General features: G+C 44.7%; 2 protein-coding genes, 1 long non-coding RNA gene, 2 other non-coding genes and 1 pseudogene across 6 annotated transcripts; 3 read left to right on the plus strand and 3 right to left on the minus strand.

The window, feature by feature from the left end:
- The first annotated feature begins 9,946 nt into the window (after positions 1-9,946).
- CORO1C (coronin 1C) lies at positions 9,947-91,426 on the plus strand. The gene is made up of 11 exons (XM_012756590.2): positions 9,947-10,099; positions 35,327-35,526; positions 57,255-57,377; positions 77,167-77,296; positions 80,165-80,346; positions 81,519-81,638; positions 82,870-82,974; positions 84,681-84,826; positions 87,593-87,650; positions 87,765-88,010; positions 89,004-91,426. The coding sequence occupies exons 2-11, from the start codon at positions 35,332-35,334 to the stop codon at positions 89,121-89,123; spliced, it is 1,425 nt and encodes a 474-aa protein (XP_012612044.1). The 5' UTR covers positions 9,947-10,099; positions 35,327-35,331; the 3' UTR covers positions 89,124-91,426.
- On the minus strand, positions 29,942-30,050 carry LOC142863788 (U6 spliceosomal RNA). Its single transcript, XR_012914429.1, has one exon. It is a non-coding gene; the product is annotated as a U6 spliceosomal RNA (small nuclear RNA).
- Positions 70,326-70,390, minus strand: LOC142863799 (U7 small nuclear RNA). The gene has a single exon (XR_012914437.1). It is a non-coding gene; the product is annotated as a U7 small nuclear RNA (small nuclear RNA).
- Positions 91,427-93,323: 1,897 nt separating the features above from the next.
- On the minus strand, positions 93,324-102,240 carry LOC142863478 (uncharacterized). Its single transcript, XR_012914263.1, has 3 exons — positions 102,086-102,240; positions 93,852-93,876; positions 93,324-93,403 (listed from the first exon to the last, which is right to left on the minus strand). It is a non-coding gene; the product is annotated as an uncharacterized LOC142863478 (long non-coding RNA).
- A 454-nt stretch (positions 102,241-102,694) lies between these two features.
- Positions 102,695-112,101, plus strand: SELPLG (selectin P ligand). 2 transcript variants are annotated; one of them, XM_012756686.3, is made up of 2 exons: positions 102,695-102,874; positions 109,767-112,101. In XM_012756686.3, the coding sequence occupies exon 2, from the start codon at positions 109,772-109,774 to the stop codon at positions 111,362-111,364; it is 1,593 nt and encodes a 530-aa protein (XP_012612140.2). In that variant the 5' UTR covers positions 102,695-102,874; positions 109,767-109,771; the 3' UTR covers positions 111,365-112,101. The 2 variants fall into 2 exon arrangements, with proteins under 2 accessions (XP_012612140.2, XP_012612141.2); XM_012756687.3 differs by lacking the exon at positions 102,695-102,874 and adding an exon at positions 103,461-104,129.
- A 56-nt stretch (positions 112,102-112,157) lies between these two features.
- LOC105866849 (GTP-binding nuclear protein Ran-like) lies at positions 112,158-113,882 on the plus strand (annotated as a pseudogene).
- The last annotated feature ends 12,065 nt before the right edge of the window (positions 113,883-125,947 follow it).

Consider the following 125,947-nt stretch of genomic DNA (forward strand, 5'->3'; position numbering starts at 1 on the left):
GTTCAATGTTAATGAATCAACTGTATGTTTTATATATATAAATCAACCACATATAATCCTAGCACTCTGGAAGGCTGAGGTAGGAGTATCACTTGAGGTCAGGAGTTCGAGACCACTTGAGCAAGAGCAAGACCCTGTCTCTACTAAAAAATTAGCCCAGTGACTATTATATTTGTTTTAAAATATTTTTAACTTAAAAATTATAAATTAAAAAAAATTTAAAACCACTCACACACACACACACACACACAGGCACGCACACACACACATATATATAATAAGGTGTCTTTAAGCAGAAACACAGAAAACAAGTTTATGTATTAATTAGTTGATGTCAATTTTGTGACCAAAAGCTCGCAGGAACCTAACCATATATTTCCCCTAGGAGCAATGATTCAGTATTTGCTATTTCAATGTTCATGGTGACTTTATAGAATATAAAGTATATAAGCCAGGCGCGGTGGCTCACGCCTGTAATCCTAGCACTCTGGGAGGCCGAGGCAGGCGGATTGCTCGAGGTCAGGAGTTCAAAACCAGCCTGAGCAAGAGCAAGACCCCGTCTCTACTATAAATAGAAAGAAATTAATTGGCCAACTAATATATATATATAGAAAAAATTAGCCGGGCATGGTGGCGCATGCCTGTAGTCCCAGCTACTCGGGAGGCTGAGGCAGTAGGATTGCTTGAGCCCAGGAGTTTGAGGTTGCTGTGAGCTAGGCTGATGCCACGGCACTCACTCTAGCCTGGGCAACAAAGTAAGACTCTGCCTCAAAAAAACAAACAAACAAAAAAATTAAGTATATAAAGTACAAGTCTCCCATGAATAATGAGAATTGACTGTATTTGTACATGTGATCATGACTGTTGCTTTAGGGTAAATTTCTGGGTGTGGAGTCACTGGGTCCAAGTAGAATACCTTTTCCAATGTCTTTTGAGTTTGTATTAGTTATCTCTTGCTGTATAACGAACTCAGTGGTTTAAAACAGTAAGCATTTATTATTTTGTCACAAGTTTAAAGTCAGCTGTGAGGGCCTATCTATCTGGGTGAGGTTCTGCTGGTCTCAGCTGGGCTTGCTCGTGTTTATGGTCTGGCGGTGGATAGTGGGGGTTGGCTGGTCTAGGGTGGCCTCCCTCACCCTTAGGGATTGACATGTCCCATCTTTTGGTAAACATGCCTGGGCTTGTTCACATGGCAGCATCAGGGTTCCAGAGGAGTGAGTGGAACTGTCCAAGTCCTCTTGAGGCCTAGCCCTAGAACTGTCATGACAGTCATTTCTGTTGTATCCTATTGGCCCAAGCAAGCTACAAGGCCAGTCTGATTCAAGCGGTGAGAAATTGCCTCCCATCTTTTGATGAAAAGAGCTGTAAAACCAAATTGCAAAGGGCATGGATAACAGGGAGGGATGAAGAACTGGGAAGATTTTTGCAATCAATCTACCACGTATTTCATATCCTAAGCCCTTTGTTGTCTTCCCCAAGAATGTGGTAAGAGATCATTCCCTTTGAACCCTCTCAGATTTGAGGACTAAGTAAGAATGAATAATAATTAATAATTAACAACCCTTTATGGAAGGCTTAATATGTACCAGGAACTGTTATTCTTTAAATAAACGTTTATTTTAGGGTAGATTTTGATTACAGAAAGCTTACAAAATAATAGAGAGAGTTTCCCTATACCCCATACCCAGTTTCCTCTGTTATTAACATCTTTTTTTTTTTTTTTTTTTTTTTGAGACAGAGTCTCACTTTGTTGCCCAGGCTAGAGTGAGTGCCGTGGCGTCAGCCCAGCTCACAGCAACCTCAAACTCCTGGGCTCAAGCAATCCTTCTGCCTCAGCCTCCCCAGTAGCTGGGACTACAGGCATGCGCCATCATGCCCAGCTAAGTTTTTCTATATATATATGTTAGTTGGCCAATTAATTTCCTTCTATTTATAGTAGAGATGGGGTCTCACTCTTGCTCAGGCTGGTTTCAAACTCCTGACCTCCAGCAATCCACCCACCTCGGCCTCCCAGAGTGCTAGGATTACAGGCGTGAGCCACCGCACCCGGCCTGTTATTAACATTTTACATTAGTGTGGTACATTTGTCACAATTAATGAACCAATATTGATACATTCTTATTAATTGAAGTTTGTAATTCATTCAGTTTCCTCAGCTTTTGCCTAATGTCCTTTTTCTGTTTCAGGGTCCATCTGAGACACCACATTACACTGAGTCACCGTGTCGCTTTAGGCTTCTCTTGGCTGTGACATTGTCTCTGTGTCCTCTTGTTGGCGATGACCTTGACAGTTTTGAGGAGTACTGGTCATGTATCTGTAGGATGTCCCCAATTAGGATTTGTGTGATGCTTTTCTCATGATTAGACTGGGAAAAGAAGACCACAGAGATAAAGTGCCATTCTCATCACATCGTATCAAGGGTACAAACTATCAACATGGTGCATCCCTGTGGATGTTCACTTGATCATCTGGCCGAGGTAGCATGTGTCAGATTTCACTGTAAAAGCTTCCCCCCTCCCCAACCTTCCACGCTGTATTCTTTGAAAGGATGTCACTATGCACAGCCCACACTGAAGGAGTGGGAAGCTATGATCCACCTTCTCCAGGGCATTGAGAAGCTGTATTTTTACATCAATGATCTACTTTATACTCCTTAGTCCCTCCATGAAATCAGAACTCTCAGTGTTCCCATGAAGCATAGGAATTGTGTTATTTCTGCTTCACAAATGGGGAGACCAAGGCTCAGAGAGTTTAGATGACTTGCCCAAGGACATTCAGCAGCCAGCATCTAGGCAGGGCTTTAGCCCAAGTCAACCTGACCCTGAACCTGAGACTCTCAGTGCCTACTTCTTCCTGCTCCCCAGCACCTGGGCAGCAGCAGAAGGCTTCCCCTCCACTGATGCTTCTGAGTGGTCACTCCCACTTACCTTCACCTCCTGCCTCTTGCTAAGGAGTTGTGCAGATCTTTGACCCAGAAGTTTTCTCTGGCAAATGAGATCTCCCCCGAGCTTGGCAGTGTTCCCTACTTATTCCTAGACATGGAGAAGGTGGCATGGTCTATCAAGAAGTAGACTTGGTGCCATTGGCCAGCAGTGTGGCTGTGTGCAAGTGGCTTCACCCCTCAGAGCCTCAGTTTCTTCCCCTGTAAAATGGGGCTAAAGAAGGCATATTGTTGTTTATCATCTTAGAATGAGATTCACTGAGTTAATGCCTGGAAGGTTGGTAACATTGGCCTGGTGGGTCAATGTTTAATAAGTGCCAGCCCTGTCTGTTGTTGTACTAAGTATTTATTTGTATTAACGATCTGTGGCAGGTTCTTACACAAACACATAATCTCAGGTGAGCGCATTTCTCCCCACTGAAGAGATGAGGACACTGGGGCCCAGAGAGGTGACGTGACTTGCTCAAGATCACAAAGCCAGGAAGTGGCAGGTTGTCACACCAGGGTTTCTCCCATCAGCTCAAGCCATCATGGCTACCAGGCATGGACTCCGACTCCAGCGTATGCTGGGGCCTGAGCCGGGCAGGCATCCTGCATTTCTTTGTGGATGCTGTCACTGCCATGATGTGGTGTCAGGGAAGGCTGAGTAGGGAGTGAGGACTTTCATCCCTACACTGGGTGCTTAAGAGGCGCTCTCTGCACGGTGTAGGTAGAGACCACGTGGGGAGGCTGGCTTTCCACCCCCACCCCGCAATAATATGTTCCCTCTCTTCCCTCTAGGGCGGTAGCAGAGGAGGCATCATGGTGAGCCAGGACTGTCACCACTGCCTGAGGACACCTTGTCATGGTGTCAGAGGAAGACACATGGGCAACACTGATAAGGTACTTCTACCACTCCCTTCCCCAGCCAGGGAGGTACCGCCAGAGGCAGGTGGGGAGCCAGAGCTCCCACGTCCACCCTGCAGTCAGAGAAGTCCCCCCCTCTGCCTACTGGGTGTCCACAGAGGCTGATTGGGGCACTTCCACCCCCACCTGGCAGTAATGAGGTGGCCCCCTCCCCCCACCCCTGCACCAGAGTTGTGTCAGGTAGCACCAGCTAAAATGGAAGATTTAAATAAGATCCAGTGTCTCATAACATAATGCCATAAATGTCAAGGTTTGGATTGAAAACTGCCCATACGGGCTGGGCAGGGTGGCTCACGCCTATAATCCTAGCACCCTGGGAGGCCGAGGTGGGAGGATCGCTCAAGGTCAGGAGTTCAAAACCAGCCTGAGCAAGACCCCGTCTCTACCAAAAATAGAAAAAAATGAATTGACCAACTAAAAATATCTATACAAAAAATTAGCCGGGCATGGTGGCACATGCCTGTAGTCCCAGCTACTCGGGAGGCTGAGGCAGGAGGATCGCTTGAGCCCAGGAGTTTGAGGTTGCTGTGAGCTAGGCTGACGCCACGGCACTCACTCTAGCCTGGGCAACAGACTGAGACTCTGTCTCAAAAAAAAAAAAAAGAAAGAAAGAAAGAAAACTGCCAATACGAAGAACCAGAAAGATCTCAAACTGAGTGAAACAAGACAATCAACAGATGCTAACACAGAGATGACAGAGATGTTAGAATTAGCTGATAATTATTTTATTTATTTGAGACAGGGTCTCGCTCTGTTGCCTGGGCTACAGAGTTCAGTGGCATCATCCTAGCTCACAGCAACCTCAAACTCCCAGGCTCAAGCGATCCTACTGCCTCAGCCTCCCGAGTAGCTGGGACTACAGGCATGCGCCACCATGCCGGAATAATTTTTTCTATATATATCTATTTATAGTAGAGACGGGGTCTCGCTCTTGCTCAGGCTGGTTTTGAACTCCTGACCTTGAGCAATCTGCCCACCTTGGCCTCCCAGAGTGCTAGGATTACAGGCGGGAGCCACCACACCCTGCCCAACTGATTTTTGACAAAGGCACAAAATTAGTTCGATGGAGGAAAGATAACCTTTTCAACAAATGATACTGGAGTGATTGCGTATATGCAGGCAAAAAAATGAACTTCAACCTAAGTCTCAAACCTCATACAAAAATTAACTCAACATGGATCACAAACTTGGGTGTGAAATCTAAAATGGCAAAACATTTAGTAAAAGCATAGGAGAAAATCTTTAGAATATAGGCGAAGCATTCTTAGATCTGACACCAAAACCATGGTCCATAAAAGGAAACAATTGATAAATTGGACTTAAAACATTTCCTTTGTGAAAGACCCCATGAAGAGTATAAAAAACTAGACAATACAGATGGGGAGAAAATATTTGCAAGCCATATATCTGACAAAGGACTAGTATGTAGAATACATAAAGAACTCTTGAAAACTCAATAGTAAACAAACAGATAAACCAAAAATGTAAATGGTCCAATTAGAAAATGAGCAAAAGACATGAAGAGACATAGAAACAGCAAATAAGATAGGCAAATATTTATAACATCATTAGTTATCAGGAGAGTGCAAATTAAAATCTCAATGGGATACCACAATATACCTGTGAGAATGGCTAAAATAAAAAACAGTGACAACACCAAATGCTGGCAAAGAAGCAAAGAAACTGGATCACTCACAGATTGCTGGTAGGTGGGGATGGAAAATGGTATAAGCATTCTGGAGAACAGTTTGGCAGTTTCTTAAAAACTAAACATGTAACTACGGTACCATATAACTCAGCAATTACACTCCTGGTCATTTTTCACAGAGAAATGAAGACTTATGTTTACACAAAAGCCCATACGTGAATGTTTATAATGTTTATAGCAGCTTTATTGATAATGACCTCAAACTGGAAACAACAAACAACTTAGATGTCCTCCAATGGGTGAATTGTTCAAGCAATTGTGGTATATCCACACTATGGAACCTTACTCAGCAATAACAAGGAACAAAGTATTCATACATGCAACAGAGATTTATGCTGAGTGAAAAAAGCCAATCCCCAAAAGTTAGATTTATATCACGTTCTTGAAATGACACAATTATGGAAATGTAGAGCAGATGAGTGGTTGCAGGGGTTAAGGAGGTGGGGGGTGCAGGATGGAAGTGGGTGTGGCTATAAAAGGGCAACATGAAGGATCCTTGTAGTGATGGAAATACTTTGTATCTTGACTGTATCAATGTCAATATCCAGGTTATAATGTAGGACAGTTTTGCAAGATGCTACCATGGGGGGAAACTGAGTAGAGGGTACACATGATCCCTTTGTATTATTTCTTATAGCAGCATGTGAATCTACAATTATCTCAAAATAAAAATTTTAAATAAAAAAAAAAAAAGGCATCCATCAGTAGCTGGTCAATTATTCAGCACTTTTCCAGTCCCGATTTTGCAGAAAGAAGCCTTGAAGCAGTGAGAATCAAGATTTGTCAATGTAGGGTGAATTTTAATATTCCCCACGCTTTGCCCTTCTGTCACTCAATTAGGAGTCTTGACTACTGAGATTACTCTAAGGGCTTCCAGTCTCATTTATTGAACACTATTATTATTAATGCTTCCATAGGGCTAATTCACTTAGCTTCCAGGTTGCCCTGGCAACCTAAAACTAATGTCCACATTTGGTACTGAGAGAAACCAGAGAAATGATTTGCTAAAGAGCCTCTGGATGCAGCCCCCACCATTTTTTCTTCTTCACCCATGAGCTGGCACCCACGTATCATGTAGAGTTTGGAATCACTCTTATTTTTCCTGAGCATGAAATTCCTCTCCATCTAACATCTGTCTTAAGCCACTTTAGAAATCACCAGCTTTTGAGAGCAGGGAAAGAGTCTCAGGCTGAGTGTGGTGACTCACATCTGTAATCCCAGCACTCTAGGAGGCCAAGGTGGAAGGATCACTTGAGGCCAGGAGTTCAAGACCAGCCTAAGCAACATAGTCTCTACAAAAAAAAAAAAAAAAAAAAAAAGAAAGAAAAAGAAAACTTAGGTAGGTGTGGTGGCACACACTTATAGTCTCAGCTACTTGGGAGGCTCAGACAGGAGGATTGCTGAGCCCAGGAGTCTGAGGTCGAGGTGAGCTATGATGATGCCACTGCACTCTAGCACAGGCAACAGAGGGAAACCCTGTCTCATGTACACACACATACAAAAGAAAAAAAAAAAAAAAGAAGAAGAGCCTCTCAAATCCATCATCTTGTCTGATCTTACCTGAATCTGAATCCCTACATTTAGGGCCAGACTAGAAAGAGTGAAGATTTCCTTTGGGTCCACAAAGGGGTTGCTGGAGATTCATGAACAGGGAAAATGATTATGTTTTCTTCCAGCAAAGGGTTATGTATTTTTCCTGCTGTTTCTGGGAGTAGCAGTTCTCAGCTGATCACATCTGGGGCAGGTGTCGGGTCAGGTGAGGTGGCATTGCTTCTGCTTTTGGATGCATCTGTGAAAGAATCACCTCCCCCAACTCAGGGATAAAACTAGGAACCAGAACAAGCAGCTGGAAGGCAAAGACCTTGGAATCTTTCTTTCTCAGCATATTCCATGGTTGCTTTATGGTGGCATCATCTGGTGGGGGAAGTGGTGTCATGGGAAACTTTACTTCTAATTTCATCATTTAAAGAACTGGGAGAAGGGAATCGCTGTGTTTTAAACACCTGCCATGTGCTGGGTACTTTGCCATATCTTAATTCATTGAATCTAAACTCCTGAATCTTCAAAACCACTACCTGAAATAAGCATTTACATGATCCCCACAAGGAGAACAGGGCTCAGAGACGGCAAATGACTCACCGAATGTCACACAGTAAGAGGGGCCCCTGAATTTGAACCCAACTCTGTCAGAATCCAAAGTCCTTGGTTTTCCTATTCTTTCTTGCAGCTACAGAGGCACTTTAGTATAATGACTAACTGGCCAAGAGTGTAGGTTCTGCAATTAGACAGATGTGGATTTTACCTGGTATAAGCTGTGTGACTTGGGCAAGTAATTTCACTTCTCAGTGTCTTCACCTTTATAGGTAGAGATTAAGAATTCTTTCTATGGCCACAGGATTACTGAAGGATTTCAAGAGATTCTGCATGTAAGGCACTCAGATAGTTCCTGGTATATATAAATGATGGATAAATGTTAGCTAAAATCTATTTCCAAAGAGTAAAGCCACTTACTCAGTGGTTCCTGGTTCTAACGCAAAGCACTTTATCAACTTTCATTTTCCACAAGCCATGCAGAACCCGCTGCTATCCATGCCCTTGTTTAAAGACAGGAAACGTAATAATAGTGAATTGTTTTTCAGCATCACCATATGGCAGGCACTGCACTGGGCGCCTTAACACATTTGTTTATCTTATTTATTTATTTATTTTTTTTGAGACAGTCTTGCTTTGTTGCCCAGGCTAGAGTGAGTGCCGTGGCGTCAGCCTAGCTCACAGCAACCTCAAACTCCTGGGCTCAAGCGATCCTTCTGTCTCAGCCTCCCCAAGTAGCTGGGACTACAGGCATGCGCCACAATGCCCGGCTAATTTTTTCTATATATATTAGTTGGCCAATTAGTTTCTTTCTATTTATAGTAGAGACAGGGTCTCGCTCTTGCTCAGGCTGGTTTCGAACTCCCGACCTGGAGCAATCCGCCCGCCTTGGCCTCCCAGAGAGCTAGGATTACAGGAGTGAGCCACCGTGCCCGGCCTGTTTATCTTATTTAAATGAAATGAGTGGCAAATCTTTCTGTAGAAAGGGTGCTGAGTCCCTCCCATTAGGAGTGGCTGCCTGAAGGCAAAATGAAATCCATCCTTTCCTATTGTTGAGTCAGGGCAGTAGCAGCAACAGGTAGCATCTGTGGAGGGGTTTATCGCAAGCCAGGCACCCTTCTAAGTGCAATACTAACACGGTCTCATGGAACTCTGCGACGAGGTGTTCCTATTATTCCTATTTTAGAGACAAACTGAACCTTACAGAGGATAAATCATTTGCTGTGATAGCTATTTCCGTTCAGGTGGACCTTGATTTACATAACACATATTTCTGAGGCTCATGCTTAAAATGGAAAACCCCCCTGTGAATTGCAAAGATGCCTTGCTTTGGGAGGTCGACAGCCCTACCTCTCAGGAGGCCTGCCTCGTTGATTCAGTTCCTCAGGCCCAGTTTCCCCAAATCGTGGTATCACTGAGCTTGGTATTTCAGAGAGGGGCTCTGAACAGGACGACTTCTTCACTACAAGGGTTAGGGACGCCCAGTTATTGAGGGACCTTGGAGCTTCCATTTCCTCATCTGCGAAATGGGGTCACTCACGGGCCATCTTCGCGTTGTCGTTAGGGGTCACGTGGGTGTAGCCCAGCCCAGGGGAGGCCACCCTGCACTGGGAACGTACGGGCAGGAATGGAACATCTGGCGTCCCCACAGGCGGTGGTGGGAGGGTGAGACGGGGAAGGGGCGGGGCTGCGAAAGCCAGAGGCGGGGATTCGCGAGTTCGGGGCGGGGCTTGGAGTTGAAGCGTTTAGATACATAGTGGGCGGGGCCTGATATGCGGCCAATAGAGTCGAGGGTCCCTGGGCGGGGCTTCTGGCAGTCTGGGCGGGGTTTTGAGGCGCCGACAGGTCAGTTCTGAAGCGGGATTGGGCGGGGAGCTGCGCTCTGGGAGCTGGGAGGCGGGCTTCAGGGCTTGGGTGGGCGGTGGGCGGGACTCAGGGGAGCCGAAGTTCCGGTTTTAAGGGGCTTGAGGGCATCTCTGCGGAGCCAGGGGCGGTGGCTCGCAGAGCCCAGCGGGTCAGTGGGCGGAGCTCTAAGAACCTCGTTCCAAGTTCTAAGCCCCGGTGGGCGTTGCCGGAGGTTCCTGTGGGCGTGGCTGTCCGGCCACTCAGAAGACTGGAGAGCCGGGCGTGCGCTGGGGCACCGCCCTCCTCCTCGGCCCACCTGCATCCCTCGGCGCGACCAGAGGGGCGCTAGGGAGTGCGAGGCGTGGAGCATCGAGTGGGAAGCAGGCTTCCCCTCCCGGAAGTGGGCGTGGCGCGCCGTGGCCCGGCGACCCCGGTTGGGCGCGGCGCGGCGCGGGGGCGGGGCCTGCGCGGCGGCGGGGCGGGGGCGGCTGCCCGCGCCCCTCCCCCGCGCGGCGCCCAGTGCCAGGCGGGAGGCGGCAGCGGTTGGAGGCTTCGCCGGGCTTTGCAGCGGGGACTTCGGCGGCGGCGCCTCAGGCACCTCGGCCCTGGTGAGCGGCGCGCGCTCGGCGAGGCCGCTCGGGAGCGAGCCGGGCGGGCGGACCTGTCCTCTCAGCATGTGCCCGCGCCGGCTGACAGGAGCCGGCGGGGCGAGGGGCAGGGCCGGGTGCGGGAGAGGGCTGGGGCCGGCGCGCGGGCGCGGACCCCCGGGCCGGCGCGCAGGGGACCAGGGGTGCGGGCTGCTGCGGGAGGCGCGGGGTCTCGGGGGCAGGGCAGCTGGGGACAGGACCAGGTGGCCTGGGGGGAGCGACGCGGGGTCCCTGTGGGGCGGAGGCTGCCCAGGGGAGGGTTTTAGAGGTGCGGAGCCCTCCTGGCCGGGTGAGGAGTCGCGGGGGACGCGGCTGCCCAGGCAAGGTCTTTAGGGGCCCGGGAGCGGCCGGGCGGGTGAGGAGAGGCTGCTCGAGTCTGGGGCGGAGACCCCGGGGGCGCCAGGCCTGGGGGCGGGGTCTGAGCCGCCCTAGGGCGCGAGTGGGTGAGGGGTGGGCCGGGGCCGGGCTCACGTGGGGCCGGGGCGAGCCGGGCCTGCGTTGGGAGGGGCGCGGCGGCCGCCTGGCGTGGGGGCTGCCTGGCTTTGGGTGCGAGGCCAGCTCCGGGCCCTGCAGGTCTAGGTTGGGGGCCAGGCGGGGCGCGGCAGGGCTGGAGAGCCGGAGTAACGTGGGTGGGGGCGGCCTGGGAAGAGGCTGAGCCCGGCCCAGGGAGCGGAGGGCTGGGACCGGCGGGGGGTTGGGAGAGGAAGAGCGAAGCAGGAACGCTGCGGCGTCGGGGGGCCCGGGGCGTCCGAGTGGACTGGGTGATTCAGAGATGTGTTCCCCTAATAGCGGGGCAGCTGGAGGGGGGCGCAGGGAAAAGCAGCTAGGTGCAGGTGGGGTGCCGCTGCGCCTAAACGACTGAGGATGAGGTCAGATGTTGAGGGTGGAAATGCGGGCACCGAGCTCTCCCGCCTGTCCCCACAGGCGCTCGCTCACCAGCTCTCCGACTCTCAAATGATTTGAATGTGTTGGGGGAAGTGGCAGGCTGCGGGGAGAGCCGAGAAGAAAGGGGCTTCCTCTTGGAGAGAGGCGCTGGCCCTGCCATCCTTTTTTGGGAGTGTTCAAAGGATTTTCAACGCTGGAAAAGGAATCGTAGGCTTTACTGCCTCATGGTTTAGAATCACATCCTATATTTGGCCTTAATGTAGGCTGCCCTTGTTTTGTGGTGTCTGAAGTGCTTGCTCTACATGTTACAAACGTGGGATTCAGAGTGAGAAGCAAATTGCAAGTTGTTCATCTCCCCAGGGATAGCAAGATACAAAGGCTTTTCCTTCCTGTAAGACATTTAAAAGGAATTGAATGTAGTGCGTGTGTATAAACTGGCACTGGGTGGCAAATATGTTCACTTTTGGGGAAATAGTTATTACAAGATATTGGGCCGTGTTACCACAGCCTTCCTGCCTGGGATTACATTCTAAAACAGTACTTGTAGGGCTCTTAGTCACTCTATATAATAATGCATCTCATTGTCCTTATCTGGCAGAACGTTCTCCTGACACCAGGGCCTGCTAGAATAGACAGAAACATTATTAAGTATAAGCAGTTGCTTTGTACCGTCTGTTCAATTGTGAAGGCAAATAGATATCTGTTTAATATGAATTCATTTTCTGCATTCCCTGTAAAACTGAAGAAATGCACAAAATCTGTTCTGGACTTGATTCTCTATATTTCAGAAGACTGATTTAAGGAAACTTTTTGTTTTTTAGATTTAGTCATAATATTTGGATATGAAACCTTAAGTAGTAAATGGGTGTGAGAGATTGTATAAATAAATAGAAAAAAAGTGAAATAAAACTGAGAATTGTACCTTAGGTCTTGGAAGTACAGTGTTTTATATGTATGTGTGTGTATATATATATATATATATGTATTTTTTTTTTGAGACAGAATCTTACTCTGTCACCCTGGCTAGCATGCCGTGATGTCAGCCTAGTTTACAGCAACCTCAAACTCCTGGGCTCAAGCCATCCTCCTGCCTCAGCCTCCCATAGCTGGGACTACAGATGTGCACCACCACGCCTGGCTAATTTTTCGTATTTTTAGTAGAGACGAGGTCTGGCTTTTGCTCAGGCTGGTCTAGAACTGAGCTCAAGCAATCTTCCCACCTCGGTCTCCCAGAGTGCTAGGATTACAGGCGAGAGCCACCGCACCCAGCCCTGCAGTGTTTTATAGTAGATGATAGTCATGTGTACTGTGGATTGAACGAAGATTTGGTATAAAGGTTAGGTACACACCTTTTTGACAAATCTGGAACATGCCTTGTCCACATTTGTTTTTGATTACTTGTGGAAGGTACATTAATTATGAATAGATATATACCAATGAAACATCACTGCACACAATATTGAATTTTTCAGGATCATTAGTTACTTCGCCTGCAGATTGTGCTAATTAGCATTTATGTCTATTTGTGTGTAGTTTAAGATGAGATTCAGCATCAGTGAATTTTTTAAACACTGCTGGATTTTTTTGATATAAGTTTTATGTTTAACGCAACTGTCACTTCTGGGATCCACTCCAACCATGAGGAGGAGAGTGACTCTAATGCCGATGAGATGGAATGTTCCAAAGGATAAATTATCAGTTCTTATTAATAGTTATATAAGTGGGAATGTGGAAGATTCACTTCTTTATGATGGCAAAATATTCATTACTTAATATTTGGATTTGTCACACCCTGGTTCTTTAGAAACAGATATTAATTAGGCTGTTTTACCTTTGACCACTCTTCAGGGGTGGAGCAATAATAAATTTGAGTACTGCTCTCATATTCAGAGTACAAATCCATATGGTATAACCTCTTAAGCTGGTTTTCCCTTTAATGACTTCCCTGTGTTATCCTATCTCTAAGTTTTGAAAACTCTTTTCTGACATTTCTGTGTCTTTTTAAACTTAAGATCCCTTTTCTGTATTAAACATGGAATTCTTCATGAATATTTCAATATGACCTAGTACCTAGAATGTTAAGTAACAGAATCTCTCTGGGTTTTCATTGCCCTAGTTCAGATCCTTTAAAGTGAGTGAACAAGATTCTATACTCCTGGCCGGGCGTGGTGGCTCACACCTGTAATCCTAGCACTCTGGGAGGCCGAGGCTGGCAGATTGCTGAGGTCAGGAGTTCGAAACCAACTTGAGCAAGAGCGAGACCCTGTCTCTACTATAAATAGAAAGAAATCAATTGGCCAACTAATACATATAGAAAAAATTAGCCGGGCATGGTGGCGCATGCCTGTAGTCCCAGCTACTCAGGAGGCTGAGGCAGGAGGATTGCTTGAGTCCAGGAGTTTGAGGTTGCTGTGAGCTAGGCTGATGCCAGGGCACTCACTCTAGCCTGGGCAACAAAGTGAGACTCTGTCTCAAAAAAAAAAAAAAAAAGATTCTATACTCCTTCCTGAGCACAAACTTTGTATTTCAGCAGTGCATAATAAAATATTTTTTGTTTTATAACAGCTTTATTGAGATATAATTCATGTACCATATAATTCACCCATTTAACGTGTGCATACAGTTCAGGCCGGACATGGTGGCTGACGCCTATAATCCTACTACTCTGGGACGCTGAGGCGGGAGGCTCACTTGAGGTCAGGAGTTCAACACTAGCTGAGCAAGAGCAAGTAATCCCAGCTACTACTTAAGAGTAAGTTTAAATTTACTCTAAGCAAGAGCAAGTCCCTGTCTCTACAAAAAATAGAGAAATTAGCCGGGCATGGTGGCATATGCCTGTAGTGCCAGCTACTCAGGAGGCTGAGACAGGAGGCTCTCTTGAGCGAGACTCTGTCTCAATAAATAATAAATAAATCTTAAACAATGTACAACTCAGTGGTTTTTAGTATACAGTATTCACTGAGTTGTGCAGCCATCACTACAATCAACATTTTCATCATCCTCAAAAAGAAACCCCATCCCATTAGCAGTACCTGCTCACCATACCCTCCCCGCCCCAGCACTAGGCAACCACTAATCTCCTTTCTCTATGGATTTACCTATTTTGGACATTTCAAATAAACAGAATCAGACAATCTGTGGCCTTTGTGTCTCACTTCTTTCTTTTTCTTAGTGTGTTTTCAAGGTTTATGTATGTTGTATGTATCATGCTTCATTCTTTTTTATGGTCAAATAATATTTCATTGTATGGATATATTGTATTTTGTTTATCCATCCATCAGTTGATGAGCATTTGGGTGTTTCCCTTTTTTGGCTTTTATGAACAATGCTGTGAACATATGTTTTCATTTCTCTTGAGTATATACTTGGAAGTGGAATTGCTGGGTTGTATGGTAACTGTGTTTGACTGTTGGAGGAACTACCAGACTGTTTTCCAAAGCAGCTGCATCATTTTATTATTTTCACCAACAGTGTATGAAAGTTCCAATTTCTCCATATTCTCACCAACACTTGTTATTCTCTATTTGATTCTAGCCAATCCTAGTGGTATCTCAATATGGTTTTTACATTTTCCTAACGGCTAATGATGTAGAGCATCTTTTCATGAAATTAGCGGACATTTGTATGTCTAATCTTTGGCAAAATGTCTGTTCAAATGCTTTGTCCATTTTTAGTAGGTTGTCTTTTTATTGCCGTTTTAAGAGTTTATATATTCTAGATACAGGTACCTTGTCAGATATATGATTTGCAAAAGTTTTCTCCCATTCTGTGAGTAGTCTTTGCATTTTCTTGATGGTGTTCCCTTTGAAGCACAAACAGTTTAAATTTTGATGATGTCCAATTTTTGCATAATGGAATCTTCCTAGTTAGAAATTATTTAGACCTGCTGGGCGTGGTGGCTCACGCCTATAATCCTAGCACTCTGGGAGGCCGAGGTCGGAGGATTGCTCAAGGTCAGGAGTTTGAAACCAGCTTGAGTGAGACCCTGTCTCTACTAAAAATAGAAATTAATTGACCAACTAAAATATATATATACAAAAAATTAGCTGGACATGGTGGCACATGCCTATAGTCCCAGCTACTTGAGAGGCTGAGGCAGTAGGATCGCTTGAGCCTAGGAGATTGAGGTTGCTGTGAGCTAGGCTGATGCCACGGCACTCACTCTAGCCTGGGCAACAAAGTGAGACTCTGTCTCAAAAAAAAAAAAAAAAGTGAAATTTAGATCTTAAATCATACCTCATCAGTATTTTGGTTATAAAAATTAAAAGCCAAATGTGAAAGGGTGAGGGAAAAATTTGAGTTAATTCATTGTAGGATAGGCTATAGATCAAAAATCGTTCATCAGGGAACATCACTGGCTTGTTCAGATCCTCTGGTGGCTTATGCCCCATTGTTCATGAAATAAAATTCAGACTTCTTAATGTGGTTGTGGATTAAGGCATCTCTGATTTCAGCCTGCTTTATATCTCACTGTTCCCCTTCCTATGTCTTCATCTCCAGGGCCACTCCCTGAGACGTCCCAGCTTTCAAATCTGTGATGAGCTTATTACTCCACCCTCTTTCCACTTTCTGAATCCCACTTGTCCTTTGGGGTTCAGATCATGAGGCTTTTCCTCCATGAGAACTCTTCATCCACACAGCCAGACTTTGTCCCCGTCCTCATGGGTTGTACGTGCGTTGTTATTGTCCACTATTGGTACTGAATTTGAGTTTACAGTCTGAAAGGTGCCTTTCCCTTGAAGGCAGAATGCAGCAGAGAACTTCTTGGAAGGCAGACTCAAATTTTCTCATTCACAGTTTGGTCACCAGTGCCTTTTGGATATTTGCTGAATGAATAATTATTTATTGAAGTTAACTGGAAAGATTCTGAGGCCAGTGGGTTTCTCTGATTATTATTATTAACATCTTTACTGACTATGTTAAAATAACATGAAGGACGGGTAATTTCCCTCTGCCTTTCTGGCATCCAAGTCTAGCTCTTACCAAAAAAAGTGCTCAGATGTGAAACCAAGTGTTTAAAACATTTTTCCCCAAGGGCAGAACATTCTTGTCCAGGTTCTTTCCCTCTAATGAACAGTAATGACTGGCGCACAGCCTTCTAAGTAGGGCATATGGCCAGGGAGCACATTTGGTTTGGTACGATTTAGCCACACCAAATGCATACAGGCCAGCCCTAGTGGTCTTGGGTCAGTCAGTACTGGAACTTTCCCTGTGCACTCATGAGAATGGCTGTAAATTAGATATTAAGGGCATATACTTTGTTTTCATTCTCTTCTCTTGGAGCATCTTACTCAAGTTAGTATTCCTTAGTTATATTTTGTGTTGTGTTAATTTTTAATGCTTTAATTATTAATAAAATATTTCACTTAGCATCTTTCTGAGAATTAGGAGAAACCAGTTGGCCATTTTGGGGTACATTTTCTTCTTTTGTGTTCATTAAAGGTTGAGTTGTGGCATGGTAGTAAAGAAGAGAAGAAGAAAAATAAATTGCAAATTTCTTGTTTGTCTAATTAGGCTGGGTGAGCTATTGCTACCTTATATAGTTTCTTGCTCTGAGAGAATTTTGTGTTTAGGGGAACTGATGCTGTGAAGGTGTAGGCGTTTACAGCCACACAGAGCTGGGTTTCACTCTGGGCTCTATTTCTCCATAGCTGTGACTTTACCAGGTACCTCACCTCCCTGAGCCTTATTTTCCTCTTCTGTGGTATGCTGATGCCAGTGGCTACTTTACGGGGTCATTGTCAGGATTAAATGAGGGAAAGTATGGAAAGTGCCTAATACAGAGTAGATGCTGAGTGCATTCCTGTTCCCTTGCTCTTCACTCTGAAATGTCTGTTAATGAATGGAACTAGGGGGAATCAAATAGAGTACGTTTAATACATTTTACTGCTGATGTTAAGCTATTAAGGTATGAATTCCCACTCCCACCTGAGGATTTTACACTTTGAGTCACAGTTGAGTCACTGAAGAGGGAAAATAATGTCTAATTTTAGGATGAGAACATGGTGTTAAAAATGAGGCAGTGTTTTTGCATCTGTCTGAATTGGAAATGTCTATTCAGATAAGCTTCCCTTATTCGGGCCTTATGTATTCAGTCTCTCTGTCTGCCTGTCTATCTATTTTAAGGAAGAGGGTTTAATTCCTGGCAAAAGATTGATCATTTTAGGATTTGGAAGGAGATTGCACTGCTGTGTTTGAGATACTCTTCTGGTTATAATGTGACTGCCAGCATTGTGATAAAGTGTAACATTCTGTGTGGGAAAAGAGCCTCTCTAGTATCATGGGATGTGAAATTAGACTTGTCATTTGAATCTTACATTAATAACAAAAAACAGTTCCTTCTGTTTGCTGCAGTAGTGAGAAATCAAAATAAAGCAAAGGTGAGTGTGAAAGAGAAATTGAAATATAAGTGAGGAGGAATATCTGTGTATTGTATAACTGAAGGCAGTAACTTCACAATACAAATTTATTTTTTCCCCTTTGGACATACAATGATCTACATTTCTTTTTTAAAAATTACGAATGATGGATCTTAGTACCAGTATTTCATCACTTTTTAAAGAACATACCATTTTGGCGGCATTTGGGAGATTATTTATTTCTCAGGTCCAGAAGTGCTCAAGTCCTCCTTCCTGGTGGTCTGTGAGGATCAGCTATAGACCTTTATGAATATGGCTGCCTGGCCTTGAGCTCCCTGGTGAGTCTGAATCATAGCCAGAGCAGGAAGCGCTGAGCGCCTCGTGTTATGGATGGATGGGGGACTGTGGTCACAGGAGCTTGAGGGACTTGCCCAAGATCAGGAACATAACTGTCCCTTCCTTCCTTCCCCTCAACCCACCTCTACCTCATTTCATGTGTAGTGTGAATTCATTTTTATAGTTGGTGGTGTAGATTCATTGTATAGTGTGTATTTTTTTTTTTCAAACAGTGTGAATCTGACATGGCTTTTCCCTTTTAGTCTTTGACCCAGTGCAGCAGTTCCATTCTCTTAACCTTTCACCACGGTCTTTTGCCAGATCTGCAAACTGAGCCTGTTCACAGGGTTTATCTCTTTAGTTCATCACCACAGTGGTAGCTAGGACCTGTGTTGTCGTTGTTGTTAATTTTTCCCACATATTCAGGTTGTGAATGTATTAAAGTGTGAAACTTGGCCCAGCTTTTCAAGAGGCTTTTTAGATGCATTTTTTTAGAAATTTGAAAATACATGAAATTTCTTAAGTAAGCCTTTGATAGTCTTGATTTTCTAGTTTTAATGTAAAGTTCCTTGGCAACCTTTTATTGATCCCTTTTTATTTCCTCAGTCTAATAATCTGACCATTATTAATCAGTGATTTTAAGGATTTGTCTTGAGTGTTTTGAAAGACCAATTATTTTTGCAGAGGTGCCCTTGCATCATCACGTTTTGCCAGAAAACTCGGCACCAGTAGGCCACTTGTATGTGAAAACACTGAGTCTGGACAGGAACAACACAAGTCTAGTACTGGAACTATACAGATTGTAATAGTCATAATGAAAGCCATTTAGGATTAGCAGATGTTGATCATTGCTTCACAGTGTGGTCATTCTGTCTCTAGGGAACCAAGACAGACTGCAAGTCTGGTCACATGATAGTTTGGTGTAAGAGCCTTTCTTGCTCCATTTTGGAATTAGCTATGTGTCCCCATGTTCTCAACGACTGCTGAGGCCTTCATTCTGAATGAACAAAGCTGTAGTTTTACAGTTTCATGAGAGACCATAGTGGACACATGGGAAGGGAAATGTTGGGAGAGTGAAGCCTTTGGGGTGTATTTTCCACTCTTGGCATTGTAGGGGTGCTGAACAAAATTCACAAGCACCCCCTCCTTATGACAAATGTTTAATCACCATTATTTGCTTACTTCACATGAAAGATACTTAAATTCCTTTTCATAATGGTCAAGCATTCTTTTCTAGTTAAAGATTCTAATTCCTTTCATTCTTAGGAACTTAAAGAACTGAGACTGATTTATAAAAGCTCAAATGCTGCCTGAGTGGTGACTAAGGAACACATGTGAACTCGAACTATCATCTCTGTTAAGCAGAGAGATTTATTAGGAGACTAGTCACTTTACAAGCTAGATGGTGAATTAATTTTGTGGTTAGTAGTATCTTTAGCTTAACATTGTCATCCTAGTTTTTTTTGGCAAGCAAGAGAGAGACTGGAGCCAACAAGGTTTGGCCACAGCTCTTTGGGGTGATATTTAATAAGATGCATGTTGTCTGTTTCAGAAATAGAGTAACTGTCCTTTAGGCTCTCTCTTATGTGGGCTACTATTGCTTTACAGTGCTACTGTAAGTAAGCTGGAAGTCTTTTCTTCTTTCTCCCTAAGACTACCAGTTTGATCTTCTTATGTACTATGGCAGTGTATTGAATGCACTGGGCCAAATTACACTGTCAAGTAGAACAAATAACATATCGTACCTGCACAGAATAGTTGTGAGCCACATGTTTCTCTGAAAATGAATGATTGAGAGCCCAAATGCAATTTCTGTTTTGGAGGCAGTGTGTACATTCAGTCCCCAACTCAGGACTGGGTTGTGTTCCAGAGTCTAACTTGGTTATTTAGAACCCAGGTGGCATTTTTTATATAGATTCAGCATTATAAGTGATGGGTAAGTTCCTAGCCTAGACTGAAGAAGTCTGTTTAAAAACAGCACAGTTTTTTAAGTTGTTAATGGTGTTAGTGGAATTCTGGATCTTGGGAGCTGCTAGTCATGTGAAGGGGAAATAAGGACCCATGTTCCACCCCTCAAGTGCCTCCCTTACAGGCTATGTGGCATTCAGAGGCCTCAGGCCACAGCAGCCCTCCAGGTCTGTGCTGGCCCTCTAAGTTCTCCATCCTTCTTGGTATCTCTTTTAATTTGAAACTTCTCCGGTTAAGCTGATCTCCTTTAAATAGTAGTAGCAAGCACGTTGTTCAAGTTCATTTCCACTAATGTATGCATGCTTGATCACAGTTAGTCCTAGACTACCAGGACGGCTGTGGGCTTTATTTATATTGTTTCATTCACATCCTTTAATCCTTTTAGAGGTACAATATTAATATTTTTTAAAAGGAGTATCCTTACTGCTAAATGGATTATCTCTGAAATTTTTGCATTCAGTCAGTTGTTGTAAAGTTTCAAGGGGAAAGTTGAGTGGAGGCATGTGGGGTCAGGCAGAGCTCAGACAGAGAGGCCAGCCTGACACCTGGAATCAGGAAAAAGCCCTGCCTGCTTTTAAAACGTTCTTCCTGTTATCTCTAAAACAGTGAATCTGCTAATTTTTTAAACTATTCATGATTCCTTTTTTCTTTTCCATTTGAGAATCACAGCTTGAAGGGTATCTTAGGCTTTAAGCACAGTGGCTTGGTTTCTGTGACCTTTGGGAAGCAGATCAGGGTAGGGTCATGGTTGTAAATCAGGGCAGCTTGTACTGGCCAGAGCTAGGCACTGGTCCCCACCTGTTTTTCTGTTCTTTTATAAACTTACCAAAGAGCGGCCGGGTGTGGTAGCTCACACCTGTAATTCCTAGCATTTTGGGAGACCAAGGTCGGAGAATTGCTTGAGCCCAGGAGTTTAAGACCAGCCTAGGTGACATAGTGAGACCTCCCCCCCCATATCTACAAAAAAATTTAAAAATTAGCCTGGCATGGTGGTGTGCACCTATAGTTCCAGCTACTTGGGAGGCTGAGGCAGGAGGATTGCTTGAGCCCAGGAGTTTGAGGCTGTGTTGAGCTATGATTGTGCCACTGCATACCAGCCTCAATGACAGAGCAAGACTTCGTCTTTAAAAAAAAAAGAACAAAAAACTTAACATCACTTTTTTTCATCAAGCAGTGGAAAATAATTGACTTCTTTTTTTGTTGATGTCTCTCTGAAGGGTTTGGACTGCCTGGTTTCAAAGAACTCTTCTTATTCAAACATTTTATGATGCATAGTGTAATAAAGATTAGGGACTTGCATTTTCTGGTTTCATTAAAAAATTCTTATTCACAAAGTCACTTGTGGGAAGCTTAATGTTTTAATTTACTTAAAAATATGTAAAAGTTTAAAAAATACATTAGAAGCTTCCTCTAGCCCTTAAATGAATGACTCTTTGATGCTGAATTCTGTGGTACGGACTGTGAGGGTCTGTGGGAATCCAGGGGATAGGCGTTGGTTATGGGACAATGAGACTGGGCCCCTGCCCAAGGGTGAGTGTAGTTGTTCTAGGCTGACTCAGAACAGGTGTAACTGGGAAAGAGTAGTGTTAAGATGGGTAGGCGGGATGGCCTGGATTTTGGAAAGTCATGATAATAGAAAGTACATTTATGCAATATGTTAGAGTAAAATGTAAATATAGTTTGGTTATGGAGTTACAAAGGTAGATGAAAGTGTAACTGTGGGTGTCACTAGTGTTGCTGATTTCTGTGCTAATATTAATTACATTTTGGGTTAAATGAGTAGAAATGAAACAGTAAGTTAATTATAGAATTATATCCTAGTTTGTGAACGTGACCACCAATACCACTATATTTCACATTCCTTAAAGACAGAGAATGTCTTACTTTTTTTGTGCCTCCATTTCCTAGCATACTGCCCAGCACATAGTAGGTACTCAATAAAGGTTAGTTGAATAATTGAAGTTCAGTTTTGCTTAATACACTTGAAAGAGCTTATCAGTCTTTTCACTTTCCTAGAACATGAAAGGAATAAAGAAGTTTTCTATGATGTAAAAGAAGAACTAATTGTAAATATGTGCTTATTAAATTATCTTATGATAGGATATATTCTCTGTCTTTCCAGGTTTAAAAATATTTGTGAAAAATATATTTTAAAAATTATTTTATAAGCTAATCTCATAATTTTAGGCTAGGCACAGTAGCTCAAGCCTGTAATCCTTTGGAAGGCTGAGGCAAGAAGATCGCTTGAGCCTAGGAGTTTGAGGTTGCAGTGAGCTGTGATCGTGTACTGCACTCTTGCCTGGGTGTCAGAGTGAGACCCTGTCTCTAACAAGAGAACAATAAAAATGTTAGCAAGGCGTTTGTGTGTATGTACATATATATGTGTGTATATGTGTGTGTATGTATGCATACAAAGGAAAAAATTTATAAAATTTTGGAATGGATATTTTGTAAATAAAGGTAACTTTAGCTACAATTTCCCATCTTCCCTATGTGTGGTGACTTTTGGGACACTCTATATATACATACACACATATTTATCAAAACATATTTTATTTGTAAACCAAATATTGGAGTTTTGTTTATTTAAAGCATAAATTCTAATAACAAGCACGATGACATTACATTTTGCTACTTTATTGCAAATTTACTTAACTGACTTCTTGAGTAAATTGAAAATATTGGTAGCATGAGGTTCTTATGGCTTTTTCTTTTTTTTTTTTTGGTAGCTTTGGTTAGCAAGTTTGACCTTAGAATCAATGAGGTAGCATCCTAAGGAAGCTTTCATCTGAGAGTCTTTGTCAAAATAGATATGGGAAGAACCATAATTTGATCAAAGTGAGGATTTAAAGTTAAGGTAGCCATTGAAAAAGCTGAGTTTCCCTTTATTGCCTTTGGCTTCTTGAGTTTCTTATCCTTTGATGTGCTGATTGACTAGAAAGTGTCATAGTACCAAGTCCACCCTAGAGGAGGAAGTGGAAGTTTGTCTACAGTGGACCTGTTGTGGTTCCAGGCCCAGCCCAAAAGGAATCTTAGGGCAGGTCTTGGGTCATTTCAGTGGCTCCTGGAGCCCCAAGGATTTAATGTGTTGGGAATTCATTTGACTTGAGAATTTGACAAGAACTGAGTAAATTAAGATAGGGCGAATTGTGCACTATTTCAGCTATTAAATGATCTCATCATTTAAGAGTTCATTTATACATATTAAAGTTTGAAAAATTGTAGCATTTGGTTTATCCTATTAGTGATATCCTTTTAGTGATGTTATAAGTGGTCACAAAAAATGAGTTTTATAATTGCATTTGTGTGTGTGTGTGTGTGTGTGTGTGTGTGTAAGAGAGAGAGAGAGAGAGAGAGAGAGAGAGATTGATTGATTGATTGATTGATTTCTGGCAGTTTTCAGAGATTCCTACAAACCATAAATGTAGTTGTTTAAAAGAGTGTTAGGAACAGGAAGCCCCCAATCTTTTTGCTGGCTTTCTACTCAAAATCATTTAAAAATTACCCATCCTGCTTTCATTTCAGGCATAGAGAATTTCTCTTTCCGTTACTATTATGCAGTTCAATTAATTTAAGATAGAGAGTTAAGAATTAATAATTTTCTTTTTAAGTCTTGATACAGTTTGGAAGGAAAGTAAATTTAAGAGTGAGTTATGGTTTTATTGGCTAAGGCTGCCAAAAGCCTCGTGTATTAGTCTTCACTCTCATAATATCTAGCCTAAATGTTTCCTTCTGAAAGTGGGCTTTATTTGTCTCTACTTTCCTGGAGGTATTTTCATTTTATTGGTGAAATTGGATGTGTAGTGTTTTCTTCCTAAAGAGCTGAGACCATCTAAAGCTGTTGGGTGATAGTAACTACCCTCTCCCCTCCCTGTGAGTTACGAGTTACATTCTTATAGTTTCTTGTACTCTGTCGTAGATACTGATATTATGTTATTTTTCTTCCTTTTGCAAGAGAGATATGCTGATAATGAAAAAGTTTGTAGTTTTTTCAAAAAAGATCTGGCAGACAAAATGATTTTTCCTAAGGTGCAGTAAGACTGTAAAATTTTTTTTTCCTGTTTCTATAGGATACCTGAAAATTCCAGAAACAGGAAGATTTTTATTTTAAACAATGTTAGTTTCATTTTCAAAAAGCATGTTCCATATGTTTTCCTTTAAGTGGCAGACACCTTTGTGGGTAAAAGAACTGTAATTTTAAAGCCAAAGATCCAGTTATAAATCTGAAAAGGTAATTAAGTTTTAAAAATATATTTTTAAAGTATTTTCCCCGTAGTTTTACTCTTCAGATATCTACTTGTAAAGAGAATGCTCTTCGGAGCTACTAAGAGGTGGTAAGTGTTCCTCAGCACCAAAGAGCTCAAGGGAAGGCATTAAAAACCATCTAGTTGCATGAGTCAAAATTAGACATCACTGTTGATGCATTTCTGTATCTAACACACTTTTAAATTCAGTTGACTCAAGTCTTTTGACTCCATCCATTTGTCTCTGTTTCCATTGAGACTGTCACTTCTGGCCTAGACAAGTGCGGTGACCCCCCCCCCCCCATTGCTCTCAGATGCTCCCACCTGCACATCCATTCTCCAGCTGCATTCACGGTGATCTTTTAAAATGCAAATCTGATTATGTCACACACACTTAATTTCCTATGGTTCCCAAAACTTTAAAGATAAAATCCTTAGCATGGCCTAGAGGGCCCTGCTGAACTCTCAGTCTCTTCTAGCCTAGCTTTTTGGGCTCCAGCCCCTCCTGGCTAAGTAGTGCTGGTCTAAATAGCCCTTGCTTTTGGTATAGACCCTTTACACCTCTTGTTCTTCCCAGCTGGAACTCATTTTTATTTTTGCCCAGTTAACTTCTATTCATTCTTTTATTTCAACCTATTGTCGGTTCTCTGGTTCTGTTCCCCTGATTATTGACTCATTTACTTTGTGTACTTCTACATCTCAACACTTGTCACAGCAGCACATTAATGTTTGTGTGACTGTCTGATTATGGTGTCTCCTCCAGTAGACTGTAAGCTGCATGAGAGTAGGCGCCAGGTTTGCTTGGTATGTCTGCACTGTCTCCATGGTGCCAGGCAGGTCAAAGCTCAATAAATAGTTGCTGAATAAATAAATGGGATTAAGGACCTATTCAGCATTCACAGTTGAGTGTGTTATACCTATGACCCTGTGGGTGCTAGTAACTAATTTGGTTTGCAGTAAGTTGTGTGTTTTATTGGGGGGGTATGGACTTCATCCCAGTGAATGAAGGATTCCCTATAGACCCTTAGGCTTCAGATTATGATAGGACCCTAGAAATCATTTATTTTGGTTTTCCCATTTTATATATGAAGAAACCAACAACCAGAGGACCAGAGTGATTTAGGTCAGGATATACTCGTATCTGACACCCAAGCCAGAGATTTTCCTTGATGTTCCTTTGCAACATTGTGAGCAGTATATGTTCATTTAATCCATTTAATCCCTGCTTGTCCAAGGTAAGGTATTAAAAAGTGAAGACAGATTCTTCAGTCGAAGATTATTATTTTGGTTTTTGGCGCTGCTAGTTTTGCCTACAACTAGCCTTTTGAGGTTCTCATAAAAATGCCCTCCTTAAGATCTGCGAGTCCAGTAATTTCATTTCCTGTATAGGAATATTGCAAAAGAATTAATAAAATTTTATTCCAAGAGAAACTTCATCTGACTAAATAGTGGAAAACAGACTCAGCAGGTTTGAACAGTCATACAGTGTGCTTTTTACCAGTTGTTGATAAGAAAAGTAGGTCATTAATATAGAAAGAATATTTTGAAACACATACATGGATTAATTTTTTTTATTTTTATTTTTTTCTTGTTTTTAATTTTTTTTCATGGATTAATTTTTAAGTGAGATTGCTAGATCGCTTATGTCTGTAAAAGTTCTGCAGTTGGTTTGAGACCTTTTGGGATTAATTTGGCTCTTTGAGTTGTATTCTACTCTTTGAAGAGAGATACAGAATTCAGCTTCTGAGTCTCGTCTCCTGTAGTGCACTTCAGGGAGATGGCTGCAGCCTCAGATGATTTTATATAGTTCCACAGTGTTCTTTGGGCAGAGAGTGCCTGCCTCCGTCTTTGTGATGTAGGTTTCTTCAGTAGTCTTTTTTCAAAGCTCTGGGGATGGGGAGAAGTGGCGGTGTTTATAAAGATGCTGGTGATAACCAGAAAATTGGGAGATATGAGGAATGTCATCCTTGTACATCATCTCTGCAATAAAATACGTATTTCTGTCATTGAAGAACTAGAGATGACTCCTAAAATCTTATAATCTCATGTTTTAGTAATTACAAAATTTCTATAATGCCATTCCTATTATATTTTAAGTGACTTACAAGCCTCATTAAGGTTATCTTTTCTTTCATAAAGGCTCTTTTTTTAATACAAGTGTGAGAGAAGATTTAGGATTTTTATCTCTGTCTTCAGGCTCTTTATGTGTTGCTGTTTTGCTGTTTATATGATGCTCATTTATTTTTTGTCAGACTCGATTTTCAGCAGTCATTTTCATAGTTTCACATTTCTATTCTAAATCATCCATGAGTGCTTACGTTTGATGTTAGGTAGTCCCCAACTTCTCTTAGTAAGAAGTTCCTAAAATGAGTACAGATTATAAAAATGTACAAGTAGGAGTTGTTTTCTTAGAAAGCTATACAAAGTAAAACTGCTTCATTATACCTCACCTTACACACACACATATATATTCTAGTGTTTAGGCCTTTATGCGTGTTCTTTTATGTTCTCTTCTTGAACAATTGAGCACATAGTCCTCCAGCTTAAGCCTAAGGGTTTCCAATCAGAAGTAAAGATTTGCTTCCTTGGTCATAACTAATGCTCTCTGTTATTTGTCTCAGTATATTTGAATGCTGAGTTTATGTATTTGATTTTTCCATTTTTACTTATATTTATAAAGTGTAGGCAAAAATGCAATTTCATATTTAAAAATTGCACAAACTGGCCAAGTGGACACATGGGCTGTCGAGGCTGTACCCCAGTGACAGAGCTCAAAGTGTGGATGTTGGCTGATGTGGGGAACTGAATTTTATGTATGATGCAGGATTTATCATTGAGAGAGTATGAAAGTTCATGGGGCGAAAAGTTGAACTGCCCTGTACTTTGTGGTTGGAGCTCATTGTGTTTCTCCCAGAAGTTCTTTATCTTTGGGCGAGTCACATGATGTCTCCAGGCTGAAAAAATGAAGGGCCTGGAAGTGATGAGCTTTGGAACCTTCTCCACTCCCGGCTTCTGTGAGCCTGGACACTTCTTGGTAGATCTTATTTGCATTTTCTTGTCTCTTTCTTCCCAGAAATATTTTACAACTAAATGATATGGGGTTATTACATTGAAATAAAATGCATTTTATTGGTATGCCTCATTCTCAGCATTTTACATATTACCTGGATGGATAATGGCATGAAACTACTTGAAAGGCTACAGTGAGTGAATTTTTTCCCTTTATTCTTACCATTCTTGGTGTCATGATAATTGAGCCAACAGTAAGGTTGTTTCCTACTTGTAATCAGTTGTCATAAGTGGTCAGCAGTTTTTCAAGAAAAAAAATATTTTTTTCAACAAGTCCATGTCCTAGGCCGGGCGTGGTGGCTCACGCCTGTAATCCTAGCACTGTGGGAGGCCGGGGCGGGCGGATTGCTCAAGGTCAGGAGTTCGAAACCAGCCTGAGCGAGACCCCGTCTCTACCAAAAATAGAAATAAATTAATTGACCAACTAAAAATATATATACAAAAAATTAGCCGGGCATGGTGGCGCATGCCTGTAGTCCCAGCTACTCGGGAGGCTGAGGCAGGAGGATCGCTGAGCCCCGGAGATTGAGGTTGCTGTGAGCCAGGCTAATGCCACGGCACTCACTCTAGCCTGGGCAACAAAGTGAGACTCTGTCTCAAAAAAACAAACAAACAAACAAACAAACAAACAAAAAGTCCATGTCCTCCAGGGAGTGCAAATCTCTTTCAGCCATAGCTGGTGTGAATGAGGAGGTCTGTTGTGTACCTGACTTTTTTGCTGTGCGTGTGTTCTTTTTTCTTTCTTTTTAAAAACAGCTTCTATTAAAGTAGGTAAATAGGGCGTGTTTTTTCTTGGAATGTCTCATGTATGAATCCCATAAAGAGTTCGATGCAGGATATATGTGATTTGTCAGGTGGACTCTTGGAGTGTCCTGGTGGGTTTTGCTTAAGAAAATTTGAAAAAGCGCAGCCATCTCATATCCAGAAAAGATGAATGTTGAATTTTTATTTAATCAGAGTACCTGCCATATTTGCTTTGGATATCCGCTCTCTCATGAATGTGTATTCTGTGGAGGCTTACATATTATATTATTACATTTCCAATTTCTTAAAAGGAATTTTCAGCTGTTGGCGATGCCATTTTAATAGCTGAGTTTAGGACATTTGTCTCCTCATCTGCTATACTACTTGCCTTTTTCAATTAAATAACATATCTCATCTCTTACACATTGAAAAGTATCTGCCATAAGAGCAGCAGCTTAGAGGGAACATGTCCTTTGTCTAGTGGGACATTTTGGAGTCTTCCTGTGGTTGCTGCTGGCTGAGGGAACATTCTCAGCCTACCCAGCACTGGAGTAATTGATGCTCCGGAATGGTCTCAGCAAATGGGCCGAGCAGGATTTTGCTACTAGTAGGGGTTTTCCTGTAATGTGTTCCTAGCAGGATGTGTTTCCTTTCATATGAACCATAGAAGTCCATCTGCTGGAATCTTTAAACAGATAACTTCTCAAATAAACAGGAAAATGTCAAAATTGTGGTCATTTTTTATGAGATTGATGGAAGTAGAGAGAATAGAGAAAACGTAGTAACATTTACTCAGGTGTTTTGAGTGTATTTTATTTGGTGCCATTACAGTATAAGTACCCTGTCTTGTCTACATTTTTTTCCCTCCTGACACCCAGTGTGTTTCTTGTATGGTCTCTGAAATAAATTTTCTCTATATAACTTGACTTAGTAGTACCATAAGATGCATGCCTTTTTTATACTGTCCCAGAGGTTGAGGATTATCAACTGACTATAAATGGAAATTTTATTATGAGAATGCACACTTTTCTTTGACACATAAAATAAGTCCTTAAACCACAGAGGTAGGCTGGGCGCGGTGGCTCACGCCTGTAACCTAGCTTTCTGGGAGGCCGAGGCGGGCGGATTGCTTGAGGTCAAGGGTTCGAAACCAGCCTGAGCAAGAGCGAGACCCCGTCTCTACTATAAATAGAAAGAAATTAATTGGCCAACTAATATATATAGAAAAAATTAGCCGGGCATGGTTGGCGCATGCCTGTAATCCCAGCTACTCGGGAGGCTGAGGCAGGAGGATTGCTTGAGCCCAGGAGTTTGAGGTTGCTGTGAGCTAGGCTGATGCCACAGCACTCACTCTAGCCTGGGCAACAAAGTGAGACTCTGTCTCAAAAAAAAACAAAAAAAACCCACAGAGGTAGACCTTATTCTTATTGTTCTTGGTTAAGATGTTCACCCACCCAACATATAAAGAAAATTTTAATTGTTCTTGTTTTCTTAGATGTTAAATATTATGAACTTTAGTTATTGCTTTTAGATTGTCTTTATTTGAAGCTAAAAACAGGAGTATGTTGTCTGCTTATTAAAAATTTATCATGATGATTTCTGCATAGTCAAGACCTATTCCTTAATCCTCCTATTTGGCCTTTAGTATCACCTGGAAATTTGGGCAAAGAGACAACTGTTCATGTTTCTAAGATAGAAATTTCAACCAACTCCCAGAGAGAACATCTCATGGTTGAGCCTATGCTCTCAGCCTATTCTCACATTATCTTCAAAGGTGTATGACTTTTTATTATAACGAGAACCATCCTAGAAATGAAAACCATGCTAAAGTAGTGCCAGTCTTATTGGAAATATGGGTAGAGTGATAAATTTCATCTTATAAGGCCTACTTCCTTATTTTGTGGAAATTAAAAACCACATTGCATTGTCTCCCATCTAAAGTCAATTTATGTTGAAATTTATAAACATTTCTTTGTTTTGTTTAATGAATGGCTTATCGCTACATCATCTTTGAAGATCTTACCATTGCAAAGAAAAGGTCCTTGCAGTTTTAATAATTTGTACTTGAAAGACCTAATGAGCAAGCAAGCAGCTTATCCAACCTCTGACAAGACATTTAGAAGTGTACCTAGTATTTCATTGGACTTTGTACCTGTTGTATTAATTCAGGATTTTTTTTCATTTACTCTTCTTCTTTTTTTAATGGAACACTTCTCACAAATTTGTGTGTCATCTTTGTGCAGGGGCTATGCTAATCTTCTCTGTATCATTCCAAGTTTTTAGTATATGTGTTGTTGAAGTGAGCACCGTTTATTCTTTTTGAGAATTAGATCCCTTTTTTAAATGCTTTAGTTTTAGAGGGAAACTTTATTTTTAAATTTTTTATTATTTATTTTTTTGGAGACAGGATCTCATTCTGTTGTCCGGCCTAGAGTGCAGTGATGTCATCATAGTTCAAAATTCTGGGCTCAGGCAATCCTTCTGCCTCAGTCTCCCAAGTAGCTGGGACTACAGGCATGTACCACCATACCCAGCTAATTTTTCTATTTTTTGTAAAGATGGGGGTCTTGCTATATTGTGTAGACTCATCTGGGCTCAGGTAATCCTCCTGCCTCAGTCTCCCAAGTAGCTGGGACTACAGGCATGTACCACCATTCCTAGCTAATTTTTCTATTTTTTGTAGAGATGGGGGTCTTGCTATATTGTGCAGACTCATCTTGACCTCCTGATTGGTCAATCATTCTGCCTCAGCCTCCCAAAGTGCTCGGGAGGGGGACACTTTAGTTCTCCAGTTTGTGGTTTGATCAGTTTGGGACAAGATATCTAATAGAATAACTCCTAAGTTTGATGATATGACATCTTAATTTGGAAATTTGTAGCTGAATAGTTTTTAAATTGGTGAAACACTAATACCATTTGACAATTCAGGCAGTTCTCTTAAGAAGAGGGAGGTTTTAAATTTGGGATAGTTCCCATTTTTTTCTTTGCTTGAAGAGAAATTAAAGTGTAGAAATACCATGCTGAGATGGGGGAACATAAAATTTTATAAAACGTCCTTTATAACTGATGCTGGTTTTTTTATATGAAAATTGTACTGTTGGCCCATAATCAGTATGGAATTGATTTTGGCTTTTCCTCCTGGGTAAGGAAACCCATTAGTGCTCTTAAATAATAATTGCTAACATTTATTAGCTAATACATACTTACGCTTCAGATTCTATGCTAAGTACTTTGCAGATCTTTTAAAAAACATTTTTGAGATATAATTTATATGCCATACAATTCACTCATTTAAAGTGTACAATTCAGTGGTTTTTATTATTGAATCTATTATTAGTTGTAGTATTTTCTTCAATGACTTTTATCAGGTTGAGGATGTTACCTTCTATTCCTAGTTTGTTGAGTTTTATATCATGAAAGTGTGTTGGATTTTGTCAAATGTTCTTTCTGTGTCTGAGGTGATTGTGTCATTTTTGTTTTTTATTCTGTTTATTCTGTTGATACATGTGTTACATTAATCGATTTTCAGATGTTGAACCAATGTTGCATTCTTGGGATAAGTCCCACTTGATCACGGTGCATAATTCTTTTTCTGCATTGCTGGATTTGGTTTGCTAGTATTTTGTTAAGGATTTTGCATCTGTATTCATAAGAGATAATGGTCTATAGTTTTCTTATGATGTCTTCGGTTTTGCTATGAAGGTAATACTGGCCTCAAACAATTAGTTTGGAAGTGTTCCTTCCCTTTTCTTAAATAAATGTTTGATCAACTTCAGCAGTGAAGCCATCTGGAACTGGAGTTTCTCAGATATTGGTTTAAATTCCTATAGGTATCATTCCCTTTATAGATCAGGAAACAGAGGCTCTGAGAGGTTAAAAAATTTGCTACTAAGTGGCAGAGCTAGGATTTGAATCCAGGTTATTTTATGTCAATTACTAGATGACAACAGTAGGTAGCATTTATGAAGTGATTAGTTTTGTGTGTCTGACTATACAAGGTGCTATAACATAGTAATCTCCTGACACCGTCCTATCACCAGTTGCTCCTTTAATGATCACTTCAACTTTATTATATGCACTGTACTCATACAGAATCTGACACTTCCGGGGATTCAGTGACTTGCCCTATGGAATCATGGCCAGGAAGTAAATGGCACAGTTGTGCTTCTCACTCATAAGGCTGTCTGACTCGGGAGCTTGCTTTCTTAATTGCTGTTCTCTATTGTGTGCCTGGAGAGTCTGAGACATTCTGTGTAGCAGAAGCAGCTGTGCCACATGTGCATAGCCGAGCCCAGATCAGGTTTGACCATGGAAGAGAATGGGCTCATACTGCCCTTCAAGCTCCACTTTGACATGCCTGACTCAGCACAGCACTGTGAAAAGCACTGGCTTTTCTCCCTCCCTCTGCTCTGTTGCTAAAATTCTACTCTGTGATTGTAGCTAAAGAATTTCTGTATCATTCTGCCCAGATATAATTAGGATGAAAATAAGTTGTCACTATGCGTAATATAGAAATGTCTTTTTAAGGTATTTCAGTATGTAAGTCAGCCAGCAGATTCATATTATATAATGTCTTTCAATGAATACATTCTATGTACTTTACATATTTATATTAATCTTTGTATTGCTGTGAGATTAGATGGTATCTAGCTTATTTGCATGAAGAGGAAAGGTTGTTAGAGGCCTTTCTCAAATATCCATTCACATTTAAAAGTGAGGCTCTAAAAGGTGACCTGATGCCTGTGTGGGAGGAAGAGCATGTTGAGTGGTGGACCTCACCCAGGGCAGTGAGATCGGATCTCCCGCAGGGTGGGGTGGGTGGTATCTTGGGAGCCAGGAGGAACGAGGGGCTGGAGGCCCCACTATACAGAACTGGCTTGTCAGTACGGCACCTGCTAACACCTGTGCTTTCTTGTGCTGAGTGTCATCCTGTCCAGAGGCCTGCAGTCTGGCCTCTCCTGGCTTCTGCTGAGAGAGCAGGCCAATATCCTGGTTGTGCAGCCCTGGAGGGAGGGGATCTGGTTGTCTAGCTGGCCCTAATTTAGGCTTTCAGTCAATTCTCTTTGCAGCCCCTCTCCCACATTCCTGTCTCCAGAGACACACGGTTTCTCCTCTGAGTGCTGTGGCTAATCACAGTGGGCCTTGGTGTTCTTCTGGTGAGCTCCCTCTGAGACTCTCAGCTGAGTAGAGAACACTCACACTTTAGTTACATGTGCGTGACAGCTTTCCATCATCCAAGAGTTTGTTGTCCTAGTTGCCCTTTTGTAGGCTGCTTTCCAGTTCTCTTGTCCTTTGGTGTTTATACCTGCTTTTATTCCTTTGCTGACATTAGGATTTTAGGAAGGAGTGGAGATAAGTGTCATTTGTGTTTCATTTATAAATTACTTTTTCATGTCCTTTGCCTAATTTTTTTTTATATAGGAGGGGTATTAACTCTTTGACATGGTGCAGTCTTTTTTTCTTCTATGTTAACTTACTTTTGAAACTCTTGCTGGAAGGTGCTTGTCAGATTGTTGTGGGGAAGTGGATCCTGATCAGCCGGCTGAACATTGGCTTTTATGTGGATGTGCTTTCCTTTTGGTCCTCCCCACCTCATAGAAGCTGTCTTATCTAACTCATGCTTAAGAAGTATTCCTACTGTTTCACAAGTGAAGGGTCTTGGCCAAGTTTAAGCATATCATTTGCCATCTCCTGTATCAAGTACTCAAAATGTATGGTCCTGGTCGTCAGCTGGAAAGGTCTGGCAACTGCTGGGCTGAGGAACATGAATGCTCAATTGCCTGCCAAGGGTCTGTTGCCTCAGCCCAGGCACATGCCCCAGCATTGGAGAGAGGTCACCTTTGCACATGCCTTGGATGTTCCATCTGGCAGGAGTGAACAAGTGTGAGCCCTCCTCTGTACACGGGGTTCTGGTTTTCAGCTGAGTTATTAAGGTTGAACCATGCTCTATTTCCACTTAGGTTTTATCCAGGTTCCTTCTGTCCTAACCGATATTAGCAGAATGACCTACTGTAGCAGGTAGGAAAGTTAGATTGGGTGCAGTCTAGGAAATCTTAATCAGGCAGGGCCTGGTGATCCTAAAATGCAAAGCTTTCAGTATCTATCAGACAATTTAGTGGAATTTGGAGTCTGAAATGACAAATACGGGAGCCTGGGAACCTAGTTCTGTGTCCCCTCCCCTCCCTTCCGATTTCCTGGTTCACTAGGGAGGTGGCTATGGTGAATAGTCACCTCCGACTGAAAACCCATCCTGGCTTCAATTCCCCTCCAGAATAGCCCCTGCATTTTTCCTTTCCTCTGTCCCAGCTGCTGCTGCTGGATCATTCTGGACCTTTCTCAGGCTTGGTTTATTTATTTATTTTTATTTTATTTTTTTTTTTTTTGAGACAGAGTCTCACTTTGTTGCCCAGGCTAGAGTGAGTGCCGTGGCGTCAGCCTGGCTCACAGCAACCTCAATCTCCGGGGCTCAGCGATCCTCCTGCCTCAGCCTCCCGAGTAGCTGGGACTACAGGCATGCACCACCATGCCCGGCTAATTTTTTGTATATATATTTTTAGTTGGTCAATTAATTTATTTCTATTTTTGGTAGAGACGGGGTCTCGCTCAGGCTGGTTTCAAACTCCTGACCTCGAGCAATCCACCCGCCTCGGCCTCCCAGAGTGCTAGGATTACAGGCGTGAGCCACCGCGCCCGGCCTCAGGCTTGGTTTATTATCTATCATGGTTTCCTAGCCCAGTGCCTGGCTTTGGGCTTCCCATCTAATTTGTTCAGTGTGCCACTGCCAGACTTTTGTCATCCTAAACATCACTTTGATCATATTGCTTTCCATTTAAATACTTGCTCCTCTTTTCAAAGACCTGGCTCTTGATCCATTAGGCTATCTCAGGCTGATTTTTCCTGTTTTTCACTGTGTAGCACTGAGCACTAGGCAGTTGGTCCTGGGGTGCTCCGATTATTATGCCTGTGTTAGAAGGAGATTAGAAGGCTCCTGAAGACAAAGGTGGTTGCTGTGTCTCTTGAATTCCTCCCTACCTGGAATTGGTCTTGTGGAAACACTCTGGGGAGCAGGCACAGTTCTCAGACAGCAGAGTGCTGATGTCTGGGGAAAATGTTTAAAAACTGAAAAATTACATTGGCAGGCTAAGGACAAAGCCACAAAATCATAACTTGTTTTTGGGCTTTCTTCAGCTTCACATCTACCAGATAACTTCACTTTGGTGTTTTCTTATCTGTAAAAGGGGAAGGGGTTAAAGTGAATTATCTGTCAGTTCCCAACCAACCCGGAAAGGCTAATTTTCCTTCATTCTTTGCGTTAATCTTTCTGCTGAAATTAAAACTGATGAGTTGTTTCTGGATCTTGAATTAGGAATATTTCATTTCTTTGTAATTCTTTCCCTGACGCATTTTGCAGTTGTCTCTGGGTATGTGCTGCTAAGGGAAATTTGGATTTGCAATTTGGCTACTTTTTCGAGGAGAGCAGACAAAATGCCATATCATTCTGTTTTTCTACTTGGAGCTTTTCATTTGTAAAAGTAAAGCATTCAGTGCATAATTCTAACATAATTCTCGCTTATCTTCTGCAGACACGATGAGGCGAGTGGTACGACAGAGCAAGTTTCGGCATGTTTTTGGACAAGCAGTGAAAAATGACCAGTGCTATGATGACATCCGGGTTTCTCGTGTGACCTGGGATAGTTCCTTTTGCGCTGTCAATCCCAGATTTGTTGCCATAATCATAGAAGCGAGTGGGGGAGGAGCATTCCTTGTGCTCCCTCTGCACAAGGTAAGTAACTTGACCTCCCATCTGTTAGACACCCTCAGGTAGTCTCTATATTTTTTCTGTAATAGATTGACAGTTCACTAAGAATAGTGTTTACTGTCACCATTAGACTCTGATGTAATTGAGGTTAAGTTCCACACGCCTTACTAACCACATCAGTTTTTCTCTAACAGAATCATTAAACAGGATGGTGACCTCTGTTCTGGGTGTGCCCTCTATGTATGAAAAAAATTATTAGAATGACGTGAGCACGAGCAGTCATAGGAATTTCATGATTTGGGTCTTAATCATCCACTTTTCACAAAAATTTTTCTTTTGGAGTAGTTTTAAAAACAGTTATGTTTTTGCTCCAAAGTAAAGTTTTAAAACCAGTTATATTTTTAAATGGGCAGAAATTTATAAGATAATGTTCTCTTTTTTTGTGAAGTCACGAGGACTGAGATTTTTTGACTTTATGAATAGTAAATGAAACAAGGGCTCAAAAAAATGTTCCAAAGCAATACAGATTTCAATTTGAAACAGTAATAAGTTTCAGTATAGGATGTAAACAGTGTTAACAAGTGGTAGAAATAAAGGATCTTTACTGAAAGTGGATCTGTGTGTTCAGATTCAGTGGGCTTCCAAGTCCTCCCTTCTCCCTACTTTTTCCTCCCCACCGAGAGCCCGCTCCAAGGTGGGAGATTAGATAGGAATTTTGTGCATTTGCTGACTGATCATGAACACTGCAGATCAAAATCTGCACTTAGTTTATCAGCAAATCCTAGAGTTGCAAATAATGAAGGAAAAAAAGCTATGAAGATGGCCCAGAAGCAGTGTTTTCTGTTAGCTTTTAGGAGGAAACTGAGTTTGGTGAGTCCTGAGCTCCGATGACAAGGCTCAGTGCTGGTGCAGACACAGGTGTGAGTCACATGATGGCTGTGTCCACTCTGCTAGAGACAGTGGGGGAGGTGGATACCCCCCACCTCTGAGCCGTGCACAGTAGGGGTTCATCTCAGCATAACGGTCCTTGAGATTCTGGAAGTAGTTACAATAAAGTGAATTTCTGTCAAAGTAATGTTTCCCATTGTATTTTTTTTTTTTTTTTTTTTTTTTTTGAGACAGAGTCTCGCTTGTTGACCAGGCTAGAGTGAGTGCCGTGGCGTCAGCCTAGCTCACAGCAACCTCAAACTCCTGGGCTCAAGCAATCCTCCTGCCTCAGCCTCCCGAGTAGCTGGGACTACAGGCATGCGCCACCATGCCCGGCTAATTTTATATATATATTAGTTGGCCAATTAATTTCTTTCTATTTATAGTAGAGACGAGGTCTTGCTCTTGCTCAGGCTGGTTTCGAACTCCTGACCTTGAGCAATCCGCCCGCCTCAGCCTCCCAGAGTGCTAGGATTACAGGCATGAGCCACCACGCCTGGCTCCCCATTGTATTTTGATATTTTTTTGCTTGGGAAAACTCATTGAGAAAACTTCCATCTCTTGTACTTTTCTCTTAGTGATGCTCATGACTAACTGGTTTTATTTTAACATCTGATTTTTACATTAGTAGCCAGACTGATGTGATATCGATATTACATAGTAGAACCATCTCACTACAGAAGTAGGGAGTTGGATGCCTTTGGGGAACAAATTTGATTTGTGTTTTTCAAATGCACCTTCTTTGTTGTTGGCAAAGGTGACTCTTTTCATTAAGTTGAAAATTTATTTAATATTTGGATACTTTTATTTCTGTGGAGAAAATTGCTATTGAATGGCAAGTAAGTGCACTACACTATCATTTGAAGTAGATAACCAGCACTTCATCCGAACATGATAATTTTTAAAGCAACCTATTCTATCCTAATTCTTGTAAGGCTGGTGAAAGAGCATAATACTAAAACAACTTAATGCCAGTTGGATTTGGTTTCCACAACTTTTTAGTTTATTTGGAAACTTGACTTTTTATTGGTGGGTTTTATGGCTGCCAGCTGAGAAGACAGCCACAGATTATCAACCCAGATCAGGCACTGGAGTGCCATGATCTGTTCTGGAGTTAGTTTTTATTTCCCCTTTATAGACTGAGGGATAAACTTAAGACATTTTTTTTCTTCAAAGAAATGGAACAAGCCAATTAACCAGCCCAGAATAAACTTTTGAATGGTTAATCTTCCAGTGAATTCACACAGTTCCCTTCAACTTCCACATCCACAAAAGGCTCTGTGAGTTCATCATTGCTTTTATAAACCACAGGAAACTTTGAGTTTCACTTAAACCATTTAAGGGAGACTTGTATGCTCCAGCCTTAAGCTTACTGGATCTTATGATTTGGTTTTTCATTAAATGGCCTACATTTAATAAATATGTTGTAGTATTTTGCTCTTTAGCCTTACAAGAATTAGGGTAGAATAAGTTGCTTTAAAATTTATTATGTTTGGCCGGGCGCGGTGGCTCACGCCTGTAATCCTAGCTCTCTGGGAGGCCAAGGCGGGCCGGATTGCTCAAGGTCAGGAGTTCAAAACCAGCCTGAGCAAGAGCGAGACCCCGTCTCTACCATAAATAGAAAGAAACTAATTGGCCAACTGATATATATATAAAAAATTAGCTGGGCATGGTGGCGCATGCCTGTAGTCCCAGCTACTTGGGAGGCTGAGACAGAAGGATCGCTCGAGCCCAGGAGTTTGAGGTTGCTGTGAGCTAGGGTGACGCCACGGCACTCACACTAGCCTGGGCAACAAAGCGAGACTCTGTCTCAAAAAAAAAAAAAAAAAAAAATTTATTATGTTTGAAGTGTTGGTGTTCAGAGGAGCCATGAGGATCTTTGTTCCTAGGCTATAATACTGTATGTGTGGCTTTGCACCTTAAATATTGTTTTAGAGGCGGTAACATTGGTCTAAACTAAGCCTGTAACAGTCATTGGGAATGTCAGTAGGTGAGGTTCAGTAACTGGTAGGTTGCCATGTATAATGTGAGATTCTTGTGTATTAAAGCGTATTTAGCCCTGAATGTCAGTATGGGTAGAGGAAAGAACACAGGTCTGGAAATTGAGGAGCTGTGGAGTTCAGTCCTGGTTTGGTCACTGACTTTTAGTGGGACATGGATATGTCACTCTGTCCTGGTCTTCTATTTCTCTGTAACATGAGGGGCTATCTATAAAAGTGATTTTTTGCCTTGGTAATTCTAGATGATCTCAGAAGTGCTACTCATCTCCCGTGGTTCCCATTATGAAGTGATTTCTAACGCTGCTGGTCTGATACTCAGAATTCAGCAAAGAAAACACTGTTGTTCCATTCTTTCCCTTAGTCCAATACGTAACTTTGGAAGGTAGATTAGGTGCCTTTTTACTTGTGGCTGCTTTTCTGCCAAGGCCCAAGGCTGAGCCCAGCAAAGAAGAGTAGTCTCCTGTTTTCTCTAGACCAGGAGTCCTCAAACTTTTTAAACAGGGTGCCAGTTCACTGTCCCTCAGACTGTTGGAGAGTGCGCACTGTGGGCCCGAGATGAGTCGGCTGCTAAGCAGGACGGGCAGCGGCAGCAAAAACACCTGGAGGACCGGAAAAATGTGCTAGGCAGCCGCATGTGAACCGAGGGCCGTAGTTTGAGGATGTCTGCTCTAGATAGTTGTGTGCCTGGGAAGCTCTTAGAAAGATCGGCTGTGGTGGCAGGGCCCCGGTCCATGAGCTCTGGAGTGTCAAGTGACACTCCCCTTTCTTTTCTTCCTAGATCACTGTCCCTGCCTAAGTTTCTGGCTGATTACTAGGGTGTCAATAGCTATTAGAAAATATAACCCTCTTCCACGTTGTCAGGAAACCAACACTTCTATCTCCTTTAAGGGGCTAACTTCCCTTTTGATATCTAGCTTATAATTTTGGCATAATCATGAATATTTAAATAAAGATTATAAGTTTTACATTTTCACAGTTGGTATTTGGTTGTTTATACAATATGAGTAAGTCTTCACATGGATTAGTTGGCTTGATCTTCTGTAAGCTGAGTGCCTGTTGTGTGCCAGCATCTCTGCCCTTCAGGAGCACTTGCTTCTGGTTTTTGTTGTGGTCAGTTTCCTAATCAAAGCATCCTAGCAGATCACTGGTGCTGAGGTGTTTTTCTCCTCTTTAGAAGTGCAGCCTTGAATAATAAAACCATGATGGGGACTCCCAAGTACATAGGGAACCCATTAATCCTAATATAGGGTTCTTCACCCTGGAAAAGAGTCCTACAACTTCAGTGTCTTGGCAGCTATGAAATAGTTTTATAATGAGGTGCTGCTTTGGATTAAAAGCAAAAAAAAAAAAAAAAAAAAAAAAAAAAACCACAAAAACAAAGCAAAAAAACCCCCACCACATAAAAAAGGAAAAAACAGCCAAATTCTCAGATATAAGGTTATGCTGGAAATCAAGATAGCAAGAAATTAATACTATAGGTGTGTATTAGGCCAACCCCAGTACATGTTGGTAGCGTTCTGGGGTTATTCTAAACACAAACCTTAGGAGATGGACATGATTTTTAATAACTGTTTCAGGGGCTTGTAATATTTCCCTTTTTTGTTTCTGGTTATAGATAGGCAGGTTGGTTTGGGTGATGCTTTTGGGACTCTGTGCTTATTAATATTGACTATACGCACATATTGATCTTAAAGTGGATTGTAACCCTTTCAGAAAGGCTCACATTTGTAAACACGGCTTTCTATGAATTTCTCTTGAAAGCTAGTTAGTTGTCAGTAGCTAATAGGGCTTATTATTGCAACCTCATGAGGCTTGTGGTTAGATTCTGGGAGAATGTAAAATAAGTTAGACATGGTCTTTGTCTTCCAGGTCTTAAAATCTGAAGTGGAAAGTGTAATGGGAACAAACACATTAAAACATGTGCACAAGTACATGCACATGTGCAGCAAGAAGCACACTTATGAATGTATGTTTAAATGTATGGTTTATGAAGTTTGTTAGGAAGATTGTATTAGAGAAAGTGGTATTTTAAGAGGTCATTGCTGGAGGAATACGGGAAGTCCTCAGTCCCGAGGTGGGGTGATTTAGATTAGCACATGTGATGCCTGATGTCTTTTGTAATGCTTCCATCAAGCTGTGGCTTGCCACTCTGCCATGACTTTTCAAGGTGTGGCTTAGAACATTTTCTTTAGTCTTTCAGAAGATGAATAATAAATAGCAGTCTTGCTGAACACAAGTTGGCTTTGTGGTTTTGGCTATGAGATATACTTTTTTTTTCTTGCCACAACTGCACAACTGCCTTGTCGCAAGAACACATAGGTTTTTAGCCCCCTGTGTCATCTACTACGTTGGCATGAATAAGCCTTTACTCCGTGGAGTAGCCACACTCGTGATGTAGGGCTGAGGCATTCCCTCCCTACTGTGAACCCTGGAGGCTCGTACAGACATACTAGTGTTTCTGGTTAGGTACACAGACACACCAGGTCAGAGGGAACCTGTAAATCCTGCCTTAAAACAAATAAGAGTGGGGGGAATTGGTTAGAATTATATGCTTTTGATCTCTTGACATTGACTTAAATGGAGGATGCAAACTGGATGCCTCTCATCTTCCCTAATTGTATTCTCCTTCCTCCCTTCAGTATTCCTACTTTGAAGGAACCTTGGTGTGTTGGAATGATGGCTAATTTCAACCTTGCAATAACTTGCATGGTGAGATGGGTCACTGTCTCTTCTTTGTTCCTTCTAGCTCCTTTGCTGTAGCTTTGCAGTTCCTTCTTGTGCATAGTTTTGTTTCTCCTATTTATTTTAGGAACTGTGTGAGAATATTTGGGATCTTGCTTTATTTGTGTCTATGAACTATTTTTTTCAACTCATTTTGCAGCATTTTTAAACTAGGGTTTTATGAAAGAATTTAGCCCTACAGAAAATCATTTGAATGACTTTTTTTTTAGTTTTCCCCAAGAAGAAACATAGCTAGTGTCTTCTAGATGCATAGGAGAGAAATTAATTTATTACATACAGTAGGAGCATTAGGATTTAGAGCATTAGGACTTAAATTTCTTAAAGAACACTCTAAAGCAAGGTTGACAAGGTCTGCCTTAGAGTGTTTCTGTTGTTTGTTGAGGAAGAAACCTTGATTCATTTCAGTCAGTATTCTACTAGTGAGACGTGGTGGTCTCTTCTTACTGTTCAACATCCAGCTCACATGTTACTTTTGATTTGCCCAAATGGAGGAAATCATCCTTTGTGTTCTCTTAGTTGCTTTTTGTACCACTAGTACCACAGGCTACATTGTCACATTGTGGTATAATTATTTTCTTATTCACTTAACAGATGGGGAAGCGGTTAGAGTTATATGTTCTTGATTTCTTGACCCTCCTGATTTCTTGACTCTCTCAGATAGAGAACGTAAACTGGGTGGCTAGTCGCCTTTTGTACAGGTTCTCCGAAGTCTTGCCTTACTGCATTATGGTAGGCAGCCCCAAAGATGGCCTCCAGTGGCTCTCATCTCCTGGTATTTGTGCCATTTTGTGGTTCCCTCCCACATTAAATAGGGCTGACCTGTGTAACCACAGGATATGGTGGAATTGATGGAATGTGAGAAGAGACTAGAGACTAGATCCTAAAAGCTTACTGGTATCTACTTTGTTTCTTTTGGAGCTACCATGTTGTGAGGATACTTAAGCAGCTCTGTGGAGAGGTCCATAGGACCTCCTGCCAATGGCCAGCACCAATTTACCAACCATGGGGTGAACCATTTGGAAAGTAGATCCTGCAGCCCCAGTCAAGCTGTCAGATGACTGCAACCCTGACAGACACCTAGACTCATAAAAGACCCTGGGCCAGAACCTCCCAGATAAGCTGTTTTTGAACTCAGAAACTGTGTGAGATAATGAATGTTTATTGTTTTAGGCAGCTGAATTTCAGGATAACTTGTTAATTAGTAATTGATAACAAATATATGTATTCTCAGAATATATTACTTAACTCATAATGTTAATTCACACAATTCATATATGAATAATTCACAATGACCTAAAAGACCTTCTGGTGGTTTTGAGCACTATTTTTCCACCTCTCCTTTAAAAAAATACAAAATATAAAAATCTATCTATATAGATAGATTATATATATACACACATATATAAACATTTTTAAATGTCTTAAATGAATAATTGAGGGATTCTGTGCAATAGCAAGAGAGTTATATTATGTGGCAAGATTTTGTTATCCTGTGTTCTGTGATACCTTAAAAAATGTGTTATAAAATCATAGTCACTATTTTATGCTTAACTTCAGTTATGTTATTGGTTTTTAGGAAAAAGTCTGGAACGTTAACTTTGATGGGACTAAAGGTGATTTTTATTTTCTTCTTTATAATCACCTGTATGTTTTCCAAAATATTTTACAATAAGCTTGTTATATGCAGAGATTATTATTATTTTATTTTTATTTTTTTTGAGACAGGGTCTTATTCTGTTGCTCTGGCAAGAGTGCAGAGGCATCATCATGGCTCACTGTGACCTCAAACTCCTGGGCTCAAGCAATACTCTTGCCTCAGCCTCCTGAGTAGCTGGGCCTACAGGTGTGCACCACCTTGCCTGGCTTATTTTTCTAGTTTTTGTAGAGATGGGTTCTCTCTCTTGCTCAGTCTGGTCTTGAACTCCTGGGCTCAAGCAATCCTCCTGCCTCAGCTTCCCAAATTGCTAAGATTACAGGTGTGAGCCACTATGCCCAGCCCGTAGAGATTATTTTTAAAAAGTACTGTCAGTAATATTACTAGAGCACATATAAAGAGCTAATTGTTGTTTAAATATTAGTGAAATTTGAAACAGTACTTTAAAAAGTCATATTCATTCCTTCACACACTCTTTCCTTAGGCATTTGAGTACCTGTTATATTCTAGGACCTGTGCTAGGTTCTTGCTTTTAAAAAGCTTCAGTGACAGTTGCTCTTGATCTCTCTAGAGGAGAGCTTTGTGTATGCGTAAAGTGCTCTGTGAGAGATGAGTTCCACATGAGGCTTGGACGGCAAGGAAGACTTCACAGGGAAGGTTCTGTTTGAATTCAGATTTCTCCTGTGTATATAGGGGCCAGAGATGAAACAGAAGAGGAGCCCAGCCAATTCCCTAAACTGGTAAGTTAGAAGAGGTGCTCTTCTAACTTCTAAAGACTCCAGAATGACATCAGATTGTACTTTGGAGGGTCCTCTTCATAAACGGTGTCTCCGTTTTTACACTCAGTATGGTTGCTATCATTCCTCTGTTCTACAGTTGCAGAAATTGAAACTCAGATTGAGTGATTGCCCAAGACTGTTGAGTCTTTTGTGGATTAGAATTTAGGTCTTTGAGTCTTTATTTGATTTGTACATGTATATTTTTACTTTTTTTTCTACTGAGTGTGAAGAATTTGTTTGGTATAGAAACCGTGGTCTAATTGACACTTAATCCTTTACATTCTTTCTCTGGGATTAGAAAGCTTAATAACAAAAACACTAGCTTGTCAGGGCTTTGATTCTGTCAGCTCAGAGAATTGTCTTAAGGTTTGGAAAGTACTTGGTCTATACCATGCAGCGATGAAATCATAGCAGTCCGCATTTGTTGCAGGCTTCCTTTAAGTGCCAGGCGCCATGCTGATAAGTGCCTTCTTTCATGGGCCAGTTCAGAGGGAATGGCAGTCTCCTGATGGTGCTTTTCTGTGTGATCTGCAGTCACTGCCAGCACCTGCTGGATCTGCATTGGCTGCATCTTCGCCTCACTGTACACTGCTGACAGGCAATTTCCATTTCTACAAATAGTGGTGCTTAGTTTTAGTCAAGGGTGGTAGCACCAGTAGCCCTTTGTACAGATGTGGGCATTTGGCACTTGGTAGCTTTAGTGTCAGGGACAGAGGATTTCATTTGGTGCCAGCCAGTGTCCTGATGTGCCCAGGGGTGCCTGCTCACTGCCTCCCGAAACAGGTTCTGTTTGATGCCAGGGCACCTTAAACTGTCAAGCGTATGGGCTGTGAAAGGCTAGGGGGGAGTAGGGGAGGGGTGGAGGATGCAGGGGGAGGGCACCAGGTGCAGAACAATGACTTCCAAATTATGTCAGGAGCTGAGCTGCCAGCCACACGAGCACTCTGGCCTCATTACCACATGAAGTGCCACAGAAGGGCCTTTTCATTTTCTCCTAGTGACTGTGTTTGCCACGGTCTTGCTGGGGTTGGGGGTTGGGCCACCCTACTCACCCCCAGTTAACAATGGAGCAGAAGTCCTGGCAGAAGGAACTTCACAATGTACCCTGGAGCTATTTTTGATGACAGTGAGTGGCTGTGACTCACTGTGAGAGGGTGCCCTGGCAGATGCCGGCTTTCCATCCTCCCTTCCCGGCCCTCCCCTGGAGATGAGCAGGCAGCCTGTCCTTTGTGCGTTCCCTGGCCGGGTGCTCCTGCTGCAGCAGTTCACTGATATGTCCACAGCAGCGGCCTGACGGGCCCTGACAGTGGTTTTTACCATATATGGCCATCAGCGCGCTGCCTCTGTCAGCCGGCCAGGATAATTTCCTTCCTTTGCTTTGATTGGCTGCACTGTGCTCAGAGAATGGTGGGATCTGGGAGTGTGTGGTGAAGAGAAGCCACTGAGTCAAGTGCAGAGAACAGTTAACCCTTTCTTGGGTTCGTGTGTGCTGAGCACGCAGGCAAGCACTGCTGCAAAAGCCCTTGGTGTGTACGTGGTGGTAACCCCAGTCTGGGAAAGCGGCTCTGTCTTAGGCTAAGAAACAGGTCCGAACACAGATAACTCTGAAGTAGACTCAAGGTGTAGTGAACGAATTTCTGCAGTCATAATTTGTCCAGAGGCCACCTTATAACCACGTGTAGCAAATTGCTCCTGCCAAGTTGGTTGACTGTGCTGGTTAGGGGTGGGACCTGAGTTGAGTCCAGGGCAGACTGTGCTAGGAGGGCAATGGTGGGGCATACCCCTGCTCTCGCTGAGGAACATGGACTTGGGTTTCATTTCTGGCTGAACTACTGAATTGGGTCTGTACTCTTGTCCTCTTGCTTGTTTACAACTGCTACAAGATATGAACTGCCTGGGCCATGGAGCCCGAGGCATTTACCTAAAAAAAAATGTTGCAGTCTTTTTCTGTCTTTCATCCCCATTTCAAGGAGGATTCATTTTCACTCTGAGGCTCATGGATGAGCCAATGCAGAGCCGCGATTGGAAAGGGTAGTCCTGAAGTTCCTTGTCAGTCACAGAGGGTCCCAGTGGAGACATCCCTAGCATCATTTATTCACTGCGAGGGATTAGGCAACCAATTGCTCTCTTTTCTGATTTGCTTTGAGTGCTTTAATTTCCTATATTGCATTTACATCTATAGTTCTTTTGCTTTTTAGCTTTTGCTTTCCAGCTTAATTTTATTTTAACTAGGTTCTACCTCATTTCGGATTCCTGGTTTTTGTTTGTTCTCTGCCTAGAAACATCATGTGGAATAACTTGTCTGCAATGATGAGCAGGAAGTATTAGATTTTCACTTTATAAATTTGTTGTTAAGTCAGGAATTTAGGAAATACAATTTCTCTAGTCTATATTGCATATTTAGACTTGGTTGAGTAAGGAATGTTCACTTTTCTACTTTTTTGCTTTCTGACAATAAAATATTCATAGCTTTATAGTAACTTCCCTCAAGTTCTTAATGAACTTTAAAATATGGTCTATTTGATATTAAACCCAGTTTTTAGAGAGGACCTGTGATGCCAAAATTATTTGCTTGGCATTTTCACTTCTGCCCATGAAGACTGCTCTTTTTTACTCATAGGCAGGTGAGGTGTCTATAGGACCATACTGCCTCTCCCTGGCAGCTTTAGTTGCTAGTTTACCTTACCTTACAGGGTAACTCAATCTGTATGTTTTATAACAGAGCACCTCCTCTTACCTCAAGGTTGGTGTTTCTGGTTCCCTTAAAGTAAAGCCTCCTCAGAATGCTTTAATCCTGGGCTGCAAGCTGTCTGTCAGGGGCCAGCCTGTCCACAAGTCATATATTGTGTGCATCAGTCTTTTTTGTTTGCTGCCTAGTCCACCTCGTCATCCATTCTACTCTCCCCCTGTCCCACGACCACAATCACTCTAGCTTCTCCCTGGGGAGCAGCCAGGGCTTAAGAAATTCCAGCAGAACATGTATCTACATAAATAATACTGTCATAAGAGAAAGGAAGTTGTAAAAAAAGGAAACCCACTTCAATAGATATCCTTCTGACTCCTTTGAACTCCATACAGTGTGAATGGAGCCCTTATGCTTGGGTGGAAAACATTTCTTCTGCTTCCTGAGGCACATGTGTGACTTACGATTCTCCTTGCTGAGTTCAAGACTTCTCGTTATATTGCCCCAAGCCAGAAATGAGTTGTCACTGAAATTTTGGCACATACGTGATTTTGATACTCAAAACTTTTTCCTAAATGAAAGCTTAGGTATAAAGTAGGAGTGAACAGTTTGGAAAATCTTTAACTCTCCCTTGTTCCTTGAGTCCAGTAATGTAAAGTGTCTTTGATTGCCTTCCCTGGGGTGTGGGTGGGGGCTCCTTAGGCCCTTACATCTGAGAGTGGTATAACCAGTCTGGATAATAGGCACAGATGACTGCAGATTAGAGGTTGGAAAAGTACTGGGAAGCGAGACAGCTGCCTGTGCTGGATTAGATAAGGGTGACGGTGTGGGGAGAGCAGTCAGAATCCAGCACCCTAGGAAGGCTTGGGGGTTTCTGTCATGAACTCCATACATAAACTAGAAAGCATTTGTTTGTGAAGTATATTAAAGGGAGTATTTGGTTTGACTGATAAGATGAATGGGTGTTACTTTTTCCACCATTGGGGTTTATTAACTTTATGAAAACATATGTTAGTTATGAGAAAGAGTAAGCCAGCTGGGGGAGGTATTGTGTGACTTTGACAAAATGTTATGTGTCTCCATTCTTGAAGGAACAAGGGATTATTAGGTTGATCTGCCTTAGCACCAATTTGGTAGCATCTTCAACCTAATTTATATTGAGCAAGTTAATGTGTGGGTTGAAAACAATTATGTGAGGAATCACTCTTACGGTAAGAAATAATCATTCTGAATAATCTTTTATATAATATGTAGGACATATTAGAAGCATCCCAATTTGAAATTTGAGGGTTTAGGAAGATGAAAATGTCCTCAGGTACATCTGTACTGTACCATATCTCCTTTAAAAACATATCCCAGAGCAGAACTACTTTAGTGAAACATATCTGAGGAATTTTCTGTACATGTTTGTATACATTTAGGATTTTTTGATTGCACAGTACTGTCCTCCGTATGTAGGATGAGTACGTTTCTTAAATGTGGATTTCTTTTTGGAATGAGGTGTGAGATAGATAAATAAGATACACTATTATATGTAAGTAGAAGCTTTATGATTTTTCATTAAAATTGATGGGAAATATATTTATAGCTAGAAATATCATTTCTTTTTTTTTGTTTGTTTTTTTTTTTGACCAGATAGCATCCTATAAGAAATATCATTTCTTAAGAGTTACATTGAATTTTCTGTGTCTAAAGATAAATGTTTTTGTAAAGTTATTTAATTACAGACATTCCTTTTTATAGCGATTAGATAATGTTATATATGATCAGTTATGATGATGTTTAAATTTTGATTTTCCTCTCCCTCCTGCCCCCGCTGCCAGACTCTTCCACCCGGGCCAAATGCCCTTTAGAGGAAAATGTTGCCTACCTGTGGGTTTAGTTGATGCCTCCATCTCCAGGGGCTCTCCTGAGTCTCTTGGATACTTTCAAATTTTTAAGGACTATCTCCAAACCCAGAGCAAATGATAGTGCTGGTATCTAGGACGGTTTTTGCCATGGTGAGGGTTGCTGGCTGGAACATATTCAAAGCCATTACCCTCAGCTCGGGCCAGCCACGTGGAAATTGTGCCGTTACACCTCTCCCTTGTGCCAACTGTACACACGCTTCGGAGCCTGAATTTTCCCTTGGGCTCATGTTGCTTGGCTCTAGGCAGGCCACTGGATCTCTCAGATAATAATGTCTGTAAGCCAGTGTCCTGACCTATTTCACCAGTGTCCCCTGAGTTTATGAACTGGGCTCTGGGCCAGAGCCTTTGGGGACCTCGGTGTTGGTCATTTTTGCCACTTGTTGTGTTGACTTACTGGTAATCCCAATCATTTGGAGTTTTAATTAAAGAGGTATAATAAAAGCTATTCTATGGCATGTTATTGGGACTAGTAATAACCAATGAATCAAAAAAGTTTATTTAAAGCATGGTCTAAATAGCTGTTACTTTCTTAGCTAACTTCAATTCTGTGCTAGAAAAGTAGTAATATTCTAGATGATGCAACAGAGGTGGTTTATCATTAATGAAACAGTAGACTGATCTGATAGTAAAATGAAGTTATTTTATATATTAGCCTGGGAAGATTGGTGGGAGGTTCTTAAAATGTCACCTTCTAGTTAAACAAGTTATCTAAAAGCTGGCATTAAATTCTTGTGCATCTTCCTTCCAGACTGAGCATTCATTTAAATTTGCTGCTTAGAGGTGCAGGTAAGCTGTGTTGTCCCCATAACATGGTGGAGATCTTTCTGAATGGCCCTTCACAATCTAGCGAATTAGACACGGATTCTTTGGCTTATTCACTGGGTGATAAATGAGTATGTGTCATGGGGATGAATGAGAATTGCATTCTCATTAGATCCTAGTGTAAAACGCCTTTCAGAATGAGTTTCCTCATCTTTACCATATAAGGCCATTATTAGTATGGTTTTCTTCAGTCTCCATGTACGTGAGCTCTCAGCAGTTCACAAGTGCCTAGCTCTGCATTTTTAATAATATATACTCACTTGGTGAGTAATGTATATTTACTGGGCACAAATACATTGTCGTGCTTTTGTTTTGATTTTTGTTATGAGTAAGAAGATATTCGGATATCAATTACTTGCTAAGAAGCTTACTAAATGCCTTTTTTTCAAGTTAAAATGAATAACCCTGGCTAAAAGTTAATAGCTATTCACTAGCATTCCTCAGTCTAGCTTTCTCCTAGATAGCAAGGTAGCTGGTACTTGACTGTGTGTGTGTGAATATCCAGCATGTCAAATGATTAATGTACATTTAAAATGCCATTTCCCCCATACTTTCTTCTCATTTTTGTTCTTTTATCACTATCAGACATTTAGTCAGTTGCCTTTCTCTTTGGCTGCAGCGTGATGCTTCTCTCCCCGTTTTATTTGTTGTAAGGATTTATGATGACATCACAACCAGAGGAAGCAGCTGCTTGCAGAATCATTTTTTATTAATTCTGATGTTTCTGATGGCCAGCTGCCAATTATTTTAACATTACTTCTGTGCCTTTTCCACAACACATGGCACAGTGGAAATTTTCTTTTCCTATCCAAATCTAGTATGGATGGTCAGTAATATTTTACTCTCTGCTCCTCCACTTTGTGCCTCTGTTTCTTTATTTAGAAATAGGGATAATAAATTTTGATAATAAAGTAAAGGTTGTTGTGAGAATGAAGATATCAAAGTCTTCAGACAGTTCTTGGCATATAATATAAATACTCTAAAAGTATTAGCCATTATTGTTATTATTATTTGATTTTGATAGAAAGGATGGAAGTTGGTGGCAGTTGGTCTTTCAGTGACATTCAGGTCCCTGTGAAAATGTTAGATGGTAGTACTTTTATGCTACAGACTTACCGGGACTGAGCTGGGAATGGCAGAAATGCATATTACTATTCTCAAATGTTTTAGTTGACTGAGGAATGCTAGTGAATAGCTATTAACTTTTAGCCAGGGTTATTCATTTTAACTTAAAAAAAATCCATTTAGTAAGCTTCTTAGTATGTAATTAAGAACAACTAGTACTAGTACTTTCAGATTTCCCTCAAAATTGCTTTATGTCTGAGCACAAGTAGGTTGGTAACAATGCATTGGTTGTGTTTCTCAACTTTATTATATTTTTAATTCTTTTTCTCAAAATAGGAAATGTATCAAATAAAATAACAGGATACTTATTTACTCACCTACAAGATTAAGCAGATGTTAATATTTAGCCATGTTTGTTTCATATCCCTCTTTTTTGGAAGAAAAAAAGGCATAACAGAGGTAACTAAAGTACTGTTTTCCTTTCTTCTTTTCTCCTTCCTCCAGTTAATCATTTCCCACTATTTCCAACAGTACTACAATAAATATTCTTCTTATACAAAATGTGAAAGCATTTCTCTCTCACCCAGGCCACCTAGAAGTGGCATTGCTGGGGTGGACATCATTACCTCTACTGATTATCAAATTGCTCTGGAAAAGAATTGCAGTAGGATATTTTGAAAGCAGTTTCTATGAGTTCCTCTGTCCTGACATCTTCACTGGCACTTGTATTTAGACTTTCTAAATTTTTGCCAGTTTTGATAGTTGTAAAATGTTACCTTGTTTTATTTGTTGTTGTCTCTAATGGCTAGTGAAATTGAGTATCTTTTTTAAATATTTTTTTTTTATTTTTTTAGTAGACAGAGTATCGCTCTGTTGCCCGGGCTAGAGTGCTGTGGAGTCAGCTTAGCTCACAGCAACCTCAAGCTCCTAGGCTTAAGCAATCCTTCTGCCTCAGCCTCCCGAGTAGCTGGGACTACTAGTGTATGACACCATGCCCGGCTAATTTTTTCTCTATATTTTTAGTTGTCCAGCTAATTTCTTTCTATTTTTTATTAGAGACGGGATCTCCGTCTTACTCAGGCTGGTTTCGAACTCCTGACCTTGAGCGATCCTCCCACTTCAGCCTCCTAGAGTGCTAGGATTACAGGTGTGAGCCACTGTGCCCAGCCTTTTTTAATTCTTTTACATTTTTGAGACAGGTCTTGCTCTTTTGCCCGAGCTAGAGTGCAGTGGCATCCTCATAGCTCACTGCAACCTCAAACTCCTGGGCTCACGTGATCCTCCTGCTTCGGTCTCCTCAGTACCATGTTTCCCCAAAAATAAGACAAGGTCTTATATTTATTTTTTCTCAAGAAGACACTTTAGGGCTTGTTTTCAGGAGATGAGTTATTTTTTTTAAGTATAGTACAACAATATACATTTATTCAAATATAATTAAGTCTCCAAACCCCAGATTCCATCCTGAATTTCTTGCTACTCTATTTCCTTTAGAACCATTGCTCCCAATCTCTCATGTCGAGCAATAGAGCTCTCATGGGGCAGATGAGAAGGGCTGCTTGTCTTTTATTTACCACTCCGCAATGAAATGCATGGGTTGTGCAGATACGCTGCATAGCCACGCCTATCACTAGGTCTTATTTTCGGGGTAGGGCTTCTAATGTGCAAATGCTTAGAAATCCTGCTAGGGCTTATTTTATGGGTAGGTCTTAAATTTTTTTTTTAGAGATGGGGTCTCTCTATGTTGTCCAGGCTGGTGACCTCAAGTGATCCTCCTGACCTCAAGTGATCCTCCTGCCTTGGCCTACAAAAGTAACAGATTACAGGCATGAGCCACTGTAGCTGGCCTGAGTATCTTTTCTGATATTTATTGTCTTTTCAGGTTTCCTTCCCTGTGAATTCTCTGCTCGTATCATTTGCCCCCATTCTCTTAGGTTATTTGTTGACTTTGTTGGGTATGTATGTTGCATATCCCTTCTCCCAGCATATAACTTGTCTGTTCTCTTTACTTACGTCTTTTGAGAGCAACTCATGTAGCTGAATTTGGCTTGATTTTTTTTGAAGGTTTGCACCAATAGTTATAAGTCTCAGTGGCTTAAATTTTTCTTTTATATTATCTTTTGTGTCAAGGTGATACATTACTTATGTAATGAGTTCAGCCATTGTCCTCTTTTTTCTATTCTCTGAAAAAGTTTGTTTGAGATTATCTCTTCCTTGAATGTTTGCTATAACCTAACCTGTGAAACCATCTAGGCCTAGTGTTTTTGGTATTTAATGATTGATTGATTGATTGGCGGGGATGATGGGTAGAGTTATACTATTTATTTTATGGTTATGGACCTATTCAAGGTTTTTATTCCTGAGTATATTTTCATATTGCATTTTTTCTGTGAGATTGTTTATGTAGTGTTTTCAAATTTATTATCAAATGTTATTCCTAGTATTTTCATACTCTGTAAGTTTCTACCATATGTATAAATTATGTCACTTTTTAAATTCCTGGTATTTGTGCTTTCTCTCTTGTCCTGATCTATTCAGTTTTGTTGGTTCTGTTTATTATTTATTATTTCTTTTGCCTTAATTTCTTCTCTTTATAATTCTATGTTCTTTGGATGTACTCTGTTTATTTTTAGAGTTCTCAAATGCATAGCTCATAAATCTTCAGTCTTTTCTAATATATGCATTTAAGACTATAAAACATTCAGTGAGATCTAGCTGTATCCCAAACATTTGGATATGTCATGTATTTATTGTTCAGTTTATCTATTATGATTATTTAAACTGAATTATTTAATAAATTTAAATTTTTTCAAATGTATTGAAGGTTTTTGGTTTATATTTTTCTCTCTTCTCTTCTCTTCTCTTCTCTTCTCTTCTCTTCTCTTCTCTTCTCTTCTCTTCTCTTCTCTTCTCTTCTCTTCTCTTCTCTTCTCTTCTCTTCTCTTCTCTTCCCTTCCCTTCCCTCCCCTCCCCTCCCCTCCCCTCCCCTCCCCTCCCCTCCCCTCCCCTCCCCTCCCCTCCCCTCCCCTCCCCTCCCCTCCCCTCCCCTCCCCTCCCCTCCCCTCCCCTCCCCTCCCCTCCCCTCCCCTCCCCTCCCCTCCCCTCCCCTCCCCTCCCCTCCCCTCCCCTCCCCTCCCCTCCCCTCCCCTCCCCTCCCCTCCCCTCCCCTCCCCTCCCCTCCCCTCCCCTCCCCTCCCCTCCCCTCCCCTCCCCTCCCCTCCCCTCCCCTCCCCTCCCCTCCCCTCCCCTCCCCTCCCCTCTTCTTTTTTTTGAGACATGGTCTTGCTTTGTTGCCTGGGCATGAGGGCAGTGTCTTGATTATAGCTCACTGCAACCTCAGACTCCTAGGCTCAAGCAATCCTCCTGCCTCAACCTTCAGAGTAGCTGGGACTAGAGGCACATGCTACCACGCTTGGCTTATTTTTCTATTTTTTTGTAGAGACTGGGTCTTGCTGTATTGCTCAGGCTGGTCTCCATCTCCTGATCTCAAGTAGTCCTTCCTCCTCAGCCTCCTGAAGTGTTAGGTTTACAGGCATGAGCCATGATTTTTAGTTGTATTGCATTGTACTCAGAACGTGCTGTACATCATGTTGATTCCTTAGCATTTTTTGAGATTTGCTTTGTGGTCTTCTAATTGGCCATTTACAGAAATTAATGTTTAATGTGTGCTTGAAAAAAATGTTGGCTACAAGGCTAAGTATATATCTATTAGATCAAAATTGTTAATTTTGTTACCATGTTTATTTTTTGCTCTGAGTATTCTCCATAACAAAAATTCTTTAAAAATCTTCTGTATTGATATTAATTTTGTCTGCTCGAGCTCTTAAATCTTTGTTGAAATTTCTTAAGATCATAGTTTTGTCAGTTTCTTCTTGGAGTTCTCTCAACTTTTGCTTTAATTATTTTGAAGCTATGTAGTTATAGCTACATAGTTGAAGTTTATAGAGACAATGTAATTTCCAGTGAATTATTTCTTTAAATCTTGGGTAGTGACATTAATCTTCAGTAATGCATATCATCTTAAAGTCTATTTGTTCTGGTATTTATTTAGATACTAGGTATATATTTTAATATGCCCTCCACCTTTAGTTGCCTTTTAATTTCCTCTTTCTATGGGATTGAATGAGTTTTGTAATTCCAGTGCCACTGGCCTCTCCTGCCTTTTGGAAGTCATACATTTTCTTGCCTTTTAGTGTTTGCCCTTAATTTTAACATGCCTAAATGACTTCAAGTCTAAAATTAGTCAAGTTTCCTGCTTTTCTCTAGAGAAGGGCTCTTAAACCTTTGAACTCAGATCATATGCCTTTTACCTTACATGTTATTGTTGTCTAATATTTTATTTCTGCCTTGTTTTTATCTGTACAGCAATTAGTCATTAATACTAAGGTTTTACATAGTCAGTACTTATTTGTATTTACCATATTTACTGCCTCCTCCCATTTTCTCACTGTTGTTTTGGTATCTCGGTCCTTTCTTCTAGTTCACTTTCTTTTTCTGAAACGAGTCCTAGAACGTAATTCTTTGAAATTATTTGAGATAAACCCAAGAATTTAATTCTTTGAACAAAGGTCAATATATGGTAAATTCTGTCTCTTTTTGTCTAAAATGTCTTTTGTTTGCTTTTTTTGGTCATCACTCTTGAATGATAGTGTATCTGGGTATAGAATGCAAGGGTTGTTTTTCTTAACATTTCCAAGATATTTTTCCATTTCTCTATTTCTACAATTGCTTTTAAGAAGTCTGCCCATAGTCAGATTACTCTGTAGGTAATCTGTCTTTTCTCTGTGCTTGCTTCTGAGATTTTCTTTGTTTTAGGTATTTTAAGTTACACTAGGCTGTGAGTAGATAGGTCATTATTTTCACTTACACTATCTGGGATTTGTGCCTCTTGAATCTAAAGGCTTATGCATTTGAGCAATAGAACATTACCTGGGGTGGTAGCTCCAGGGGTGCAAGTGAAATGTCTTTCTCACATGGCTTTTGTGGGAATGCAATAAGAGAATTAGGTAAAACCACCTGGCTTAAGCTTAGTGGCTGTTCTTTCTTTAAGGAGAGACAACATCAGAGCTGTGGTATAGTGGATTCTAGCATGTGTTCAATTTTGGGTAACATTTATTATTGAGCATTTTAAGTGCTGAGATGGTACCAAGTACTTTACCTCATTGTCTCATTTAGTCCTCATATCAACTCTTAAAGAATGAACTGCTAGTGTTCTAGTTTTACAGAGGGGGACCGGGGTTGAGAGGTGGAGTCATCTGGCCAGGACCTCCACCGCTAGAGAATGGCAGAGCTGTGCCCCCGCCTGGGCCGTCTGCTTAACCACTGGTGCTTCACTGTCTGTGAATGACCCATGTGGCTCCTCCTTATTAAATCACCTAGATTCCATTTAATATGGTGTTCATTGACATTTCCTTTTTTTAAGTCCCTTTTTGGTGAGGGATTTCAGGATATGAAAGCTGGGTTTAATTAGTTTTGCAAGGGACAAGGGGAGTCTGTGAAGAAGCCTAGGCCTGGGTCTAGACAGGCCCATCTTCTGGTCTCAACTTAGAACTCACTTTTCTCAGCAGAAAACCTTCCCAAAGACTATGACTCCACAAGCCTGGTTGAGGGCCCTTCTTCTGTGTTCCTCTGCCCCTGTGCCTGTCCTCATGGAGCATGTCTCATGCTGCACTATCATCAGCTGTTTAAATGTCTCTCTGTCTCTCTCCCGTTGCACCCCACACTCAGCCAGGACAGGACTGCCCTGTTCAGGTCTGTATCTCCAGAACTCAGCACAGTGTCTGGCCCTAAAAGTTCACAAATAGCACATATTTGTTAATTCTTAATGATTGGAGTTAATTATTATATCAGAAAAACTAATAGTGATAGTTTTTTAATTGAGTATTTATTATATTCCAGGTACTATAATTAAATTTTTTATATACCTTACATAGATAATTGTAATACTGAATTATGATTTACCTAAAAACATTCTCTCATTTGGTTCTCATAGTAATCTTAGGAGGCGGTGTCATTGTTATTACCTATTTTACAGATGATGAGCTGCGGCTTAGAGAGATTACATGACTTATGTAAGGTTACATGCTGTTTAATCAGTAAAGCCTGGATTTGAACCCACATCTGTCTGATTCCGGAGCCTCTGGTCTTTGCACTGTGGCGTACTGCTTCTCTGGAGATTTTTAAAATCAAGTCAGATTAGAAAATCATAGAATTTACTGATCTTGAAAAAGTGCCAAGAGGCCTGCCCAGTGTTAGAATAATTTGCCATCCTAAGAGAGCAACGACGACAAAAAATGGATTCAGTTATACATTGCAGTGATTCCTTTTTGTGCACCTGCTCTTAGAGCATATACAACCTCAGCATAAAACAGCATTGACCTGTTTAGAAAACGACATAGCTTTTATCCACATGTTGTTACACCAGCAGGTGTCTCGGTTGACACAAAATTGGCCTGATAAGCTGGGTTGGCTTGTTAGATACAAATATGTAACATAAGCAAATTGTGGTGGATATTTATGACCAACATTACACATTTTATTCTTAACTAGTTGTGGAACTGGCTAAATGGGTGAGGTCTAAGTTGGTGTTAATTAGACTGTCTGGTGTATCTGCTGAGTGAAGGCAGTAGAGAGACTGAGGCATTAGCCCCTAAGCAATAACTGAAGCTTTTCTTTTTTTAACTTAACTTTTTTTTTTACTTTAACAGTGCCATCCATATCCAGAATTATTAACTTGTATATTCAAGGATATTGTCTTATTGTATTGAGAGGTATATTTCACATTTTTGAATACCAAGGTTTAGGGTTTCTTCAGTTTGTTTCTTTATGCAGTAAAAACATCCCTATAATTTATAATTTGGCTATTTTAGAATTGTATTTTGATAAAAAGACTTGTATTTTCTTTTGCTATGTCTGTTAAGGCAGTTGATTAAATAAAATCTTTGTGGTTATAGAAATGTGGATCCTTGTAATTTGATGGAGTGTCTTTGGTAGTAGCTTTTTCTAGAAATGAAAGTTACAGTCTTACTAGTTGTCATTGACTAATACAAATGTCATCATATGCAGATAGTTGAGAACTTTGGGTAGAGGTATAAAGGAGAAATGGGCCCGAGAAAACATTTAAAGTCTGTAATGTTGATGCTACATAATAGGTTTGTTTCTGTCTTCTTTCAGACTGGTCGAATTGACAAATCCTACCCTACAGTATGTGGCCACACAGGACCAGTGCTGGACATAGACTGGTGCCCACATAACGATCAGGTCATTGCCAGTGGTTCAGAGGACTGCACAGTTATGGTAAGCTCCCTTGGGTGTTGCATGCATACACGCCGGGCCAGTGAAACTCACCTGCTGCTTTCAGAAGTGTGTGTGTGTGTGTGTGTGTGTGTGTGTGTGTGTGTGTGTGTGTGTGTGTGTGTGTACAGGCTTGAAAAGCAGAAAGTCATAGCAGTTTGGACTGTCCATTCATTGGATTATATAGGAATTTAGCTACGTTAAAGTTTAACTACAGATAAGCCTTTTATAAGCCCTTATATCAGAGGGTTGTGCTGTATTGTCTTTCTTTTTCTTTTGTTTATATATGTGTAAGTACTTACTGACAGTTGATATCTACTCATGGAATGATTTTTAGGGAAAGTAAAATGACTTTTTAGTAATTCTGGGAATACTGTTTGACCATATGACCATATGAGAGGAAAAACTGCTGGCACAAACTGTATATGATGGTGAAGATGCCAGAAGGGACATGTAACAGGTATTAAGAGATAGTAAGATTTTTGACAAGTGCTTATTTCCAAGATAATGTCAAAAGGTATGTTCTGTCTAGTGGAACCTGGTTAAGAAAGTCCTTTTCATGAAGATACACACAAAAAACTGGAAAGGTAAAATAAGTTCTTTACATTCCCTTGTTTAGACTCCAAAATTAGGTTATATATGAAACCAGGCTTTGGAGTACTTTTTAATGTAAAGCTTTTGTTCTTGATTATGATCTTTAGCTTTAAAATGTGATTATTGGTTTGGATCAATTTTTTTTTTCTGAGACAGAGTCTCACTGTGTTGCCCGGGCTAGAGTGCCGTGGTGTCAGCCTAGCTCACAGCAACCTCAAACTCCTGGGCTCAAGCAATCCTCCTGCCTCAGCCTCCTGAGTAGCTGGGACTACAGGCATGCATCACCATGCCCAGCTAATTTTTTCTCTATATATTTTTAATTGGCCAATTAATTTCTTTCTATTTAGAGTAGAGACGGGGTCTCGCTTTTGCTCAGGCTGGTTTTGAACTCCTGACCTTGAGCAGTCTGCCCGCCTTGGCCTCCCAGAGTGCTAGGATTACAGGCGTGAGCCACCACACCCAGCCTGGATCAGTTTTTAATACTAGCCAAAATATGTTGAAAAGGTTAGGCATAAGCATAGATGAGAGTATTGCTGCCCTGGGAATAAATGAAGATAGTCCCTAATTAATTTGTAAGTAGTCTCACACATGACAGGTAGGGAGCTTAGAGACCATGCCACTTTTAGTTTCCTCTTCATTGTGTGTAGACTGAAACATTGTTTGGAAGGCTTTATTAATTAAAATTATTTTACATAAACACAAATTAATTCCTAAACTGTGTCATTTAAACATTTACTCACTTTTCCTCATGGGCTTTTGGCCGAGGATGTCTCCTCCTGTGATCTCATAGTTTTGGCAGTCAAAGCATATAAAAGAAATATGTTAAAAGGAATTGTTCTGTTTAATGTGCTTTGCTAAATTGACCATTTTAATGGCTACAGATACATTTTGCTTCAGGAAAGGAATATTATTTAGACCTGATGCCAAAATCTTAAACTGAGAATATTTACCTCTTCTAAGAGGCAGGTTTGACCCATCTCCTGCTCCCCACATCTCTAGTATTACTGATCATGTTATCCTTTTTTTTTTAAAAAAAAACTTTTGTATTATAAAACACACCAAATTGTTAAGTGAAAAAGTGAATTAAGTGAGTTAAATGATTTGTTACAGAGTGAATGCCCTGTGAACCGCCCCTTCCAGGTCAAGAAATAGAACTTTCCTAGCCCCAGACTTTTCCATGTGCCCATCCCAATCACAACTCCCTTCCTCCCTGTAAAGGTAACCACTGTCTTGACTTTTGTGATACTCATTTCTTTGCCTTTCTTTGTGATGTTAATCACTCAAATGTGCATCTCTAGACACTCTACCTTAGTGTTGCCAGTTTTAAAAACCTGATACATCATCTTTTAAGTCTCTTAAGTATAGATTCTCCTCTATCACTCTTTTCCTTCCACCGTATCTGTTGAAAAGCCCTGACCTCTGACTTGTACTTTTCAACCATCTGCATTTTACTTATTACACCTTCATGGTGCAGTTTCAAATGCTCCTCGGTCCTCCAGATTTCTTGTAAATTGGCAGCCGGATCCCAAAATGTGGTCAGATTCAGGTTCTATCCATTTGGCAAGACTATATTTCCCCACTCAAGAGACATAGGCTGGCCAAATGGATAAAAAAACACAAGCCAAGTATCTGCTGCCTTCAGGAAACACATCTAACCTGAAAGGATGCAGTTAGACTAAAGGTAAAGGTGTGAAGAACAATATTTCAAGCAAATGGAAGCCAAAAGAAAGCTGGCGTGGCAGTGCCGATTATAGATAACTTAGTCTTTAAATCAACAAAAGTAATAAAAGACAAAGAAGGTCGCTATATAATGGTGAAGGGTACAGTTCAACAAGAAGACATAACAATTCTAAATATATATGCACCCAACCTTGGTGCACCCAGATTCATAAAGCAAATTCTACTTTATCTAAACAAATGGATAAACAACAACACCGTAATAGTCAGAGACTTTAACACCCCACTGACAGCACAGGAGAGATACTCCAAACAGAAATCAACAAAGAAATAATGGACTTAAACAGAACTCTAGAACAAATGGGCCTGACTGACATTTACAGGACATTCTACCCCAAAACCACTGAATATATGTTCTTCTCATCAGCTCATGGGTCATTCTCTAAGATTGACCATGTCCTAGGACACAAAGCACGTCTCAAACAATTTTAAAAAAATAGACATTATACCATGTATCTTTTCAGACCACAATGGAATAAATGTAGAAATCAACCCTTATAGGAGTCCTCATTTCTACACAAAAGCCATGGAAACTAAACAACCTTCTGCTTGAATGATCACTTTATAAATGAGGAAATCAAGATGGAATTCAAAAGATTCTTTGAACTAAATGACAAAGGTGACACAAGTTACCAAAACCTGTGGGACACAGCTAAAGCAGTCCTGAGAAGAAAGTTTATTTCCATAAATGCCTATATCCAAAAGTCGAAAAGATCACAAATAGGCAACCTAATGAATCGTCTCGAAGAGCTGGAAAAAGAAGAACAGACCAACCCCAAATCCAGCAGAAGAAATGAAACCATTAAGATCAAATCAGAACTAAACAAAATTGACAACAGGGAAACTATACGGAAGATTAATAAAACAAAAAGTTGGTTCTTTGAAAAAATAAACAAAATTGACACACCATTGGCTAGACTAACAAAAAGCAGAAAGGAAAAATATCTAATAAGCTCCATCAGGAACGATAAAGGAGAAATTACTGATGCCACAGAGATACAAGATACAATTTATGAATACTACAAAAACCTCTATGTACACAAACTGGAAAATGTGGAGGAAATGGACAATTTTTTAGAAACACACAGCCTCCCTAGGCTCAACCAGGAAGAAATAGAATTCCTGAACAGTCAAGTACTGAAATTGAAACAGCAATAAAAAACCTTTCTAAAAGAAAAGTCCTGGACTAGATGGTTTCACACCCGAATTTTACCACACTTACAAAGAAGAACTGGTGCCCATCCTGCAGAAACTATTCCACAACATCGAGAAGGATGGAATCCTCCCTAACACATTTTATGAAGCCAACATAACCCTGATACCAAAACCAGGAAAGGATGCAACAAAAAAAGAAAACTACAGACCAATATCCCTTATGAATATAGATGCAAAAATTCTCAATAAAATCCTAGCCAAGTGAATCCAGGTGCTTGTCAAGAAAATAATTCATCACAACCAAGTGGGCTTCATCCCAGGGATGCAGGGATGGTTCAACATACGCAAATCTATAAATGTAATTCACCGTATAAACAGAAGTAAAAACAAAGACCATATGATCCTCTCAATAGATGCAGAAAAAGCATTTGACAAAATTCAACATCCTTTTATGATAAGAACGCTCAACAAAATAGGCATAGACGGGGCTTACCTAAAAATGATACAAGCCATATATGACAAACCCACAGCCAATATCATACTGAATGGGGAAAAATCGAAAGCATTCCCACTTAGAACTGGAACAAGACAAGGTTGCCCACCATCTCCACTTCCGTTCAACATAGTGCTGGAAGTCTACAGCAATCAGACAAGAGAGCGGAATTAAGGGCGTCCAGATGGGAGCAGAAGAGATCAAACTCTCACTGTTTGCTGATGACATGATATTATACCTAGAAAATCCCAAGGATTCAACCAAGAGACTCCTTGAATTGATAAATGAATTTGGAAAAGTCTCAAGATACAAAATCAATACACAGAAATCAGAGGCATTCATATACGCCAACAACAGTAAAAGTGAGAACCAAATCAAAGACTCAATTCCCTTCAAAATAGCAACAAAGAAAATAAAGTACCTTGGAATATATTTAAGTAAGGAGGTAAAAGACCTCTACAGGGAGAACTATGAAACACTGAAGAAGGAAATTGCAGAGGACGTAAACAGATGGAAGAATATACCATGCTCATGGGTCAGCAGAATCAACATTGTTAAAATGTCTATAATACCCAAAGTGACATACAGAGTCAACACAATCCCTATCAAAATACCATCATCATTTTTCATAGATACAGAAAAAATAATTTAACACTTCGTATGGAACCAGAGAAGACCCCGTATAGCAAAAATCAATCCTAGGCAATAAAAATAAAATAGGAGATATCAATTTACCAGACTTCAAACTATACTACAAGGCTATAGTCATTAAAACAGCTTGGGACTGGCACCAGAACAGGGACATTGTCCAGTGGAACAGAACAGAGAACCTAGATATAAAACCATCCTCATATAGCCAACTAATCTTTGACAAAGCTGGCAAAAACATACACTGGGGAAAGAATCCTTATTCAATAAATGGTGCTGGGAAAACTGGATAGCCACATGTAGAAGACTGAAACAAGACCCACACCTTTCATCACCTCTCACAAAAATCGACTCACGCTGGGTAACAGATTTGAACCTTAGGTGTGAAACTATTAGAATTCTAGAGGAAAATGTTGGAAATACTCTTCTAGACATTGGCCTAGGCAAAGAATTTATGAAGACGACCCCAAAGGCAATCACAACAGCAACAGAAATAAACAAATGGGACCTGATCAAATTAAAAAGCTTCTGCACAGCCAAAGAAACTGTCAAGAGAGCAAACAGACAACCCGAATGGGAGAAAATTTTTGCAAGTTATACATCTGATAAAGGGCTGATAACTAGAATCTATGTAGAACTCAGGAAAATCAGCAAGAAAAAATCAAACAACCCTTTCAAAAAATGGGCAAAGGACATGAACAGAAACTTCTCAAAAGAAGACAGAATAATGGCCAACAAACATGAAAAAATGTTCAACATCTCTAATCATCAGGGAAATGCAAATCAAAACCACAGTGAGATATCACTTAACTCCAGTGAGAATGGCCTTTATCAAAAAGTCCCCAAATAATAAATGCTGGTGTGGATGCGGAGAGAGAGGAACACTCCTACCCTGTTGGTGGGACTGCAAACTAGTTCAACCTGTGTGGAAAGCAATATGAAGATACCTCAAAGCGATATAAGCAGATCTACCATTCGATTCAGCAATTCTGCTACTGGGCATCTACCCAAAAGATCAAAAGTCACTTTATGAAAAAGACACCTGCGCTCGAATGTTTATTGCAACACAATTCACAATTGCAAAGCTGTGGAAACAACCCAAGTGCCCATCAATTCGTGAGTGGATTAATAAAATGTGGTGTACTCAGCTTTAAGAAACAATGATGATATAGCACCTCTTGTATATTCCTGGATAGAGCTGGAACCCATTCTACTAAGTGAAGTATCTCAAGAATGGAAAAACAAACACTACATGTACTCACCAGCAAATTGGTATTAATGGATCAACACCTAAGTGGACATATAGGAGTAACATTTATCGGGTGTCGGGAGGGTGGGAGGGGGGAGAAGGGGATGGATATATACAACCACAATGAGTAAGATGTGCAACGTTTGGGGGATGGACACGCTTAAAGCTCTTACTTGATGGGGGAGGGGGGCATGGGCAATATATGTAACCTTAACACTTGTACCCTCATAATACGCTAAAATAAAAAAAAAAACTATATTGCTAGTGTTAATTTCTTCCATCAGGAGGCATGAGACATCATGATGTCTGGTTTTTGGTCTTTTTTGATTTGTGCAGCTATTTGGTGCTCAGTGCCTAGGTTCTGTAATTCATTAGGGGTTGTAAAATGGTGATAGTAAATTCTATCATTTTGTTTGCAATTTCTAGCTGGTAAAATTTTATACGATGACGTTCCTTCTTGATTACTATTAATATTTAGTTACTCAAAAGCATAGTTCATTTAGGAAAGCAGGTTAAATGCTTGATTCTTTCCTTTTATTTACCCAGTTTTCAAGGTAATGAATTGGTTCTCTGTCATCCTCAGAAGATGATGAATTAGGTTTTTTGCCCTTTCATTTGGAATGGATGGATGTGAACATATTTGATGGGTTTCAGTCCATCAAAGCTCAGATTGCCAATGGGAACCTCTTCAAGGTTCCTGAGTTCCTTTGAAATGACCTTTGTAGTCTTTAACAGCTTTCTTCCTGTCCGATATGTTAAGATGTTTCAGGCTCATGTTGGATATCTCTGCCCAGACTGTTTCTTTCAGAATTACCTATTTCTGGCCGGGCGCAGTGGCTCACGCCTACAATCCTAGCTCTCTGGGAGGCTGAGATGGGCGGATTGCTCAAGGTCAGGAGTTCGAAACCAGCCTGAGCAAGAACAAGACCTCATCTCTACTATAAATAGAAAGAAATTAATTGGCCAACTAATATACATAGAAAAAATTAGCCAGGCATGGTCGTGCATGCCTGTAGTCCCAGCTACTCGGGAGGCTGAGGCAGAAGGATCACTTGAGCCCAGGAGTTTGAGGTTGCTATGAGCTAGGCTGACGCCACAGCACTCACTCTAGCCTGGGCAACAAGTGAGACTCTGTCTCAAAAAAAAAAAAAGAATTAGCTATTTATTTCTTTCAGAAGCCCTGCTTTCTTTTAATGGAAAATTATATTTCTAGGTCACAGTCTAGGTGCTGAGGATGGTCATTATTACCATGGTGATCATTATTTTTAATGGGCAAGTAAATGAGGCTAGAAATTAAATATATATTTAAAGATCTAATACCTTGTGATTTCATCCTAATTTCAGTTCAAATTCAGAATACAGACATACTTGTAGAATGCAGACATACCTCAGAGACATTATGGGTTAGGTTCCAGACCACCACAATAAAGCAAATATTACAATAAAGCAAGTCACAAATAAGAGTACATATGAGAATTATGTTTACACTAAACTGTAGTCTATTAGTGTGCAATAGCATTATGTCTAAAAAAAGTATGTACATGCCTTAATTTAAAAATACTTTATTGCCTAGAAATGCTAATGATCATCTGAGCCTTCAGTGAGTCCTGAACTTTTTTGCTGGCAGTGGGTCTCCACCTTGATATCGATGGCTGCTGTCTGATCAGGGTGAAGGTTGCCAAAGATTAGGGTGGCTATGGTCATTTCTTAAAATAAGACAGCAATGAAGTTTCCTACACCGATTGACTTTTCCTTTCCTGAAAGACTTTTCTGAAGCATGTGCTGCTGTGCAGTAGCATTTTACCCATAGTAGTACTTCTTTGAAAATCAGAGTCAGTTGTCTCTAACACTGCTACTAGTTTATCAACTAAATTTTTGTAACATTCGAAATCTTTTGTTGTCATTACAACAGTGTTTACAGCATCTTCACCAGGAATAGATTCCATCTGAAGAAACTACTTTCTTTGCTCACCCATAAGAAGCAACTCCTCATCAATTCAGGTTTTATCATTAGATTGCAGCAATTTAGTCACATCACTGGGGTTCACTTCCGGTTCTAATTCTCTGGCTATTTCTACCACATCTGCAGTTAATTCATCCACTGGAGTCTTGAACCCCTCAAAGTCATCTCTGAGGGTTGGAATCAACTTTTTCCAAATTCTTCTTAATGTAGATAATTTGACCTCCTCCTATGAATCATGAATGTTCTTAATATCATCTAGAGTGGTGAATCCTTTCCAGAAGGTTTTCAATTTACTTTGCCCAGATCCATCAGGGGAATCACTATCTCTGACAGCTCTAGCCTTATGGAATGTATTTCTTAAATAATAAGACTGGAAAGTTGAAATTACTCCTTGATCCATGTGCTGCAGAATTGATGTTGTTGTATTTGCAGGCATGAAAACAACCTTAATCTCCTTGTACATCTCCATCAGAGCTCTTGGATGACCAGGAGCATTGTCAGTGAGAAGTAATACTTTGAAAGGAATCTTTTTTCTGAGCAGTAGGTTTCAACAGTGGGCTTGAAATATTCAGTAAACCATGCTGCAAATAGATTCACTGTCATCAGGCTTTGTTGTTCCATTTCTAGAGTACAAGCAGAGTAGATTTAGCACAGTGTTTTTGTTTTTGTTATGGGGGGGTTCTTTGAGACGGGAGTCTTGCTATGTTTCTCAATATGGTCATGAGCTCCTGGACTCATCTGATCCTCCTGGTCAGCCTCTGGAGTAGCTGGGACTACAGCTAGATTTAATGCAATTCTTAAGGGTCTTAGGATTTTCAGCGTGGTAAATGAGCATTGGCTTCAACTTAAAGTCACCAGGTGTATTAGCTACTAACAAGAGAATCAGCCTGTCGTTTGAAGCTTTGAAACCAGGCATGGACTTCTCCTCACTAGTTATGAAAGTCCTAGATGGCATCTTCTGACATAAGGTTGTTGTGCCTGTATTGAAAATCTGTTGTTTAGTGTAGCCACCTTCGTCTTTGTTCTTAGCTAGATCTTCTGGATAATTTGCTGCAGCTTCTGCATCATTTGCTACTTCACCTTGCACTTATATATTATGGAAATGGCTTCTTTTCTTAAACCATTAATCAGCCTCTTCTAGCTTCAGTGTCTTCTTCTGCAGCTTCCTCACCTCTCAGCCTTCATAGAATTGAAGAGAATTGGGGCCTTGCTCTGAATTAGGCTTTGGCTTAAGGGATTGTTATAGCTGGTTTGATTGGTCTGTCCAGACCACTAAATTATTTCTTCATATAAGTAATAGGCTGTTTCACTTTCTTATATGTTTACTGAAGTAGCACTTTTAATTTTCTTAAAGAACTATTTCTTTGCATTCATGACTTGGCTGTCTTTTTGGGCACAAGAGACCTAGCTTTTGGCCTATTTTGGCTTTCGACATTGCCTTGCTCACTAAGCTTAATCATTTCTAGCTTTTGATTTAAAGTGAGAAACATGTAACTCTTTCTTTCACTTGAACACTTAAAGGCTGTTTTAGGGTTACTAATTTGCCTAATTTCAGTATTGTTGTATCTCAGGGAATAAGGAGGCCCAAGAAGAGGGAAGAGAGCTGGGGGAACAGCTGGTTGGTGGAGCGGTCAGAACACACACAACATTTATTGATTGTTTGCCATGTTATATGGATGTAGTTTGTGGCATCCCAAAATAATTATAATAGTAACATTAAAAATTATGGATTGCAGATCTTCATAACAGATATAGTAAAAATGAAAAATGTGAAATATAGTGAGAATTACCAAGATTGACCCAGAGATACGAAGTGATCACATGCTATTGGGAAAAATGGTACCAAGAGACTTACTTGATGCAGAGATGCTACAGACCTTCAATTTGTAAACAAACACAGTATCAGTGAAGCATGATAAAGTGAAACACAGTGAAATGAGATATACCTGTATGTACCTAACTTCTTTGCAGTTACATCTCTGTTTCCTTCCTTCCACACCAAGAATTCTGGTTCTCAAGGATGCAGAGGATGATCTATCTCATTTGCTTTATTACATTATATGTACAATAATCTCAGAGTGAAAATACTGCCACCAATTATGATTACTGAAAATAGTTTTTAAAAAACCAAACTACTATTTAGTCCATGCCATCTCTAATCTCCCTCCATTTAAAAATGGTGTATGTGTACTATAGCTTCCAGATCACATAGCCATTACTTCAGCAGTCTCTCCTGTCTAAGTTCCATAAGAAACTATACTTAGTTCTTATGTCAGTTCCTCGCCCGTCATTTGGATCATCTAAAGCTTGTTCTTTTGGATTCCCCAGGAAAGGGTCATGGAATCAGTATTCTCAGAGTTCTTATATATTGATAATCACTTTTCTATGATACTTAGAAGTGAGTTTCTCTGGATATCTAAATGTTTTTCTTTGAGAACCTAAATATATATTGCTCTATTTTCCTTTCAATATTTAGTTTCAAGTCTTTTTGTGCAGGGCAGGGGGATTTTGCTTGAATTATAGTTTTTAGTATTTGTTCTGTTTTCTTTCTTTGGTTTTCTTCATTAGGAACTCCTGTTATCCATGTGCTTTATCTTTATCACCTCTCTTCCAATATGTCAGTTTCTCTCCAAACCTTTTTCTTGTTCATATTTTTAGACTTAAATTTTGTTTTCTTTTTGCCTTTTTGTCTTTGCTTTGATTAGATCTTGTGTCCTTTCTTGTTTAGTCTTCATTTCTAAAGTGATTTTTCTTTTATTTATAATTTTTTCTTGATTTCTGCCACTTTGAGTGTTTCAAGGTCTGATTTATAATGTTTTATGTCTTACATTGTTATCTTAGTGTCTTCTATCTCATTTTGAAATAGTATAATTTTTTCTCTTTTGAGCATATCTGTTTAGCATTCTTGTATCATCTATAGGGCAATCATTCTGTTCCTATTCTCTTTGGTTTGTTATAGTAATTTGGGGATTTGGCTTTTTTTTGTTTGTTTATTTTTGTGTGACTTTAGATTTCCCAAGCTTTTTAGAAGGTGGCTTTGTTCAGATAGCTGTTCTAACTTCTCAGAGCCCTCTCTTCTGCCATCTTCAGGTCCCATTGAGAAACAGGGTGGCTTGCTTTTTGAGATTTCCTGACCTGCTTTTATTTGGACTTTCTCATTCCTTTGTCTATCTTATTTCTATCCTGCTCCAATTTGATTCCATTCCCTGGAGTTTCTCCTCAGTGTAGGGCCTGTCCTGGAAGGGAGCCCTCTCTGGGTGGTTTGGAGAGTACTGGGTGTAGATTGCTTCCACCCCTCCAGACCTTTTTATTTCAGGCCCCCTGGCTCAGCAGCTATTGGAGAGGGCAAAACCCATCCCAGTTTCTACTGCCAGGCTCAAATTGGCCTGCTGTTCTCAGGTCTGCCAGGTTCCCCTGGCACCTGAGGCCTTACAGGTGTAGATCATGTGGCTGTTGGTTTGACTCCACCTACTTGTATTTTGGGGTTATCCCCTAGTTTTTAAATAAATATTGTCTCTGGGTTTTGTTCATTTTGTTTGTTTTATTATCTGCTTGCTCTGTGTTTCTATGGAGGGACTTGGGAAAAATCCCAAAACTATGCTGCCACCAAGATCACCATTTTCTCAGAATCCTCTAATGTTGCCCCTTTATTGGTACTGCTGGAGTGACTGTTTTGTAAATTAAATAATGCTTTGGGATAAATCCTTCTAATTTGTTTTAAACCCTTAAGTATGGAACTGATATTTAAATCACTCTTTAATCATTTAATGTCCCCCAAATCATATGTTATTATTGGGGTAATTGAAGCTTTTATAGCTTAGCAGTTGAAATGAAAGTTTAAAGAAATATTTGATCTTCTCCTATCCTACCTGCTTCTTAATACCTTATTTTCCACTTTGCTCTCCTAAAGGTAAAAGAACACTATAGGATAGATCAGATGGTTTCAAACAACACCTCCCCCCCCCACACACAAACAGAAAAGCTCTCTGTGGTTTCTTAAGCCTAGGTTATTGGTAGTAGCTCATGAGCTGCAAATAGTATAGTATAACAAGGCCTAGTTTTAGTACAGAGAGGATACCAAGAAGAGCCCCAGACTAGGAGTTCTAAGCACATGCAGATCCGTGAAACGCTCTCAGCCTCAATGCCTTACATAGAAAATGGAAGTATAATAGTAATGCCTATTGAGAGGAGCAAAAGGAAGCTGTAAATGTAGAATGAGCTATTTTTTGTAATGGGTTTTGATGTGTATCTATAGCGGATTCACAGCAGCAAGATTACCTTTAACAGATATTTGGTAGAAATAAATAGTAGAACCAATTTATGAAGAAGTGAACTATAAAAAGGGTAAAATTCGCTTTCAAAAAATTGCTTTTTGTGTTACTTATAGCATAAATCCATTAAGTACTAAGCATTTAAGCATTGATTTGTTAATTTTGTGAGCATTGATTCTGTGATACTGATGTCTCTTTGCAGTTTTAGGAGAAGGAATACCAGTCTTAAGGTACATTCCTCCATCTTTTAGAGGTGGCTTCTTGAAGCAGCCTAAAAGTAAATTATATTGAGACCGTTTACCTTTCATCTATGCTTTTTGAAGCAATGATTCATACCAGCAAACACCAGTTATATAAATCCTACTCCTAGAAACTACACTCTGCTCCTAGGTTTTCTAAATTTTTGGTTCTTTTCTTCAACAATATCTTCACATAGAGAGTTTTAGGATTGTGGCTACTAAGTATTTTACTTGGGGAAATTTTAGCTCTAAGAACATAATAGTGCTTTAAATAATATAAAGAGCAGCCAAATTAAGTTTAGCAGATAATGTTGATTCAACATTATTCCTTATCTGCAGGGTAGTAATCAAACACAAATGCAAAAAATGGCTAATTTAAACAATGGGATTGTATAATTGTTTCTTCCAGAGCCTGAGATGGAAAGATCTTGCAGACATGATTATCTTAATTGTCTCCAGTATATATGTGGCCTGAGTGGTCCCAAATTATTAAGTTTAAATGGATACTTTGCCCCTTCTTCCAAATCGGCTTTATTCTTCTGCAGAAATCAACAACAATAAACTGTGCATTTTTGCTTCCATCATAAATTTGCCTAATTTTTCAGGGTTTTTCAGTTAAAAAAGAAAAAAGCCCTGCTAAACAAATTTGAAAAGAGCTGTAATACTTCCTAATGTAGTTTTTGCCATGAAATAAAAAAATGGAAGTGATGTGTGGTTCCTCTCAGTCCTTCAGCAGGGGGCCTCATATTATTTCCATTTGTACAGATTGTATCTGGGCCATTTGCCAATGAATATTATAGCCTTGGCAGATCCAAACCCAACACTCAGTTCTCAATTTTCCCAAACCTAGTGTTGCTCTTGGAGTCATGGTTCATTTGGGAATGTCCTGACATCCTACATGCCACCCCATGGGGTTATTGGGTCAGTATTTCTGTAGGGGATTGTGCTACTCTGCAGCTGCTACCCAATCTGTAAGCCTCTTCCTGTCTCTTAAGATCATCACTTTCCTTTATTTTCCCTTTGGAATTGGTTTCCTTAGCATTTAAAAAATATGGCCTTTGGGGAGAATAGCCCTTTTTATGGGTGTAACTCTAGTGCCTAACCCAGTAGCAAGTTCACGATGAATGATTAAAATAGGGAAGCAGTGTCTGGAAACACTTAGTGTGTGCTTTAAATTTGCACTGTATTTGAAAAATAAAACCATTAAACTAATTGTACTTTAAATGCTACTTGAAAGAAACCCAAGTTTTAATTTTCCTCTCTTTTTTTCTTGTTGGAAATGTTCTCCTGAGCTGTCCTTTTTTCCCTATCCAGAGTTTCACATGTGAAAAGAATGCCAGTGATACAGTAGTTCTGAACATGTGCTTAAGTTGTTTCTTTCCTGAACCACAATGGGTTTTCACTGATTTATTAACTTTTTTATCTGGAAGCCCTTGGGACTGATTGCATTTTTGTCCTTTCTTTCAAAACAAAACATTGCCATAGTAATGTCTTGTCCAAAAAGAAAATTTTAAGAACAGACATCTTTATTTCACAATTAAAAAAAAAAGTGGGAGAGGGGATAACTTGTAGTCCCTGCTGTGCCGAGATGCCCACTGCATATGTTTATAAGAAGGCTGATTGGTGTTAGAGTACCTGTCTGTAACCTTGGAGTAGAGAAAAGCTAACAGGTCTGCATGAAGATCACATCTGTCTTCGCTGTGGTAATTGGCCTAGGCATAAACTAGAGCTTTCACACAAATGAGATCTTGGGTGTAAATTACTTAGTATTAATTAGTTGGGTACAGTGTCATATTCATTTGCAGATAAGACTCATTCTAAGAAATCTTGATGTTTAAACCTAGAAATATATGTGAGGTCATATTAACAGCAAGAAAAGTAATCATAAACACATAGTAGACCTTTTTTTGCCAAGCACTATATTAAGGTGTTTTTTTTTTTTGTTTGTTTTGTTTTTGGAGATAAGATCTCACTCTGTTGCCCAGGCAGTGGTGTGGCAGTACAGTGCCATCATCATAATGCACTGAGACCCCAAACTGCTGGGCTCAAGGGATCCTCCTGTCTCAGCCTTCCAAGTAGCTGGGACTACAGGTGCATGCCACCATGCCTGGCTAATTTTTTAAAATATTTTGTAGACAAGGGGTCTGACTCTTGCTCAGGCTGGTCTCAAACTTCTGGGCTCAAGCAATCTTCCCACCTCAGCCTCCCAGAGTGGTAAGATTATAGATGTGAGCCACCATGTCCAGCAAATTTTTCTTTTTTGCGAGGGAGGGGAGTAGAGACAGGGTCTCAGTATATTGCTCAGTCTGGTCTCAAACTACTGGCCTCAAATGATCCTCCTGCCTCAGCCTCCTGAAGTTATTTTAAGCTTTTTTGTGCATGATTTTATTTAATCATTGTAATAACACAGTAGGGTGTGAGTTTAGCCCGTTTTACAACTTAGGAAACATGAGCTCAGAGAGTAGCAGTTTTGTCAAAGGTCATACAGCTGATAAAGGGCATGGCCAGACCTAGATCTGTCCAGTATCAAAGCCTGTGTTCTTCTCCCTAGTAGTAGTATTTCCTGTTAGGGTAGTGCTTCAGGTATGACCTTTCTAGTAACCCCCGAGTAAGCACAGCTATCCCAAGTATCAAACGAGGCTGCCAGAAGTGAAATCCCTTCTTAATGCTAACATGTCCAGTTAGTGCTTCAGCTCTGACAGGAGCTTGTGTCTTCTGACACCCAGGCCAGTGTCCCAGATTACACACAAAAAGACTAAACGTGTGCTGGGTGGCACTTCTGTTCCTTGTCCCTGAGCTGCAGGAGCAAGACCTCTTCAGTTCAAACCGGCAGGCCATTACCCAGAAGTAGTAGACAGCCCTAAAATGGGCAGAGAGCTACTTCATGGCAGGCCTATGAGTGGGACCTGTGGGGACACACAGCCAGAGCATGTGTGTGCTCAGTGTGGAAAGGCTGACAGATCCCTCGGCTCTTTCTGTAGTCCACATGGGGAATGCCACCACCTTTATGACCAGCAGACACAAGAGCTTGGTTCACAGCCTTTTCTAATCACTTCCTCCTCCCACTGCAATCCTCATGCCTATGGCATTACAGTTTTGACTCTGGTGCCTTTTCCCTGTCAAACTCTCAGCCAACCTCTTTGGGGCATTGTTTAGATGCTTCCTATACTTTTTAGAAAATTGCAGTACACATCTGTGTTTTTATTTTGAAGCTAGATACTCAACTTCCTTCCTTCCTTGTCCCCTTCTTTCCTTTCACCTAACTCCTATTCATCCTAAGAGATCATTTCCTCAGGGAGCCCTCCTGGGTAGACCAAGCTTGGTTTGCAAGAAGGTCACCTCATGACACTTGAGTTTCTATTCAGCACTCAGCGTATGCCAGCATAGCATTGGTTACGCTAGGTAGTTCCTAGTGAATAACGCTAGTAATAACAATAGCTACCACTTACTGAGTGTCTGCTCCTGCCAGGCGTCATCCTGAATGCATCAGATTCGTGTTACCATGGTAGTCCTCAAACCAAACCACCCCACTTGAGGGCAGGTTCATTATTATCTCTGTTTTATAGAAGAGGAAACTTAAAGCCCAGGAACGTTAGGTGAGTGTGCCCAAGATTGCACCACTGATAGTGGCAGAATCAGGAAATGAACCGTTAGTCTGGCTAGAGGCCATGTTCTTAACCACTGCTGTGTACTTCTTTACATTTTAGGGGCATGGTTTGCGTGTCAGGCTCTGTTCTAAGGGCCTAATTAACTTACTTAATCCTCACAGCCATCCTGGGAGGCATAGGTACTGATGTTTCCTCTATGCACAGTGATGTTTTCCCAGGGTCATCATGGTAAGTGGTCCAGGCAGGATTTGAACCAGGGTCCACCTGGCTCCAGAGCCCACTCTCTTAACCTTCTGCATCACATCACTTGTATTTTCTGTCTTTGATCTTCAGTCTAAGAGAACTCTCTGCTTTCTGTTAGGCCATTAGCTTCTTGAGAGCAGGGCCTGTATTTAGCCACCCAGTACCAGACTTGCCTTACAGTGGCATTCGGTAAATGTGTTCCATGAATGAGTTACACCCAAGGGAGTTAAATGCATAAACCTAGTCGAGGGAATCATTCAGTCTGCTGAAAGTGAAGTAAAGAAGGAACAAGGAGTTTCCTCCTCATTTTAAAAATTATATAATAAATGTTTTTCTCCATCATTAAAATTTCCTCTCAGTCCAAGGAAAAGATGGATAGAGGAGAAGCCAAGAGAGGGGAAAATGTGAAGTCCCATTATGAGTTCTGCTTCTGCTCTCACATTTAAGGTTGGAGATGCTGATTATAACCAAAGCCTCCCATCACTCCACGCCTCATTAGGGATTTGGAAAACGCACTATTTAGTTGTGGTTGGAGTTAGGCACAGAAGATTTTGCAATTCTTGCAGGAAAACCCAGCAATCCATGGTTAGGGTGCCATCTGGAGATGACAAGTGGTATTACCACTCTTTCAGTTGCAAGGGGGGTCCGAATTCGCATTTCCTGTTGAGTCATTCATGTCCAGTTTCATAATTGTTTCTGTGTTGACTTCATGCTTTGGTCAAATCAGCAGTCATTGTTTTCTGTTTGTTCTGTTCAAAATTTCAGTCCTGCTTCCTATTCAGATAGTCAAGTTGAATTTGCAGTTGTTTTACTAATCATGAACCCTTGAATAAAAATAGTACATATCAGGGTGAAAGCTAGCATATAATGCTGGGGAGAGGAGCAGATGCCCATAGTCTCCCAAGGGAAAGAGAGGCTTAGTTCAAAGTCTGTTTGGCAAGGAGAGGTTGTGGTCTGGGAGAGGGGTATGGTAGGTTACTTCTGTCTTCCATACTTATTCAAACCTGCCTTATTTGAAATTTGCTGAATGAAGAGGGAGTTGAAGAGAAACTAGGTGATGTCCCAATGTTGGGCCCTCAGAAGGCAGGCTTAAGAAGTTATATTTAGCCTGGGCAGAATTTAACTGTAAAACTGGATGAATCATTTCACTCATGCATTTTTCCCACTCTTTATTTAGGATGGCAAATTTTCTTATTTTTTGCAGGGCAACAGAACTGAGCAGAACCTTAAACACTCATCTAATCCAGATCTCTGCCTTCCATGAAGCAATTGAAAACAGGCAGTTGTTTGTCTTTTTAAAAATCCCCACAAAGGAAAATTCTATTTCTCACTTGTTCCACTGTTCAACAGTGATTTCTCACTGGCAGGTTCTAAGTTTTTCATGAGCTAGCTCCTTAAAATATTTTTCTGATGGTAAATTTACTTATATTTAATCTTCATGTAGAAGAAGATAATTATTTTAAACTTCGGCTTTTTTCCAAACTTAAATATTATTTAATTTCTAGTCTTCTATAGGGTTCTTGGTATAACTCAGCTTACTTGTAACTAAGTCCTTTTCTTCTTAGAGGGTCTATTTCTTTTTTTTTTTTTTTGAGACAGAGTCTCACTTTGTTGCCTAGGCTAGAGTGAGTGCCGTGGAGTCAGCCTAGCTCACAGCAACCTCAAACTCCTGGGCTCAAGCAATCCTTCTGCCTCAGCCTCCCAAGTAGCTGGGACTACAGGCATGCGCCACCATGCCCGGCTAATTTTTTTTTTTTATATATATATATTAGTTGGCCAATTAATTTCTTTCTATTTATAGTAGAGATGAGGTCTCGCTCTTGCTCAGGCTGGTTTTGAACTCCTGACCTCGAGCAATCCGCCCGCCTCGGCCTCCCAGAGAGCTAGGATTACAGGCGTGAGCCACCGCGCCCGGCCAGAGGGTCTATTTCTTAACCTTTGAAAACCTTTGTCTTCCATTGTTAAACATAAAGTCTCTTGTTCCTTCCACTCTGATACTTTCCCTATGCCTTTCTCCTCCTGCTGCCCAGGCAGGTCCCCAGTTAGGATATGATGAATCTTTTGCACATCTTTATCAGTCAAGATAATTTAAAAAAAAAAAACCAAAAAAACAACTTTACTGAGATATAATTCACATAGAATTCATCCATTCAAAGTGTACAAATTCACTGATTTTTAGAGTTTTCACAGATATTACAACTATCACCACAGACAACTTAAGAATATTTTCATCATCTCAAAAAGAAACTCCCTATCCTTTAGTTATCACTTCCCTCCCCTGCTCTCCAACACGGGGCAACCACTAATTTCCTTTCTGTCTCTCTGTGTTTTCCTATTCTAGACATGAAGCGTATGTGGAATCCTACAATATGTGATCTTTGTTTCTGGCTTCTTTCATTTAGCATAACATTGTCAGGGTTCACCCATGTTGTAGCATGTACCAGTGTGGTCATTCTTTGTGTGGCCAAATAATATTCCATTGTATGAATATGCCACATTTTGTCTAGCCATTTATTAGTAGATGGACATTGGGGCTGTTTCCACCTTTTGGCTGTTGTGAGTAATGCTGCAATATACACGTTTTTGTGTGGACATCTATTTCCATTTCTCTTGGATCTATTCCTAGAAGTATTGCTGGGTCATGTGATATTTCTGTGTTTAATCATTTGAGGAACTTCTAGACTGTTTTCCAAAGTGGCTGCACCATTTTCCATTCCCACCAGCTTTGTCGTGGGCTCTGATTTTCCACATCCCTGTCAACACCTGTTGTTATCTGTCATTTTGGTTCTAGCCACCCTGGTGGATGTGAAGTGAGATCTTGGTTTTTCATTTCTGTAATGAATAATGTCAAACATTTTTTTCATGGCCTTTTAGCTATTCGTATATCCTCTTTGAAGAAATGTCTGTTTAGATTCCTTGCTCATTTTTACATTGGGTTATTTGTCCTTTTATTATTGATTTGTAAAAGTTCTCTATTCTAGATACAAGTCCCTTGTCAGGTGTATGATTTGCAGAGTATTTTCTCCCATTATATGGGTTGTTTTTTCACTTTCTTTATAGTGTCTCCTGAAGCATAAAAGTTTTTAATTTTGATAAGGTCCAATTTATCTTTTTTCTTTTGTAAGGTTTATTTTCTATAGTACATGTTATAAAAACATTACATTTTCATTTTCTAAATGTAAAATTATGGAAAATAATGTTTTAAAAACTGCACAGTCCCCTCAAGATTCACAGACTTAGCTAAGAGTTTTCACTCCAATGCTTCTTTCTATGAGTGCCTCAGTCATTTTGTATTTTTTTGCTGCTTCTAACTGGAGAGTTTTGAACTTAACAAGGAATTTAAAATAAAATCCCAGCTAATATTAAATAAAGCCAAGAGGTAATTCTTTATATCCCTTATTGATATCTTGACCTTTAATATCATATTACATTTTCAAAATAACTGAACCACAGTCATGTCACAATATTTTGCCTTTTATGTAAATATCACTGTATGTTGTCTGTGTAAAGACTTTGAACTGGATGGCCACAGTAAATGTGATAATGAAAGGCAATAGCTTTCTTATGGCTTGTCTTTCCTTCTTCTCCACAGGTATGGCAGATCCCAGAAAATGGACTCACCCTTTCCTTAACTGAACCTGTGGTGGTTTTAGAAGGCCACTCAAAGAGAGTCGGCATTGTGGCTTGGCATCCGACGGCTCGCAACGTGCTTCTCAGTGCAGGTAGGGGCTAAGCAGTCCTCCCCCTGCCCTGGCCCTCACTGCTCACGGCTCTCTGTGTGGGGAAGCAGCAAGTGCATTTTGATTATGTGCTATACTGTTTTGGATCAGATTATTAGGAAACCATGGTGAGGAGCGTCGAGATGCAATGCTTCCCCAACCCATACATGTGTTTGCACGCACACGTGCGTGCGTGTGTGTGTGTGTGTGTTTCAACGCCACTTTGACTATCTGATGAAAGCTTGGGCTTTCAGCTGAGAAAAGTGAACAGATACATATTTTTTTGCCTATAATTTCAGCAGGTTTATGGTTTCTGCTGAAGTCCTCTGGGAACCACAGTTTTGGTTATTCCCGATGTGGTGGAAGGAATATCTGGTTGGGAGCCAGAGGCCCTAGGTTTAGTTGCTGCCAGCATTGGGGTGAACTCCGTTTGGGCAAATATGCGCCTTCCTTTTAACAAAATACTTTCATTTTAAGTAGTACCTGCATATTATAGAAAACAGATAGACTAAAGGGAAAAAAATAAAAATCACTTGTAATTCCACCACCCAAAGGGAAGATCATTATTACCATTTTGATATTTCTTTCCAGAAGGTATTTCTGTGTGTGTACATAAATTATTTTACACACAGAGATGGTTTCATGCACTGTACACATGACCTGCTTTCTGCACTGGGTGGCACTAAGTATTCATTAAATGTGCCATTAAATGTTCTCCCTACATTATTCTTTTTTTTTTTTTTTTTTTTTTGAGACAGAGTCTCGCTTTGTTACCCAGGCTAGAGTGAGTGCCGTGGCGTCAGCCTAGCTCACAGCAACCTCAAACTCCTGGGCTCGAGCGATCCTTCTGCCTCAGCCTCCCGAGTAGCTGGGACTACAGGCATGTGCCACCATGCCCGGCTAATTTTTTTTTTTTATATATATATGTCAGTTGGCCAATTAATTTCTTTCTATTTATAGTAGAGACGGGGTCTCGCTCTTGCTCAGGCTGGTTTTGAACTCCTGACCTTGAGCAATCCGCCCGCCTCGGCCTCCCAAGAGCTAGGATTACAGGCGTGAGCCACCGCGCCCGGCCCCTACATTATTCTTAATGACTTCATCATTTTCCATTGCCTGGATATACCTCAGCTTTTTCCCTCCTTCTGGACATTGATATTGTTTCTGATTGTGTTCTTACTGGTTTCCCACTCGAGTAGTTTCTAAATTTATCTTACAGAAATCTTTTCCTTTGTCCAAAATTTGAGATTTTCTTTTCTTTTATGAAACCAGTATATAGGGTACAAGGGAGTTTTGTGGGGTGACGGAAATGTTCTATATCTTGGTTGTGGTTGAGGCTACATGAGTCAAAACTTATCAAATGTGTACTTAAAATGGATATGTTGTACGTAGGTTTTAGTGTAATAAAATTAGTTTGTGAAAAAAGCAATACTGGTAGAATTTTTAAGGCTCTTTCCCCTCACTAGTGAAAAGGAGGCAGGCAGTTTAATTTTTAACTAGGAATAGAAGATGTTTATGACTTATAAGGAGTTAAATAAAATATTTAATGCCAGGTACCGAGAAACCAAGCCATTTTTCAAAAAGGACACTCTGTAGGGTACTGTTTCTATAATCCCCATTGACTGTATTTGGGATCCCTTCTGATGTTCCACTCAACCTGTCTGACCAGGAGGGGAAAAGAATTCCAGAGGTGGAATTCCATCATGGAAAATTTCCTGCTACCTTCTCATCTAGGTTAAACATAGGGCAGCAGTAGCAGCTGATCCCTGTTCTCCCTTTGATGAGCAGGAAGATGGGTGGTTGTCGTGTTCTGAATATTTTAAGACTACATGACCCATCCGCCCTGGCTGGAGTTACCTGTTTGCCTGAGAGGAGCGAGGCAGAGGAAGGGTTAATTCTTCATCCCAGATCTTAGCTCCAACTCTTCATACTGCTCTGTGCTTTTCTCCAGTTTCCTACTTCTAACCCTTAGGCAACCTAGGTATCCTGGGTGTTAGTAGCTAATTTTTCCAAAACGCAAATTGCTTTATTGGCAGGAATTCACCTTTAGGATGTCCTTCCCTTAGTTTGTGGCATTCCTGAGCTAATGTCATGGAAGCAACACATGGTGCCTCTTTTTAAAGAGGTGTGGGTGCTTGGGACAGACCCTTGAACGAAGGAAGGAAGGATGAAATTGACAAGCTGAGGGTGGTGGCTGAGTGGACATTGTAGGCCTCCAGGGGATCAGTTTCTGAATCCACGTGCCTACTTTATTACAGTTCTGGCTTCTCACCACGATCAGGGCAGTCTTGGCCTATTTTTCTCCCTTTTAAAGATAAAGATCTGTTGTGAGCAAACAGGCCAAGTCCTCGTATTTCCCTCCCCTTGTTGTAACTCAACACACTTTAATACACCAAAGCTATGTCTTGTAGCCCCACTGATTTGAATACCTGCCACCCAAAGTTTTTGTTGAGTGCCCTAAGCAGTTATTTAAATCCTTTATTTTTAGTTCATTTGGAAAAGAAATAAGCTGTATTCATTCTGGTGCTTGTTTTATTAGAAAAGGAAACTTGAAAACACTTGGGTCCACCAGCCCAGTTAACTCTTTAAAAAAATATAAGATTCTATTTTGGTGTAGTGCTTTGTTTTTGTATAGTTGTTTATTTCATATGAACCCAAACTTACCAAGCTGTGTTTTTCCTTTAATACTTTTATTTCTTTTATGTAAATCTTTTTTCTTTGTCATTTTGGTTTTTAACTCCTAGTAAGCAGGGCTTCTTATAATCAACACCTTCTTTTCTACATATATGTATATCTTCATTGTATTTCTAGTTTTCTTGAATATGTTATACAGGTGTTTCTAATCTTTGAGGGACATGGTTTTGTTTGTTTTAGGCTGTGATAATGCCATCATCATCTGGAATGTGGGGACAGGTGAAGCCCTTATAAACTTGGACGACATGCATTCAGACATGATTTACAATGTGAGCTGGAACCGGAATGGCAGTCTGATCTGCACAGCTTCCAAAGACAAGAAAGTGAGAGTAATTGATCCCAGGAAACAAGAGATTGTCGCTGTGAGTATTCCTAGGACAAAACCCCCAGTAGTTGTAGCACTCCAGAGAGTGTGAACTTTCTGCTTTTTAAGGCAGGCGGCAGTACTGATCAGGGGGCCCTTGCTGTGTGCAGATGCCAACTGTGAATAAGAAAAGGCTCATACAGTCTTCTGTCTACCTGCCCAATCACACTCCTCTCCAGTGTTGTACATTTCCAGCTTTACTCAAGTCTTCTCTCACTTGGTTGCCATTTTTCACAAAGAAATAGTTTTTATCAGTTCACCAGAGTCCTTAAGAGTTAAAACGTCTGGATCAGCTAAACCAGTCAACTGCATTCCTGGTCTTATGGCTTAGTCCTGAGTAGTGATTAATTGATCCCCACCCTGTTCCAGAAACAACTGTGAGTTTCATCTGCCTTGCAGAGATGCAGCATGTTCTCTCATTGGCTCAGTGTCTTCATTTCTGCCACCCAAACTGGGCCTCAACAAAATCACATATCCTGACAAAAGATGGACATTTGGGACTTTAGTCAGGATTGAAACTGCAAATGTTGATTCCAAGAATGTCTCACTTCAGCTGCACTCTGAAGCCTCCCTGTGATGTGGTTGTTCTTTGGCAGCATTTCTTCTAAAGGGCCAGGCAGGGATCGTAGCTGGTGCTTACTGAGCACTGGGGGCTTGCCCAACCCCGTGCAAAGTGCTTTATCCACCCAGAATGTTCCAAGGGTTACTGCTAGTGCGGCTTTTACTAATTAAACAAATGAAGTTAAGGAAGGGGTTAACTAAACTAGGCTTTTTTGTGTGTGCTGTGATATTGGTAGAAATTGTAGGGTATATCCAACCTTCAGGTTATTATCCTCTTGAGAAACAAACATTTGGCAGAGGCCTTTCGTGTGTTTTATTTTTGCAGTGTGTGGACTTGGGTTGGCAGCAGGATGTGGTGGAAGGAGTGAGGCTTTTGAGTCAAATCCTGGCACTCTTGCCAGGTAGCTGAGGGGCCTTGATCAGATAGATCACTTAGTGTCTCTGTGTTTCCTTATCTGGGAGAAGGGATGAGTGATCCCTGACTCCCTCCAGGGGGACGTGAAGGGCATGTGGGTCTGCGGTCGGGCTTGGTGCTCGTGTCTCCCCACTCACCTTTCCTGCCTGCAGTTTGGCTGTGTGTGACCTGCCTTTTTGCTCGCTCTCTCCCAGGAGAAGGAGAAGGCGCACGAAGGGGCGAGACCCATGAGGGCCATCTTCCTGGCTGACGGCAACGTCTTCACCACTGGTTTCAGCCGCATGAGCGAGCGGCAGCTGGCACTCTGGAACCCGGTATGCCCCTTCCAGCTTTCTGCTTGCTTTCTCTATAGCTTTCTCTCTGATCTGAGTGGGCTTTCAGGTTGGTAAGTAGATTATAGGATTCTCAGTGTAGTTTTCTAAACTCCTCCTTGTCTTAAATTGGATGTGGATGTGAAGTTCTTATCCTCACTGAAGCCTTAATGGTAAATGTCTTTCAAAAGTGCACTCTTGATACTCCCAAGGAATCTATATTGACTATACTTTTTAAGAAGAATGAACAAGAAATCCACTGTTTTAGATTTGTGAAATAAGTTCTGAACTAGTTATATTTCATAAAGAATATGCTCACATGTCTAAATAGAAATAATTATGCTTGGGGAAATGTCTTAATTAGCATAAATGGAGGAAAATTACTAAACTGTATGCATAATATGATCTCAGTCTGTGTTGTATATGTGTTGGAAAGAAATAGACCTCACTGGTAAATAGTGTCTGCCACCCACTGGAGTGCAGAAGTGTGGAATATGGGATGATCTTTATGTTCTTCTTTATATCTCTTAACTTTTTAAAAGTACATATATTTATTTTATAATAAAAAAGTACTTTTAGGCCGGGCGCTGTGGCTCACGCCTGTAATCCTAGCTCTTGGGAGGCCGAGGCGGGCGGATTGCTCAAGGTCAGGAGTTCAAAACCAGCCTGAGCAAGAGCGAGACCCCGTCTCTACTACAAATAGAAAGAAATTAATTGGCCAACTGATATATATATAAAAAAAATTAGCCGGGCATGGTGGCGCATGCCTGTAGTCCCAGCTACCCGGGAGGCTGAGGCAGAAGGATCACTCGAGCCCAGGAGTTTGAGGTTGCTGTGAGCTAGGCTGACGCCACGGCACTCACTCTAGCCTGGGCAACAAAGTGAGACTCTGTCTCAAAAAAAAAAAAAAAAGTACTTTTAAAAAAGAAAGTCACAAAGGAGAAGGGCCCTTTCAGCTTTGTCGTGGAATCACACTAATGGATACATTAATTATGTTGTCAAAGCAACACAATTCTCAGTGGGTTGGATCCTGTTTTGTGTATCCCTGTGGGTATTTACATGTATGAATGTTGTATGTGCAATGTGCAAATTTTCATTATTCTAGGAAAATGGCTCAATTAGGGACAGAAGAATTTACAATAAGGTTATAAAAATTCATCTTAAAAATGTATGCACACATACACACACATTTTATATATATTTTTAAAATTTTTTTATATATTTTTTTTCCCAGAAAAATATGCAGGAACCCATCGCTCTTCATGAAATGGACACTAGCAATGGAGTGTTGCTGCCTTTTTATGACCCAGACACCAGTATCATTTACTTATGTGGAAAGGTAAGCAGTAATTTTGATGTTTGATAGTAAATTTAATCCTATAAGAGGAAAGTTTGTCCTACCAAAATTTAAAAGATGGGCAACATACTGTGTCTTTTAAATTTTTCTAATTTGTGTATGTGTGTGTGTATGTGTGTCTTAAGCTAAGAACAGATAATTTTAGTATGTTTTAGGCCTTCAGACTGGACTGTTTGTGTGTGGCTTGCCAGTTGTGCGGGAATAACATGCCGTGTTTAGTACTTTTGACCAAAGTAGGGTTTGAGCTGGGGTGTTAGGGCTAGTGCTTCACTCAAGGAAGTCTAGTGAGAAAAAGAGGACATGCCTTCACCTAACAATACTGCCTGATTGGTGATTTTAGATTTATCTGAACTAGTATCAGGGATGAGATGAATAACCAGTTGGCCATATCTCATGCTGAAATTTGTCAGATAGCCCTACTGAGCATGTATGTACTTAATACTGTGTGCCATGGACTTGTAAAGAGAATGGGCTTTGCGAGCTTCTGAGGGCTTCAGAGACTCTCCAGAGGGTTGTTACTCCTGGGCTTCAGTGTTAGGGCTCTGGGCTTAAAGGCATGTGGCCTGACTAAAGTGTCAGGGTGACAGCTGTTATAAGAAGACTCCACATCAAACTCCTCCTGCCTTTTGCTCTCAGCCTAACGAGACTGTTGGTAGCTTTATTATTATTTCATTTCTGTAGTTGGTAACTTCAAAATACCTTATGCTTTTGTAGGTTCAATTTTGCTTAGAACTTTTAGTAGTTGAAATAAATGAATTAATAAAAATGGAGTTGTTGCTGTATTCCCCAAACCTGTTAGATAGCCCTTTGTTGTGCAAAGCTGGTGATGTTTTACTTTTCATAGTTGATTAAGTATGCTGCAGATCTGCTATGCATTCTTACAGGCCATTTCCTTAGAAACTGAGATCTTGTCTGTTTCCTTGGAGTCATTTTACTGATGTTAACAGCTGTTAAGTACATGCACCTTACCGTTGTTGCCAATGACTGCATCAAAACAAACACAAGGAGCAGTTACATAGATACTAACAACACTAGGTAGAAAATTATTTTGGGTATGCAGAAAACGACTAGTATGTGATTAGCTTCTTTTCCATTGCCTTAGAAATCTGAAGCCACTGAGACAAATGGAAATCGTGAGAACCATTCCAAGCAAGATAATCAGAATTTCATACATTGCAATGAGATGGCACTCCTTTTTGAAGTTAACGGATTCTCCCTGAAACTGAGTTTCTTAATTAGAAAAACCCCACTTTTTAGTGTCGTCTAAGTGTCTGGTATTAGTGTCTGTGAGTCTGTGAGTGACTACCAACGGCAGTATTGCACTGTCAGCAAGCCGCCGGTCTTTGTTTGTTTTTTAAAGTTGAATAGCAATGCAGTTGTTTGGCAGAGGCATTAACATCTTTGTCCTAACCCTGGCCTCGTGTCTAAACTCAGGAGAGTAAAACTAGAGCCTTCAGTAGGAGGCCGAGGAGACCACTGAAAGGGCATGCTAGCATTTGATAGTGAGGGCTTACTGTGTGAGGCAAAGAAACTGTCATAGGCTTTAGGCAAGCCTCTTAATGAGGAAGAAAAGGTCAGCCACCGAAGTGGGGTACCAGCTAATGCTGGGTTCATAGAGGAGAGAGATACCACTCAATCCAGGCGTTTCAGTTAACATCAAACACTGACTTGTCTTTGATTTCTTATAGGGTGACAGCAGTATCCGCTATTTTGAGATCACGGATGAATCCCCATATGTCCACTACCTCAACACATTCAGCAGCAAGGAGCCTCAGAGAGGGATGGGTTACATGCCCAAGAGGGGACTCGATGTTAATAAATGTGAGATTGCCAGGTAAAGAATCGATATTATTAAGTATTTCAATTGTTTATGCCATCCATGTAGGACCAGAGCAAGACAGCTACAAGTAGTTCTGTAATGCCTAAGTCTTTCTCCCCTTGTGTGTGGTGTGGAATTAGTGTCTCATTTCCTGCCCATACCGTTGGAGGTGCAGCAGTTAAGTGGCATAGCTGGCGGTGTATTGCACACTTAGTGACATGGTGAAACCTTCTTTATGTTCAAGCTGAGGCTGTGGCCGGTGTTCCCTGGGGGGCAAGCAGAGGAGAGCCTGGCTAAGACATGGAAAAAGGAGCAGATTTTCCTCCTGTACCCAGGGAAGAACCAAGTTCCAAACTAGATTGTAGACCCCACTGATTCTAAACTAGAGAAACCAAAGATCATCCTTCACTGGGGTGATGGGTTAGCTTGACTTAGAAAGTTCAGCAGTGTCATATACAATTTCTGTCTCTCTGTCCACACATTTTTAACCACTTCAGGACTGCGCTTACTGGCTCGAAACCTTGCCCACAGCCGGCACTCATAGTCCACACGATAGCTTGTGCTGTGCATTGACGACCAATCTGTTGTGCTCTTGTGTGATGAGGAAAGCTTTAAAGCACTGAAAGCTTGTTTTACTTTACAGGCAGCTTTACTTGTAATGTAAATCAGAATAGGTAACATACACCTATATGTTTTCATTACATTATGTTTAAATGTTCACAATTTTATTTTGATAAATGAAAAATTAGAGAAGTCATATCATAGCTGTCGGCTAAAGTCGCTGTGAGTGTTCATCTGTGGCAGTCGATGATAGTTGACGCTGGTCCCAAAGTGGTTAAAAATGTTTGTATGCTGTAACACTTGTGGGCTTTCTAAGGGACAAGCTTTTTCTCATGCTGGTCAACAGAAGGTACCCCATGAGACTCAGTGACCACTGACCATTGCAGACAGCGGAATAGCTAGCACCACATTACCACGGATAAGGTCATACCACACATTTGTGTAAGACTGTGTTTATATGGACTTTTTAAAAGTTTGATGTTCTGGTCACATGATCAAAGAATTGATATTTACGTCTTTCAAAATAAAAGGAAAAGAATTTTTATATTTACCTCTGTGGGTTTTTAAAAAATAGCTGGTGTAATGAAGGAAAACTGTCACAGATAATTTAAAGTTGTGGTATAAACCAAAGTAATCAAATTGTGGTTCACAGTAGACTGAATCTGAGTTTAAAATTACATCTGGTATTTTGGGAACACAGTTATTTTACTGTCGTCCAAAAATTTAAAAAACTAAAAGCATAATTATTCAGGACACATCCTATTTATTGTTTGTTAGGCATTTATTGTGGCAGGCACTGGGTTAAATATGTTACATGGATTACCTCTTTTACTTCTTGTCACAATCCTATGAGGTGGGTGTTATTTTTATTCCCATTTTATGGATGAGGAACTTGAGGCTTGGTGAAGTTGTCACAGCCTCAGGAGTTATAGTAGCAGAGCTGGAAGTCAAACCCAGGCCAGTCACCACTATACCGACTGCAGACTCTTCATTAAGTCAGTCTTTAAAAATGTTTTAGGTTTAAACAGGACTCTCTTTGGCTGCAATAGTGAATAGGCAGGTTTGTCACATTTGTGCTTTCAAAGAGGACTGTGGTTTCACAAATACCTTTGCCAACCTTTTGTTCCCCTGTGCACTGGAGCAACGAATCTTTCAGGCTGTCTTGACCAGATTCACGCCCAGATCTTGTTACCCATTTTCAAGTGCCAAAGGCTGCAGGTTTCCAGGAGAACCAAGTTTCACTGGCTGTGGATATTGGAGATGGCAGTATGTCTTCTGACTTAAACTCTTGCAATTCAGCGGCCACTTCCCCAGTAACACACCTGCGCTTTATTCCCCCCTTGCACTCTGGACGTTTGACTGGTGATCTCGCCAAAATGCTTACTAAGGCTACCTCTCTTGCCAAGGGCTTTGGAGAGAATTTTTGATTATTCCTCATCTTGACTGAAGAAAAAGCACTTTGGCCTTATCAGGGTCATCATAGAAGAAGTAGCTTCTGGTTTGTTTAGTCCTGTTGTAGGGTGCAAATAAAAATGTTACCCCTTTTTTCCCAGTCAGAAGCTACTTGCACTGCTCTTCTCTGTTACAGTGCAAGTTGCTTTCCATTCCCATTCTCCCCATATTTTGGGTAATTTCACGTTTTTCTTGAGTATTATGCATGATGTGGTTTGTTTGAATGCCAGAATGTTATTCCTAGGATTGTTTTCTTTTCCTTTTAAAAATCATATTTAGAAATCGGGGGGACAGGCAGGGACAAAAATTTTTTTAAAAATCCTATTTATACTTGCTAAGTGTTCAGCCACCACAAGCTGGCTAAGACCTGGTACCTAGGTTGTAGATCTCTCTAATAGATGTGTGTTGTCCTCTGTTGACATGGTAACATTTTCACAAATGAATCGTTATCAGTGCTGCTATTATTTCTACCACAGTCGATCTGCTCCCAGATAATTGGAGTTTGACTGTCATCACACTATACAGACCCCTATTTGTGGTTCTTGTCTACAATCTACCATTTCCTAGCATAGGTACCCTTAGCTTCTGTTTTCTCATCTGTCAAATAGGAACACTAAGTTCTACCTACTCCTAGGGTGGACCAGATGAGGTGATGGATAAAAAAATCACTTTATAACCCATATAGCATTGTAGGAAAGGAGTTATTAATCCTGTTACTCAGCCTCTTATTTCACTTAATGTGACTTTGCCTTTATTTCCCCTTTGAAGATTCTTCAAACTTCATGAGAGAAAGTGTGAGCCTATTATCATGACTGTTCCCAGGAAGGTGAGTGCCCAGTTTTTTAGACAATCCATGTTTTAAAAAAATCAAAAAGCTAAAACAAAAAAATCCCAGACCTTTCTTCCTTACCCTAAGGGTTTCCCTCAATGTCTCTTGTAGTCTGACCTTTTCCAAGATGACCTGTATCCTGACACAGCGGGGCCAGAGGCTGCGCTGGAGGCAGAAGAGTGGTTTGAGGGGAAGAACGCAGATCCGATCCTCATCTCTTTGAAGCACGGGTATATTCCAGGCAAAAACAGGGATCTCAAGGTGGTCAAGAAGAACATTCTGGATAGCAAGCCAACGGCGAATAAGAAGTGCGACCTGATCAATGTCCCTAAGAAAACCACAGACGTGGCCAGTGTGGTAAGGACACAGGCATTTGAGGCACACGTGCGGCTGGCTTGGGCCTTGTCTTCTGGAAAGCCCTTTGTTGTAGGCACAGAGCATTGGCAAGTGCTGTCCCACTGTGGGCACGGGGGTTTCCAGTACACGGTAACCTGTCCTGAGGCGTATGACACTGATGAGTTTGTGGTTGTGCTTACCTCTTTTTTATAATGGCTGGAGGAGATGTCAGGCTGCTGCCATCTCTGAGTGTGAACAGGAGCCTCTTGGGTTTTTCCTGTCTTTCACCAAGCTGGTTAAACCCATCTCTGATTTGGGTAAAAGGAAACACAGAAGTGTGGGGCCACAGATGCCAGGAAGAGAAGGTCCCCAGAAGGAGGGAGTGGTAAGAGTGTTCAGGTGTTACTGAGTGGCCAAGTGACAGAGGGATCCGGCAGTGTGTGGGGTTAGCTACAAAGATGATATTGGCAACAGCCATTTGGGTGGGATGATGGGAACCGAGCCTGCGTTGAAGACCCGCCATGGCCACTGGAGAGCCCCTCTGCTGCTGGAAGAGCAGGGCCAGGGGAGGAGAGGAGCGAGCAGACAGGGCATTGGGTCTCTCTCCCAGGAAGGAGCGTCATAGCAGATAGTAAGAGCTCCGTGGTCTCTGGAAGTTGCCCCTCACCCTGGTCAAACAGAAGTTACTCTTGATGGAGCCTTGAAGGAATGTGATCCTGCAATATGATTGTTACCTGAGAGCCTGGGTCTGGGTGAGTGCCTAGGCGTGGGGACGAGAGTAGCACTACAGTACACTGCTGTCTTGCTCTGGGCTTTCAGACGGATTGACGAGCTTGAATTGCGTTCTCGTAAGGCCTAGATGCTGTAGGTTTTGACATCTCTTTTCAACTTAGTGACTATGGCTTGCCATTTGCAAAATAGAAAATTACATTTTATGTCTTAAAAATTCTGAACTGTCTTGAAGTTTGTTTGCCGCTCTTCAGTCACTGACCCCTTTTTTGTTTGTTTCCTTAGCAAAATGAAGCCAAGTTGGATGAGATTTTAAAAGAGATCAAATCTATAAAAGACACAATCTGCAATCAAGATGAGCGCATTTCCAAGTTGGAACAGCAGATGGCGAAGATAGCAGCCTGAAGGTCCCACCCCCACCCCTATAAAAACCGGGAGCAAGAACTCGTGCTTGGTAGCTGGTTGTTGGTGTGGTCCCAGAGAGGGTGGAGGGGAGGCACTGCCATTTGGAGACATTCCATTTCAGATTTGTCAACCAGCAATAGGCCACATTCCAGTAAGAACTCAATTCGTCTCCCAAATTCGCAGAAACAAAACATGATCTAAAAGCTGAGCTTTTTATCAGAAAGCTTTTTTGATGTTTTAAGTGTTCTGTGACTTGTTGAACTTTTAAAAGACAAAAGTGCTACTTTTAAAATCCCAGATATTCTGAATTTTAGAAAACAAACCAGTTCTGATTCAGTGTCATGCCCAAGTACCTTTTTTTTTTACGAATAGGGACCAATGCCACATTGCTTTTTATATTTCTTTCTTTTTTTAATGTTGCCAAAACCAAAAGTAGCTTTTTTTTTCTTTGTATTTTGCTACTTTGCAGTATTTGTGTGTGGTTTTTTTTTTTCTTTAATTTGAAAGGGACAGCACTGTGTATGTTTATAAACTAAATGAAGATAAGATATTATTTTGTATAAACATTCATCTGAGAACAATCAGAGCAGTAGCCACATGGTGCTGGCTAATTTGCAGCACAAAGCCAGTCATCTTAATGACTGTACAAAAGGAAGACTTGAAAAAAATCACGTGGATTCCTATTACTACCCCTCTCATTTCACTGAGTCTTCTGATCAAAAAAGCTCACATCATATCTCTTCCTTTCTTTCCTTTCTCTTTCCTAGAAATTGGGTGGTTGTACCAGAATGGAATTTTGCTTCTTGGTTATCCTGTGCTTCTGATGATTATAATCTAACCCAAACTAGCATGTGTTTCTGCAGTTTTGTTACACATATAGGATCTATTGCATTCATCACTGTCAACATCATGTTTCAGGTTTTGGTCAATACTTGACAAGGGTGCCCGGGACAAGAAGACACATAATGTTGTTGAGAGTATCTTCTTGCCCATTTCCGCAGCTTGCCTAGCTCTTGAGTACAGTGGTGAGGACTAAAAACAAGGGAACTTGGCAGGGAGCATTTGCCTGGGGTGATCCTCTGTCTTCCCGTGTGACCTGTGCTGTCCCCGGCTGTGCTGGAGGAGGAGGTGGCTCTCCTCCCACCAACAAAGCTCCTGCTCTACCCTCTTCCTCACATGTGCTGCGACCTCTCTCAGGGCCCCCCCCCCAGCCATTCCTTCTCTCTTTCCTGCCTTTCAGCCCTACTCGCGTTCAGCTAAGGTGAGGCCAGAAGGTGCTATTGAATATTGAGACTGAGGAATGATCTAGAATGAAGCAAAAACAGAAGTGCAGACCTCTGCTGTAGCTTTAATGTGTATAAATATGTCCCTTTGCATCCTCCACACAAACTGATCTGTCCGCCTCTCCAGCTCGCACCAAGGCTGTGTCAAAGCACAGAGGCTTCCTGGACCCAGAGTGGGGCCAGAGACCGAGCTCTGGTCACCTGTTCATTCCTAGGTTAGCTAGTACTTTACACCATTCCCAATTTCTCATATTGCATGCTTGAGAAACAAGATTCAGGGAGCCTCTGCTTTAGGAGGGCTGAAGGTCTGCGATTGAAGGTGAAATGTGTAGTGCCATTGGGACCACAGAGGGCGCTCTCACACGTGTCGTGCTGGTGTGGCATGGGACTGGCTGGAATGTGGCGACAGCAGGTTAGAAGGCACAGCTGAACTAGGGGTAATGTCCGTGTAGAAAAGGTACCATGTTCTTAACCGATATTAGCACCGCTGTCTCCACGATTTCAGGGCATCTGAATGTTGGATGTGGTTTTGTGTGTATGTGCGTATGTATGTGTGTTTTTAATATTGAAGTGGATAATGAGATGTAAAGAAATTACACTGACTTATATTCAAGCCTGTATTTGTTTCTTTATCAACGTAATCTGCTGAGGACCTTCATTTCTAAGATTCAGAAATGTTTTAGGGTTCTGATATCAAATTAATTAAGTAAAGAAAATTGGTGGTGGTGTGAAACACTGTAGGGAGTGTGGTCGGAGAGAAGCGGAAGGGCAGGGAAGAGTCATCCTCATCTTGGGCTGTAACTTAGGCCTTACCTAACGAGTGATGCCCAGCCAGGCTCGTAGGCGCCTGAAACATCGTGGATTATTTCTCCTGTTTTGTCTTTTTTTTTTTTTTTTAAAGCCGTGACATCCCAGAGGAGGACAGTGAATTACTCCTAGATCGGCTCTTATAGAGCGGCTATAGTATTCTGTCAAAACACTTGCTTCCATTTTCAAAGATAAAAATCATTGATTACAAAATGGCGTCCGTGTTTATTTCATACCCCGGCTATCTCTAAGGCAACCCACACCTCTCTGCCTGACACGGCAGGTGACTTTTTCCTCCCTGAGGGTAAGTACAGGGAAGTGGGGTGGGGGCTCAGCTCCAGCAAAGGGGACAATCCCATGGGGGCCAGTAGAGGCAAATGCTATATGTTCCTTATTTCAACAGACCTGGATGTTTGGATTCTGCCTCAAGCCTTTGCCTGCAGTGTAACCGCGGTAGGGTTCCTAATCCTGCTGGGTCCCTTTTCTTATCTTGAAGGAAGGATGATGATTCCATAGTTTAAATGAGAGAAATACCTATTTCTTGCCACACAAGTAGCCCTCACTGCATGGCTGCCATTGTTACCACAATGAGCTAATTTCCTGACAGGGCCTTTGGAAGCACTTTTTCTTCTGTAGAAGTAAAATTCTTTTGGCCCAGCTGTGAGTTTTATTCCAGCAGAAGGTTTGCAGGGTCATTGGAATTGCATGGCCCCTTTTTGGCTCTCCTTTTGCACTATGACATTGTTTTGTGACATTTCAGTGATTGAAGCAAAGAATTTCCCACTCTTTGCCTTTTCTAAATGTTTATGAAAATGATGGGTAATCAGCAGAAGCTCCCCCTCCTCAAATACCTTATCTTAAAGTTGCTTCAGTCCACAAGAACAACAGCAGCCAGGTTCCTGGTCAGCTGTGGCTGCAGGAAGTAGAAGTTGGCCGATGCTCTCTGTAGACCCGAAGTGCCCACAGTCGGGGGGAGACTTGTGGTGGTCTGTTTACCACTGACTTGTTTTCTGACTCGGGCCACCTTGATTCTTTGCCAGAAGACCTAAAGATCCGCATGCTAGCCCCAGACGGCCAGCCAGACCTCGTCTGGGGAGAACTTGCATTTTTTTAAAGGTTACTTCCCTTGCTGTACTTGATGTTCTGTGTCCAGAAAAACTTTTTGTTGGCTCTTAACAATCTGTTAACTCTAAGTGGCCCCTTCTCTTTCTGCTGGCACATTAAAATATCCTAGTGCCATCATTGGGTCACAGACAGGAGTCACTGTCAAGGATGCACCTTTCCTGCTTGGTGCAGTACTTGGTGTCCAGCCCGGCCAGTGCCTTTTGTTCTTTTTGGTTCATTAGAAAGCAGTACCCCCCTCCTAAAAATGCAGGGTGCAAGAGGGGGAATGTGCAAAGTGGTCAGCCTTTCCAGAGGGCATTCTGACAGGTGTGTCAAAAGTCTTACAAGGGCTGGGCGTAGGAGCCAACACCTATAATCCTACCACTTTGGGAAGCTGAGGCATGAGGATTGCTTGAGGCCAGGAGTTTGAGACCAGCCTGAACAACATAGTTGAGACTCCATCTCTACAAAAAAACAGGAAAATCAGCTGGACCTGGTGGCGTGCCAGTAGTCCCAGCTATTCAGGAGGTTGAGGCAGGAGGATCCCTTGAGCCTGGGAGTTTGAGGTTGCATTGAGCTATAATAATGCCACTGCATTCTGGCCTGAGTGTCAGAGTGAGACCCTGTCTCGGGGAAAAAAAAGAGTCTTAAATATTGACCCAAGGTTTTCACCTCTGGGAATTTTGTCCCAAGGTAGTGGAAGATATATTCACAAATTAGAAAGTAAAATCACTCCAGCAGAAGGGGATTGGTTAAGTTACTTGTCACATTCATATGCTGTAATACTGTATGGTTATTTATAATCATTTAAAAAGAGTTTCCTATTCAATAGAATAGCAAGCATTTAAAAATAGATTATAAAATATAGTCGATTCCAACTTGTGCTTTGAAAATATGCCTACCTAGGTTAAAGGATGAAAATGTACTGTTTCTGGGTGTTAGACATTCACCACCAACTTTTCCTGGATATTTCAAGTGATCTGTATTACTAATGTCAGAAAAAGTAATATTTGTGTTTAAAAAATAATTCTTACCACTCTTTCTCCCATGGAGTTACTTTGTTGTAAATGATGTTGGTTCATTTATCTGTTCAAAATGAAGATGGAGAAATGTGAAGTCCATTAGACCTCATAAGAACATAAAAAAACAGAATTTCTAGCCAGAAGTCTAGACATCTTAGCTCCATAATCTTGAATATAGATGTGTAAAACAGAGTGACTACCCCAGAATATATTGTTTTTGACAAACCTTTTTTAATGATACATGTATGCACAATGTATATTTACATGTGGAATAAGTATTAGAAATGTTACTGCTGTAGGGAGGTAAAGTTGTGGATAATCTCTAATTCAATTTTTCTGAATTTCTGAGTTTCCTATAAATTTCTTTTTTCCCCAGAAAGAAATTGTTAAAATTAATGTATTAGTGATTAATTATTAAAACAAGTACCATAAATCATTGGAGAAGTATGAAATAAATGGTACAGCAACATTAAGTTAGCTATGGGGGCAGGGACACCAATCTACATTCTTACCTGAGTCTGTAGTTAAAATCTTTTCCTTTTTTTATCCACCATGAATTGAATGTCATTTGTAAAAAAAAGAAAAAGAAAATGAAAATTTTAAAAAGTATAAAATAAAATCTTTTCCTTTTTTTAGAAGAAAATAAGTTTTCTGTTATGTAAACTTCAGACTATGGAAAAAAATTAACATGACCAAGTGGGCTTCATCCCAGAGATGCAGGGATGTTTTAACATATGCAAATCTAGAAATGTAATTCACCACATAAATAGAAGTAAAAACAAAGATGACGTGATCCTCTCAATAGATGCAGAAAAAGCATTCAACACAATTAACCACCCTTTTATGATAAGAACTCTTAACAAAATAGGCATAGAGGGGACTTACCTCAAAATGACAAAAGCCATATTGAACAAACCCATAGCCAACATCATACTGAAAGGGGAAAAATTGAAAGCATTCCTACTTAGGACTGGAACCAGACAAGGTTGCCCTCTTTCACCACTTCTGTTCAACTTGGTGCTGGAAATCCTAGCCAGAGCGATCAGACAAGAAGAGTAAATCAAGGGGATCCAAATGGGGACAGAAGAGGTCAAACTATCACTCTTTGCTGATGATATGATCTTATATTTAGAAAACCCCAAAGATTCTGCCAAGAGACTATTGGGATTGATAAATTTAGCAAAGTCTTAGATTACAAAATCAATGTACACAAGTCAGCATTCATATTATGCCAAAAACAGGCAAACTGAAAACCAAATGAAAGACTCAATACCTTTCACAATAGCAACAAAGAAAGTAAATACTTAGGAATATATTTAAGGAGGTGAAAGTCCTCTACAGGGAGAACTGCATAACACTAAGGAAGGAAATAGCAGGACATAAAGAGATAGAAAACCATACCATGCTCATGGATCAGCAGAATCAACATTGTTAAGATGTCTGTACTACCCAAAGTGATCTACAGATTCAATGCAGTCCCTATTAAAATACCAACATCATTTTTCGCAGATCTAGAAAAATTAATTCTACACTTTGTGTGGAACCAGAGAAGACCCTATATAGCCAAAGCAACCTTAAGCAAGAAGAACAAATTGGGAGGCGTAAATTTACCAGACTTCAAGCTATACAACAAGGCTATGGTAACCAAAGCAGCATGGTACTGGCACAGGAACAGAGGAACAGGACTCAGAACCCATATAAAACCATCCTCATATAGCCATCTGGTCTTTGACAAAGCAGACAAAAACAAACTGGGGAAAAGAACCTCTATTCAATAAATGGTGCTGGGAAAATTGGCTAGCCACATACAGAAGACTGAAACAGGATCTGCACCTCTCAAAGAAATCAACTCAGGATGGATAACAGATTTAAACCTAAGGAATGAAACCGTAAGAATTCTAAAAGAAAATGTTGGAAAAGTCTTATAGACATCGGCCTAGGCAAGGAATTTATGAAGACGACTCCAAAAGCAATCATAGCAACAACAGAAATAAGTGGGACCTGTTCAAAATAAAAAGCTTCTGCACAGCCAAGGAAACTATCACTGGAGTGAATAGATTGACCTACAGAACGGGAGAAAATATTTCCATGCTATATGTCTGATAAAGGGCTGATAAAAAGAATTTACAAAGAACTCAAGCAATTGAGCAAGAAAAAAAAATCAAACAACCCCATGAAAAAGTGGGCAAAAGACATGAAAAGAAATTTTCAAAAGAAGATAGAATGGTCACCAGCAAACATGAAAAAATGCTCAACATCTCTAATCATCATGGAAATGCAAATCAAAACCATAATGAGATATCACTTAAGTCCAGTGAGAATGGCTTTTATCAAAAAGTCCCCAAACAAAAAATGGTGGTGTGGATGCAGAGAGATAGGAACACTCATACACTGTTGGTGGGACTGCAACCTAGTACAACCTCTGGAAAGTAATATGGAGATACCTCAAAGAACTAAAAGTAGACAGACCTACCATTTGATTCAGCAATCCCATTGTTGGATATTTACCCAAAGGAAAGGAAAAAAGACACCTGCACCCGAATGTTTATAGCAGCACAATTAATTGCAAAGATGTAGAAACAACCCAAGTGCCCATCAGTACATACATGGATTAATAAAATGTGGAGTACAACTCGGCCATTAAAAAAATGGTTAACACTTCTTGTATTAGTCTGGATGGAACTGGAGACCATTCTTCTAAGTGAAGTATCACAAGAATGGAAAAACAAACACCACATATACTCACCGTTAAATTGGTACTAATCGATTAACACTAATGTGCACATTTGGGAAGTGACATCCATAGGGTGTTGGGTAGGTGGGAGCAAGGAGGAGTGGATGGGTAAATTCACACCTAACGGATGTGGTGTGCACTGTCTGGGGAAGGGCATGCTTGCAGCTCTGACTTGGGTGGTGCAAAGGCAATTTATTTAACCAAAGCATTTGTACCCTCATAATACTCTGAAATTAAAAAATAAATAAATCCCTAAGCAATGGAATCAATCACAAAGGAAAATATAAACTGGCTACATAAAAATTACATAAGACTTTAGTATGGCAAAATATATTTTCCACCAAATGGCGAAGGATACCTATATATTGATATGCTTAATCTAAGTCCCAGCTGCCTCTATTTGAAATGAGGATGATACCCCTTCCCTTGCAGGATGTGTAAAATTTTAAGCCCGAGACGGCCGGTGTGCAGATGATAGCAGTCCTCATCCCCATGAACTTGGTCCACCAGCAAACAGCTCATCACAGACTTCGGGTGCAAGGCGAGGAGACGCTGGTCATGGTGTGTTACGTGACATTTCACCATGGCAGGCTTCTGGAGGGGTGGGGAGTGAGGATTGTTCCAGATCCAAAGATACTCAAGGATAAGGCGGCTGCTAAATTGGCTGGATAGGTTGAAATGTGGAGGAAGGTAAGTTTAGAGAGGTGGACAGGATCCTTCAATTTCAGTGTAGTTGTACGTCACTGCATGTGAATGAAACGGGGTAAGAAAACAGATTTTAGGAACCCTGTTTAACGAACAGGGGGGAGGATGTTGAGTAAGAAGTTTGGCTCACTGCTAAGACTTTATGGTGAGAGGACTAGACAGCAATGCCAATCCCATCGAAGACAGGAGGAGTAAGTTACGCTACTTCAATACTCAACTTTGAAAGTAGGAAGAAAGTTGAAAAGCAAGTGGACAGCTCTATTAACAGAAGACATCTGTACATTTGAGCTTGGCCATTGACCACTAGGTGCTTAGTTTTGTTATTTTAGTGGTGGCTTCCTCACACTGATCTCAAAGAGTAAGGGAGCTCTTTGGGAAAGCACCACATGGTGGGTTTGGGGTGGTCCTGGTGGGTGTGACTCACAAAGCCCCAGCAGGCAGTTGCGGGTGAGAGAAAGCTTTGGGCTGCAAGAGGGAGAAGAGCAAGGAGCTCACCTGGTTATAGTATAAAGGGCTCCCGCATAGGGTGCTGGGGGCCAGGTCGTCCGGCCCCCTCTCCGCTGGGTGCCGCTGGGTCCCCAGCAGCAGGGCGCACCTTCATTGTGGCCCTGTGGCTTCTCATTACTCATTTCCCAATCTCTTCCCCACTGGACAGAGCTGTGTTTGTCTTGGCATTCACTAGGTGCATACTTGTTTCTACAGTGGGACTTGTAACGGTCCTGGAGAAAATTGTAGTAGAGCAAGTGGCCAAGTGGTCCAGCAAGGACAGACGTTCCAGCTAGAGCGATTGGGCGTGGTGTTGAGGTCTGAGAGCTGGCAGGGAGGTGCCACAGGCTCACTTCCCTGCGAAGATGCTATCTGAGTATTAGAGGTAGGTAAATACCTCGCGGTTCACACACTCCTGGGCTACTTACCACTGAGCTGACGGGCCCAGTGGTGATGAGGCATTAGGGAGGGTGGTATTTACATCAGCTCACTGAATTTTTGGCTGTCTCCCCCCACATGGAATATAAACTCCATGAGGATAGGAATTTGTTGCCTTCACCAGGATCCCCAGGAGCTGGCACGTGTTAATAAATACCGAATGACTTGAGTGACTTGTGTGACTCATTGGCGTGGGAGCATCTATTGGATTATCTGCCCAGCAGTACTTTGCTTCCAGAATAGGACCTTCCCTGACCACAGTCAACTCCCCAGGCTGGGCCGGGCGCGGTGGCTCACGCCTGTCATCCTAGCACTCTGGGAGGCCGAGGCGGGCGGATTGCTCGGGATAAGGAGTTCGAAACCAGCCTGAGCAAGAGCGAGACCCCGTCTCTACTATAAATAGAAAGAAATTGATTGGCCAACTAATATATACAGAAAAATCAGCCAGGCATGGTGGCGCATGCCTGTAGTCCCAGCTACTCGGGAGGCTGAGGCAGCAGTATTGCTTGAGCCCAGGAGTTTGAGGTTGCTGTGAGCTAGGCTGACGCCACGGCACTCACTCTAGCCTGGGCAATAAAGTGAGATTCTGTCTCAAAAAAAGAAAAAGAAAATAAAAATAAAACACAGATTCTGATCCTGCAGGTCCCCTGTAGGGCACCAGAGTCTGCATTTAAAAAAAAAACTTCCAGGCTGGGCCAACGAGCCCCTTGGAGCCCCCTTCGGTGGCCTCAGAGCTGAGTTTTCCTTCTTGGGGGCCTGGGAGTTAGGGAAGCCCGGAGCGTTCGGGCAGAGCAGGTGTACAGTGATGAGAAAGGGGCTGCTGGGTCCCTTTAGCCCTCCAAATCCATGCCTAAGGTCCAGCTGCATTTCTGATTTTAAATTGCACGAGATAATCCAGGACTCTGGCTCCCCCAAACGGGACTGAAGTCCTTTCCCTAAAGATCCCCAGCCCCAGGGGTCTCTGAGCCCAGGTGCTCAGGGGTGGCTGTCAGAGGCCTGGGTTCCTTCAGCCCCCACCCTCTGCCGAAAACCACTGAGTCTGGAGCACGTTTCTGCATGTATTTTGCCCGCCAGCCTTGTGGGTCAGGGACAAGCCCCTGTGCCGGCCACCGTCCACGCTGGCCACCCTCCGGGCCCAGGCGGACGCAGTGAGCTAGGGAAAGCCCGCCCGTTCTCTTTCATGCTGCAGCCTGCAACCCAGAAACCGGCTCCTTCTCCTACCAAGAGTGGTAGTCATGATCCGGGGCTGAAAGTGAACTCCCCAGAGCTCTGTTCCCATTTGAGAAGGGGAATTGAATCCTGGCGTGGCAGGGCCCAGAGTGGCCATTTCCCCTTTAGATGATTCAAATCTGCAAACTGTAGCCAGGGAGCCCCCTGGAATCCGAGGATAGTGGGGGAGGGCAGGCAGGTGGGCGCGACTTCCCCTCCTCCCTTCCAGGTCTGTGACTTTCATTTGAGCAGCCCTGTTCTGACTCTGTTTCATGAGACCTTGGCATTTGTGTCAACAAAGGGCTCCGTGGCGGGTAAATTCAGGAACCCCACTGCCGCAGGGCAGCGGACTGCGGGCCAGCCGGACTCGGCTTTGCTTGGGAGGAAGCAGCCGGCTTTGCACTCTGGCCAACCTGGGCTCCCTTGGAGGGATCGTGACCACTTGGGAAGGCAGGAGGGATTCCATGAGGGATACCACCCCTGATTTCCCGCAGTTTCCTCCATTTTCAGGGAGATGGGCACAGGGTCATACAGAAAGCCGGCGTCTTGTTGGGCAGAGGCAGCACTTTCTAGACAGTTACAAATAGACGATAAAATCCTAGGTCATACCTGGCCTGTCTGATGTGGTCCTTGCCTGTCCACGTATTTCCAGGATTCCACAAATGATTAAATTTTTTTTTCCATTTTCTTTAATAACTGTATAGTTGACTAGCTTAAGTCTAGTAAATATCAGGTTGAAGCTAAGCTTCGCTGGCCTTGCCCACCCAAGACTTCCTTTGTTTGTCTCTAAGGTATCAGGTTTTATTAGAGCTGTGCCTGTCACTGATGTGGACAGTTCCCCACCCAGAAACAACCAAGGAGCAAAATGCAATTAAATAGGCCACTGCACAAACGCAACTGTACAGGCTATGCTGGTGCCCGCTGGGAGTCGGTGGCCTCTGTAGGGCTGCCGGCATTCCCATCGTCAGCTGATGTAAGGAAGACTGAATTTAGTGCATGGATGATCATTTAGGAGTGTCCAACTATAAGGAGGTTATAGTTTGTTTGAATATCAAATCTTTTTTTTTTTTTCGAGACAGAGTCTCACTCTGTCGCCCGGGCTAGAGTGCTGTGGCGTCAGCCTAGCTCACAGCGACCTCAAATTCCTAGGCTCAAGTGATCCTCCTGCCTCAGCCTCCCGAGTAGGTAGAACTACAGGCATGCACCACTATGCCCAGCTAATTTTTCTATTTTTAGTAGAGACGGGGGTTTTGCTTTTTGCTCAGGCTGGTTTTGAACTCCTGACTTCGAGCAATCCGCCCGCCTCGGCCTCCCAGAGTGCTAGGATTACAGGCGTGAGCCACTGCGCCTGGCCCTGTTGCTTTAATCTTTGAAGGCAATTTGAAATATTTTTCTGGGCTCTGTTCCTAGAAACAGAAATCTACTTTGAATGCTTGAATCTCACGGGTGGCAGGTGCAGTGAGTTGTGGCTTTATGGTCTTCACACAGATGACTGAACCAGAATTCTCTCAGTAATCTTTGCTCCCCTGAAAAGGAAATTTAGCTCTTCAAGTCTAACCCTGAAATAGCTTTCTCCTGCTAAATTATTCTCTAGCCCTTACATAGAGCGCTTGCTGGTGTTTTGGCGCTCACTGTTAAGCCTGCGCCACCCCAGGCTCGGGGTTAAGATGAGAGCTTTGTTCTGTCTGCCTGGATTTGAGTCCTGGCTCTGCCACTATATGTCACTTTGAGCAATGCACATCCTCCCTCTAAGCCTCAGTTTCCCCATCTCTAAAGACTGCTCTGAAGATTATTCGAGGTGATGAACGCAAATCTGTTAGCACCATTACTAGCATAGACTTGAGACTCAGTAACGTTAAGCATTTTTATTGCAAAATTTCACAGGTGAGACAGGTATTCAAGGCCGCTGCTGTGCAGCAAAAGTGCTGTAGACCAATGAGTGTGGCCGTGTCCCGATAAAACTTTATTTATAAAAAAGTGAACCTTGAATCTCACATAACTTTCATGTGTCACAAAGCATTTTTCAACCGTTTAAAAATGTAAAGATTCTCAGCGTGTAAGCTACACAATACCAGGTGGCACCTTGCCAACCTCTTAACCTCTGCTAATCAGAGAGTGACCTCCAATCCCGACTTGGGTCTGCTCAGAGTCTCTCAGCCCCTGTTGCTGAGGGCTGGCTATTTCCAAACTTGCTGGGGAAGAGTGGGAAATCTGTGCTATAAGGGTCTCACTTCCCTTTTTGGGGCCTCAAGTTTCCCTGTCTTTCCGGGGTGGGGGGGTGAGTTTTAGGACCCCTCCCATTGTGGCTTCCTAAGGCAACTGGGATTCTGTCATGGCAAACACCCTCTGGGTCTCTGCTGTGTATGTATATACGTATTTATTTATGAATGAATGGATGAATGACAGGTCTTGCTCTGTTGCCCCAGCTACAGTGCAGTGCTGTGATCATGGTTCACTGCAGCCTCCAATTCCTGGGCTCAAGCGATCCTCCTGCCTCAGCCTCCCAAGTAGCTGGGACTACAGGTGTAAGCCCACCACACCTAGCATTGGTTTTCATTTTAAAACAACCTGTGTGTTTGGGCCCACCCAGCAGCTCATGCCTGTAATCCTAGCACTCTGGGAGGCCAAGGCAGGAGGATCAGGAGAATCACTTGAGGGGAGGAGTTTGAGACCAGCCTGAGCAAGAACAAGACCCCCCCCCCCAATCTCTAAAAAAAATACAAAAATGAGCCGGGTGCAGTGGTGTGCACCTGTAGTCCCAGCTACTCAGGAGGCTGAGGCAGGAAGATCGCTTGAGCCCAGGAGTGTGAGGTTGCTGTGAGCTGTGACCGCTCCACTGCACTCCAGCCTGGGCCAACAGAGTGAGTCTCTGTCTCAAACAAGACAAGAAAGCCAGCCTGCGTGCAAGGCAGGTGTGGACTTCCCTGTGTGTGCTGAGACTCTGCCACAGGACAGGCCCTGGGAGGCATTCCTTGCCTTCCTGAAGCACTCTGGGTGTTCTCAGACCTCCCAGCCTTCGCCCACGCCGTGCTCTCTGCCTGGGCTGCCCACCGGCTCGCCTCTGTTTATCATCTCAAGTGCCTCTTCTTCTTGGAAGATCCTCTCGACCATCCCCGCCCCCACCCAGGGCAGGTTTAGGGGCCCCTCCCTCGCTCGCCTCGGGGTGACACTTACCGCTCTGTGTCGCAATGGCCTGTGGCCTTGTTTACTTGCTGGCCTCCCATCTCCGGGCACCGGCCTGGGGGGCCAGAGGGGCTAAACAAACAAATCAGGATGGAGAAATTAGCTGGTCCTGCCCTTGCGGGTCGTAACCTGGCTCCCCAGAGAGGTTCTCGGTGGCAGCTGAAGGGACGTGCTGCGCACCTAGAGACCAGGTGGGAATGTGGAAAGAAGAAACAAGTCACATTTGCACGTCCGTGAAGGTGTGCGCTTCGTGTTTTCTCCTCCCCCGGCCCCAGCACCCATCTTGAGCAAGAAGCAAGAACCATCCTCTTTTTTCCTCTGGTCATTCCCTTCCTTCCAGGGTAGGGTCCCCTTCCCCCCCACTCCCCTGGTCCCCGGAGTAATGCCCTAGCCTTTCTCAGCTTGGGCCCTGCCCCCAACCCAACGGCTCCTCCCCAGAAAGTTTCCGCTTGTTCTTGGTGTTCACGGTTACGGAAATCCAAGAGCCAGGTCGGGCCCAGCAGGCCCCTGTCTTGCCAGTCACCCCATCTTGATCAACGTTGTTACCAAAGCTGTCACAAACAAGGGGGTATGGGCTGTCACGTGGCCCTGCCTGAGTAACCACACTCTCGCTTCCTCCTTCCACACACGGCCGTTGGGGGTTGGTGGGGTCCGGGACCACAGCAGGGGGGTGCCACGGCCGTGTCCCGGCAGGCAGCGTGGGCTGGGCTCTTGTCACTTAAGAGAGAAGCCACTTCTTCTGGGCCCACGAGGCAGCTGTCCCATGCTCTGCTGAGCACGGTAAGTGCCGGCTTGCAAAACCCTGGGGAGTGGCTGGAGGTCCCCAGGGACCGGGGCCTGCCTTGCAGCCACTGGCACGCCTGGGGCGGGACCCCCTGGCCCTTCCTGAGCTGCCACCCCTGCGGTGGGGGGTGGGCACACCAAGGCTCCCCGGGCTCAGGACCAAGGTCTTCCTGGTGGCCTTGTGCTGGTGTCTCTTCCGGATCCCGCTCCGTGGCCCACAGCCGCTGCTGGCTGGGGACCATTCTGAACTGACAATCAGAGAAATCATGGGCGCTTCCCCAGAAATTATCCTACCTTCCCCTCTCCTGGGTGGGAAACAGGGCCAGCGAGGGGAAGGGATTTGCTGAGGGGCGAAGGTGAGATTCTGTCTGGGAGACTCTAGACAGGAAGAAGAGTACAGGATTTGTCTTGAAGCCGCATGTGGAAATATTGTTTTCAAAGATTCATTCTTTCCACTTTTTATAAGATTGAGAAAATGACACTTTGTGGCAAATGATTAAACTATTAGAATTAGGATACTATTGTTAGCAAAAAATAAAAAATAATGAGAATCTTTTTTTTTTTTTTTGACAGAGTCTTGCTTTGTTGACCAGGCTAGAGTGAGTGCCACGGAGTCAGCCTAGCTCACAGCAACCTCCAACTCCTGGGCTCAAGCAATCCTGCTACCTCAGCCTCCTGAGTAGCTGGGACTACAGGCATGCGCCACCATGCCTGGCTAATTTTTTTTTCTATATATACTAGTTGGCCAATTAATTTCTTTCTATTTATAGTGGAGGCTGGGTCTCGCTCTTGCTCAGGCTGGTTTTGAACTCCTGACCTCGAGCAATCTGCCTGCTTCAGCCTCCCAGAGTGCTAGGATTACAGGTGTGAGCCACCGTGCCCGGCCAATGAGAATCTTATTGATTGGTATTTGGGGTACACACACACAGCCTGTAGATCCGGGTTTCTGTTGCCTGGAATTCTCTTCCTCTTTCCTGGCCTCTGTTTTCTTCCCTTTCCCATCTCTGACTTTGAGCCCTCCAGGGCGGGCCTCTCCGCGGGCAGGGGTGCAGGAGGTGGCCCTCGGGCGGCAGGCACCAGGGTGGCTTCCCTTGGGCGTGGCCCGGTGGCCGCCCTGTGCAGTGATGTGTCCCCAGGCCTGGCTGGCAGCCAGGGAGTTGAGCCCAGAGAGCAGCAGGGGCCAGAGCAGCTTCGAGAGGGGCCGGGGCGTCGTCCGAGAACCCTGGAGGGTGGGCGGTGCCCGCTTTGGCAGGTGAGAAAACCGAGCTCACGGGGAGAAGCCACCGGGTGTGGCTGCAGAGTGGCTGGGTGTGGCGGCGCTCTGGCATGACGTGGCCCTCTCTGGCCGCAGGAGCTCGTGGAGCCCGTGGTGACCCCAGGCCTGGGTCTCCCAGTCTCCTTTGCTGGACTTGAACAGGAGAACGCAGCGGGGCCTGCAGGCTAGGAGGAGGTGGCTGGCCGGTGTGCGCGCCTGTGCGTCCGTCTGTCTACACTGGGGGCTTCGTGAAACCACCTGTGGTTAAGCTAAAAAGCAGGTGTGGGTGTCACTGAATTCATTTGGACACAGTGCCTCACCTCCTCTGCATCAGGCCAGCAAACCTGGGCTCCAGCAGGTGAAACTTGGTTCTTGGCAGGGGCACGAAGAAGTCTCAGCTCCGGGTTGGTGGCTCTGCAGAGGGCCACAGAGCATGGAGCAGGGACGCAGCATATCTGTGGCATTGTCATTTCTCGAGGGCGGGTGGTAATTTGGAAAAAAAACTGTCTAAAGAGGCTCCTTGCTAGGGATAGGGGTGGAGGATGGAAAAAGGTTGGCACGCGTCAGCTGGTGAACATGCTCCCCGATATCCGGAGACACGTGTCCCGTGCAGGTCTGTGCCCGTCACCCTCCCTCAGTCAGGAGTCCTCTCCCACAGTGGCACTGGATGAGCTCCTGGGGATGCCAGGAGGCCCTGCGCTCCAGGAGCTTGAGGGCTGGCAGTGCCCGCAAGCCAAGCGGGCAGCGTCTTGAGAGCTGTGTGCTCAGGGACCCCCGCGTGCCCGTCCCGGGCATGTGGAGTGATCAGCAAAACAGCGGTGGCTCCTGTCCTCTGCCAGTTGGTGGGCCAATGTGAATACACTTTTATTTTATTTTATTTTATTTTATTTTATTTTATTTTATTTTATTTTATTTTATTTTTGAGACAGAGTCTCAGTCTGTTGCCCAGGCTAGAGTGAGTGCCGTGGCGTCAGCCTAGCTCACAGCAACCTCAATCTCCTGGGCTCAAGCAATCCTCCTGCCTCAGCCTCCCGAGTACCTGGGACTACAGGCATGCGCCACCATGCGCCACCATGCCTTTTTTCTATATATATATTTTTAGTTGGTCAATTAGTTTCTTTCTATTTTTAGTAGAGACGGGGTCTCGCTCAGGCTGGTTTTGAACTCCTGACCTCGAGCAATCCACCCGCCTCGGCCTCCCAGAGTGCTAGGATTACAGGCGTGAGCCACCGCGCCCGGCCTGAATACACTTTAGAAAGTAGATAAATATTAGAACAGGTTTGAACAACTGGGCACGGTGATGCACACCTATAGTCCCAGCTACTTGAGAGGCTGAGGTCGGGGGATCATTTAGGGCCAGGAGTTTGAGGCCAGCATGGGCAACTGGGCAACATAGTGAGACCCTGTTTCTGAGAGAGGGGCGGGGAGGGAGAAAGGAAGAGTTTAAACAGTGGGAGTCAATGAGTTGTGCTTGGAGCAATCCAGGATGGCTTCTGGGAAGAGGTGGCATTTCTCTGCATCCTGAGAATGGACACGGCCTTGTTCACAAGCGATGGGGAGCCGTGACTGAGGCGAGCTCTGGAGGGAGATTGCCTGGGTTCAAGATCCTGCTCCCATCCTCCTAGCTGAGTGGTGCCAGGCACTACGGGGTCAATAATGGTACTCATCCTTCTGAGGGGACTGTGGGGGCTATTGTCTGCACTCAGTAGGTGTGATCTACAAAGTGGATGGCACCCCGGGCTTACAAGGGAGACCGTGTCTAGGGCTCCCTGCCATCTGCCCCCTCTAAGAAGGTCAGAGGTGTGTCAGAGCCTGTCTCAGGATGGGGGACTTTTCCAGGACATGGCAATGGTCAACAGGGAGTCCCCTGCCCTAAATGCAAAATACTGACAACCACTTGCATATATGGAGCACTTACTGTATGCTCAACATTCTACCTGGACCATCTCACTTCAACCCACAACAGCCCATGAGGAGCAGGGGCTACCATTGTCCTTGTATTCCAGATGAGGAACCCAAGGCTCAGAGAGGTGATTCGCGTTGCCTAAGGTCACACAGCTTGTAAGAGACAGAGCTGGGATTCATCCCGGTTGATGCGACCCCCGAGTCAGGACAGGGACTCTCCTGTCTACCAGGACTTAGATCCTCAGTGGGATCTGAGCCACACTTGTGCCTCAGTTGGACCTCCTTGTTGATTTGGAGCTGTTCCTTCTCTTGGCGGCTGCGTGACCCAAACCCTGAGATGCTCGGCCTTTTGGATTCGGGGACTCCAAGATCCCGCAGGCTGGCACCCCCAGGATTCCAGATTCCAAACGGAGGGTCCCCAGCTTCCTGGAGTTCCAGGGGTATCTTTCCTAAGCAGCTCAGGGAGGACTCGGGGTGCGGTCTCGGAGCTGGGGTGGGGTCCCCTGCAGCCTGTTCCTCCGCATGCCGGGGCGGGGCCAGAGCCGAGGCAGCCTGGTTTTAGGGTGACAGACAGGAAACGGGCAGTCTCTGATCTACTGTGAGGCAAGTGTCAAGACAAATAGGATGTGGCCACTTCGTGCCCCTCCCTCAGTGCCCTGCCCTGGCCCCTGCCCCTGTGGAACGGGCTTGTTTTTCTGCCTTCCGGGGAGAGGAGAGGTGGAAGGCGGGGGCCTGGAGGTGACCCTGCTGCTCTGAGCCTTGCTCCCCTCGTCTGTATAATGGGCGTCCTCACAGCCAGTGCTTCCCAGGGGCCACCCACACGGTGACAGGGCATCAACCCGTTCACAGTGGGGGCCTCCTAATAATTCGTTTTCACTGTAAAACAATACACTTATTTGATCCAATATTAAAGGGCTTTGTCCCACCCGCTGTGCGCAGAGTGTAAGCCGAGCTCCTGCACCTTCTCGCTCGGCCGAGCATCTCTTAGAGCCTCAGGCTTTCTTCCTGTCAAATGGGCTGATGCCTGTGCTGCTGGGGCCTGGCTCCATGGTGCTTTCCTCTCGAAGCCCACGGGACGGCAGGGACCAGGCTGGGGTGACCGGCCCCCTGCCCTTGTTTGCCCGGGACCAAGGAGTTTCTGGGGGCAACCGGGACAAGCTGGTCGCTTCGAACAGCCCAGGAAGGGAGACTTGGGCTTTCCCGTTGCACCACGTGGTACGTCAGTGGACAAGTAGCCCTCTGCTTTTGCAGAGGCCCAAGGGGGAAGTAGTGAGGTCTCCATCTCTGTTCCCTCCCCGGAGTCCAAGGCCTCCCTCTCCGCTGCCCCTCTGTCCATATTGGGAGAAGGCCTCCCAGATAAAACACCCCCTGCTGGAAGCCAGTGTCTGGGACCTTCCACGCAGCATCTCGTTCCATTGTCATGACCATTCTTTGAAGCTACATGGCCCCATTTTACAGACGAGGAAACTGAGGCTTAGAGAGGGTGAAGTAATCTGCTCCAGGTCACACACCTGGTAAGCGGAGGTGAGCGTGGGATTCAGGCTCATGCTCTCTCCTCCACCCCCTGGCTGTCTTTGCGTGCAGGGGACTTGGGGATGGGTACTGGGGCGGGGACAGCTGACAGTGAGAGCCCACCTTAAGAACATGACCCTAGCCCCGCTCTGTGGTATTCTCCCAGCCTCTGGGCTGCAGAAAGTCAGGCCCCGACTTGCCAAGATGCCTCCCCTACCGGCCCAGGAACTGGAGGGCCAGGCCTTGCGTTTCTGCCCCCTCCCTCTCTGCTTCCAGGAAGTGGCTGAGGGCCCTGCCTTCCAGGAACTGAGGACTGCCCAAGGTGTGTGTGTGTGTGTGTGGGGGGGGGTGCCAGTGTTTTCATAATTATGAAACATGTCTCTGAGCAAGCTTGTGGCTTCTTCCCGAAGTCCTCCACCCCCAGGTAAAGGGGAACAAAGTTGGGCGATACATTCTTCCCCCAAGTAGGAACTCTGTCTGCCCTGCGTGCAAAGAAATTCTGCCATTGTGAAGGCAGATTGGGAGGCAAAGGCTGTGTGTGTGTGTGTGTGTGTGTGTGTGTGTGTGTGTGTGTGTAGGCATGTGCACACACACACATGCACCACATTTATTAAGCACCTACTGTGAACCTGGAACTTTGAATCCGTCCTTTCATTGGGTTCTCTTGACAGCCCTATGGGATAGGTACTGATTTTTAGCCCCATTTTACAGCTGGGAAAACTGACGCATAGGGAGACAGGATCTGTCTCAAGGTCATACACCTCGGAAGACACAGAGCTGGGATTTGAACATCCTTTGGTCTGCCCCCATAGTCTGTGTGTTCAGTCCTGTGCTCTGCATGGCACCTCATACATAAGGGCTCACTTTTCAAGGGGGACACAGCCCAGAGCTCCCCTTCCTTCTTACTCTGCCCTTCCTCTCCCACCTAAGTCCCCAACCCCAGGCTTTCGTCCCTTCAACTAGGTGAGGGCTCTCCATATAAAGCCTTCCCGAACCCTCTCTGGGTTCCAATCTGATCTGGGCCCCTCATCAGCTGTGTGTCCTCCTCCGTAAAACAGGGATAATCGTGAGGACTGGACGTGTCTGGTGCAAGTATCATGAAGTTCAGTGTAAGAAATTGTTTTAAGGTATGATCAGATTTGCATTGTAGAAACCAATATGATTCTAACCAATGTATGAAAGAGGCTGGAAGCAAAGGGGCCCGTGAGTAAGTTCTAGTCGTCCAAGGAATGAGAAGCAATTGCTCTTTCCTCCAAATCACATGAATGAAGGACAAAGGAAGGTGCTGGAAATCGTCCAGGTGCTGTCTGTGAATGCCCGCCCCTCTGCACCAGACGCTGTTGTAAGGGTTGCGTGCTGCTGATGGTGTTATGTCCGGGAAGCCAGGTCACAGCTGTCACTGACCACAGGGTCTTCGTCACAGGATCCCGAGTCCTACGAATGCCAGCCAATGCCGGGGGAGCAGAGGAGGAGAGAGGGAAAGCAAAGCACGGCATTCACAATGCCACAAAGAAAGATCAATGGGGCCGGGCGCCGTGGCTCACGCCTGTAATCCTAGCACTCTGGGAGGCCGGGGTGAGCAGATCGCTCAAGTTCAGGAGTTCGAAACCAGCCTAAGCAAGAGTGAGACCCCGTCTCTACTAAAAATAGAAAGAAATTAATTGGCTAACTAAAAATACGTAGAAAAAATTAGCCGGGCATGGTGGCACGTGCCTGTAGTCCCAGCTACTCAGGAGGCTGAGGCAGGAGGATCGCTTGAGCCCAGGGGTTTGAGGTTGCTGTGAGCGAGGCTGACGCCAGGGCACTCACTCTAGCCTGGGCAACAAAGCGAGACTCTGTCTCAAAAAAAAAAAAAAAAAAAAAGAGTCAAGCTCTAACATTTTCTTTCTACACCCCAATGGGTTATCTTACCCACAAATAAAATGTTTTAACTAAAATTGATAAGGAGGCAAATAAAATTTCTATGCAACATACAGAGGACGTTAAATGGCCATCGAGGACGAGCTCGATTCGTGCTGATGAGTCATCATCACGCTGCTGCTGGCGGAGGGTCCTCTCTGTGCTGGGCACATGGGGGGTCGTGGGGACGCCCAGAGCCACGGTGCCTGCCCCAGACCAGACCTGCTGCGAGCTGCGGCAGTCCGGGGCCACAGTGGAGGGGGCTCGCTGGGCTTGCGGGGAAGCTGTCCTGACACCTCTGCCTGTGTCTCTCCCCAGGTGCCATGCCTCCGCAACTCCTCCTGCTGCTGACTCTCCTGGGCCCTGGCAGCAGCTTCCCGCCGGGGGACAGCTGGGCAGATGGAGACAGGAAAGCCCCAGGCCCCCTGCTTGCCCGGGGGCGGAGACATGTGCCTGGGGAGGACATGGAGGATTACGACTATATCGGGGAAGGCACAGACCCTCCAGAAACGCTTGAAAGTATCACCAGTGTTGTGACCCAGAATGTCATGCTTCTGACTGTGACCGGAACGTCGGAGCAGAGAGGTTCTGCAGAGCCCGGAAGCCCTGAGCCTGCCACGGTGGAGGCTGCTACAAAGGACACTGCTGGCCTGGACACAGGAGGGAAAGCCACGGGGAATCTGAGCACGGAATTGGCCACTCGGCAGATTCCAGTCACACTGGACCCTCTGGTCACAGAACTGACCACTATGAACATTTCCATCATGGGTGCGCCATCCAACAAGGGGGCTCTGTCCATGGGGCCAGCTACCATGGAGGTACAGACCACTCAACCAGCAGCCACGGAGGCCCTGACCACGGGACCCCCTGCCACGGAGGCCCTGACCACGGGACCCCCTGCCACTGAGGCCCTGACCATGGGACCCCCTGCCACGGAGGCCCTGACCATGGGACCCCCTGCCACGGAGGCCCTGACCATGGGACCCCCTGCCACAGAGGCCCTGACCACGGGACCCCCTGCCACTGAGGCCCTGACCACGGGACCCCCTACCACGGAGGCCCTGACCACGGGACCCCCTGCCACGGAGGCCCTGACCACGGGACCCCCTGCCACTGAGGCCCTGACCATGGGACCCCCTGCCACAGAGGCCCTGACCATGGGACCCCCTGCCACGGAGGCCCTGACCATGGGACCCCCTGCCACGGAGGCCCTGACCATGGGACCCCCTGCCACTGAGGCCCTGACCATGGGACCCCCTACCACGGAGGCCCTGACCACGGGACCCCCTGCCACGGAGGCCCTGACCACGGGACCTCCTGCCACGGAGGCCCTGACCACGGGACCCCCTGCCACGGAGGCCCTGACCACGGGACCCCCTGCCACGGAGGCCCTGACCATGGGACCCCCTGCCACGGAGGCCCTGACCATGGGACTCACTGCCATGGAGGCCTTGTCCACAGAAACCCCTCCTTCAGTGGCCCTGTCCATGGAGCTAGCCACCGTGAAGGACATCCCTGGGGCAGCTAGCAATCTGTCTGCCATCACCAACATGAAAACTGGGCAGACATCCCCCCCTGGGATCTTCGTGGCCCCCACCTCCACAGGGCCCCCCGACCACATCCCCGTGAAGCAGTGCCTGCTCGCCATCCTCATCCTGGCCCTGGTGGCCACCGTCTTCCTCGTGTGCACCGTGGTGCTGGCCGTCCGCCTCTCCCGCAAGAACCACACGTACCCTGTGCGGAATTACTCTCCCACCGAGATGGTCTGCATCTCGTCCCTGCTGCCCGACGGGGCCGAGGGGCCCCCCGCCACAGCCAACGGGGGCCTGCCCAAGGCCAGGAGCCAGGGCCTGACGCCGGAGCCCGGGGAGGACCACGAGGGCGACGACCTCACCCTGCACAGCTTCCTCCCTTAGCGCCCCTGCCCGCGTTCGCCGGGGCGAGGCCCTGGCCGGCTGCTCCCTCCCTGGCCCAGCCGGGCCACCACTGAGCACCCAGGCCTCCGTGCCATGGGTCTGGGCTTCCTCGGAGACCCCTGGGGTTGGGGATCTGTAGGGAAGGGACCCTGGCCGCCCCAGACGAGACCAAGAGCAGCCACGGTCCTGTGGCCAAGCAGGACCAGCAGGTAGAACCGCCTCCTCGTCCCTCCTGCCTCCAGGGGCAGCGGCCAGTTGGCCCAGAGAGACCCTCTCCTTCCTGTCCCCACCCGACGTCCCCACTGCCATCCTCCTTTCTCCAGGCCACTGGAGTCCCTCCCCAACAGGCCCAGGGAAGACTGGGTTCCTCCACCCCACTCTCATCGCCATTTTCTCCTGGTTGCCATGGTCACCAAACAAGAAGGGGACTTTGCAGGGGGTCGGGGCAGGGTGCTGAGGAGCGAGCGACAGATCCCTGAGCCCATTTCCTGCTGCTCTGCAGGGAGCCCAGGGTGAGGCCTCAGACTGTGAGGGCTGCAGTGGGTTCGGAGAGCCCAGAGACCTTTCTTTGGGACTGTGTAGACCAATGAGCCTCCCTCTGGTGGCAGAATAGCCCCCACTGTCCTCGCTTGCCTTCCCCTGAGGCCACCTTTTCAGGGTGGCCTCTGCCTGGTTCACTGCATCATCCCCCTGCCTGGCCCAGGGCTGGGCACTCAATAAATGTGTGATGAACACGCGCTGGTTGGTTGCCTCCTTCAAGGTAGGAAGGCCGTCTCCTCCAGGCAGCCTTCCTGGAACTCGGGTTGGGGGTTGGTCCTCACTGTTCGCCCTCAGCCCCAGGCCCCTCAGGAAGCCCCCTTCACGGGCTGTTAGGTTGACTTCTGTACTGCCTCTCGTGCAGCAGAGGCATCTCGGGATACCCTTGGGTGGCCTGGAAAAGTTTCAGGCTGTGGGGAGGGGGGACAAAAGGAAGGCTGGCCCCTGGTGACCACTCTGCCCCCCCATGACCCAGTTTTGACCGGCAGAATTAGCTTCCCCCCAAATCTCAGACTAATACCTCTCTAAACATCGATGGCATGCTCCCGTTAAAGGGAAACCTAGTTCGATGTCGCTTGCTAAGGGGCGGTAAGGGACTTTATTCCAGGGCGTGGGGTGGGGGGGACTGGGGACAGGGGGGACTCAACTCCGCGTACAGCTCGGGGGCGAGTGGGAATCTGTGGCCAAGGAGCAGGTGGAGGCCCGTGGATGGAAAATCACTAAGAGGGCTCAGTCGGACGGGCGCAGGGACGCTTCTGGAAGGAACGCAGCGATGGCCGCCCAGGGACAGCCACAGGTCCCGTTCAAGCTCGTATCGGTTGGTGGTGGCGGTAGCGGGAAAACTACATTCGTGAAACGTCACTTGACTGGTGAGTTTGAGAAGAAGTAGCCGCCTTAGGAGTCGAGGTCCACTCCCTCGTGTTCCACACCAACGGACGACCCATCAAGATCAACACGTGGGACACAGCTGGCCAGGAGAAGTTCGGGGACTGAGGGACGGCTGTCACACCCAAGCCCAGAGTCCCATTGCAATGTCTGATGGAACACCAAGAGTTACTTACAAGAATGTGCCTAACTGGCGCAGAGATCTGGCACGAATATGCGAAAACATCCCCGTTGTCTTGTGTGACAACAAGGTGGATATTAAGGACAGGAAAGTGAAGGCAAAATCGATTGTCTTCCACCGAAAGAAGAATCTTCAGGGCTACGACATTTCTGCCAAAAGCAACTACGACTTTGAAAGGCCCTTCCTCTGGCTTGCTAGAAAGCTCGCTGGGGACCCTGCCTTGGAGTCCGTCGCCATGCCCACTCTTGCCCCACCCGAGGCTGTCACGGGCCCGGCTCTGGCCAGCGCGGTGTGAGCGTGACTTAGAGGTGGCCCAGACAACCGCTCTCCCCAATGAGGATGACGACTCAAGAGAATGGAGCTGGAGCCCAGCGTCAGAAGTCTAGTTTCATAGGCTGTCCCGTGATGTCAGCGGTGCCGCGTGTGGGCCACTTGGTTATCCGGCTAGATGGAACGTGTGCTGCATCTGCGGTGCTGAAGGAGATGGATGGGCTTCGGAGTGAATGGCAGTTAAAAAAAAAATACCGTCATTGTTTGGACCTGCATATTTAGCTGTTCTGGAATGCGGTTGATCCCTCCTTGAGTTTCAAATATAAGACTGCTACAGTCACCTCGCAATGTTTAGTGGTGAAATCCTGTTCGTTAACTGCCCTTCCCGTTCCTTTTTGTTTAGAATCGGAATAAAGTTGTATTTCAAATATCAAAAAAAAAAAAAGAAAGAAAGAAAGAAAGAAAGAAAATCACTAAGAGGCAATGTCAGGTGGCTCACGCCTGTAATCCTAGCACTCTGGGAGGCCGAGGTGGGCGGATTGCTCGAGGTCAGGAGTTCAAAACCAGCCTGAGCAAGAGCGAGACCCGTCTCTACTATAAATAGAAGGAAATTAATTGGCCAACTAAGTATATATATAGAAAAAATTAGCCAGGCATGGTGGTGCATGCCTGGAGTCCCAGCTACTCGGGAGGCTGAGGCGGGAGGATCGCTTGAGCCCAGGAGTTTGAGGTTGCTGTGAGCTAGGCTGACGCCACAGCACTCACTCTAGCCTGGACAACAGACTGAGACTCTGTCTCAAAAAAAAACATAAAAGAGGCAATGTCAGGGGTCAGGAGAATTCTGGCTAAGCCGACCTAACAATAGCATTCTTGCTAAAGACGGGCCAGGGTGACCAGACACCCCCTGGGGGGTGGAGGATGAGGAACCCCATGAGATACTGAGGGTGACCAGGTAGCCAGGGCGTGGAGTTCTTGCTAACCTGACTGAGCAGAGTTCTCGCTAAAACGAGTTTTTACAAGGAAGGGCACAGATGGGCCTAGGAGGCGATTTGGGAGGCTGAGTACAGTTTGGTGGGGCAGAGAATCTCTGTCACCCCCCGGAAGCCCGCCCCACCCCCCCTTTTCCCATAGGGCTTATCTCTCCTTAGCAAGTGCAGCCTGGGTGGCTTTTACACAACCCGCTGTCAACCGGTGGAAAAGTTTGGGGCCGGAAACCCCTTTCTTAAAGGGCCAGGCAGCAAATCCTTCAGGCTTCGTGGGCCACGCAGCCTCTGTGGCCGCTTCTCAACTCTGTCCTTGCAGCGTGAAAGCGGCCATCAGAAGTAGGTTCTAAAGGAACGGGTGTCGCTGTGTCCTAATGAAACGTGATTTACAACGGGGCGGCAGGCCGGACCCAGCTCCGAGAGTGTGCTGTCCCTGATTGGAGCATAGCGTGACAGTCATCCCAGCTTGCCTGGGACTTTCCTGGTGCGGGCGCTGCAAGTCCCACATCCCGAGACACTGAGCCCCAGCTAACCCGGGCGGTCGGACTCACCGTTTAAGCAACACTGAACCACGCGCGCGTGTTGCCTCATTCGAAAGCCACGCTGACCCTCTAGTGTCAGAGCAGAGGGCAGAGGCGTGGAGGGACCCAGGGATAGGGGGTGAGATGAGCTCAAACTCTTGACCTTTGGCCTCCAAATACCTTCTAGTCGTTTCCATAGAGAGAAGAAAACTGCTGCTTCAAACATGCTGCTGTTCTACTTTCTAGGAGAGGAGTGGAATTTATCTCAGGGGAGAGTTGTTTTTCTCTTCCAGAAAAATACCTCCAGTGGCCTCCTTGGGAGTGTGGGAGTGAAGGGCCCCCACCCCAGGGTGCAGCCTGCAGAGGCAGGGTTCAAAGAGAGGGCCGAGCCTGGAAGGTGTTGGAGTTGATTGGGAGGGTGGGTCGGGGCAGAGGGGCGAGACCGGGGACAGGCAGGTGGCAGGGGCCGGTGGAGACTGAGGCGGGGAGGTGTGGGGAGGTGGCCCCCACATGTCTGGAAGTGCTGGTGTCTGCCTCCTGCCCCCGAACTTCTAGAACAACCTCTACACACAAGGAAGTTGTGTTCAAGGTGCTTTTGGGGGTGCTGGTGGCAGAGGGCAGGAGTGTCCATGGGGCCTGGGGCAGCCAGCCCTGGGGAAGGCAGGCTGGTGGGTCGCCTCCCCTTTGGGGGGAATCAGAAAAATCACACGAGGGGGGCTGAAGGCTCCATAGCTCGGGGCTGTGGCCCTACAGGCTGAAGGACTTGGGGACATCTGAGAGGTTCCCCAGGGGTCTTGTCACCCTGGCCTTCTAGGGGCTCTCCCCGATGCCCTGAGGGCTTCCAGCGTGCCTCAGTTCAAGGATGCCGTGTGCTGCCCGAGCCTGGTTTCCCATCTGCCCTGGAGGAGGGCTGTCTTCCCTGCACAGCTCAACTCACTTCCCCCCAAGCATGACATTTAATGTCAGCGTCGGCGATGTGCAGGAAGCAGCCACCAGGGGGCGCCCGCCGCCAGCTCTTAGAGCCGGTGGGCGCTGGGCGCTCCCCTCTGTCCAGACTTTGAGCACGAAGGAGGAATCCTTTGGCCACCCTCTGTCCGGACTTCGATCCTCCTTCGTCCAAGGAGGAACCCTTTAGCCAGGAAGGAGCTGCAAACCCTGTGGAGAGCTGGTCAACATTAAGCACTGGCTCCCAATCGAAAGCATCCCTGATTTATAGCGTTCGCCAATTTCCTCCACGTAAATACCCCCGTGGCCGATTTTGGGCTCCCAACCATCGTATGGTAGAGGGTACGGCCGATGTGAATAGCTGGGCACAGCCGATCACAGAATGTAGTAAAACCACCAGGAGGGGGTGAGTTTTGAGCACGAATGACCTTGGGTTTTAATGTCATATAATTTCATTTATTGAACACCTGATTCACACAATTCTGAACATTTGCTGATTAGCTCTCACGGGCAGGTACCACTGAGCCCTTCCCCCGGCCTGGCCTCCCATGCCCTTGAACGTCACCGGCCTGGATCCCCTCACCTTACGTCCCCTGAGCACACGCATCTGCGGGATCTCTGTGAATCCCTCCCCGTCGGCCTTCCGGGGAGGTAGTAGCATTCTCTCCGTGTTATAGAAGAGGAAACTGAGGTTCAGAGAGGCAAAGTCGCCTGCCCCGGATCATGCCTGGGGCTCTGAGATTGGACCCAGGACCGCAAGCCACGTTCTCACCGCTGTGTCACGCTGTCCTTGAGATCCCGGCGGGGTTCTGGGGGAATCCCACGCCCCAGAGTCTCGCCCTCGCTGACCTGCCCTGGTGCCTGGAAGTCTCCCATTAGTCACTCTTGGTGGCTCCGGACTGCTGAGGGAAGGCACTGTCCCTTACAGAGAGCAGGACGGCAGAGCCGGGGCCTAGGACAAAGAGAGAAGGCCGGGAGCAAGGGGCTGGCATTTATTGAGCGCTTGCTGCATGCCTGGCACCTTGCCACACACTTTATGTGCATTATCTCATTTAGGCCTCACAGCGACCACATGACATGTGTGAAATGACTGTCCCATTTTCCTGCCGGGGAAACTGAGGTTCAGAAAGCGGAACCACTTGCTCCGGCAGGCTGCCCTGCTAGGAAACCGCATGCTGCTGACTTCAGCTCGGCTGCGGGGAAGGAAGGAGAGCAGACAGGAAACAGGGGGCCGGGGATGGCGGGCCAAGTCTGCGCCAGGTCCCCTGTCCCTTACAGGCTGAGGCTGCCATGATCCAGCACTGAACTGGGCAGGGGATCCCCAAATTCTTCCCCCAGACCCCACCCCCACCTGCCACTCCACCAAGCCACAGATTGTTCCAGAATGTGCCAGGCACCACTCCAGGACCTGGGATGCCACATGAGCGGGACAGGCCTTGCAATGGCCTTTGAGGTTCACAGTCTCGAGAGGGGACAGATTAATCAAATGATCCCCCAGGAGATTACGGCTGGGCCCAGAACTCAGAGGAGAGGTGCTGGGGGTGGGGGCACATGGCCCCGGGGCCAGACCTGGGGGTGGGGGGTGGGCCAGGAACATGCCGGTTGAGAACTGAAGGGTGCACAGTTGCTGACTTGGGGGGTGGGGAGAAAGGTAAGAATGTTCTAGGCATCAGGGAGCAGGCACTGGGGCAGGGTCCTCAAACGTTTTAAACAGGGGGCTAGTTCACTGTCCCTCAGCCCGTCGGAGAGTGCGCACTGCGGGCCTGGGACGAGTCGGCTGCTAAGCAGGACAAGCAGCTGCGGCAGAAACCCCTGGAGGGCCGGATAAATGTGCTAGGCGGCCGCATGTGGCCCTCGGGCCGTAGTTTGAGGACGCCTGCACTGGGGGAATGGACAAAGTGGGGGTGGCTGGAAGGGGCCGGGGCCGCTGGGGCGGGGTGCAAAGAAAGTGTGGACGTGAGAAGCAGCTGGGAAGAAGGACAGGTGGGAGCTGGGGATGGATTGGACACAAGGAAGGAGGAGGTTGAAATCTCAGCCTTCTGACTTGGGCATCCGGGGAAGCCGAGGAAGGAGGAGGGAGGGGCTGGGCTGGGGGTGGGTTGAGCCCTGAGTTGAGGCTGAGCCATGTCACACCTCGAGGGCCTGGTCAGACTCCAGGTGGACCTGCCGGGAAGGCTGCTTGCCAAAGATGCTCAGAGAATCCTTAGCAGTCCGGGAAATGCGAACGAAAACCACGTGAGCTGCCACTTTGCACCCACCAGATGGGCCAAAATCAGGAAGCCCGACAATGCCCAGGGCTGGCGAGGATGCGGAGAAGCTAGAACGGGCACACATTGCTGGTGGCAACGCAAAATGGGGTGGCCACTTTGGAAACCGGTTGGGCAGTTTCCTATAAAGTTAGACACGTGCTCACCATGCAACCCAGAAACCCCACTCCCAGGTGTTCGCCCAAGAGAACGGAATCGCGCGATCCTGCAGAGACTGGCATGCAAGGCGGATGGCAGCCTTGTTCATAAGAGCTGAAAAGCTGGAGCCCCCCCATTACCCATCCACTGGGAGTGGGGAAATGAACTGTGGCCCGTCCACACCATGGGACCCGAGGCAGAGTGAAAAGGAATGGAGTGCTGATACGCACACCAACACGGAGGGATCTCGCAAACATGCCGAGTGAGAGAAGCCAGACACGCGAGGCCATGTGTGTTATACTGCGTGGTTCCAATGAAAAAGTTCCAGAAAAGGCAAAACTAATCTACGCTGATAGAAATCAGATCGGTGGTTACCCTTGGGGGCAGGGAACGATTAGGAGGGGCTCGCAGGAACCTTCTGGCATGATGGGGACGTGCTTTATCTTGGTCTGGGGGGTGATGACATGGGTGTCTACATTTGCCAAAACTCATCGAGTTGCATCGAGTTGTGTGATTGGTGCATTTTACCGTGTGTAAAAGATACTTCGAGAAGCAAGCAAACCAACAGGCGTGCAGGCAAGCAGGTGAGTTGATGAGGCTGAGCAGGCCCGGAGGTCTGTCGAGGCCTGTGTGCGGGCAGAGGGCTTGGGCATGCTTCCTGCAGCCGCTGTCCCTGGCCTGGCCCCCAGCCCCTCCCTGGGACAGGCTGTCAGGGAGGCCCAAGGACGCTGCAGCTGCTGGGGGTCCCCTGCCAATGTCCTACGTAGTTCTAACCCTCCTTAACCATCAGTGGCTGCTCCCCTGCTCAAAGATTATCAATGGCTCCCTAGTGCCCAAGTCCAGAAGAAGTTTCCAGCTTCCTCACTCGCTGCCCACTAACCTACATGCCAACAACCCCTCTTTGGGCCGACTGAGCCCCTCACTTCTCACCCATGCGTAATGCTTCCTGGCCTCTCTGCCTTTGCTCCCCACTCTCTAGGCCTTAGTTCCCCCAGGCCTTGGACATATTTTTAGATGTCCAGCCACGCCTCTGGGCTCCTCCTTTGCTGGTCCCCCCTTTCCCTACTTCCTGGGGGGTGGTATTGCTGGGGGGGGGTGCCCTGTCCTTGTCCCAGTCCTGGGCACAGAGACCAACAGATTGGCCCAGGTTACTCCTTCTCCACTTGGAGCCTCAATCTCTCCATCTGTAAAATGGGCGCCTCTGTGTCTGCTCCTGTCTCCAGGGGGCCACTGTTTATTGTCATTCACACTCAGATCGCAGTCACGCAAGGCAGGGACTTGTAGGTTTTTCATTCCCCCAGAAGACTCAGGAGGGAGACAGAAGTCGGTCTGATGCCTGTTCTGTCTTTGCCATGTGCCTCTCTGAGCCTCACGGTCCTCACCGGTAACACAGGGTGGTCACGGGGCCCAGGGCCCTATCGACGGTTAACCTTGGCAATAGCAGTGGTAGTCAGAGTGGCAGCTCACCCCTGTGTGCTAGTCAGGAGCTAAAGTCTTTGCTTGCATTTTCTCATTTAATCCTCACCCACTGAGGAAGGTCCTGTTTTTAACCCCATTTTGCAGATGAGCACACTGAGGCTTAGAGGGGTTCAGCGACTTTGCCTAAGGCCCCACAGCATGAACACCACAGAGCTGGGATTAAACTCTTGAGACTTTGGGCGGCCACCAGCCACCAGAGGCTGGCTCCTTGAGGACGTGCTGGGAACTCCCTAAATGTCCAAGTCTCCAAGCGAGGTCCTGGGCTGACATCAGCTGCAGAATCCTTCCCTGGAGGCCGCTCTGTGCTCACACCAGCCCCAACTGGGGGGCGGAAGGTGCCGGGAGGCAGTCATTGGGCACTGCCCATCTTGGTGCCCACACAGTGCTGTGAGAGCAGAGGGGCCACTTAATCTCACCAGCCCTGAACTCAACTCTGTGAGGTCTTGGTCATGTCACAACCCTCTCAGGCCTCAATTTCTCCTTCTGCAAAATGGGAGTATCTGTGTTAGCTCCCCATTAGAAAGACAACTCCAAGGGGCTGGAAGCAGATCTGGAGGGGAGTGAACCGGGTTGACAAGATGGGCAGTGGCCCTAGAGAGGGCACCCACCAGCCAGAAAGAGCCTGCAGCTTGGGAGAGAGGGCAAGCTAGGGGTACATCTGCCCAGAGGGGGTACCTACAGCCATGGGGAGGGGTGAGATTCCCCAGAAGAGGGTGTGAACTGTTTTACAATGTGACACCCCTTTGTAATGGCAAAGACGCTCTCAGACTCTACGTGGTGGGACATTTTCACATCCATCGTGGGAGAAAACATGACAAATACCTCCTATGTGAACAACTCCAATGTATTTCGCCATATGTGGTCCTGCTATATTTAGAGTCAATTAACAAAAGATCAAATCTCTGTGTCTGAAGTGTCATATGAATTAAGAGTCCAAACACAGTTGGCTTTGAGGACTTGGGTACTTGTGCTGCACTGTCCCACAGGGAGCAGATGTGGGCAGAGCCCTGACTGCTGAGCTTTTAGGGGCACAGCTCCCTTGGCCTCTCACTCATGCACTTGACTCTCCCACACGCAGCCCAAAGGCGTGAGACGGTATGTGCTTGTGGGAAGGAACTGTGACTCACCTTTGCCCCCAGCCTCTAAGTGTGATCCCAGCACAGAGTAGGTGACTCAGAAAGGTTGGTGGATATTCCAACAACCGGGAGCAGCTAAAGAAAATAAGACAACCCCAGCTGTAGGATCAATAGGACATTATTCAGCAATTGAAAAAATGATGATTGTGAAGGATAACATGGAAAAATATCCATGATGTAATGTTAAATGAACTCTGAGTCTTAGTTTTCTCATCTGTGAAATGGGATGATGATAATAATTTCACCTCAGGGATGTTGTAGGGATTAATGAGACAGACATGGCAAGCACTTACTGTGAAGCCAGGGAGAGGGTAAGTGCTCAGTGAATTGTAGCTAGTAGGGTCAGCAAGTGGAGAAAAAAAGGCTGGAAGGGAATACATCGGGTTAGTAAGAGAGGTCAGCTATTGAGTGCAGGGTTACGGATGAGCCTGATTCGCTTCTTTCAACTGTTCTGCATTTTCCTAATATTCCTCAGCAGGCAGAACAAATCCACAAGTGTTAGAAGTCTGGGGCCCGGCTTCCCAGCTGGTGACCAAAACCGCCACCCTATAGGTATCAATGCCCAGACTGGAAGCTGAGTCAGTGTCAGTTGTCACTTGGGGCAATCCTGCTCCCCAGGGGACACCTGGCAATGTCTGGAGAGATTACTGGCTGTCACCGCTGGGGAAGCGGCGCTGCTGGCACCTAGCGGGTGGTGGTCAGGGACGCGGCTCTGCGTCCACAGCGCGCAGGGCAGCCCCCCAACACGGAAGCCCCTGGTCCGAAGTGTCAGGAGTGGCGAGATGACAAACTCAGCCGAGATGACCCCTGCTCGGCGGCGTGGGACCCACACAGCTCCCCTTCCAGAGATTTCTGGAAACCCAGAGAGGCTTCCGTGATCCCCTGAATGCAGCTGTTGGGCGTGTCTTGGCGGCTGGAAGGCTGTAGCGATTGTCCCCCCTGCTCTTGCCCCCCGGGGCCCTGCAGAGCCGCGCGGCGCCACGCCCGGGGATGGCAGGACGAGAAGGCTGTGCTGAGGCGTGCATCCGGACGGCCTTGTTGCTGCTCTTGCCAAGAAAGGGGGACAAAGGACGTGCCCCGTGGCAAGGAGACCTGGGCACAAAAGTGGCCCAAACACAGCCCCCCTTCCCAGGCAAGGAACCCTGCGCAAGAGGCCTCGGACGGATGAGTCCTCCTAACCAAGGCCAAGCTCAGCCTTGGGGTAGTTCTTTCTGGAGACCCTGTTGTCTGGCCTTGCGTCTGGCCTCCAAGCCCCTAAGAGGGACAGGCTTCAAGTGACGTCCCCCGGGGGTTCAACAGCCCCTCAACAAATCACTGGACACCAACAACTATGTGGGGCAGTGGAATCCGCCAATCCCACCGGTGGAAGCTTCTGGGCCCCAACTCCTGCCCTGCTCAGACCCCCATCACATCTGCCAGCAAACACCTCGCTTGGACGTGTGAAGGAAGCTCCTGTCACCTCCCACTCTGCCCCGGCCCCGTTAGCCTTCTTGCTCTTCTCCAAATGCTTCTGCCACAGGCCCTTTGCACTTGCCATTCCCTCTGCCTGGTACTGTGTGGCATCTTCCCATCCTTTAGGTCTCAGCTCGAATGTCACCAAAGACCCCTGCTCTACTGCCCTGCACCAGGAATTCACTATGACACCCCCTTTCGTCCCTTCATGGACAGTGGGAGTGATGTTGTTGGAATATTGATTTGCCCCTTGTGGGGGGCGGGGCTCTGTCCCTCGTGTTCACTCTCCCCCTGTCCCTGCACACCGCAGAAATTCAGGACGCATCTACTGAATAAAGGAACCAGCAAGGGAGGCTCCGCAAAGGGGTCGAGGACCGAGGCCGGGCAGTGGGGCGGATAAAATGTAAGACACGCTTCAGGAGCGGAGAGCAGGCGGCTTTGGGTTTAAGGCTTGGAGCCAGGCAAACCTGGTTTGAGTCCCGGTCCTGCCGCTCAGGAGCTGGGGCGAGGAGTCGGCCTGGGAGCCTCAGTTTCCCACCTACGAGGTGGGGAGAAGAGTCCTCCCTGCTCCTAGGGCGGTGGGAGGGTGGACCGCCTGGCACACAGTAGGCGCCAGTTATTGCTCATCCAAGGGGTACTGCGGAGGCCTCCACGTCCCCGCAGCTCCCACCCCCGTGGTTTGGGGAGCGGGACCCCGCCCTGCTGAGCTCTCTGTCTTTTGGCCTAAAATTAGCTCACAAATTCCTTGGCTGCCTGGCGGGTGCTTCCAACCGACAATTCAAACCAGATGTTTCCAGCTGTTGAGGCCCATTCCCCAGCCCCGGCCAGCCCCTGCGTGTGTCCGGCTCACGAAGGTCGGACTCAGCCCTGGGGGGTCAGTTGGCCCTGGCTGGGTGGCGGGTTCCAGGGGGAGACAAGCCCTGGGTCTGCCTGTACCACCGGCCCCCCAAAGATGGGACAACCCCCGGGCGGCCCCCTCCCAGCCCGCAGCCTGCAAGCCGGGCTTCCGTGCACGCCACTGCCCAGGTGGCGTAAGAAAGACTCCCATGGCCGGGCGCGGTGGCTCATGCCTGTTATCCTAGCACTCTGGGAGGCCGAGGCGGGAGGATTGCTTGAGGTCAGGAGTTCGACACCAGCTGGAGCAAGAGCGAGACCACGTCTCTACTATAAATAGAAAGAAATTAATTGGCCAACTAATATATAGAGAAAAAATTAGCCAGGCATGGTGGCGCATGCCTGTAGTCCCAGCTACTCGGGAGGCTGAGGCAGGAGGATCGCTTGAGCCCAGGAGTTTGAGGTTGCTGTGAGCTAGGCTGACACCACAGCACTCACTCTAGCCTGGGCAACAAAGTGAGACTCTGTCTCAAAAAAAAAAGAAAGAAAGACTCCCAGTCCCAGGTGTCACCACTAGGGCTGTCGTTAAGACTCGCATAGGTATTCAGCTCCGGATGCCAAGAGGTATTCAGCTCCGGATGCCAAGGGCTTGTTGCCGTCCCACAAGAACCCAGAGAAGCGGGAGTTGCTATTACTCCCACTTTCCAGATGAGGAAACTGAGGCTCAGAGTAGTAGAGTAACTCAGCCCAAGGTCGCCCAGCTCAGAAGCAACAGAACCCCGAGGTCCCTGAAAAGCAGGTGGCCTTGGCTCTCAGCCTGGATGGGTTCACCGCCTTGCTCCTCCCGCCCCACGCGGCCCTGTCCCACCTGGTGGCTGGGTCTGGGTGTCGTGGAAGAGTCTGTCTGTGAGGCTGTCCCCAGGGCTCCCCTGGGCCCAGGAGTAGCCGACTGACTTAGGACAGCTGCCCAGACAAGGTGGCTCATTCTTATCGGGAACACCCCTGCCCCGCCCCGCCCCACGTTTCTGGCTCCAGCTGGGCCCGAAGCAGGTGGTGGGGGAGGGGAGGAAGGAGAGGCCCCCCGGGGGGCCAGTGTGGCCTGCAGAGGGTCTCATGCAGCCCTCCCCGCCCCAAAGGTGGGATCCTGGGCTGCTGTGTGTGTATATATGGGGGAGGGCAGTGAGGATGAGGAGGGCCTGACCCAAGGAGAGGAAGGAAGCAGAGAAGGAGTCACCCACAAGGGGAACCAGGATCAGCCCCCCCGTAAAGCCAGAACCCCTGCGATTGCCGCATGGACCCTCTGTGGCCCAGCCCCGCTCCCTCTGCCCTCACTTCCTCCCGCTCTCCCCCTCGCTCGCTCTGTTCCAGACACGGTAGGCTCTTTTCCACTCCTGGAAAGTGCCAGGCCCGCCTGCCTCAGGACCTGTGCACTGCACCCTTCTCTTTCTGGTGGAGGCACTCACTGGCTGGGGCAGTGACCCGGGCCCAAGGTCACCCGCCACTTTTCTCTCCCCACCAGCAGCAGGTGAGCGCCCGGTCGTCTTGGGGGAGGCCGGGCCCAAGCGCACCTGGCGGGGGCAGGTAGGTAGTCGGCAGAGCAGGGCACCAGGGCAGGTGGGCAGCCCGGCCGCGATGTTGACATTCCTGCCCGGCCCAGATGGCTTCCTCGGGGGGTGTGGGGGTGTGGGGGTGTGTGGGGGGGTGGCGAAGCTGCTCCTTGAGCCGCCTGCTCGTGGGAACCACGGCCACAGGACGCCCCCGCCCCGGCCCGGGCCTGCGGGTGTCCCCGCCGTGCAAAAGAGACGCATGCAAGGCTCCTTCTTCCTTCTTTATTCCTCTAAGAACACTGTTAGCAGAGGCATAACCTACGTAAAGCGCAAAACTCTTGTCCGCGGGCGTCCCCACGTCCCCACCACCGGGTGTAGACATCCCCTACGTCCCCGCCCCGGGTGTAGACATCACCCACGTCACCACCGCCGGGTGTAGACATCCCCCACGTCCCCGCTGCCGGGTGTAGACATCCCCCACGTCCCCGCCGCCGGGTGCGTACATCCCCCACGTCCCCACCGCCGGGTGTAGACATCCCCCACGTCCCCGCCGCCGGGTGTGGACATCCCCTACGTCCCCGCTGCCGGGTGTAGACATCACCCACTTCCGGCCCCAGAGGACCCTGTGTGTTTCCAGTCGGCACCACCAAGGGCGAGCGCTCTTCTGCCTGCTGGCCCTGTAGCGAGGTTTCGTCTTTGTTCCAGAACTTTCTGTGAGCGGGCCCGTCCGAGGTGCGCTCTCCCGGGGCCGGCGCGCTGGCGGGACTCGCCGCACCTGTCCCTGCCCGTCGGCCGGCAGCGTCCCCTCCCTGGCGCGGACGTGCCACGGCGCACGCGCACCCGGCAGTCCCTGCTTTCCGCTGTTGCGAATAAAAGCTGCTTCGGCCGCGGGTGTCACTGCGAGGGTGCCCCGTGCTTCCGCGGCTCTCGGGGAGCAGCTAGGCGGGAGCGCTGTGTCCGGCCGCAGTGGACGGCCCACGTGCTAACGCCGCCAAACCGTCTTCGATGCGGCCGCCCGGCCGCTCTCCCGTCTCCCGCGGGTTTGCGGGGCGGCCGGTGGGGTGGCGCCTGCAGCCGGTGGGAAATTGACCGAGAATCGCAGAACGGCGGGGCTTCTTCCGAGAAGCCTCCTCTGACCTTCCCTTCCTGGTCTAGGAAGAGAAACTGAGGCTCGGGTCACGCAGCGTGCCCGGGGCCCCCCGTTCCAGGCTCTCCGTGCTCCCTGGTGAGCACGAGTCGCGCCACGTGGCCTTCGGTCCCTCGAGGAGGCTTCACACCGGCCCTGTGCTGCCCGGGGACTTTCCACCGCTGTCCCCTTGGTTTGGAGCCCTTCCTCCTGCTCTCGCCTGGCCCCTCTTAGGTGTGGCTGGGACCCCCCCCCCTCCGGAGAGGGGACGTCTGTGGCTAA

The sequence above is a fragment of the Microcebus murinus genome, chromosome 22, assembly GCF_040939455.1.
Source record: "Microcebus murinus isolate Inina chromosome 22, M.murinus_Inina_mat1.0, whole genome shotgun sequence".
NCBI lineage: Eukaryota > Metazoa > Chordata > Mammalia > Primates > Cheirogaleidae > Microcebus > Microcebus murinus.

What these genes read in the sequence shown, in the direction of transcription:
- SELPLG (XM_012756686.3), top strand. Translation starts at nt 109,772, where the DNA reads ATGCCTCCGCAACTCCTCCTGCTGCTGACTCTCCTGGGCCCTGGCAGC.
- CORO1C (XM_012756590.2), top strand. Translation starts at nt 35,332, where the DNA reads ATGAGGCGAGTGGTACGACAGAGCAAGTTTCGGCATGTTTTTGGACAA. An exon ending in AGCTGGCACTCTGGAACCCG is followed by an intron (nt 81,639 to 82,869) that starts GTATGCCCCTTC and finishes TTTTTTTCCCAG; the next exon opens with AAAAATATGCAGGAACCCAT. An exon ending in CCACAGACGTGGCCAGTGTG is followed by an intron (nt 88,011 to 89,003) that starts GTAAGGACACAG and finishes TTGTTTCCTTAG; the next exon opens with CAAAATGAAGCCAAGTTGGA.